This window comes from Vigna unguiculata, chromosome 8 (genome assembly GCF_037176805.1).
Source record: "Vigna unguiculata cultivar grain cowpea cultivar isolate G323 ecotype 2 chromosome 8, ASM3717680v1, whole genome shotgun sequence".
NCBI lineage: Eukaryota > Viridiplantae > Streptophyta > Magnoliopsida > Fabales > Fabaceae > Vigna > Vigna unguiculata.
This window is the reverse complement of record NC_140799.1, coordinates 39065384-39188191: the sequence shown is the minus strand read 5'-3', so window position 1 is coordinate 39188191 and position 122808 is coordinate 39065384. Positions and strand designations below refer to the sequence as shown.

Genomic DNA, 122808 nt, shown 5'->3' with positions numbered 1-122808 from the left:
TTTTCAAATTTCAATTAAATTTGAAATTAGTCATTTTTTAAAAAATTTGATCAATTTACTCTTTTATTTTTAAAAATATATGGATTTAATCCTTATAATTAGATTTTGTTAAATTTATCTAACATTTTAAACGCATTTTATGATAGTGTTTGAATTGTTTACGTCGACCCATTTTCGTTTAAATGCTAATTTAAATATTATCTAAAACGCGTTTGAAACTTTAAATAAACTTAACAAAATTTGATTAAAATGAATAAATTCATGCATTTCTAAAAATAAAGAACTAAATTGATCAAAAATTTTAATGAGGAACTAATTCCAAATTTCGCTCAAAAACTTGAGGGACAAAAATATATTTAACCCTATTTTTTTAACATATATCATAAATTGTTTATTTTTTTGGGTTAAATATTTTAGTTTTAGATTTTGAAATATTTTGGCTTTTAAAATTAATGTAAATAGTTATTTTGTTAATTGCAAGTTATAATAATTAGTTTAAGAATAATTCCAAATATTATGGTTAAACTTATTTGGATTCGGATTCCAAGTACAAGACGTTCCCATCGAAAGGGGAAAATAAAATGTGACGGTAGTTTGAGTTTCATGATAACTGAGTTGCATAGATTCCTAACAAACATAGCCATGTGATAGGTGACACGTGGAACGAGGCAAGACGGTGGGTGGTGAAACATCATGGTTACGTGTCTGCTTCTGCTTCGTTTTAAACATGGATTTTATAGTTTTTAGAAGACCAAGGAATAAAGAAAAATCACTGCTACTCCTACTCCTAATCGTTCATATCTTATCTTCTTCCTAACACCATTCTATTTTAATTCCCAAAAACAATTTTTAATTTTTAGTTTAAGAGTTGGCAGAGAAACAAACAATCTTTGAATATAAAAACATTCAACACAAACTACAATTAATATTCGATTGTTTTCTAAATCACTTCATTATTGCATTCACCTTTCCATTTTCTTCTTAACCACTTCCTATTTTAGTTGAGACTTCCAGTACATAGATAGTGACAGATAAAATTTTATAAGTTATGAATCTTATAAGAAATTTGTAATGAAATATACCAGTGCAGTGTACATATATAGCAATAAAAGGGTGCAACTACTTGAGTTTGACTTTGCATTTAGCTAGTAGTACTATTAGTTGGTTCTGAAAGTGATGTCTAAACCCTAGTGTGATATAATTTTTGGGCGGTTATAATTTGGCTAAAAGTTAAATTATTTTTTACAACTGAAAAAGAAGAAGAAGACAACACATATATAAGGTGTATAAAAATAAATTAAATTTTTAAGTGAGAAGTTAAATGTATAAAAACTGTATCACGTTTATAATTAATATTGAAGGTGATACAAACCAAAGTTCACGACCGACCAATTTAAGTAGCAGACAAAGATGCAAATCTTTAAAATAGGCAAAATCAAAGTATTAAGAGTAGTTAAAATCGTTTAAATGTAATATAGGGCATATTAAAATGCAGAACAGCACATTGGTTTTAAAAGATCTACAAAATGTCGATAAATTTTACAACCATTTTTTTTATATTGATGTTTTTACTTTTAAATGTAATATCCTTACACGTACTATCATCATAATTTTTTGGGTGTGGATCAATAGTTATCCACAACTCTAAAATAAATTGTCCTACGACACTCTTTTCTTTTATCTTATCAATCTTCAAAGTTTTTTGTTTGTTATAATCATATTTACAGAGGTATTTATATGCTAAAATCAATACATGATCTATCATAGGAGTATTAAGTGTCGTAATCCATGCGTTTCAATAACCATACATTAAACATTTATTTATAATAGTTATTATATGTTTTTATCCTTTTTCTCATCTAATAATGACCTAATTACACCTTAATTGTCATTAGTTGATTGATTTGCAGTTATCATTGAGAAGTGTTAATCTTACATTTATTCTGTATCTGGTTGGTTAGTCTTGCCAATCGATCAATTCACCAATTGGTTGGTTCGTCAATTAGTTGACCAATCAGTTCGTTAGTCAATCAATCGATCAGTCTATCGGTTGAATTGTTTTTCAGCTGGAACAATCGATTTATCAAGTATAACTTAATTTTTTTAAAAATATTTACAATACAATAATATAATTAAGATTTATACATCATTAAATAAAATGACTAATTCTTTATTTTAATCTCTCATTATATTTTAAATTAACTGTTACGATTAATTGAATAATAGGTATATTTATTTTTTTCTCATGAAATCATTAATATTTCTTTTACAAAGATGAGTAATGTAAAGATATTTTTTTAAGAATAATGAGATATACACTCCATACACACTAATTTACGGAAAAATCTTACTTTATTTTATTAAAAATATTAACTTCCGCATTATTTATTTATATTTTAATTATTTATTTAATATTCTAAAATATTGAGTGTTATGTATGGGTTTGATTTGAGTATCTCATCTCCATTTACATATTTAATAAATATAAAATTATTATTTCATTTCCATCTTTATCAACTAATTTATATAGTAATACTCATGCACTCTTTTATTATTTAAAATATTAATTAAATAATTTATTTATAGAAATAAAAATTACAACATATAAAGTGTTATCACAAAACTACTTCCTTTTAATGCATAAGTTTAACACTGTTAATATATATATATATATATATATATATATATATATATATATATATTATTTATGAAATATTAGTTACATAATAAAAATTAATGGATACAAAGTCTTTTAGTTAATTGGACATTTCTCGCCTCTGGTTAAAATCTAAATACATGAAAAGTAAGATGTCTACAAATTTATTGAAAATGCTTAAATGAGTTTCTTGGCAAACAATTTTAAGAGATTCTTTTTTTTTTTTAAAGCTAAAAGTAATTTTTCATAAATTTAAATTTAACTAACGTATACAGTAAACTATTTTAAAATAAATCGGTCATATAATAATTTTTATTTTTAATTTTTAATTTTTGTCTACAATAAGAAATTTACTTTGTTTAAAAATTTTTATTTTTCTCTTTTAAGAGTTTATTAAAAATTGTTCAAACAATTCTTAAAGCTTTTTTGAACAAACTTCGCCGTAAATAATCTTATAGGAATAAAATAAGATTTTTTTTAAAATGAAACTCATCGTAACTAAAATTAGTTTATTTAAAAAAAATTATAAAAAATACATCAAAAGAAATTATTATTTAAAATCAGTATATATTACACCTGTAAGGCCCCTTTTTATTTCTGCTTCCTTTTAAGGGCTGCCCTACAATAATGGGCCTAAAGGCCGGCCCATAGGATAAAAGCCTTCATGTTATCCTAATTCCACACTCACTCTCACTCTTGTAGAAACTCAGCAGTCGTCACCTTCCCCTTCCGCACTAGAGCTCTGCTAGGGTTAGCCTTGTCGTCTTGATCTGGTACGCTCAAAGCTCACGTTCCACTTTCTGCACAATGTAAGTGACCCTAAAACCTATTGTCCTTACTTCCCTTTTTGTATTCCACCGTTTAATGTTAGTTGATGACCCTGTTCTCCCTACTGTTCCACTGCTTTGCTAGTTCCCTGTCCGTCTCTCGAACTGCTGTGCTCTGGGGTCCCGTGTCGAGACCTGCACGAACCCATTTCCAGGTACGGGAAGCTAGAACCTCATTGTTATTGTGTTTGTGAACTTTCTTGAGGTACACTTTATGATTCTTGAACTTGTATGTTGTGGAGATTGCTTGAAATGGTTGGTGTTGTTGTTGGTTCGTGTAAGTTTCGACTGTTGCAGGCATGGCAGTGGCGATGACTGTTAAACTCGCCCAGGCGAGGCGAGCAGAGGCTCGCCCAGGCCTTCTCGCGCAAATGGTCGCCTAGGCGACTCGCTCAGTTTCGAGCAAGCGAGCGTCTCGCCCAAGCGAGGCAAGTCTCGCCTAAGCGAGAACGTGTGGAGGCCCCTGTTCCAGATTCGCGAACTCTCGCCTAGGCGGAGAGGACTCGCCTGAGCGAGAGACTCTCGCCTGGGCGAGACTCCTCAGCCTGAGCGACGGTTTAAGCGAGGATGCGTGCAGTTTGGGATTTTCATGTCTTTTGGTGGCTGAACTGTATTCTATTGTACTATTATGTGATGGTATGGGGGGGAGGATGGGTATGCATGTTGGAGGAGAATATATATATGGGGAATTATGAGCTTTGCATGATCTCTACATGAATTGTATATGATAAGTTGGTTACATATGTATATGTGCGGGGTTACAAACTTGGCATGAGCAATAATGAATCTTGGTGGTTGGTAAACCTTTGGTATGGTTGGTATGAGGAGAAACACTTTACTCATGATCGGGAATAACAAGTTGGTTATGATTCAACACATGAGAAACAGAGGTTGGTTATGGGTTTTGGGTTGAAATCTTATGTGCAACGTATGTATAAATTCTTGGTTGTTTATATATGCTGGTTCGTGTCAGTGCATAATTCCTTGGAGTCTCTAGGTGAGACTTTCAGGGTCGCGCTTCAGTGGTCGAGACGTAATTCCATGGCCCCTGTTAGTGGGTGTCCATGGTGGTGCCCCATCTGTATAACTAGGTAAGGATTCAAGTTAAGGTTGCATCCTGACACTCTAAGGAGCCAGTTAGTCTCACTTAGAGCGGACTAACTCCTGTGGTGAGAGTAGCAAGAGGCCTGAAATTCATTAAGGGCTAACCTTGTGGTGAAGGAGATTTGATTCATCGTAACACTTGTAACACATAGCTCGGAGATGAGCAGCTCAGGGTGGAGCAGAGGTATCCACCACAAGTGCAAGCATCCGCTGAATCCGACTAAGTTATACGTATCCGGATGAGTCGAGTCGAGTCGTAATGTATTGAATGAAGAGTCATAACATGCTTGGTTGTTATATGGACATGGGATGATGATAATGTATTTGACTGTATGATGAATATGTGTTGGCTCTAGCTTACCTGTTTGTTTGTATGTGGCTGTTCTTCTTGCGATGATCATCAATTTGGTTGATGGGAGCAAATGGGCGAAGTTCTCGTGGTCAGCAAGGGAATGGCGAGTCCGCTGCTTAGCCATCTGGGCTGGAGTTATTTTATTCATGATTTCTTTAGGGCTACGGCCCCTGTATCGTTTTATGCTTTCCTACTCTACACTCTTTGTTAGAATTGTATCTGTTTACGTTGGCATCGTGGTGTGCCCAGGTTGTAGGGATTGTGTTAAGGATCCCAAGACTGCGCTGCTATACTTTTATCGCGTGACGTTTCTTTTAATTTCGTTTAATAATTAAATGGGATGTTACAACACCTATTTTATAAACAAAAAGAGTTTAACATAAAAAATAATATGTATTATTGATAGAGATTTACAAATAATTTATCAATCAATCAGAGTTTAAATTAATATTTAACCTTAGTTATCAAATTTTTAATTACTTATATTATAAACAAATCTCTAATTAATAATAACCTAGTAATGGTAAAAGTTAGAAAATAGTAAAAAAATAAAAAAAAATATACAATTTTTTTAAAAAGAATTTAAGATTTCGTATAATTGATAACATTTACATTTAAAATTAATCAGACAATAAACCTGATTAATTAAGTTTAAATAAAATATAATAAAATATTTGCTTTTTTATTATAATCTTTCAATTTTTTTTCTCTTGCACATGCATCTAAAGAAAACCTAACTAATGGGCAAGGTAGATTATTATTGTACCGAGGTGGAGGGAATCATGGGACTTTGTATAGGAGCGTGTTGCTTCAACCTCCTGCATCACTCAAATGTCTTAGGAAAAAACACCTATCCACCCATTTTCACATGCATGCGCTCCTCTCTTTCCAAACAACTGCATTCTGATAAAATAAAGTGATTCTTTTGATTAAAAATTCATGTTCTGAAAAAGTTTATCCATGGAGGATAAATGCTTTTAAATAAAATATATCTCTTAACTTTTAACTCCACTTGTACAGATTCACATCTTTACATCGTCTTATAAGTCTCAGTTATTTAGGAACCGAAATTTATAAGGATGTGATGATATTTTTGAAACTTTTTGAACTTTTTTGTTGGGTCACCGACCAACTAAAGCCTATAAGGGTTTTTATGATTCGGTTATCACACAATCGAGACCTATAACGCGTCATAGTTTCTCAATTTTTTAAAATTGTCACTAACAACATACCCTTTGGCCTCAGATGGAATAGGACCAAGGCCTATTCTACTTTATGCCTCGATTATTAATTGAACCGAGACCATATACCCTATTTAGGGTCTAATGAACCCAACACTGTTCATCTTTGTTCCAAACTCGCGAACATTGTTCCTCTCTACGCGAATCACCACCATTGCCATCGTCCCAAATTCCACCGCACTTCGTGGTCGGTTGTTGCTCTGCCACCGAACAGCACACGAACAGTCACTCCGATCGCGAACTCCACCACATTCCGTCGCACCACAGCGCCACCATCCACCACATCCACCACTGTGCTCCAACGAACATTGTCACTGTCACTACTCCGATGAGTCTATTGCGCCTCCTTTTATAATTATTTATTTTATATTTTAATAAACATTTATTAGTGCCGTAAAAATATTATCTAAAACATTGGAGTAAACTTTATGTTAAAAGATATTAAAAATATTATGAGCTCAAGTTTGACCTTTGAAGACATTCATTAGTAAAACCTTTACAAACTTCATCACCTAACAATACCTTGTTATTGAAAAAATTACAGTCACTATTAGTCATTACCGATAAAAAAAAAAAAAAACCGAACTAATAGGAATTGTTTGGTGAGAATCAACACGAATGATTGGTGGGATTGTTTAAATTTATTGTCTTGGGAGAGAATCTATTTTATAAGGGGTTAGGAAAATAATTTCAGAAGGAGATGTACAAATTTTGTCTAAATTTTTTTTCATGTGTTTATTGTTTTAATTTATTTATTAATTTAGCGTATAATGTTTAATGAAGACTTTAACGTACGTGACATTGTGGACAAAATTACAAAATAGTGCAATTTTTATATGTTATTAAAGGAATTGGCAAATTTTAAAATAATTATGAATTTGTGAAAATCGTGCCGTTGTAGAAGACGATGACTTTGGTAATTAAATAGTTGTTTAAGAGGTTAAATTAGTTGTTAATTTTATTTTATTTTTGGATTGAGCGTGAGATGTTTGCACGACTTCTAGTAGAAGATGATTAGACTATATGTTTTTGTTATTGAAGACGAGGGAAGGATTATAAAGTGAAGGGTAATTTTGTTAACTTTCACTTTTTTTCTTTATGATAATTCACACAATGATTTATCTCTTCCATCAAACCTTTGTTATCATTTCTCTTTTTTTTTTTTCTAAAAGTAATCCGCCACAAACAGACTTTGCTTATTCGGAAATTCAGTAAGATTTACAAGGGAGGAATTGATTATAGAACAACCAAATCAACAATTAAACCCACAATGTACAATAACAAACCCACAATGTACAATAACAAGGAAATTGTGTCATAAACACACGACTTCAATGAAAATTAAGATTCAACTAAAGTCGTGTCATGTAACAGTGATTTCTTCACCTTCCTAAAATTGTACCAAACAATAAATGACTTTAAACGATCAGCTTTAACCAAAATTGTACAAACATCCCACTTTTTCAATTTTGGAAAAAAAGAAAACCAACGAGATTAACCAAAGTCATCTTCAGGTGGTACGACATTTTTGTAATCAAGTCATGCCACTTTAACACTTCTTTAAATCCATTTTTTTAAATTTATAATAAGAGTGATTGACCGCATAACTATAATCATAATAAAAAGGGGTCATCGAAAGTGACTGACCATAACCACAATCAAAGGGGTCACTCATACACCTGAAGGAAAAGGGAAATATAGCATATGAAAAAAAAAGAAAAAAAAAAACAAGGGACTCACGCCTGGGAATAGTCCAAGTGTGAGTCAAAAAGTCCCACATTGGATAGAAAAGACAAAGTTAAACACTATATAAGAATAAAGATCCATAAAAATATTGTCTTAAGATTTTGGTGTAAAAGTGGTGTCTAAGGTCTTATATGTGTAAGACTAATGTCCTATAATCATATAGAACCACAATCTCTCAATGATCATGACCATAACCCATACATAGGTCTTTCTTTTTATATGGTGTTTAACTTTCTCATATTAATTAAAGTAAATTGTAATATATATATATATATATATATATATATATATATATATATATATATATATATTGTGAATGTGAATGACACATGTTTATGTATGAAATACGTGTTTATAATGATTCTATGAACCATCCATACTTGTTCAATTAAGCAAATAACCATGTTGTGATAAAGATGCATGGTTTTATTAGCCATCAGAGCGAACTAAGATATAAGATGGTAAGAAACCGAAAAAAATTATACTTTATATCTATGTGTGTGTATAATTGTGATATGTGTATGTTTTTGTGTACAATTGTATATTAGATAACAAATATTTAAGTTTTTTACATATTTTTTTTCACGACTCTTAAATGCTCATAGTTATTTTAAGTTTTATAGCTACACAATAAAAAAATAAAAATGACTGATATATGTAATTTATTTTTCAACTACATTGATTAGATTTTAACCTTATTATTTTTTATCACCTAATCTTTATGGTAAAATTTTAAAACCGACGTTTTGAAAATTTAATCAAATACATTTCCGTCATCAATATCTTAGTATATTATTATGCTCGTGTCATTTTAAAAATTTAGTAAATGTCATTAATGTTTTAAATTATTATTTAAAGTATTCATAGTACAAACAAGTAGTTAACAAAACATATACCATATTAGATACATAAACTATTTATTGTATCAAATATAGAAGGATACATATGATATTAAATATTAAATACAGAAATATTCAATACTTAGCATGTTTTTAAAGCAATTTGTAACATTCAATAAAAATGTTCAAGTTTTATTTTAATGCATTAATGAGTGAAACCTTACAAATACTATTTGACATGATTGACTTTCCCCCACTCCTGAAAATGAATATAAAATAGTTTATTTTAAAATTTTATAATTTACAATCTAAAAAGTACTTCATAGTGTAATCAATTTTTAATTTATTTACTTTTTTATTATTCATAGCTTTTCTTTTTTACTTATTATTACTTATTACAATCTTGACAATTCACACCACTTTTAATATCTGTTCGAATAATTTTTTAATTTATTGTCAAATTAAATAATAAAATAAACAAATAATAATATTAAAATATTTAATAAAAATGTAATTATTTTAAAATATTAAAAATTATAATTACATAATAATATATTTTATTGGAAAAAAAAAATACACATTAACTAACTTATAAATTCTCAATCAGTTTATGAATTAGTTTTGCGAAGAAGAATTCAAATCTACCCCCTTATAAAAAAAAATATACAATTTAGTGTTTGTTTTGTTTGAATTATATCGTTTTTCTTCTTACTTTTACACTTTTTTTTTTCATTTTTTAAGATATTATCTTTCTATTTTTTTTGGAGTTGGCAATTTACATTTACAAAAGGTTACAAAAATTTAAAAAACAATCACATTTCATCATCGAAAACGTGCAAACGGTAATCTTAAATCTGATAAAGTAAACCCTCTAAACGAGTTGTGAAACAAACAGTAACTAATAAATATATTAATAGTTAAAGCATGATTACACTATCAATTGCTTTAATTTTTTACTTTTAACTAATTATTTAAAAAAAATATATTAAATATAAAGTAAATAATAATTGTATTAATAGTTAAAGCATGATTACACTATCATTTGCTTTATTTATTTTTTTTAATTTTTTAGCTAATTATTTTAAAAATATTCTCTAACAAGGTTTATGATTAATTAATAGAGTAATTTTTTTAACTATACAAATCAATCTCTTATAGATTAAAAAAAACTTAACTAAGTAGTGTAACATATCTTATCTTAGTTCCACTTATAACATTTGTGTCAAAATATACTTTGTTGTTTTAAAAAATAACTAAACAATGAGAATTTAATATATTTTTACTCTAATAAAAATGAAAATAAGTTCTACTTTTTTCTTTTATTCATAATTGTCTTTGGGAGGCTTCTTATATGTATTAAAGAGATTTAGAAAACAATTCAAAAGATTTATTTTTTTAAAAGTGAGTTCTAATGAAGCGTGAAAATTATTACAGACAAGTGAAAGGTCGTAACTTGTGTTATGAATATTTAATTTTAATTTCACTAAAAAATAAGTCAAAGGACACTTGTATAATTTTAGTGACCCTGAATTTAAATATTTTGAGTAAAATATCAATTTAAAAATTCATAAACAAAAATAATTAAAAATAGATTTTATTAAATGTGACTGATGAAGTGTTTTGTGTATGGTGAAAAAAAGGGAAGAACCTCTTCTAGTTTTGTTAATAAAATAATTCGTAAAAGTCATATTAGAAAGAAATAAAAAAGGAAAGGAGCGGTTAAGTTTGGGAATGAGAAATGAGAGTAACGGCTAGAAGATTACTAGCCGTTGATGTGAGAGAAAATCCAACGGTACATGTTGAAGATAGAATTGACCGTTGGAAGCTGAGAGTGTGGTGTATAAATAAAACATAGCCGTTGAACAAATGTTTATTCCACAAAAGAACAGAGAAACATACTAACACTGTTTCATATTTTCATTCATACGTTCGCCCTAGAAGCAAACAAGAGAAGTTGCTACCGAGACACTGCTTGAATCCGCGGTGGCGACAACCGACGAAGGAACCGAAGGAGAGGTGCGGAACGGTCGTCTTCAGGGATTTCTGTCGTCGCTGTTCTCCACTCTCGGCGGTGTTTTTGGTTCAACTTTTCAAGAAACGCAGCAAAGCAACGTTGTTATGGCTTCCATAGCGGAACAACCCAACAATGGTACGGTTTTTGTTTTTCCTTTTGTTCTTTTCTTGCTGCCAACTTGATACTCGATTTGAATGTTTCTTTGTTTTTTTCTTGCACTTGCACACTTGGGTCCCTTTTAAGATTTTTATTGGGATAAAGTTTGGATATTTATTCTGCGATTTGTTTCTCTCTTTTTTTCTTCGTTTCTGAAATTGTAGTTTTTGTGTGGTTTAAGGTGAGATTCGTGAGAACAAGCAGAAGAATATGGGTGGTGAAGGAAGAAACAGAAGGGTTCTTCAGGATATTGGGAATCTTGTGGCCAAACAAGGCCATGTTGGTATTAATGTGTCTAAACCTGTCGCAAGGTATTTTACGCAGTTAGTTTTGATAAATCACAATCTTTTTACTATCATCGGATACGATTTTTCTTTCTTTTGTCTAAATCTGGCCATTTTTTGGTAGGAACTTTCGTGCCCAATTGTTGGCCAATGCACAGGACAAGAACAAGGTTGCACTTCTCTTCCCTTTTTTCTTTGACTTTTTTAGTTTTTTACATACCCAATCTTAAACATGAATCAGTGAAAAAAGTTTCTCTTTTTATGGACGTGTATCTGAATGTGTGAGTGAACCTTATGTAGAAGTCAAGCACTGAAGTGGAGAATGCTGCGGTGGTAGCAAAGGCAAAGGCGAAGGCAACTCAGAAGCCTAAAGAAGAACCTGAAGTGATAGTCATTAGCTCTGATGATGAATCGGAGGAAAAGGAGGAGTATGTTCCTAAAGCAAACAAGGCAAGGGACAAAGATGCCAAGGCATTTAGTTCAGTCCTCTCTGCTCGAAGCAAGGTTGGCCCCCCCTTGTTCCTTTTTTTATTATTTTACTTTTTGGAATGTTGTGGTTTGGAGTTTGGGGTGCCCTTTTTCACTGTTGTCTGTGTTCTAACAACACAATATGTCAACCTTAGGCTGCTTGTGGACTCCCAAGGGAACCGGTCGTGAACATTGATGAAACTGATAATGACAATGAATTGGCAGCATTGGACTATATTGATGATATCTATGAATTTTACAAAAATACTGAGGTAATGTTCTATGTTTTTTCTTTGTTTATCTCCTCATCTTCCCTCACATGTGTTCTTGTAATAATGTATCTGATTCTGATGAAGCAGAAAGATGGTTGTGTGCATGATTACATGGGTTCACAACCAGATATTAATGCCAAGATGAGATCCATCCTTGTGGACTGGTTGATAGAAGTGCATAGAAAGTTTGAGCTCATGCCAGAAACTCTCTACTTGACCATGAACATTGTTGATCGGTTCCTGTCTGTGAAGGCCGTGCCCAGAAGGGAGCTTCAGCTTGTTGGTATCAGCTCCATGCTGCTAGCCTCAAAATATGAAGAGATATGGGCACCAGAGGTGGAGTTCTGCGAATATTACACTGTTCTGAGAGAACAATTTTTTGAGAAAACAACTTATGGTGTGTTTCTGATGTTTGCATGCAGGTTAATGACTTTGTGTGCATATCAGACAATGCTTATGTCAGTGCACAAGTGCTGATGATGGAGAAAACAATCCTTAGGAAGCTTGAGTGGTACTTAACGGTTCCAACACCCTATGTGTTCTTGGTTCGGTACATCAAAGCCTCCACTCCATCTGATGAAGAGGTACATTATCCTTTGTAGTTGGATGTTGTTAAACTCATTATTTCGTTGTAGGATGCTGTGATGAATAATGTGCCTAATTTTCTTCATCAATGTAGATGGAATATATGGTGTTTTTCCTTGCTGAACTTTCTATGATGCACTATCCTACGGTAGTCTTGCACTGCCCTTCTTTGATTGCTGCTTCTGCTGTGCTTGCGGCTCGATGCACTCTTCAAAGAACTCCATTCTGGACAAGCACATTGAAGCATTACACAGGCTACTCTGAGGAGCAACTAAGGTTAATACTTTTTTGGATCACCAGTTTGAACATATCTAAACATGCAACTGGGTATTGTTTTTTTTAACAGAAATGAAGTGACTTTTATTTTAATTTTGATCTCAGGGATTGCGCCAAAATCCTGGTGAACCTTCATGCGACTGCTCCAGAAAGTAAGCTTAGGGCAGTTTACAAGAAATACAGCAGCTCAGATTGCTGCTCTGTTGCTCTTCGTTCTCCAGCAAAAAACATGACCTCACTGTCTTAAACATGTTCTAGTTCATCATTGTAGAGGGTTCTTTTTAGTGTGGGTAGGGAGATCATGGCTGTTATGATCTATGGCTTTATTCATTGATATTTTTTCGTATTCGTTTGTATGTGTGAGACGAAAGTTTGCTTTTTGGGTGCTGGGAAATTGCTTAAGGCCTCAAAGCAGAGTTTGATGAACTTTTTATTTTTTTTCATAGCAGAGTTTTTCTGCTACTAATGAATATCTAGTGAGTTTCGTCAATTAGACTCTTATATGTATACACACTCTCCAAGTAGTGTGATTATTTGTCATTGATAAGATAGGAAGTATTCAGAAATGTATAGCTTTCAGAATATTAATTCATCTCGCATCATTTCCATCCGTACTTTTAGCTATGTTGCTAGAAATATTAAACTTCACAACAAATCTAACGTTTTAACAGAGCTGAATATTGGCATGTAAAAATTCCCGGATAATGCAAACTCAGTACTTAATAGTCACTCCATGCTCATTTTACAGCGGTTACAAACTCCATAAATTTTTATTTTCCATTTACAATGTTCTTTATACGGTAAGACTATATAAATGGTTTTCGGTAAAAATGTTATTATTAACTTCAACAAAGGGTAAAAAATATATTACTATGAAAAATGATATTTTAACAGTTTTTTTACAAGATTTGACAAACAATCATTTTTTTAAAAAAGTTTAAAATTTTATTATTTTATTCTCTTAATTTTCATAAAAAAAAATTACTCTATTTGATAACTTAGTCAATCAAATATTTGTAAAAAAATATTTTTCTATTTATATTAGGTGAACATTATTAAATATTTAGGGGGGACATTTTTATAATATTGTGTAATAAAATAAGACTAGAAATGGTTTTTTGTAAATTTTTTTATTAGGTGAATAATAATTTTTTATTATTCATATTAGGTGAATATTTTATTTCAAGTAATGTATAGTTAATTTAATTTAATTAGATAAAATAGTTTCATAACTAAAGTCTAAATAATGACATTTAAAATGACTCGTGCCATCAAAAGTTATGCCGAAAAACTCAAAACAGGAATGATTTTTTCAGTGATAATTAATGTAGATTTTTTTTTCTTCGAATAATAACATAATTAATAAAATTTGATAATATGTATAAAAAAAGTAGTATGATCTTGATTTACTGTGGGTCCAAAACTTAATTCTCTCAAATATTAAACTACTCATAACTGAGTAGGATGAATATTCTTGAGCTTAATTAAAACAATTTCTAATGTTACTATTATTTACATTTTAGGATTTCTTTTAAATCCGAACAAATAAAAAGTAAAAAATAAAGCATGCTAAACATTTTATTCACAACATTTCTTTTAATATTAGACATCATGCAACACCATATTTGTATACAAACAAATATTTTAACATGATTTGAACAAGAAACTACGCCTTTTATTTACTTACAATATCTTGATTTTCCTTTCTTTTTAATGTATAAATTTATGAAACTCATATAAAATTTCCACTGTATAATTATTTCAAAACAAAAGCTAATACACAATAAATAATACCTATTGACGTCCATTCTATTAATTGCTATTTTTTTAATAATTTTATAAGACATCATTTTATTTTATTTAGTGTCTCTACCAAAAGACAATAACACAAAAAATAGAATGTCTGCTATCAGCTACCCCCTCAAATAATTTATTGATGAAGTCACCATTTTGATCAAAATCCTCTCGTTTTTGCCATTTCTTTCTGTTTTTTGAATTTCACTCTTTTTCTCATGCTCATTTGTCACTACACGCTTCCCCGTTGGCCATTTTTTCTCCTCTCTTCTTCCACCTTCCACTTTCCATCTTCTCACGCTATCAGAATTAATTAGCATGGCTCCAAACCAACAACCATAGAGAGCTGATGAGTTCAAAACAACCTCTGACCACAATGAGCCGTTTCGAAACCAGTTTGTTTCGATGTCAGAACCAGTGGACGTTACAAAAGAATAAATTGAACAAGCTACAAAATTTTTAGTTTTTGTTACTACCACTGTAGTAGTAAAACAAGTTCGTGTAAGGTAGTGTAAGATGGAGTTAAAAATAGTCCTTTTCGCATTTGGGTAGGGGAAATGATACTCTTTGATGAGGATCCTGCTGCTGCATGTCTATCTTCTCTTCCTGAGAGGGGTTGGGAATAGTAGTTTCTTCATCCTCTGTTTCTTCACCTTCACCACTCCCTTGGCTTGGAATTCCAAACATATAATTTGGACTGATTAACGTGTCCTGATCAGGTGGAAGCGGGATTCCAGGTCCAGCTATAGTCTTTGGCAATGGTAGCTTGTTGCGGTTTTTAGCCAACTCCAGAAGAACCTGCCAATTCACTAAATTAAACACAGTCTTATTGGGTAAGAACATTGAAACATACAAAACAACTAATAATATTACCTCTCGAGGAGGTGGTTGCGAGAAACTGAAGTTAAGCTTGGATTGAATAGCAAGCTTAACATCATCACAGTCGATTTCGGACTTCCCTGCATGCTCTGAATACACTTGAGCATCTGTTAACACATCAACTATATAGCGATACCATAACTCAAGGAAGGTGTGTATAACAGGAGGTTCGTAGTCCCCCACGCCCATTGATTTCAACAAACACTTCACAATCTTTGCATCCCTTGGCATAGCCAACTCTTCATCTTTATCTGACATGCCTGTTCACTGCACCAAAAAACAACTTTTTTTTATTATTTGAAACAAAATGGGTAATTGTATCTTCATAATTGTATCTCCCTTTCCCTTGACCCAAAAAATTATGTTCTTGTTGATAAGCAACAATTTCTTGACATAACAGCTACAAACTATTTTTATGCAACTTGAGTATCATCTCGTATTCCTCCAATGAAATGTTGCTTCAGACAACTGTTACTTTATTCAAAGACCTGAGTAAACATCTCCTGATGAAGATGGTTTTACAATTTCTTATTCTACTTTAAATAGGTTCCACCTTGATACATCATTTTAAGACTTTCTTACAAGTTTTGATCCAATGTAAAGATCCTACAAAATCTACATTTTATAATTTTGTATTTACAATTCAATTTGTTACGACTGAAAGGCTAATTTAATTATTAGGTTAAGATTGAATTTTTTTAAGATCTCAAATCGTAAATTTAAGATCCTTTTCGTGTTATATCGTTATGTTTCAGTGGAGATTTCTCATAAAACTCGGGACTCAAATTTACGATCCAATAAAGCTCTAATAATTCCTCCAACCTAACTATATCTTCCTACATTGTGTTAACCTATTTCACAAGCACAAAAACAACTACATAGACAACTTGAAGGTGCGATTTAATCATGAAAGGAACGGCATAATTTGGCTAATTACATCAAATGTAATAATTGCAAAGCAGATTCCGGGTCTGAAGGTGAATAATCAATCACCATGAAAATTTCTCTTATATTATCCATTGGAAGATATAATTTATGTGCATATAATATAACCAAGACCAGGACAGAACAAGTTGTGAAAATTCATGATTTGCATTGATAAAGATATTCACAGATAAAAATGGAATAATACAAATTCATGAAATTCTCAACACTTTCACAGCTGAAAAAGGAAAGGGATAAGGAACACACGTCGGTACGGAGATGAACCACCGAGAATCAGCAATGCCGCCCACCGTGCCGGAATCGGAGGCTTCTCTGCTCAAAAGTGAAAACTTACCTTAGATATGTTTCTGAACTCTGAATATAGGGTTTGCACCTAAAAGTGAAATGATTAAAGATTTTTTTTTTAAGAATAAATATTTTACACTAACAAATAAATGTAATAAATTAGCATTATCAAGATTAAGAGAAATACAAAATAATTGACAAAATAATGCTTAGTCATTAAAAATAAATACATAATTATATTTTAAAGAATAAATTAAAACAAATAATTGTTGACATTTATAAAAGGGTTTTTAGTTCTGTTCTGGTTAATCTTAAATTTTGTTATTTTTAAATAAACACCGAGAATTTCAATCTTAATCTAATTAATCCTTAAAGTTGATCAAACTTTTATAAATAATTTTTTCCTAAGCTTGAGTTCAACTATTAACATCACATAATCCTTGGAACTTATAATGTTTTCTAATTGATCATGTGACAATTTTTTTTTAGAATAAAAAGCAAAACATTTTTTTAATTTCGTTAATCCTTAAATTTATCTTCTTTATAAATAAATTTTTTAAAAAATTCTTTTAACTGTGTTGCAATAAAAAAATTTACTTAAATTAAATTAAATTCAAACTTTCAAAATAAGATATATTATTTCATTATCTTTATTAAAAGTAAAAGAAAGTAAGGATAGGGGTAACTTTGAATAGTTAATTTTGAGTTGGTATATCTCTAAAATAAAGACAGCTTTGTCGAAATTTAAAATTGAATCTAAATTAGATTTATGTGACATGACAAAGAGAAATAAAAGAAAAAAGAGCGAAGAAGGAGTTGTAATAATTTAATTTTCTGTTGAATACTGAAATAGTGTCACTCTTTGCATTTCTATTTTTTTTAAATGAAATTTCTAAACAAAAAGAAAACGTGATTGAGATGGGGACCTAACAGCCCTTTCCACGTGCACATAATTTTGTATTTATCATCTACACATTTTGTATTTCGTTTTACTATTTTTTTTAATCTGAGTTGTTGTAAAAAATCTAAATTTAAATTATAAACCACAAATACTTGTCATTTTTAATCAAAGTTTCTTCTATGAATTATTTATTAATAAAAACAATTCATTATGCGAATCCTACATAAATTTCTTAAAATAAAGAGAATCATTTACAAAAGAAAACTAAAATCAATTTAGGTACTTTATATTAAAACAAAATGAGATGTGTAATAACATTTCTTGATGCGAAGGTCTACTGGAAAAAAATTATTAGAGATCTTATTATTACTTCAAATTATCGCTAAATAATTTGTACCATATTTCATGGAAGGTCTTATAAATGCTCATATTTTTATAGATAACAAATATTTTTTTTATTAAAGATAATTTTATCCAATAAAGATTTATTTACAATAAATGATGATTTTTTTTAAACATTTAATATAAATTTACCATTCGAATTCTAATTTAAAATTATTATTATTTGAACCAATGTTTTGAGATACAGGCATAATAACAAATCCATTACGTGAATATGTTGCCTCTAACTTCATCTACCCTTTGTTCATCGAAAATTATTTTTGTCTTATCGTTATATATATATATATATATATATATATATATATATATATATATATATATACCAAACCATTATAAATTAGGAACGACTTATTCCCTTTAATATATGACCTAATGGTAATAAGCAATTAATTGTGATTAATTCTGAATTAGGTTTATTAGGAAAGAAAAAATGGATTACAAAATGTCAACTATCCAACGTCTGCCATAATTTATTCGCACACACATCATAGAAGAATAATATGATATGATATTGGATTATTGGAACAATGATTTCCAAAATTACTAGGTAAAGTTACTTTCTTTTTATCTATTTATTGGAAGTATTTTTTTTCACAGGGATTAATTTTCTGTAAAATAAGAATTAGGATATTTAATATGTGTTTTTTTTTAAGTTTAATGACCAGATTTATTTTCTATAAGAATTAGGATATTATTGATTTTTTTGAGGTGTTTAAGATTTTTTTCTTCAGAACAGAACAAACTGCGTATAATAATACTTGCTTAAAAAAAAATGATAATTTGGAATGTTTTCCTTCACTTCACTCACGCGCACGAAAATAAAATCCCAGTCAAATAGCCAACACCGAGAGCTATCTCGAATTCATTGAACGTGAATAATATAATTGCTGATCAAATAATAGAAAAAAGAGAGAGATAGGGTTTCCATTGCCACCCTTAATTTTTTAAAGCAAAATGGAAATGAAAGTGTGAGTGAAGTAAAGGCTGAAGGAACAGCTAGACATGGGGTTTGAATGGGACCCTGAAAATGGAAGAAATTCAAGTTTGAAGCATGAAAATGGTGACAGAGTAATGTAATGGTTATGTTAGTAATAATAAGAACGAACAAACATCATAGTTGTGCGTAACATCTTAAAGACAAGGATCCAAGTAGCCTAGTTCCATTCAAAGTTGTGTTGTGTTGTGTGTGGCAAAACACAACACAAAACGTTGACACTAAAATCCCTTAAGAGCGGGGCCACTTCACACACGGGCGGCACAACACACGACCTGTTCCTTTTCCTCTTTTCAAAAAGCAAGCTTTCATCTTTCTCATTCTCTCTATCCATATGCTATGTGCTTATTCTCTATCTCTCTCTCTCTCTCTCCTCAAACCATTGATCTTGTTTGTGTATAACCAAATTTGAGCAAACCCCTTTGCATCTGATTCTAGAATCACAAGCATATCTACCCATTTTCTGTCTTTCCATCATCTGTAAGTTAAAGCTTTCTTTTTGTCATTTTCTTGTTAGCCTTTTCCTTGCTGCTTTTTAAGTTTAACCCAAAAAAAAACAAAATAAGAAAAGGAGTGAAAATAAGGATGATTGGAGGGGTTTAGTTTCCGTGTGGAAAACTCTCAAAATATGCTTTGACTTGAATAAGGTTAATGGGTTGTGCACTTGGGGTATCTCTGTTTATCAGTTTCTCACTTTTTGTATGTTTTGTTTGTAAAGTACTTCTGTTTTTGTTCTTCGTGTGTGTATATTATGTGCCCTTTTTTGTATTATTGTTGTATGCTATGATTTGTTGAATTTCCTTTTCCAATGATTGGCAGAGGTAATTGAGTGTGAAAAATGACAAGGGTGGCTCGTGATTTTGGTGATACAATGCAAAAAGAGGCGGTGCCTGCAGTGTCTTCTGATGTTGTCTTTGCTTCTAGTCGGTTTCCTAATTACAGAATTGGAGTTAACAATCAGATAATGGAGACGAAGGATGACCCTAAAGTGCTGTCTATGAAGGAAGTTGTTGCACGTGAGACTGCTCAGCTGTTGGAGCAGCATAATCGTCTCTCGGTTCGTGACCTTGCCAGTAAATTCGAGAAGGGTTTGGCAGCTGCGGCTAAGTTGTCTGAAGAGGTTGCCCTTTGTTCTGGTTAAAAATCAATTGCTTTTTACATTGGAATACAGTTCTTCCTTTTGGAGGGTTTTTGCAACCTGAGATTGTTATATTGCAGTGCTTGCAAATGAAATAACCAGTGATCATATTCATAGTTTTTGAAGAAAGGGATGTTCCTTTTTTAAACTAAGGTTTTCATATGCTGGTGAAATCAGGCTAGACTTAGAGAGGCAGCATCTTTGGAAAAACATGTTCTTTTGAAGAAACTTAGAGATGCACTTGAATCCTTAAAAGGGCGTGTGGCAGGCAGAAACAAGGATGATGTGGAAGAAGCTATTGCTATGGTTAGTTCTTTTTTATTTTTTTGTAAAAGGAAGATATCTACTTCGAGTTTGTTTCTACCTAATAGTCAGGTTTTCATATTTATGTTGTTATGTGCTTTTTCATATGAAGCTGGCTCTATAGTCTTGTGTATTGCCAGAGAAGTCAATTTGGGAGAGTGTATGTTAATGGAAAGGCTTTGAGAATGAACTTGGAAAAACTTATAAATTTTGTATATACTTGTAGAAGTTCATTATCTTATCTAGATAATGCTTTCACCGATCCATGAATAAAAATGAATTTAAACTTCTATAATTTTTTTAACAGAATGTTCGTTGCAGTGCCAGTTTATTTGTGCATTCACAGTCTTCTAAACTGTAATTTTTTTCTGCGCATTCTTCAGGTTGAAGCTCTAGCAGTTCAGTTGACTCAGAGGGAAGGAGAACTAATACAAGAGAAGGCAGAGGTGAAGAAGCTTGCAAATTTTCTTAAGCAGGTGAGTTGTCCTGTTTTACATGGTGATGAAAGAAGTTTGATTAGAAATAGCAAAAGAAAAGAAGATCAAGCATTATAAGATATTTTCTTTATAAGCTTTAAAAGTAAACACAGTGAAACCAACAATTGCATCAACGAGTACTCCAGTCCCTTACAGTCCTTACGTTTCCTGAAAAAGTTCTCTGCTGAGCTTCACAGAGCTGTCACAACCCTATTCTATCCCATCACAAGTTTCAGCAAAAAGATTTCTAAGCACTCTGCCCCAACCATGCAATAAGAAAGTATGAATTGTGCACTTACATGAATTGAGCAACACATTTCTGTAATTCTGTTCTATACCAGAATGTTGCCTATTAACTATATAACTCCACAAATACACTAGTTTCTGTGTAATGAAATATTTTTTCCATAGCTGCATAAAGAAATTCCTTTTCAAATGTTGATAGTTCATTTAATTTCTAGGCTTCTGAAGATGCTAAGAAAATTGTTGATGAAGAAAGAGCTTTTGCTCGTGCTGAAATAGAGGATGCAAGAGCAGCAGTTCAAAGAGTGGAAGAGGCACTACAAGAACACGAGAGAATGTCTCAAGCCTCTGGGAAACAAGTTTGTGCTATTTACTTGTCATTTGTCATGTTTTATTATAGGGAGTTGGTAATAAGTGCTTGTCGAAAAGTTTATACAAACAGGCTCTTTTTGATTATTGTTTTAATGTGATACCCTTGAGCAGTTGAGCTACTGCTTCTCCTTTCTATGCATTGTTTGCCATTCCCACTCAAGTGTTTTTGCTTTCTCTTTTCTTTTATACGAAGAACCAAATACTGTTGGTCTGTCTTAATTTAGTAATAATCATTCCAACAAAAAATGGTTGTCTCTTTTAGGACATGGAACAATTAATGAAGGAAGTTCAAGAGGCTCGAAGAATAAAAATGCTGCATCAGCCAAGCAAGGTAAATATGAACGCCTGCACATGTACCTAATTTTTTTGTCATCTGATTGCTATTTCGATTGCCTTCTCTTTTTCTGGGTTCCATTTTTCTTAGTTGTGCCAATATCTTGATTGTTCTCCTTTGTTGAATTAACTTTCTTTCCTTTATTTTCCTAGACTTCTTTTTTCCATATTGTTAAAATTTTTATTAAGTTACTTAAGATAGATGATTATATTGATGTTGATTGAATTCTAGGTCATGGATATGGAACATGAACTTCGAGCATTGAGGGCTCAACTTGCAGAGAAGACTAGACAATATCTTCGACTTCAAAAGGAGGTATGAGTGTCATATAAACCACCCACGGTCAATTCTATGATATACTCTCAGCATCATGTGGAAGACTTTGGACAGTTATTAGGGTTTTAAGCAGCCTGTTAAAACGAATCACGTTTTGTAACTTGAATTTGGTTTTTCAGTATGGTTTTTGGTTGAAAATCTGTGTTTAACATGATTTTGCATCATGCATGGATTTTGGGGATATATGTAAGTTTCACATTGAGTAGTAATATGAGAATCTTGCTGGAATGCTCAAGTGTTTGGTTTCCCCCTCTTATCGGATAGCGTTTTTGTCACCTCTTCTTTGTGTTATGCAGTATTTATCTTCATACTGTCAAATTCTCTGGCAATACCGAAAACCTGGGCCTATAGTCCTTTCACAATTGCTTTATTTTTGTGATAATTGATATATAAAGAAATGTTTTTAAATACTATATGAAAAAACATGTGAATATTAAGTTTTCCGTATTCCTTCGCTGAGGCAGTATGATCTTTAGATACATGGGAGAATCTTCTAATTCTTTACTTGGTGTGTTCGAAAATTCCATGATTTTATTCATTTGGATTAGTGTTTGGGCGTTTATGTTGAACAGTGTTTTTCTCTTAAGTGAATGGGAAATTTCTTTGCTTAGATGGAGACGTTTAGTGATTGTTTTCCACTAATCTTTGTAAGCTTCTTTTATTGATTATCTTTCGTAATACTTTTCAGCTAACTAGGACAAAGAAAGGCGGGGAGAATATTCCTTATTTATATGAACTTGAAGGGAATGAAACCTTAGGTTCTTACTTGCAAATTCAACCTTGCTCTGATAATGCTCCTGAAGTTTCTAAATGTTCAATTCAGTGGTATCGTGTATCATCTGATGGTGCAAAAAAAGAACTTATATCAGGTAGGTTTTCTGTTTTATTTTATTTTTTTTAACTAGTGAGTTGACTGACTCTTGATTTATGCATTTCTTCAATTTATTGTATTGCATTTTCTATTATTGGTCACTTCCCCGGAAGGCAAATAACAGTTATGATTATGCAAATTCTATGCTGTTTGGAAGACTTGTTAAATATGTCATACAATATAACTTCTTCCCTTATCATATAATATAACTTCCACAGGAGCAACCAAATCAGTTTACGCCCCTGAGCCTTTTGATGTTGGACGTGTATTGCAAGCTGATGTTATTTCAGAAAGTGAGCATGTCACACTTTCAACTGCTGGTCCAATAGATCCAGGTCTGCTTTCAATTTGACATATCTTCATTTGGATTAGTAGTAGTAGTCACTGACAGACATTGCTTCGGTACACGTTTCTATTTTAAAAATATAAAGTTGTTTTCTTATATGTTCTTTTAAGAGATTGAGACATGTTTTGCTGTGCAGTCATGCTGAGCTTAAATTTCTTGTGTACTCTCATGCAGCTGCTGGTTTGGGAACCTATGTTGAGGCACTTGTGCGCAAACATGACACTGAATTTAACGTATGTTGTTCTGTTCCTTTTAATTTTTATTTACATGCGCGCCTTGTTATGTTGAGCTGTTTTTTTATCCAAAGGTGTATGGTTTTATAGGTTGTTGTTATCTTGTGCTTTGTTCTTCACATTTCAAAATAAAGTTTAGAAGTCAAATCTGGTCAGATTACAGTACATGATAATAATATTGTAGTTTCCTTGATTACTTTTTCAGGTAGTTGTAACTCAAATGAATGGTTCACCTCCAACTGAATCTATTCATGTGCTTCATGTTGGAAAGATGAGGATAAAACTCTGCAAAGGAAAGACCACAATTGCCAAAGAATACTATTCAAGTTCAATGCAGGTATTTAAAACTGTTGATGCCATCTATGTTTAGATTGTGAAAAGCAAAGCAACTCAATGCTCCAACATCTTTCTTGCACTCATTCTCTACATTATGTTAATCACTGTGCTGATATATATACCTTGTGCATTGAATTATCCGATTCCATCTGTGTGCACATGAAAATGCATTTATTCTTGTGCTCTTATCTTCTTCTTTTCTACTTGTCACCTATGATAAACTGGAATTTTGTTAACCATACATCTTTGATCTTGTTTTCTTTAGCTTTGTGGTGTTAGAGGGGGTGGAAATGCAGCAGCACAGGGAGTTTTTTGGCAGCCAAAGCAAGGACATTCTTTTGTATTAGCTTTTGAATCAGAGAGAGAAAGAAATGCTGCCATCATGCTTGCAAGGAGATTTGCATTTGACTGTAATGTATGTCCTTCTGAAACTAAACACATTGGTTAGGATTTCAGAATTCATCTTTTCTCTCTCTCTCTTTTTGGCCACCATTGCTGAATGAAACTGCAAATTATGACAGATCATGCTTGCTGGACCAGATGACAGAGCTCATCTGGGGACATCATGAGTCTCCTTACATCTTTTTCCCCAACCTTGTAATTATGAGTTTTTCTTCCTTGTATTATTACCATGTGTTATTTAAACACTTGAAATCTTCCTTATAATATTGGTTTAGCTTGTAGTGATTCACACCTTGTGGTCTGAATCATATATATATATATATATATATATATAATTTTGTTTCATCAGTCCAAGGCACTTTTTTATTTGCCTTTGTGAGATTAGGTTACATAGTCACAGCATTTTGTCTTGAGATGCTAATTGGTTGTATTTTATGGACAAACAATTACTGAGAATTCTGATTGCTGTTGTTGTCTGTGGACACTGACCTCGTGAACAGGACAATATGTGAATCTTGTTCTTCTCTCATTTGTGATATAAAAGAATCCAATGTTTATATTACTAGATTTACTTCAAGAATCCAATGTAATGTTGTAGACACATAAATGGATACTATATGATTATCCATAAACTAAGAGTTTGCAGCAATGATCAAAACTAAAAACAAAAGCTATAGAAAAAGCTTATTTATATATTGAAAGTATTAATGTAGTTATGCATCAACGTTTTAAAGGATTCATTCAATAATAAGCTCTTTAAAAATCTGATATAATAATGTTTTAAATCATGAAAAAAAGAATGTGAGGGGTTTGATAAAGTTAAAATAAGGAAGAATAAAAGAAAAAAAAAAGTACAACACAAACCTGTTTAAGTTGCAAAAAAGAAACGCTCAGGGAATGTTTTAACATTTTGTAACAGTTCAAATGCGGTGAATTTGTCAAAAATTGACATTTCACGTTTCAGTGTTTTTTTTTTCAGATTAAAAGGGCTAGAAACAAATTTTACAAAAGAAGAAAACAATTTTAAAAAGTATACTTATTTTTTCTTTTTAAAATAATGAATTTCCAATAATATATTCTACTTATATTTTCATTCACCTTATTTTTCTTTTCTATTTATTTATGTACTTCTATACTATCTTTTTCTACAAAATACAGTGCATAAGATATAGATCCGTTGCTTATCAACTTAGTGTCCCCATGTTTTAAAATTTGCTTGAATATTATTATTTATTTTAGTTTTAAGCATCACAATTTTTGTTATATAAAATAATCAATAACATAAATTTATACATTCAACATTAACATGTTGACTGGTCGGTGTTCTGTCTTGTACACTAATTCATATAAAGAGTACTTTTACTTTTTACTTTCTGTAAAATGAATAAATTTTAATATTAAATATTTTTAATGAAAACTAAAGCAAAAATTTACGCATTTTGACGAAAGCTAAAAGAATTGTTTCAAATTTACAAAAGTGAAAAAATAATCCACAATAATTTTATAAAAAATATTCATTAATATGACCTCAATATTTAATAAATAAACAAAAGATAACTTAATCATATTTGGACTTTTTGTTGAACTTTGTAGTTGTAGCTGTTATTAGTATAGTTGAAACTTTTATTTCCGCATTTTCCCTCTTTAAACCATGTACATTCCGTGTGGACCATGCTTTACTGGTTTTGCAGTCAAACTTAATCAACGGCTACCATTCGTCTTGTCTTCGTGCCAAATATCCGACCATTGATTATCTCAGCTAATTGTTTTTCACTTTCTTTTTTTTTTGTATTTTTTTCACCTACAAAATCTTGATCTCTCTGTATCTCGGATCACTCATTTCATCTCAATTCTCAGGTACTTTCTCTACGCTCTTTCTCATGTTTCTGCTTCATTCCCACCCAGTATCTTCCATTTTTATGATCCCCTTTAAGTCCAATTTGACTATGCTTTCTCATTCTGGATTTTGTTGAGGGTAGTATCTTGTACTCAACTCAAATGATCAAGCATTGACCATCTTATGATTCTCTGTATCTTCTATTTTTGATTTGTGGGAAATCCATTAGTAAAAAGTAATTATTTAACAAAATGCAAATAGAGTTGATTTTTTTTCCTAGTAACCCTGATATGGAATGACATTGGTGAATTTTTTGGAGCATGGAGATCTTGTATTTTTGAATCGTGTGTTTGTAACTATCAACTGCTGATGTAATTGATGCAGCGTAGTGCAGTGTTTTCCTTTACAAATAATTGATTAGAGAGTTAACTTGTGACTTTGGTTGACTTTGATTAGCTGTGTGATTGGATTGGAATTGGATCTTGATCAAGCTAACTTGTGTGAAAATTTGGCATATTTAATTTAGATATGTCGACATCTGATGAGCCGGAAGTGCTGGAAAGGGGTAGCAAGGATGAGAAGCACAAGGAAGATGAGAAAGAGGAAGGGAAGGGTGGATTCATTGAAAAGGTGAAGGATTTCATTCACGACATTGGTGAGAAGATTGAGGGAGCTATTGGGTTTGGGAAGCCTTCTGCTGATGTTACTGCGATACACATTCCATCAATTAATCTTCACAAGGCAGATCTGGTTGTTGATGTGCTCATAAAGAACCCCAATCCTGTGCCGATCCCCCTGATTGACATAGATTACTTGGTTGAGAGTGATGGAAGGAAGCTAGTTTCTGGGTTGATACCAGATGCAGGTACCATCCATGCACATGGAGAACAGACTGTGAAAATTCCTCTCACTTTGATTTATGATGACATCAAGCAAACCTATGATGATATTAAACCAGGAAGCATCATTCCTTATAGGGTGAAGGTGAGTCTCATTTTTGATGTTCCCATCTTGGGAAGGCTAACTTTACCTTTGGAGAAAACTGGTGAAATCCCCATACCTTATAAGCCTGATATTGATCTTGAGAAGATTCATTTTGAAAGGTTCTCCTTTGAAGAGACAATTGCAAGTCTTCATTTGAAGTTGGAAAACAAGAATGATTTTGACCTTGGCTTGAATGCTCTTGATTATGAGGTTTGGCTTGGTGATGTTAGCATTGGTGGTGCTGAACTCACCAAGTCTGCTAAAATTGAGAAAAGTGGGATTACCTATATTGATATTCCAATTACCTTTAGGCCTAAGGATTTTGGCTCTGCTCTCTGGGATATGATTAGAGGAAGGGGCACTGGTTATACCATGAAAGGAAATATTGATGTTGACACTCCCTTTGGAGCAATGAAATTGCCCATCAGCAAAGAGGGTGGTACAACCAAACTTAAGAAAAAGAAGGAAGACCGTGATTATGATGATGATGACGACGACGATGAGGTTTGTTAAATTAAGAAAACTTCTTTTAATTACGTTTCTTGATTCCTTTCAATGTTTTCAACATTCTCTAGAAAAATGATAATGTATTGGCTTGCAACTGACATATCACAGACGGTAGATAGCTTTGAATTCACATATATGGATAATAGAAATGCTTCAGAATCTAGTATTGGAAAAAAAAATTACTTGTGTTGACAAATAGATTTAAAGAACAATTTTTTGTCTTTTATTTATATGAGAAATTCTTATCTGAAATAAGGATGCTTACCAACACTAACTCTTGGTAATGTCTTTATCTTCTATAAGTTGTATTTGCTTGTTCATAACTTCTGTCTATAATCTTTTTCTTTGCAGGATTAAAGAAGAATTGTAGCAGGTTATTTACTAGTTACTAATAAAAGCGGACTTGGACTTTGTGGCATTACTTTATGAGTTCTGATGGCATTGATATGTATTTTTAGAGATCAGGTTGACATTCAAAGTATGAGATAGTATCAGAATTTTAGTGAAAATATGCTTCAGTTTGGCTTGTTTTCTTTCTTTGAACCGTGCTTTTGTTGTACTTAATTGATTATCATGAGAATCTATTGCTGGATAAAAGATAATTTGCCTTGGAATAGTATGTGGTCGGATTTATCTATTTATCTATCTGTTTGTGAGGTGGGGTTTTCTCTGTCATTCTGGGATTCAGAATTGGTCAATTTTATGGCTCTTTTGAGGGCTGGGTGTTGTCTCAAAATCAAACAACATGAAAACACACCAAAGTTTTATGCCTGTTCTGATCTAAGAATTAAAACAAAAAATGCATCTTCCTCGTAATTGCTAAATATTGGCTACTATATTAGACCATAAAGTGAAGGTTCTTTCTTAGGTTCACATTTGTTGTTCTTTGTACCTCATTGTCTCTCTTTTATAGCTTCTCTCTGTTCCTTCTGTCCGTTTTCTCCTTTATTTATCTTTTCTTTATAAGTAAAATAAGGTAAAATATGTCAATATTCCTATTGAATTATGAAAATTTCATTTTCAGTAAAGTTGAATTATCATTTAAATAAAGTATATTATATGTTATTTTAATAAGTTGATTAAATTTTGCAAGAATTATCTTGCAATAATTTAAAATAAATTTTGCAATCAACATTGAATGAATCCTCAAATAATTTTCCTTTAATTCTAAATTTCATACAAAATATTCAACCTGTACATACACATGAAATTCCTTTAATTCTAAATTTCGTACAAAATATTGAACCTGTACATACACATGAAAAGAACAAGTAATTTATATATCAATCTCTCCGGTGACAACCTTGGACGTTTGTTGTTGTTGCACTACAAGAATCGAAGCATCGGTTCTGCTATCGGGGGAAGCAAGCAAATCTCCGATCACACCCAGCTCAGAAAACTCCGTCCAACTCTCAAGTGCTGCCGTCACCGGCGATTTCAATCCATGGCGCCTCCCAACAATGAAGAAATCATGCTGATTTGCAATTCTTGACACAAAAGCACTCGTCTCAGAAGCTTCATGAATCGTCACAACTTGATACGACACATTCTCATGCATACCATAGTACCCCCTAACACTCTTCAACACCTCATCATCCAGCATCATCTCCCAGTTTGCCTCACAGTGAGCCCAAACCAAGTGGTACACGACCAGGTTGCAAGAACAATCTCTGATGCTTCTCTTAGCCAAGCTCAACGACTCTCGATCATCAGAACCCCCCAGAAAGATCATTGCTATTCGTTTCACCGAGTTACTGATCAAGCAGTTGTTGTGAGTAGAGGAAGAAGAAGAAGAGCCTCGGTTCACGAGAATCCCCACGGAGCATGGTGCTCTTCTGAGAACCCTAGCGTTGAGAGTTCTTATGTTCTGATCCGCTGAACTGACGGAACCATCCTCATCCCATCTCACGTGAAACGGAAGAATGATGATGGAAGCGACTTTGTCCAATGCAAGGTAACAGATATCGTCGTGCATGAAACGTAAGGGAGATATGGCTGTGTAGGTGCTAACTACCGCGGTTCCTGCTTTGTCATGTTCGAAGAGGTCGAACGCTACGATCACATCTTCAGAGTAGTTGTGGTTTGAGCCAACCCTTTCTTGAAGACGGTGCGATATGAAGATGGGAGAGGATCTACCAACCAGTTCCTTCAGATGCAAGACGTGAGCCACTAAGGGGCTTGTTATTGTGGGGCAACAAATGTCAAGAACGTTTTTTACAGACATTATGTGACTTGTTTTGTGGATGCATGCTACAACTCGAAACTCTGCGTTGGGTTTCAGGTTCAGAATGTTCCTTTTCTGATAGCATGCGTATTTCCTCGTTGGGTCGTAGAGGGATTTCACCCCAATCCGTGCAATGCTTCCTAACACCAGTATCGATATAGCCATCATGGAAACTGTTTGATTGCTCAAGAACTGCATTGCATGAGGAATGAAGTTATAGATTGGACAGATATATATAGTGTGACATGAAAAAAAGACAAGAACAGAGGTTTTTGTTTTTGTGTTTTTGTTAATGATGTACCATTGAATCAAAGAGAAAGACGCTGGTGACAAAATCCACGACACCTTTGCAGCTCAACATGAGAGCAAGACATAAACCGTCGGTTATGGGCATGTTGCAGTAGCTGCAAATTCCAACGGTGAAAAACATCTTAATCAAATGCACGACAACGATTACTGTGACCACAGCAACAACCAATTGGGGATTCATGTGTGCGGAGATATCAATCTTCATGGCACAACATGAGACAAAGATTGGCAAAAGGAACCAACTTGTGAACAACTCAAACTGTTTGATAAGTTCAGAGCCCAATGGAGGACCTTCTGGGACAAGAAGGCCGCAGAGGACAACCCCACCTAACACAGTTTGGTGAGCCCACATCCCAAACAACCCTGCCGTTAAGGTCATGATGACCACCACAAAGGTGCATGCTTTCTTCACGGGTCTTCCTTCAGGAGTGTTCCTCACTATCCACTTCATTGCGGGGCGTCCAACCATAATCACAATCGTCACGAACACAACGTATTTGGTGGCAGCGCACATGGCAAGTTCAAGTCCCTTGCTACTATCTTGAGGATTGGTTTTAAGAGTATGTATTATAGCAGTGCCTAATCCTGTCACAACCGAGTTTATGACATCCATAACAAGAGCTGCTGAAAGTGCTAAGCGTCCAAGTTCAGCGTTCAAAATCCTGAGATCAGAGAGAAGAGAAGCTATCACTGGGAAGGAGCAACCACTGTGCCCTATTACTATCACGGGGAGATTATCTCCATCGAACTCTCCTAGGGTTTTCTGCACGTGCTCCATGAAGCAATAGCACAGGGAAAGACCAACAACCGTTGGAATCATCAGGGAGCAGAGAGCGATTGCCCAAGCTTTCTTCCCAGTTCTCGTTATCATGCTGAAATCCATTTGCACCGAATTTTGAAACATGAAGAATGTGTACCCCAATGTTGATACCAGGTTCAACAAGTCTTCACTACCATACGGGAACAACTTGCTTTTTTGATCTTTAAAATACTCTATCTGGAGAGAAGGACCTAAAACAAACCCAGTCTGCAATTGCAATTAAAAAACACTCATAAATTTCAAAACAAGCTACAACATCTGTATGATAATGACTGCTAATAAACATTTGAAAGTTTTGATTTTGTGTGTGCAACAAATATGTTAGATAAATGGGACCAGAAACAAAGATGTGTTTGTATATTATACCATGATTTGAGAAACGAAATAGGGGAACCCTAGACGCTTGAGTACGAGATGAAAACATTGTGTGACGAGGAAAATGGTGAGAATTTGGCATTCCAACAGAGGCAGTGTTGCTTTGTCAGGTAATGCTCCAATATCAGTGTTACCCCAGATGCCATCAGATACAATCTTTGGTGGCATATCAATCTGAACATTGTAGATGATAAATCTTCCTTCTGGGTGTGAATTCTGCTGGTCGAACACTACACCGCTGAAAATTGTGTTGCTTATGCTTACTAGACTCTCGTTTGTTCCCATGATGTCTCCAAAGTAAAATTTACAAGAGTTGAAGAAAAAAATATCTGAAGAACATAGAAAATATGATAATGCAGTGGCTATGGAAGGATATATAGTATTTATCTAATCTGAAATAGAACTGAAATGTTGATTGAAGTCTTTTATTGTTTGTGATTACATTTGATGTCAGTTTGTGACAGACAAGTTTTTTGGATAGACGGAACATTGTCATAACAGATCATAAATAATATAACGATTTTTATGTATCTTGTTTCTGCTGTCAAGAGAAAAATAGCTGAAGATTGCAAGTTAAATTGCCATGTCACAACTGAAGTAGAAGGTGGAGACAGTTAATCTAAATCATTTCCTTGCATGAGGCTAATGGATGTTGTTATTCACATGGAAGATGATAGTTTAACAAAAAAAATTGACAAACTTTTTACAAATTACAATAATTACTTTATTTTGATTAAAAAATAAAAAATTAATCTATTTAATTCTATTTATAGAAACTTTGTCAAAAGTTTGTTAAAAAAAATTTGTGAAAAGATAATTTTCCTATTCGGATTCATGGAAGTGACAAGGATATTTGTTTCAACATTATTACTTGACTGTTTTTTCGAATTTTCTTTTAATAGGGTAATTAGGGATGGCAACGGGGCGGGGCGGGGACGGGTTTCGCTATCCCATACCCATCCCCGCATAAAAAATTCATCCCCATCCCCATACCCAAATCCAACGGGTATCAAACTTTTTTCCCATCCCCATCCCCACCGGGTAACGGATATAATCTCGTACCCATACCCGTACCCGTGTTCTAACTACTTCAATATTAATTTTTATAAAAGAAAAAAAATTATGGTAAAGAAAACATAATATTATAAAATATTCAATATTAGGAGGATTTTCTTTGATGCCAAATACCTTAAAATAAATTATAATTGTTTACATTTTATATTAGAATACCAAATAAAATTTCATGTGAACCAAAACATTTATTAAATTTGCAAACTACAACATTGATGAACTTAGTTGATAAAATTAAAAAATATTTCAAAAAAATATAAAAGGAAAACAAATATTCAAATTAAAATATATTTTAAATGTTTGTTTACTTCAATTTTTTAAATTCTAATGAATCTTTTTTTTATACACTAATAAAAGTTATAATATATCACTTGATCAAAATGACACAAAGAACAAATAATAAACATAATAATAAAAGGAAAACAAATATTCAAATTAAAATATATTTTAAATGTTTGTTTACTTCAATTTTTTAAATTATAATAAATCTCTTTTTTATACACTAATAAAAGTTATAATACATCACTTGATCAAAATGACACAAAGAACAAATAATAAACATAATAATAAAATTTTGACATAGATTTTGTATCTTTTGAACTTCAATATATGTTGGATAGTGACAATAAAATATTCATAGCAATTACATTAAATTTTTATATTGTAGTAAATAAAAGTTATTTGTACAATTAAAGTGAAAAAAATTACAATATGATTAATAGTGAGTTATAAAATAACAAATAATTAGATAGAATATATCGAAATATTATTTTACATGATGAAAATAAACAATAAATAAAAATATTAAAAAACTAACAAATGTGTGTTTTAGAAATAATTTGAGAGACTATCGAAAGAAATCGCACAAAGGAAATCAAATATATAATTAAGGTATGATAAAATGAAAAATACCTTAGAGAACTAATTATTAAATTACGTTTGAAGTGGTTAAAATTAAATAGAAATATCATTAGTGACCAAAAAATTTGTCATTAAATTACAAATAAATTAGTAATTAAATTGGTCATTAAATCAAGTATCGATTCGATCATTGAATTAGTCACTAATTTAGTCATTGATTCAGACAATAAATCAACTACTACCACCAATGACAGAAAATAGTGACTGATATGGGTTACTGACTAAATCAGTCACCATTTCATGTTTTTCTTGTAGTGAATTATCATATATTATTCCTAAATATCATTATATATATATATATATATATAATTTTAACCACTTCAAACATAATTTAAAGTGAAAAAATTACATTATGATTAATAATGAGTTATAAAATAAAAAATAATTAGATAGAATATATCGAAATATTATTCTACATGATAAAAATAAAAACAATAAATAAAAATATTAAAAAACTAACAAATGTGTGTTTTAGAAATAATTTGAGAGACCATCGAAAAAAATCACACAAAGGAAATCAAATGTATAACTAAGGTATGATAAGACGAAAAATATCTTAGAGAACTAAGAAAAATTTTCAAATATCAACATATATACTTAATGGTTGAAAAATAACGAAAATTATTTTAATGAAACAAAAGAGTTCTTCAAATTAAACAAAAATTAATAATAATAATAATAATAATAAGTAAAGAATTTTTTTTATATTACCTTAAATTGAGAGTATAAATATTCTCATGCGAAAGGAAAATTTATAATAAATAAAAATATGAAAAATAATATAAATATTCAAATGTGAGGCATAATATTTTTTTTTATTAACATACATCATTTTAACATAATTACATAAAGGTTATGATAAGATAAAAAATATATTGGAGATGAGAATGAGTTTCATGACAAATGAAATAATTAAAAGAATATATATATATATATATATATATATATATATATATATATATATGAGTTACTTGATTAATTGTGAATATTTTAATAATTTAAACAAGAATGGAGATATGGCGGGGACGGGTATTATGGCGGGTATTTGTACATCCCCATACCCATACCCATACCCAGTCAATGCAGGAATTCTCCGTCAAAACGGGGACGGGTTCGGGCAATACCCACGGTGACGGGTTTATTTGCCATCTCTAAGGGTAATACATACAGGGAGAAATTCAATAGTTTTTGATTTTATGTTGTATATGTAGTGTTTCTGTTTCAGTTATCTAAAAATATTACACATAAAAAAATAATAACTATGTAGCACAAATGAAAAATGATTAATTATTAAAAGTTAATTCAGTGTTATATTTATAGGATTATCGTAAAACACTTTTGAAAAATAAATAAATTTAATAAAATTTAGTTAAAAAGTTAAATTCACATATTTGTAAAATTTTAGACTAAATTGGATCAAAAATTTTAATTAAAAACTAATATCAATTTAAAAAAACAAATTAACATATTTGACCATATTTTATATAAACATAACATATTTTAAGAGCTTATAACAGAAATGAAAACTTTAAACACACTCCTTAAAAATGAAATACATTTATTTACATGTTAAATTAATATTATGTATAAATTAAAATGATTTTAAAAGAAACTAAAATGAAATAATTTAACTTACCATATAAATAAGCTTGTACGAACTAATTTAGCTTATATTGTTTATTTTTTTATGTTTTCTATAAAAGTTTTGAAAATATTATCCAAATAAACCATCAATGGAGTGAATTTTTCCTACAGTATCATATTCTATTTATTTATTTTATTTCATTTAAATACAGCTAATTTATAGTTTACTTTAGCTCCATTTAATTTTGAACGAAACTTTACTTTTAGTTCTAGATATACCGTACAATATCAAATTATAAATTTCAATTTTTAATTTAGTCAACTAATTTAGGTGAACACATTATTGCTATATGACTTGGTTTGAGTTAATTTCTAAATTCCTAATAATAAAAATATTGTCTATTATGTCATGGCATTTATGTGGGTTACTCACAGACTTAAAATAAAATAAAATAAATTGCATTATCATTTGAAAATTAAGTCCAACTTTTTCATATTAAATATTATAAGCCTTAAAAAAACTCATTTTTAGGTTAGTTGTGAACTTCCTCAATTTGTGTCGCAAAGTTCTAATTTTTTAAAAAATAAAATATAACGTCAAATTATGTTTGTAGTTTATTTATCTTAATTTCATCTCTATTTTAAAAGATTTGATGCAATCAAATCATCTTTGTTAATATTGTACTAAGAGTGTTAGAAAGATATGATTTTTAAATTTTCTTTTAAATGTTTTTAATTTAAAAGTTTTTCATGTGTCAATATCATGTAACAATGATTGCAACAATGTCAGATTATGTATCATTTTCTTATTCTCAATTTTGATAATAATTTTAAAAAATGTATAATACTTTTGAATTTTGAATTTTAATATTTTAATTTTTGCATATTTAATAATCTAAATTTATTTGTATATTAATATTCTAATTTTTAAATTAATAAAATTTATACTCACTGACACAAAATTATTTTAAGATTATTTATGGTATAATATTAATGTATATAGAATAAGTATGCAGGATGACAACGACCCATATTATATTATAATTAATTAGTTTCTTTAGAAAAAATGTGGCACATTCCTAGAAAAAAAAGCCGACTGTTTTGATAAGGTTAATTAATGCCAATTGAATCAATTAATCTATACCATGTTATTAGACAATATTTCACTAATTAAATTTATAAAAATAAAAGATTCAATGTTTACACAAACTAACCGTTTACATAGATTTATAATTTTTATTTTTTGAGATACATTAATATTTCTAAGTTTTTCACATTAAAACATTCATCGACATCATCACAAAATTCATCTAGTGTGACTAAACAGAGAAATTTAATCGAAAAACACAATTTTAAAGCGGGTAACCCCAAAATCATGTTTCAGTATTTCACTCCCTTCGAACGAACTTGGAGACTTCTGGCTTATTTAATGAACATTTATCATCCATTCAAAACATGATTTGTATTCAATAGTTAAATTTGTCAAAATCTTTTATCATACTATGGCGATAAAATGTCACCACGCATGAGGTAGATATGCATACACCCAAAACAAAATTGGATTTCAAAGTAGCCAGAGAAGCATCATTGAAAGAATTAAGAAAAAAACAGTATACTAAAATACGCTACCGGCGGCTCTGACTTGGAAGCAAACAGTCATATGTAACCATGTGTGATATCACAGAGAGCTTGTCGGAAGTTTGCAGTCCAGGGGCTGCCAAATCTACTATATCCTCACGCAAACTGTTCATAATATAATTGATTTACCAATTTTAACAATCATAGAATTCACACCCTTTTCACGTATTTCAAATCATAAATATAAGTCTGATAAACAGAAAGTGACTTGACATAAAGAGTGCCACTAACCTCTCCCACTCTCCAGAAGCTTCTGCGTGCCATTTGACAGAGTGATATAGGCGGTTCAGGCTATAGAGTGCCAATCCAAACATACATTGTGCATCTCTCTCCTGTAGATAACATGTAACGTCAACTTTTCTATCTTTCTTTTATCCATCACGTTCAAATTAACTAAGAATTCCTTTGTTATAAAGTTAAATAGAATTGATTTTGATAAAACTAATTTTAAACCATTAAACATAATTGGAACATATTCCCAAATTTCTGTCATAAATTTCATGTTAGAACGTGTCATGATGGGAGAAATATTATGGTGTTTTGCTAAACGAGCAGAAAATGAAGTTCGTGAACCCCATTCGTATCTCAAACTACTAAAATGAAGACGTTTTCTGTGGAGAAAAAATTGCACAGTGAAGAACATCTTTCATATACTGTATCATGAGTATTCTAGACTTACTCTGCCTAGGTGAATCCCGTCTCCATAATGTGTGTGTGTGAGTGGAGAGAGTTGAAACTTCATTTAGCGAGGGCTAAATAAAATCAAGAGTCGTATGTGTATGTACAAATGACGTGAAACTTCTATTCAGGAAGAACTATAGTCACATGTATGTACAAGAATCAGGAAGCTTCTTACCCGCCCTTGCTCAACATAATGTTGGTACCGCACAATCCTTTTCTTAATCTCAGCAACAAGTAACCTCCTCTGAATGCGAGCCACTCTACCTCTTCCCTCAGCTTTGGTATCCTAATTTATACAAACTTCTTTATCAATGCTAATGAATAAAGAAAACTGAATGACCAAATGCACAGTTAAGTTTTTATAGAGCCCGAAATTGCATATTCTTAAAATTGTAAGGGACCAAAATTGCACAATGTGTAATTAAATTTTTACAGGGACTAAAATTCTAACAGTATCCCAACCATACACTAAAAATGTGTCACTCCAAACAAGATCCACGCTCCAACTCATTCATACAAGTTTTCTTTAGGGTATGCAAGAACTGTAGTATTATATTTGGATTCCTATCAGCATTATCGTCATAATTTTGTGCAAATTAAAAAGGGAAAATACCTGTTTGAACCATGCACGTACTACCATGATTAGTAAAAGAGACAGAAAGAATGCAGGTAAAGCGGTCAAAACGGCGAAGTTGATTTCATTTGCCCGTAGAATCTGGTTCAGCTCTAGCATTGCCCTAACCAAAATATTATATTAAGGAATTAAAACAATGTGAATATTTACTTGAATTTGTAGATTCAAATAAACTCACGTCTCGGTATCCAGCTTGAGCTTCTGAACCTGGAATATTGAAGAATTATGTTAAAACCTTAAACAGATGTAGCATATAACGTACGAATTACAGTACCTGAATAAGTATAGCGCGAACCAACTCTCCATTCAGAAGGTTTTGAATAGGATGCATGAGTTCCTTCTCATACCTGCATTTATACTTGGAAAATTAGATCTTAGCACATGATAAACATCAATGTTACAAGAAATGAAGTTATACCAAGAACTTTACTAATAAGGATTCTAATTTAAATTCAACATTTCTTCCTATTACATGATATGGAGAGGACTACTACATATAAAATTCACTTTCTGTTTGTAATTGTCCATTGGTTCCATCAAAATCCAAGTTTAATTCTGTAAAGTTTAAAATATAGTCAATCAATATAAATTGAAAATATTTTATATGAACATCCAGGATGAACCCTGTAGGAATAATATCATAAAAAATTGCTTACAAGTAAATCTATGTATCTACTTCAAACTCAATTAGAGAAGCAACTTACTACCATTGGACCAGCATAGCTAGAGATATCCCAACTCACCTATCCATGACTATCTCAAGCATTTCCTGGTCTGAAGCATTCGCTGGGATATTCTGACCCTTTGCCTGTTCACTGAATGCCAACAACATCCTGCACGGAAATTTTTTAGAAATAGTTACTAAGAAAGCAATATCCAATCATCCATACAGCTAGCATGCTTTCAGTATCGAGTACATTACTATTGCAAGTCAAATTTAATATCAATGAATATGACGAAATGCAATTCCAGGTAGTCATAAAAAAATTAAATAATTGATAGCCCAAAGGATAGCTATCTCTAATATATCATAACTGTTGAACATGTTTTATCTCGTTGCAAATAAATCCATATTCTTCAGATGGAGATTTAGGTGGTATAAGAGGATTATATTTCTACCTATGGTACAAAAGGATGCTACAGAATATAGTAAAATATCATGGTAGATAACTGGACTACACTGAATCGTGAATATTACACGCATTCTACATTTGTTGCATAACTTTCATTAGCTGGTATATATATATATATATATATATATATATATATATATATATATATATATATATATATATATATTTATTTCTATTCCAATTAAATCTTCTACAAATATAATCAGTTCTAATTCAAGCCACAGAAGAGACTCAACACAACTCATTAAAATTTGCAAGGTCCCAACAGTTTCACAAGCAGTTACCCCACCCATAATCCTACAAACATTCCTTCACAGGCATCATAACACAGGCTGGAAAAATATACATGAATTAAACTGCACTATTCTGAAACTGAATTAAACTTTAAAAGTGGTTCAACAGAACTAAAATTAATTGTATAATGGTTTAAAAGAACTGAAATAAACTGCATCATGTTTTGAGTGAACTGAACCAAATTGAACTACCCTAAATTGCTTTTGAATTGGTAGAACTATTTAAATTGTTTGAATTATTACCAATGAGCATCTTATTTTAGAGTATATTTTGCAATCTCATAAGTCATAGTCCAGTTTAGTCCAAACAATTCTATTTAGGAACAATTCAGTTTTTCAAAAACTAAACTAATATAACCAATTCAGTTTAGTTTTCTTTTAAAAAGTTTAGTATTTTTTTTTTAACAATTCAATTTTGAACAACCCTAATCACACATACCCAACACAGTTCACCAACTTGCATACATGCATATTCTATTATGAATGAATAATACCATGCACACACGTAATTACATATACCAGAAGCAAACCTCCATGATTCACAAGAAGCTTTTCCATACAAGTCTATACTGTCTAATAACAACAACTAATTGAATAGTGGGTTTTTGAAAGGAAGGGTTCTTCTGAATCTCCAAAAGTTTTAAAATTACTTCACATAGATTGGTGTTTACTTGATATTTTATTTACAAAATTAAATTTAAAATAAGCATATTATGATTTCGTTTTATTTGTAAAACTAAAGGTCCTATACAGGTTTAATATTAAAGAAAAAGGAGGGCAACATATTTAAAAACCAAACCTGTGTAATGAGTTAGAAGTTAATTGCACCTCTTCAAGCTCCATAATACCTTGATGTCTCTTCCTGAATGTCTCAAAAAGTTCATCCCTAATGGATAAAATCTGAAAATTAATTGCATCAGCATATATACAAAGATGTGGGACAGTGACAAAGAAGAGGCTCAAATCTCAACAGTAATTTTTATAGGGATCATTTTAAAGATTTTATGTAGTTTCAACTGTGGGTTCAGCCTAATCAAAGTACAATGAGTACTAATGGGATATTAAATAAAAGGGTTAAATATGTTTTTGGTCCTCAAGTTTCAGTGAATTTTGGAATTAGTCCCTCATCAAAACTTTATACCAATTTAGTCCTTCATCTTTCACAATGCCTGAATTTAGTCCTTTTAACCAAATTTTGTTAAGTTTATGTGACGTTTCAAGCGCATTTCATGATAATATTTAAGTTAACATTAAAACAAAAATGTGTCAAACAGTGTAAATAATTTAAATACTATCATAAAATGTGCTTGAAACGTCAGATAAACTTAACAAAATTTGGTTAAAAGGACTAAATTCACGCATTTTGAAAGATGAAAGACTAAATTGGTTAAAAGTTTTGATGAGAGACTAATTCCAAATTTCGCTGAAACTTGAGGGACCAAAAACATATTTAATCCTAAATAAAATAATTCTAGGGCTAGGCTTAACTTAAAAATATGAAACAACACTCTTTCTAGCTTTACAATATTCTAAGGGCTTCCATCTTTTTTATACTGGAATCCAACCTTGCCTGCATAAATACACTTTAGATCAGCTACTAGACAATATTAAACCTTATTTCATGCTTCCATTCTACATCAATTGTAAACCTCAATCAGTTTGGTCAACTTTTCAACAGAAATCAAGATAGGAATGAAGAGGGAAAAGACTCAAGGAAAAGAATTTTGTCCATTGCTCACGGAAAACAGACTTTTAGGAAGGCTACAAAGTTAATTCTAATTAGCAATACATTGAGATTTTAATGGGAAATGAGGTTAAGCAAATTTTATAATGCTTACTACAGCTCCTATCTCATAAGGAAATGTTAAGTTCAAGTCTCCTTTATTGAAGACGAAAAAATAGGAAAGAATAACGAAGCCCTAGTAAATCATCAAGAAGAGATGTACCGGTTGCTCTACATGATTCTTAAAAAAGCCAATTGTTGAGTTCTTAGCTTCCTGAATCCAATTATCAAGATCAGAACTCCCCACCAATCTACTATGCCGTAAGAGCCAAATCGAGCATACTGACAGACCAACTGCACCACATGTATAGTGGATCCAATATTGAGTAATTTTCGTCGGCTTTCTATGTTTGAAGACCTGAAACATATCACAACCATTAAATTGCAATTTAAAATTTTATCAATGTTACACAACAGCCCAATCAACATAAACCTACTGAGACTAGAAATGCATAAGTATTATAAAAAAAGTTTATCAATTGTTCAATTTCAGAACCTCCATGGATGACTAAATCCAACATAAATGGTAAAAAAAATAGAAGCCCTTGTAATTGACTCCAGTCAAGATAATTTTGTCCACTTCTAATAGGCATTGTTGCATTGACAAAGTCCAACGGATTGTTAAAATATAGAAAATAACATAAGAGACACCTAAAATGTTTAAGATATAATAACAAGTACCAATGCAACAGTTGTCTAATGGAAGGGTTTACTCTTCCGTTACCAACCAAAGCAAAGGGGATCACAGTACATTGTAACAAGAGAACGTTAGGTAATCCATTAATTTTAACGGACCCCATGATAGTATGGCTACTGTTTACTTCTCTCATTTTCATATAAAAATGGTTTTCTAAATGAATAGAGTACACATGCCCCATGAATCAACATATCCTTTGGGTGAAACTAATCCCCTTAGCCAATGATCATTACAGCTACCTATTCATTTAATCATGAAGGAACTATTGCCAAATAGCAAACAGAAATGACTCTTTCTAACACATAATAGCAAGCAAAGTGTTAATATCATGATTATGGTTGAAACCTTATTTTCAGGAAGGTTAAAAAATATTGTTGTTTAATATTTCATATTTTCAAGTTACTGTTTAGAACTAAGAATAAGTTGATATTCAGTTTGTGAAAAAAAGTGTATCTATTCAATTATTAGAATTCTGAACAAACAAAAAAAAAAGTCATCTCTGTGGTTAGACTTTGTTTATAGAAGTATATAAATTAAAAAGTATTAACAAATCTATTTTTACACAGAACTTCGTAATTTTTTGTTAGAAAATAAAAAAGAATGCTGAACAGTAAGGCACAGAAGCAGTGCTACGATACTGCTCACCAGAAAATCAAAAGAAAAATGCTAGTGCTAATACAGTGAGCTGCGGGAAGTTGAATAATTAAGATAGAAGATCTTACAAGAAGAGATATGTATGCGTCCAGCTTGTCTAAATTTTGATAAATTGAATTGATAGCATTTCTTATTTCACATTCTGTCCACTGAGATCCTTCCTGATGTATTTTTGGCACCTTCTCAAATAGCAGAGGGATTGAATAGGTCCCGTCAACAGAAGAATCACTCTGAATATGCACATAAGGTAAACTTTTTAGCAATGTTAAGCTGCAAACACGCTCCAGTTTTGCATTAAAAAATCACGGCTCATAGTAATAAGGGTTAAGAGTAACATAAAAACAGAGGGAAAAAGGCCAAAATGCACAACTTTATCTATATATACCTCACGCACTGCATGTAGATGCCCAATTGAAGCTTCTATTGTAGAAAACAAATCACTAATTGTAACTAACAACGATGGCAGCTCTGTCTCTGGATTTGCCACTAAATCCTCTCCAACTTTGTCAACTTCCATATAAACCTGAGCACGAAGTTTCAAATTTGAAGTAATATCAGAGAATTGATAGCATATTGGCCTTTAACAAAGTGAAGTTGATAGAGCAATTCTTCATATTTATAATTTTCTATTTCTATAGGTGAATTCAAAAGTGTTTCATGGGTTGCCAGAGGAACTGAGTCCCAAATCTACATGTAAACAATTTGTTTATATCCTCACTGAACTATCCTGTGAAACCTATCCTCATAATCCCTCCCAAGGCCTATATAAAAGTTCCCCTAAAGACATCAATAACAGTGCCACAGCCAGGAAAAGGTAGGGGAAGTGCCCAAAAACAAAACTAACCCAATTCAGTAAAAAGCAGCAGCTGCTACAAAAACACGAAAGATACAGCATCACCTTCATAATCATTCAGTCATTGCAAACTTTCTCTTCTACAAATATGAAGATTAATAACTCCAATGTGACAGAATCATGCAGCAACATAAAAGTATCCACTATTAAGCGAGCTTGACAACAAGTAAATTATATTCATTCTAGTCATGAAAGACTATTGTAATTCAAACATTAGGAGACAATAAATCAGACAAAGCAAACCTGAGCTAAAAATGTGGCAAGTGAATATCTTAAGCTACTCAAAACAGCTACTCTCTCGTCAATAAAATCAGACGCAGATTGGCACAGACTCCGTGAAGACGAATCCTGAGCAGTGAATCCACGCAACAACTTGATTGTTTCATCAACAAAAGCCCTTGGACCCCTCTCAAAAATCATGAAACGTGCCTTCTCGGAATCTGACCTCTGAAATTTTAAACAAATAAGCAATATAGCTATTTCCAGAATGGACACAGCTTGAGCTAAAGACATGTTTGGATAATTTTTTCATGAATACCTGTAAAAAATAAAACTAAAAAAGAAAAATGAACTGTTTCATTACAAGTTAAAGTTAGTTTATAAGTAAGCTTATTTTCAATCTATACATTAGTTAAAATTGGCATATGTAGTAACTTGTTTAGATTCCTTTTTCTTCTTAATTTTTTTAAGAAATTTTTTACAATACACATTAAAAAGCCAAAATGACAAGATATTTAAAGACAGAACCTTAGCTCTGAACTGCCAGAACTGGAGATTCTTTTGAACGCTATGCAAATTCATCAAAACACGCTCCAATATACCCTCCACAATACCATGCACTCTCGATCTCTTGGTAATGAGCCTGCAAGGGAACACAGCACCAAACATCAAAAACCCTAATAAGCATTCGTTCTATCCACGTAGAAATAGAAAGAGAGCTGAGAATAAAATGAGAATGATATTTAAAGACGAAAGAATATTCATCGATTAATGATTGATTTTGTAGAAGTGAAAAGGAAAATGAGCGTACAGGGGAGAGTCGAACGAAGAGGAGGGTAGCGGAAGAGGAAGACATTCCCGACGCGGGGTTGATCTGAAGGGGATAGCGAAAATGGAGAAAAAGTTTTTGGGGAAGAAGGGATAGAGAGCGTGGATTCGGTTTCGAAGATAATGAGAATAAAATTGTGAAAGAAATGTTGTGTTTTCCGTGGATTCGGTTTCCGATGGTGGAACCGCCATGAGAACCGCTGCTCCAAGCTTCGCGCTGCTCAAAGAAACTTTTCCAACACCTTTTTGACTATGTAGTAGTTTTTTTTTTTTTTTATTAAATTAAAGTAAACTTGGTTCGATCATGGAGCAGCCAGTCCCCAATCGGTTGTCGAAGTGAGTCAAAGCTCGTTATTAGTTGAACTAGAAATGGTTGAGTTAAAAATGGTTAGCTTGATTTATTTTTGTAATTTATTATATTGTATTATATATATATATATATATATATATTAATAATTGATTAACTTAACATTTTAATAGTAATGAAATAAAAAATGTTTATCTAATTTTTTAAGTATTACCGTCATGAGTTTGCTTACAAGTTAAAAAAAAAAAAACTATTTTTTTTCGTAAGATAGTTGGTTTGAAAAACAAAAAACTCAAATAAGATCTCACTAGTTATATTTTATGTGTCACAAATTTTACTATAAGTTAACAAAATCAATCTTGATTGGTAGCACTAGGTAGACTGACTTTAAGAAAGAAAATAGGTCAAACTAGATAGGCAAATAAGTAGGGCACAAAGAACACATTAGTGAGGAACTGCGTAATATTTTTCATCAAATTTTTAAAAATTTATTTATCAATCTTTTTTTGTCATCAAATGGATATACTTCTTATGTAACACGCATTTACTAACAAGTCACAAAAACAACCCTTACTTTTTGCACAAGCTAGCTGACTAGAAAAAAAAAAGTCAATCAAGATCTCCATCTAAGTGGGACACAATGAACAAATATGTGGAGAGTTGCTTGTTACTTTTCGTACAATTTTTTAAAATTTACTAAACAATCTTTTTTGTTTTCGTTCTAAGTGGATGTACTTCTTAAATACCACAAATTTCATTATAAGTTACAAAAATCAACCCTTATTTCTTGCATAGGTGAATGCCTTGAAGAAAAAAATAGGGCAAACTAGATAGGCAAATAAGTGAGGCACAGATAACAAATGTGTATTACTTTTCGTACAATTTATTAAAATTTATTGACCAATCTTTTTTGTCATCCAATGGATGTACTTTTTATGAAGCACGAATTTGCTTACAAGTCACAAAAAACACCCTTATGTTTTTCACAAGGTGGCTGGTTTGAAAAAAAAAAAAAAGTCAAATAAAATTTCAATCTAAGTGGGACATAATGAACAAATATGTGGGAAGTTGCTTGTTACTTTTCGTACAATTTCTTAAAATTTACTAATCAATCTTTTTTTTTTCGTCCAATGGGATGTCTTTCTTATGTACCACGAATTTTATTATTAGTTACAAAAATTAACCCTTATTTCTTGCACTAGGTGGCTGACTTGAATAAAGAAAAGGGACAAACTAGATAGACAAACAAGCGGGCACAAAGAACAAATGCGTAATACGTTTCCTACAATTTATTAAAATTTACTGATCAATCATTTTTTGTCATCAAATGGATGTACTTCTTATATACCACGCATTTACTTACAAGTCATAAAAACAACCTTATTTTTTTCACAAGGTCGCTGACTAGAAAAAAAATATCTCAATCTAAGTAGGACACAATGAATAAATATGTGGGAAGTTGTTGTTTACTTTTGGTACAATTTTTTAAAATTTACTAATCAATCTTTTTTTTTTTTGTCTAAGTGGATATATTTCTTATCTACCACGAATTTCATTACAAGTTACAAAAATTAACCTTTATTTCTTGCACTAGGTGACTAACTTGAAGAAAAAAAAAAGGTCAAACTAGATAGACAAAAGAGTAAGCACAAAGAGCAAATGCGTAATACTTTTCGTACAATTTATTAAGATTTATTGATCAATCTTTTTTTGTCATCTAATGAATGTACTCCTTATAAACCACGAATTTTCTTACAAGTCACAAAAAACAACCCTTATGTTTTTCACAAGGTGGCTGGCTTGAAAAACAAAAGTCAAATAAGATCTAAATCTAAGTGGGGCATAATGAACAAATATATTGGGAGTTGCTTGTTACTTTTCGTACAATTTTTTAAAATTTACCAATCAATCTTTTTGTTTTTCGTCCAATGGGATGTATTTTTTATGTACCATAAAATTCATTATTAGTTAAAAAAATTTATCCTTATTTCTTGCACTAGGTGGCTGGCTTGAAAGAGAAAATAGGCCAAACTAGATTGGCAAACAAGTGGGGCACAAAGAACGAATGCTTATTACTTTCGTACAATTTATTGATCAATCAGTTATTGTTATCAAATGGATGTACTTTGTATGTACCACGCATTTACTTACAAGTCACAAAAATAACCCTTATGTTTTTCACAAGGTGGCTGACTTGAAAAAAAAAAGTCAAATAAGATCTCAATCGAAGTGGGGCATAATGAACAAATATGTGGGGAGTTGCTTGTTACTTTTCGTAATATTTCTTAAAATTTACTAATCAATCTTTTTTTTTCGTCCATGTCTTTCTTATGTACCACTAATTTTATTATTAGTTAAAAAAATTAACCCTTATTTCTTGAGATAGGTGGCTGGCTTGAATAAAAAAAGGGCCAAACTCGATAGACAAACAAGTGGGCACAAAGAACAAATGCGTAATACTTTTCGTACAATTTATTAAAATTTACTGATCAATCATTTTTTGTCATCAAATGGATGTACTTGTTATATACCACGCATTTACTTACAAGTCATAAAAACAACCCTTATTTTTTGCACAAGGTGGCTGGCTAGAAAAAAAAAACAAGTCAATCAAGATCTCAATCTAAGTAGGGAACAATGAATAAATATGTTGAGTGTTGCTTGTTACTTTTGGTACAATTTTTTAAAATTTACTAATAATTTTTTTTTTCGTTCAATTGGATGTATTTCTTATGTACCATGAATTTCATTATTAGTTAAAAAAATCTATCTTTATTTCTTGTACTAGGTGGCTGACTTGAAGAAAAAAATGGCCAAACTAGATAGGCAAATAAGTGGGGCACAAAGAACAAATATGTATTACATTTCATCCTATTTATTAAGATTTACTGATCAATCTTTTTTTGTTATCTAATGGATGTACTTCTTATGAACCACGAATTTGCTTGCAAGTCACAAAAATAACCGTTATGTTTTTCATAAGATGGCTGGCTTTAAAAGAAAAAATAAGTCAAATAAGATATCAATCTAAGTGGGGCATAACGAACAAATATATTGGGAGTTGTTTGTTACTTTTCATACAATTTTTTAAAATTTACTAATCAAACTTTTTTCTCGTCCAATGGGTTGTATTTCTTATGTACCACGAAATTCATTATTAGTTAAAAAATTATACTCTTATTTCTTGCAGTAGGTGGCTGGCGTGAAGAAAAAGATAGGCCAAAATAGATAGACAAACAAGTGGGACACAAAGAACGAATGCTTATTACTTTTTGTACATTTTATTAAAATTTATTAATCAATAAGTTTTTGTCATCAAATGGATGTACTTCGTATGTACCACGCATTTACTTACAAGTCACAAAAACAACCCTTATGTTTTTTCACAAGGTGGCTGGCTTGAAAAAGAAAAGTCTAATAAGATCTCAATCTAAGTAGGGCATAATGAACAAATATATTGAGAGTGTTTTGTTATTTTTCGTACAATCTTTTTTTTTGTCCAATGGGATGTATTTCTTATGTACCACGAAATTCATTATTAGTTAAAAAAATCTACCCTTATCTCTTGCACTAGGTGGCTGGCTTGAAGAAAAAAAAAATAGGCCAAACTAGATAGGCAAATAAGTGGGGCACAAAGAACAAATGCGTATTACTTTTCGTACAATTTATTAAGATTTATTGATAAATCTTTTTTTGTCATTCAATGGGTGTACTTCTTATGAACCACGAAGTTGGTAGTCACAAAAACAACTGTTTTTTACAAGGTGACTAACTTGAAAAAAATAAGTCAAATAAGATCTCAATCTAAGTAGGGCATAATGAACAAATATATTGGGAGTTGCTTGTTACTTTTCGTACAATTTTTTAAAATTTACCAATCAATCTTTTTTTTGTCCAATGGGATGTATTTCTTATGTACCACAAAATTTATTATTAGTTAAAAAAATCTATCCTTATTTTTTGCACTAGGTGGTTGGCTTGAAGAAAAAAGTAGGTCAAACTAGATAGGAAAACAAGTGGGGCACAAAGAACGAATGCTTATTACTTTTCGTACAATTTATTAAAATTTAGTTATCAATCAGTTTTTGTCATCAAATAGATGTATTTCTTATGTACCACACATTTACTTACAACTCACAAAAACAACCCTTATGTTTTTTCCAAGGTGGCTGGCTTGAAAAAAAGAAAAAGATCTCAATCTAAGTGGGGGCATAGTGAATAAATATGTGAGGAGTTGCTTGTTACTATTCATACAATTTCTTATAATTTACTAATCAATCTTGAATTTTATTATTAGTTACAAAAATTAACCCTTATTTCTTACACTAGGTGGGTGGCTTGAATAAAAAAAAGACCAAACTAGATAGACAAACAGGTGGGTACAAAGAACAAATGCGTATTACTTTTCGTTCAATTTATTAAAATTTACTTATCAATCTTTTTTTGTCATCAAATGAATGTACTTCTTGTGTACTACAAATTTGAATTTGCTTACAAGTCACAAAAACAACCCTTATGTTTTTCACAAGGTGGCTGGCTTGAAAAAAAAAATCAATTAAAATCTCAATCTAAGTGGGGTATAATGAACAAATAGGTAGAAAGTTGCGTGTTATTTTTCATACAATTTTTTAAAATTTACTAATCAATTTTTTTTTCGTCTAATGGGATGTACTTCTTATGTACCACGAATTTGATTACAAGTTACACAAATTAACCCTTATTGCTTGCACTAAGTTACTGACTTGAATGAAAAAAAAAGGTCAAATCAGATATCAATCTAAGTGGAGAACAAATAATGAACCAATGAGTGAGAAACTCATATTACTTTGTGTACAATATTTTAAACTTACTAATCAATCTTTTGTTTGTTATCCATTAAGATGTACTTCTTATGTATAAATTTAAATAATTATATTTTATTTAATAATTGAATATAAGAATTATATTCAATTTATAATTAAATATATAAAAAATTAAATTTTGTGTCAATTTGAAAGGGAAAATTTGTTTCACTTTAACAAAAATTGAGACTAAATTAAACAAAAATAACGAATATAAGGACTAAATTGAACAAAAATAACGAATATTGGGACTAAATTGAACAAAAATAAATAATATAACCACAAATTGACGCGTGGCACAATTTTTTTAAATTAAAAGAATTTTTAAAAAAATTAAAAATTAAAAAAAATTAAAAAAACCAGGAGCTGACACGTTGCATGTATTGTTCAAAAATATTAACTATTTAAACACTGTTATTTAAAAAGACTAAATTAACTAAAATTTGACGAAAACGTAGACCTAATTAAACACAAAACGAAGATGATGACCAAATTGAATAAAAATAACGAAAATAGAAACCAAATATATATTTAAACCTAAATAATATTATAAAAATAAATAAAATAACTTTTCATCCATTAGTTTATTTCTCATCAAACAATATCTGTTTCCATTCAATTTTTTCTCACCAATTAATATTTCTTTCCCCTACTTTCTTACATTTTTTTTCTTTCACACTCTCTTTTTTTCATTTTGACCATACTAATCATAGGTTTTATGTAACTATTGAATAATTTGATCGTTTTATTGGTCAACAAATAGTAATTTTTTTTTATAAAAATCATTTAAAAGTATAAGAGACTGTATTTTTTTTTTATCCTATCAAGCAAAACCTCTTTTAATTCTTCAACTATTTTTAAGACACTGTTTACTATTTTTTTCTTAAGAAAATTAAAATTTAAAAGCTAAAATACAAGCACTCAATAGTTTCTTCTTAATGTTCTTAATGCTTATAGGCTAAAGTTTTAGTTTTGTTGGTCATGCACACGAAAGAAAATTAGATAATTTAACGCTCGCTTTTTTTTCACACAACCAGTTGATAACTCTTTTTAACACTAAAATATTAAAGTAAGATATTTAACTAATACATAAATTACATTTTTTTAACAACAAATTGATAAGAACAGTTATAAAAGTAGTTTTACGAAAAAACAAAATGGTAATATTATCAGACACGTATTCAATTTTTCTTAGGCGAAAATATTGACTTATAAAAAACCTTGTTCTGCAACCATGTATATATAAGAGTGATCGCAGAAACAGCGTAGTGAGAAGAAGAAGAAGAAGAGAAAGCAAAAAAGAAAAAGAAAAATGGCAACTTTAGGTGGCCTTACTGATATCGTTGGAGCTGAGAACAGCATCGATATCCAGAGTCTCGCTCGCTTTGCCGTTGATGACTACAACAAAAACCAGGTTTTCTTTTCTTCCTTTTAAGTCAACTTCGATTATTACCAAATCTTATATATGTTTTATGCTCTAATTTGGTACAAGATAATCAAAGTGGTGTTTGATTCCTCGTACCTCTGATCATCCCCTTCTTGGATTATGTCTGTCAGTTTTAGTGGTATTTAACACACAGAAACTTCTTACGGTTGTTGGTGTGTGACCATAATCTTGTTGAATATTCAAAATCTAAAATTTTTTATGTTTGGAAAGACAAGGTAGAAGTGGATCCTACTTTTAAGAAATTTCAGATGTTCTAGAAGAGATTGGACTTGGGATTCCATCAAGTTTTGTGTTTTTTAATATATACAAGTTGAAATTTTGTACCATACTATAAGCCATGACAGTTTTTAAGACAAACTTGTATTGACTAACGTTAAAAATAGGTATAAATACACATTTGGTACCCAAACTTTTTCGAAAAGTTCAATTTGGTACCCGAATTTTAGGAATGTTCAATTTGGTACCCAATTTTCTAAAAAGATTCAATTTGGTCATCTCCGTTAAGTTGGAGTTAACACCGTGTCCGTACAGGACACGTGTCAAGCCATGAAATTTTTACTTTTTTTTTTAATTTTTTTTTCAAAAAAATTAATTTATTTTTTCAAAAAATTTAAAAGCTGTCACGTGTCAGTTTATCATTGTGTCACGTGGTAGCTTACAATCATGACATGTGGCAGTGTAATAGTTGTTTTCAATTTAGTACCCTAATTTAAATTTTTGGTTCAATTTAGTACCCAAATTTTTTAAAATGATCCAATTTCGTCCTTTCCTATTTGAGACCAAATTAGTAAATAAGCTTAATTATATCTTATATAAAGTTAAAATAATTGTTTTGAATTTATACATCAAATTACTACACCTAAATATTCAAATTATGTTATTTTTTACAAGTGTAAAAAATTTTATGTATAAAAAATTACAAAGGTTAAAATGTAAAAAATAAAATAATTTAAGTATTTAGGTGAAATGATTTGATGTATATATTAGAAAAAGTTATTGTAACATGTATATATTGGTTGTAATTAAGTTTATTTACTAATTTGGTCTCAAATGGAAGATGACAAAATTGGATGATTTTAAAAAATTGGGGTACTAAATTGAACCAAAAATTTAAATTGGGGTACTAAATTGAAAACAACTATTACATTGCCACGTGTCATGATTGTAAGCTGCCACATGGCACAATGATAAACTGACACGTGGCAGTTTTTTAAATTTTTTGAAAAAAAATAACTTTTTTTCAAAAAAAAATAACTTTTTTTCAAAAAAAAAATAAAAAAAAAATTTCATGGCTTGACACGTGTCCTGTACGGACACGGTGTTAACTCCAACTTAACGGAGAGGACCAAATTGAATCTCTTTAAAAAATTGGAGCACTAAATTGAACAAACCAAAAGTTTAGGTACCAAATTGAACTTTTCGAAAAAATTTGGGTACCAAATGTGTATTTATACCTTAAAAATACAACATTAATATTTTCAAGTTGCTTGCGTTTTATGGTGTTTAATTGGAGATGCAAAAAGCAGAATGCAGTTTTGGAGTTTGTGAGAGTGATCAGTGCAAAGCAACAAGTGGTTGCAGGGATCTTATACTACATAACATTGGAGGCAAAAGATGGTGAAACAGAAAAGGTTTACGAAACAAAGGTGTTGGAGAAGGCATGGCTGAACTTGAAGGAGGTGGAGGAATTCAAACCAGTAGCTCTTAACACTGTTTCAGATTTGGTGTAGCACTTGGCCAGGTATAGCTACTATTTTACCCGAGGATAATGATATTATGATTATCATTTTTTTACTTTTATTCTTTATTTATTGATGTAAATTAGTATGAGTCATTGATTAATATATCACTATTATTACAAAAAAAAAATCAATTTTTATACAGACAAAATTCGTATGTAAAGTCCTAAATCCGTATGTAATTGAATAATTCTGACGAATTACATACGAGAAAGATGCCGTATGTAAAATAGGCGTCGGTAATTTTACATATGAATTTTACATATGGAAATATGGATAGTTATTAGTTTGTTGTTACATACGAAAAAAATTCGTATGTAAAACTTAATTTATATATGGATTATATTCCGTATATAATTATGCGTAGAATTTCTATTTTTTTTGTAGTGTATTTTTTCTTTGAAAGAATTAATGATTCACATTAAATTATGTCAGAAAATAAAAGATGAGAACAAAACGATAGAAGTCAAAGTATAATTTTTCTTTACTCAATTGTTATAAGCACTATTTTAGTTTCTTGAACTTTGTTATGCCAAGTTTTGTTGTATGTTGGATTTGTTGAATCTGTCTTTCATGTTTTTTCAGGTTACAGAAAATTGCATGTTCTTGGCTTGGCCACAAGATTGTCCATATGAATTTAATAAATGTGGCTGTTGATCTTCAAAAGGGTGTGCGTGTTAAGGAATCCTATTTCAGCATTACTACTACAAATGGAAGTTATTATTGATTATATTATGTATTTGCGTGTGTGTTATATATCAAATGATTATATAGATTAAAGTTTGTTCCTACAATAATAATAACGTTATCATGAGAATGATTTAATTACTGATTATGTATTTATGTTTGTTTTGTATAAAATAATTATAGTTATATATATATATATATATATATATATATATATATATATATATAACAATAAATATGTTATTTGTTAAAATAACCTCATTTCTCTCGAGTATGTAAACCTAAGAGTTGTAAATAAGTTTCAAATGTATTATTATGAAGAGATTTTTTAATTCATTTCAAATGAGGAAAATGTTTTTATAGTTATAAGTTAACACTTTTTTTTTCTTTTTCATTTTAATTTAACAATTGATTATTAGTTTAAATATAAACCAACCCCTTGCGAATGATTTCATGTATTTGTTTTAGTTTTATTGTTAAAACACTTTTAAACAATTCAAATAATACATCAAAACATAAAACTAATTTCCTACGAGCAGTCATTAAAACAATATATTTTCAAAATACTCATCTCCGACCCCTTTTTTTATAAAACCTGGTCAACTACATACTTATTAAGATTTAAGAAAAAAAAGGTTATTTTAGTTGGTAACGTTAAATATGTCTCAAAATTTATATTTTCTATACTCTAAATGATTAGAATTCCCAAAAATAATATTGTGTCTTTAATTTTCCCAAATAAATTACAACAATTCTAGCTGATAAAATATTGTATTCATTACGATAATGATATTATTTTAAATAAATTATTTCACTAACACAAAAAAGGCCTTTAACGTCACTCCAATAACGTCTGCCTAAAAAAAGCCCAACGTTAAAAATGCGCGGTGACATTTTTGTAAATAATGAGACATTTTTAACGTCTGCCCGCTCCACGTCAGACGTTACTTAACGTCTGTTCAAAAACGCCCCGACGTCACTCAAAAAAGGACGTCGGCCCCCAGCTCGACAGACGTCAAGGGACGTCGGACCAGCGTGCGCCAGACGTCACTTAACGTCGGCCCCCCCCACCCCCGACGTTACTTAACGTCGGGCATAACACCCCCGACGTTAAGTTTTGCTTTATCTCTGCGCGAAACGCAGAACCCTCGCGCTGTTCATCGTTTTCGCGAGAGTTCCCGCCGGCGACGCCATTTCCGACCCCCTCCAGGTGAGTTTCGAAAGGTTTTGGCCATCAAACTTGTTGGGGTTTAATTATGGGTTGATTTTACGCGTTTTGAACCGATTATTTTCCGTTTTCATCCCCATTTGCAGCGTTTTGAGATTCGTCCCACTTGCTCTTCGTTCCCATTTGGCCAGCAGTGTGCGGAGACCCTAGACTTCCTCTCAAAGTTCGTCTTTCAATTAGAGGAGGTTAGTTTTTCATTGTATGTATATATTTGTTCATTGTATGTATAAAATTACTTGTATTAATTTATAAATGTCATTATAGTTTTAGTCTTAGACTATTTTTTTGTTAATTTTTTTGGCCTATTTTTATATTTTATTTAAAATTTTATAATAATATTTGTAAAATTAGTAAATAAAATTATATTTATTATTAGATATATGCATTTTAAATAATTCTCATTGCATTTTATTTTTGAATATTATTATTAGATATTATAGTATACAGTGAGCGAAACTTAGTTCCCGTTTGAGATTTAATACAAATGATTAAATTTTTAATCGTTTGTATTAAATCTTGAATTGTCCGATTGGACAGTTTGAAAAAATTATTTTTCATAATTTGCTACAATGTGTACATTGAGGTTTACGCATAAATTTCATAAAATTTCGATTGAGGCTAATTTGTGTTGTTCTCTAGATGCATACTTGATTGTGATCATGATTAATCACTTTCATTTCGTGTACTTCAGAGACCAATGCGAAATGCTGTCGAAATTTTGTGAAATTTATGATGTTTGACTTATTTGTACATGTGTTAGCAAATTATGAAAAATAATTTTTTCGAATGGGTAGGGCCTCACCTTGTGAGAGTTAAAAGTTTGAGATTGATTGAGTTTTTTACGAACATATAGTATGGATCGAAGCTGGATGAATGAGCGTCACATAAGTGAAGAGTATGAAAAGGGGGTTTCTGAGTTTTTGCAATATGTTCAAGAACGCGCAATCTCAAGTAACGGGACATATTTTTGTCCTTGTGTTCGTTGTCTTAATCAAATACGTCATGACTTAGGAACAATGCGTGATCATCTATTCATCTTTGGTATAATGAGAAGTTATACACTTTGGACTTGGCATGGAGAAGTATTAGACAAGCCTACAACGTCACGAGGAACAGATTATGTAGATGACTGGATGAATGATCATTTAAAAGATATGGTACGTGATGTTGGGGAGGAGAATTTTGGAAAAGTTCATTTATATGATTCTCTTAAGTCCGATTCAGAGGAACAATTGTACCCAGGATGCACTAACTTTACGCGACTGTCAGCAACTTTGAAATTATTCAGTTTAAAAGCAAGGCATGGATGGACGGATACAAGTTTCACAGAATTGTTGGAGTTGTTAAAGGAGATGCTTCCAGAAAATAACACGTTACCTATCCGTAATTACGAAGCGAAGAAAGTTTTATGTCCAATGGGTTTGGAATATCAAAAGATACATGCATGCCCAAATGATTGTGTTTTATACAGAGACGAGTTTGCTTCACTGAAGGCGTGTCCAACATGTGGTTTATCGCGGTTTAAAAAGAAAATTGATGGAAATAGTGGCGATGAAGACAAAGATGGTCCACCTGCTAAGGTGATGTGGTACCTTCCTATAATTCCTAGATTCAAACGACTATTTTCCATTAAAGAAGATGCAAAAAACCTGAAATGGCACGTTGATGGAAGAAAGTGTGATAATCTTCTTCGACACCCAGCTGATTCTCCACAATGGAAGAAGATTGATGAAACATATCCAGAATTTGGTGCTGAGCCAAGAAACTTAAGACTTGGACTTGCTATAGATGGTATGAATCCTTATGGGAACTTAAGTAGCAAACATAGTTCGTGGCCAGTTTTGCTGATGATTTACAATTTATCTCCTTTGTTGTGCATGAAGAGGAAATATATGATGTTGTCTATGATGATATCGGGTCCTAGACAACCTGGAAATGACATTGATGTGTACCTAAAGCCGTTGATCGATGATTTGAAACTATTATGGGAAGAAGGTGTCGATGTGTATGATTCATATTCTGAAGAATTGTTTTGTTTGCGTGCAATGTTGTTTTGCACCATAAATGATTTTTCAGCATATGGAAACTTGAGCGGTTACAGTGTTAAAGGTCATTTTGCATGTCCCATTTGTGAAAAAAACACGAGTTATATTCAATTGAAGCACGGTCAGAAAACTGTGTATACAAGACATCGAAAGTTTCTTCCTCGAAATCATCCTTATCGTAGAATGAAAAAAGCATTTAATGGAAGTCCTGAGGATGAAGTTGTAGCGAGACCCCGCAATGGTGAAGAAATATACAACCAAGTGGAAAACATTGACATTGTGTTTGGGAAACATCCAAAGAAAAAGACCACGGAAAAAAGCATTTGGAAGAAACGATCAATCTTCTTTAATCTTCCATATTGGTGTAAACTTGATGTACGACATTGTATAGACGTGATGCACGTTGAAAAAAATGTATGTGATAGCGTCATCGGGACTTTACTAAATGTAAAAGGAAAGACTAAAGATGGAGTTAAAGCACGACAAGATTTGGCTGAAATGGGCATCCGTTCTAAGTTACATGCACAATCAATTGGAAGACGAACCTACCTGCCTCCAGCTTGTCACACTCTTTCTAGAAAAGAGAAGCAAATTTTTTGTGAGTGTTTAAGAAGTGTGAAGGTTCCCCAAGGTTACTCTTCAAATATTAGTAGCCTTGTTTCTATGCAAGATTTAAAGTTAGTCGGTTTAAAGTCTCACGATTGTCATGTGTTGATGCAACAACTTTTACCAGTAGCTTTTCGAGCCATCTTACCTACTTCTGTCAGAGGTATTCTAACACGTTTGTGTATGTTTTTCAATGCCATATGCAAGAAAGTTATTGACCCTCGAGTGTTAGACGATTTGGAAAATGAGGCCATTAGACTATTGTGTCAATTGGAAATGTATTTTCCACCTTCATTTTTCGATATCATGGTTCATTTGATAGTTCATCTTGTGAGGGAAATTCGATTATGTGGGCCAGTTTTCTTGAGATAGATGTACCCAGTGGAAAGATACATGAAGATCTTAAAGGGATATGTCAAGAATCAGTATCGACCAGAAGCTTCTATTATAGAGCGGTACATTGCAGAAGAAGCCATTGAATTCTGCTCAAGTTATATGCCAAGTTGTGAACCAATTGGAGTTCCTAAGACTAGACATGAAGGTAAATGTGAAGGTAAGGGTGTGCGTGGAGTGAAGATTCAAAGTGTTAGTAGAAAATTAGTTGATCAAGCCCATTTGTACATCTTAAACAACACTGTAGAGGTCATTCCTTACATAACGCAACACATTGATGAAACGAAATCAGCACATCCACGAATGAGTGAAAAATGGGCACTTAATGAACATAACAAAACATTCTTATCATGGTTTAAGAAAAAGGTTTACGCGACTCCAAATGTTTCTGAAACTCTATTGAGGCTAGCTCGTGGACCGAACAATGATGTCATTACATATGGCGGGTACTACATAAACAATCATTGTTTTTATTCAAAGATGGAAGATGACAAAAGTAGAGTTCAAAATAGTGGGGTTACACTTCAAGCTGAATCTGTACATTTTGCCAGTTCTAAGGACAAGAATCCAGTTACAGCATCCATGAGTTACTTTGGAATAATACACGAAATATGGGAAGTTGATTATGTGACTTTTAGAGTGCCAGTTTTCAAGTGTAAATGGGTTGATAGTAATTCGGGTGTTAGCACAGATGACTTTGGCTTTACTTTGGTGGATCTTAACAAGATGAGTGATACAAATGAACCATTTATTATGGCTAGTCAAGCAAGACAAATTTTTTATGTCATTGATCCAGCCAATCAGAAATTGTCAGTTGTATTGGAAGGAAGAAACATGCACGTAAATGATGATGAAGATTGTCTAGACATACTTGAGACAACGTCTTTCTCATCAAGAACCATTCAAGACAAAGTTGATGATGTAACTGATGACATCCATGCTATTCGAAGTGATCACAATGAAGGCATATGGGAGAACACAATTTCTTGATAGGTGTTTATTTAATAATATTGTCACATTTACTTTTTTTTATTTTTCTTCCTGTTTTAATATAATAGAGGTTAATTGAGTATATTTTCATTGTTAACATTTCCTAATGATATGTTTCAGGTATGACAAGCTCCGGATCAGACCAGGAGGGACCTGGTAGATCTGTGACTCGGTTGCCGGATGTCACAAACCGACGAGAGAGGATGCCGGTCCACATTGATCCTCGATCGGGTGAACCCAGTGGCCCTTGGGAAAAAAAGTACCGTAGCTACATAGGAATGTTGGCCAAAACGAAAGTTTCTATTGCAATTGCATGTTGGGATGACGTCGCGGAGGTCGAGAAGAACCTTCTATGGCAGGATCTTGTGGTATGTTTACTTAAACCAACTATAGTATTTTTTTATGTTACTGTTAACATAACATATTTTATGTTTTAAACAGCACAAATTTGAGATTACTCCGAACACTGAGCGAATTAGAAAGAAAGTCTTATCTCACATAGCCACCAGATGGAGGGACTTCAAGGCAAGGCTCACACGTTTATATGTGTTTGGAGATAGACAACATGACACTCCTTGTGAGAAGTACAAAATCTCGGAGGAGGAGTGGATGCAATTTTGTGCATGTAGAGAGTCTGGAGACTGGCAGGTTTGTTTGTTAAATTTGTTTATAGTGACACTAGTCATACATTTCTGTATTCAAACTATTAAATAATGTTATGTGTGGCAGGAAAAAAGGACAGCAGCCCAACAAAGACAAAGGCTTAATGATACACCACATGTACTCTCTCGAGGTGGTTATGCATTATTGGAGAAAAAATTGAAAAAGTCGCGTGCACAGACTCTGGGACTTGAGTCCCCTGACCTAGTGGATGCAATTCCTAGGTACGAGATGTGGAAGGCTGCTCGGACTAAGTCCGATGGGCAAATGACATCACAATCAGCTCAAATCATATCTCAAAAAATAGTAAGTACAAATCTTATTTGACTATCATAGTTCATATGTTTCTCCTTTTGATTAAACTTTCTTTTGTGGTGTAGGATGAATTAATTGAGCAAGAGACTCAGGGTTCGTTTGTTGGCCATGGTCGGGACGATATACTCACAACGGCAATTGGAAGGCCAGAGCACCCAGGACGTGTGCGTGGTGTTGGAGGTGTCATTGGTCTTCGAGATTACTTTGGTCCTCCACAAAGAAGTAATGAATCGTTGAGTCAAGAGGCCTTGAGGAAGATGGAGCAACAAATGGAGGAAAGATTCAACCAACGCATGGGAATTATGGAGCAACGTTTTATGGAACAACTTCAACAGCAACAACAAATACAAAGAACACTTGAAGAAAAGCTTCAGTCCATGCAGCAACAGAACATGGAATTACCCACTCAAGCTCCAACAGGACAACGTGTGAGTACAAAAGGCTCATGCTCTGGTGTAGATCATACTGACTACACAAGTCAGTATGAGTTATTGGTTGATGAAGACCCCTCGCGCGTAGTGGCCATAGGACGACAACTTCAGGGTGGGGAGACTATCCATGGTGTTCCTCTATTGCCCCATCATGTGCGTGTGATGATTGATGAAGTTCGAGATCCCCATGCCCAAGTGCCTGTGCCAACTTCAGAAATCCAATTTGTTGGGGAAGCTTTAGGCACATTTATTGCTTGGCCTAAAGCATTGATCATGCCATACTTTAGCCCACCAAAGGTATTATGACATCATGTTTTTAGTAGTTCAATCTTACAATTTATAAAACTTTTAACGTCAAACCTTTCTAAATCTTTATTTCAGTCCACTCGTCCTGAAAAACAGCCGGTCCGACGTCCACGTGTTATACGTGAAGATGATGAAATGGCGGAAGCAGAAGATGATCCTCTAGGAAAGCTGCTTCTGAAATTACACAAGTTGAAAAGAGGACCGGTAGAGCTAGAGTGGGAGTTAAGAGTATTTGGCCTCCATTGTCATGTCCCATTGTACATAAACCTGAATGATGCACTAGAGATCATTACAGGAGACAAGATGTTAAATATTTCAGTCATACAACTATGGTGCATGTAAGATTTTTTTTATTGTATTTCATATTTAAAGCAAGGAATTGGTACCTTTTAATATTATACCTAACTGTCTTCTTGTAGGTACATGGACAAAGTCATTGTGGACCAAGGTCGATCTTCCGTCTATGGATTCATTGAACCTCAAACAATTCAACCTTCGGGAAACTCACCTGACCAAATCAAACTTTATTTGCAAACATGGATGGTTGAGTCAAATAGAGAGATCTACTTTGCGCCATACATTGATTCGTAAGTGTTTTTGCTAATAATATTTTGTGAAGTATTATTAATTATTTTGGCTAAGTACTTGTGATTGATGGTAGGTATCATTGGCAACTTTGTCTCATCATTCCAAGACAATGCCTAGTTGTATGGTTTTGTTCATGCCATAGGAAGATTCCACCAGCTTTTAAAAACATGTTACAAGAGTAAGTATTATTTTTTTTTCAATCCTAACCTATGTATCTACTTAGTTATAAAAACTTATATATGTTTTATGTTTCCAAAATTTCATTAGAATTGTGGGTAAACCTAGAGGCCAACAACTTAAAGTCATATATCCAAAGGTTAGAACTCATTCATTTTAAAGTTATTAATTTCTGTATGTCAACTTATGACTTTGATGTGTTTATTTTATTTGTAATGTTCAGTGTAACAAGCAAGAAGATTCATGGGAATGTGGATATTATGTCATGTCTTGGATAAGAACAATCATTCGAGCTGCAGTTAAAGATGAATGGATAGAGGTAATTATATATATCTTTCACATATTATAAATCATATCAAACTTTAAAGAATGATATTCATACATAATGAAATTGTATTACTTTTTCAGCGATTCAAGAATCCATCACCTCTACCAGATGACATTATCCACACACTAAGACAAGAATGGGCAGCATATCTATTGGAGAGATGGAGTTGATACCACATGAATTAGAACTCGTTTTAAAAACTTTATTGTACAAGAATTTCATGTTGAAACTTTTAGTTTGTTGTTATTTATATTAGTTTAGAATATATGTTGAAACTTTAGTTCTATTATATATAACTGTAACTCTAAAATTGTGCTGAAAGTTTTATGAAATTGTTCTGGGAATTTTCTGATTTTCAGGTGTGTGGATATTGTAAAAACAGTCAATTTTTTTTAAAAAAATGGTGCAGTTTGACGTCTGGTGTGCCCTGACAGACGTAATTTAACGTCGGACTGTACCAGGGCCGACGTAATTTAACGTCTGACTGTTGCAGGGCCGACGTTATTTAACGTCTGACAGTCTCTGACAGACGTTAAATTGCTCAGTTTTTTCCCTCTTTCTGGTGCAAAAATTGACGTCTGCTATTACTGGCCCCGACGTTGGATAACGTCGGACTCCCAAAAGGACCGACGTCAAGTGACGTCTGCTATTTTGCCGACGTTATTTTGACGTCACCCGATACGACGTCGGTGTTTGGGCAGACGTCAAAGGTTGAAAATGTCGGACGTTAAAAGGCTTTTTTGTGTTAGTGTTTTAACAAGTAATATATTTATTGTGTTATTTTACATTAATATTTTGACACCGAAAAGAGATTTGTATATGTCAATTTAGTTTAGTCCACAAAGTTGACTCTGGCTTTCATGGGCTGAAGCCGAAAAAGTTTATATTGTCAAAATTTTATTGAAAAAATTCACAACATCAAAATGTCCACAAAATGTTATGCGAGTCTGTGCCGTCCATGAACCTTTGTTTAAACATAAAAAAATGTATATATTATTAAAAAAAATATTATTGGACATATAAGTAACAATGAGTATGAAAGTCAAAACTTCAACTTAGATGACGTGGCTCAAACTTTGATTTAGGTTGACTAGTCAAACTTTGATTTAGGTTGATTTATCGACCTTCCACTTGGGACGAATTGTCTTGATGTTTTGTTTTGACCGATTCATCTAAATCATCGGCACTCGGCTTGACTATGACCCAAACTGAGTTGGCTCACCCTTCAGTCAAGGATAGTCCGTCTTGACTTGATTTACCTATCTCAACCTTTGGTCATGGTTCCGGTCTCAACCTTTGGCACAAACCTGTTTGCCTTGACCTTCTATCTAGGTAAGCTCATCTTGACATTTGGTTCAAGTTGGTCTGGCTCGACCTTTAACTTAGACTGACTTATTTCAAGCAAGTGTATCTTATTAGAATAAACGAACATACAAGGTTAAAATTGAATGGTAGTTCAAAAAAGAGTGAAAATTCATTGATAAGTATTCATGATCTGAAATGCTTCTATCGAGGAGAAAGTATACAATATTGAAAAGACATTCTTAAAATTATTAAAAATTCAAGTTTAAACCCGAATGACACATTAAGTAAAAATAAAAAATTTGAACAACATAAAAAAACTTACAAATTTATTATCATAAGATATTTTGGATAGGAGGAGATATTATTATAAGATAAAATTGTCAAAATAATTATTAAAAAATTATTTTCCTTTTAAATATATTGGTTTCACTCTCTAATATCCACACCGAAGAGAACGTTTGAAGAAGACGACAAAATGTTCGGGGTAATCCAACTTCATATGACAGCAACATAACAAAGAGACGGTGATAAACGTTGGGAAAGTTGTGTCGACGCCATTGAAAAAAGTATGAAGCTTCAACTTATCTTTATTCTCCCATCCAATTACCAAATCCAGTTCATCAAGTAACGTACTTTGGAATCTAATTCTCCCGCGCTTTTCTTCCCCATACTTTTTAATCACAACACCTCCTTTCATGTCACAAAATTATAAATAGTAATTAAACATTAAAAGTGACATTTTCAACTTTAACTTATATTACCCGTCAATGTTGTTTTAAAAACATTTTATTTTTAATTTTCAATTTTCATATATTTTTGAAAAGAGTATTTTTATTCCAGAAAAGAACTATTCTTCCTTCTCCATCATATCAGAACTAAGCATCTCCCTTCCCACGATATTCACCTTACCATACACGCCACTTACCAAACCTTATATTATTTTCTTTATTCTATACATGGTAGGTTTTACAGAGGAAGTTTCACTGGAAAGATACGATATCAACAAGACCTGAGCTCAATCACATAAATTATTGACATCATTCTCAAATCAAAACCTTAAGGTAATAGATCGATGGGTCTTTATCCTTATATAATACTTTACTATCTTATTTTTAGCTAACGTGCAACTTAGACTCACACTTAAATTTTTAAATTCTTAACGCATGTTATTAGCTTCAAATGTGCCTTATAAATACCCTCTGTTATCGCCTACCCCAATCACCATACTGTACTTGCCACTGCAATTTTCCAGGTAAACTCAATTCTCACTTTCACTTTATCTTCTTTCTTCTCTCTATGTTTTTAGCTTCAACTGCGCCTCATCTTATTTTTTGATCAAATTCTAAATAAAGTAAAGGCCCCACATGTATAAGTAAATTTGCCCCTACTTGTATGGATATATTAGTTGTGTTATTCTCCTATTTAAATTAAAGTTTGACTCTAATAATATATATGTGATACAGAATTTCATTAAATTATGACACTTAAACTTTCAAACATAATTAGAAAAGAAGATAATGAAACGTATGTGACTTTGTGCTGGAAAACTAATGTGTCTGGTTTTACATTATTATTATTATATATGCTGAAGCTTAGAGGGCTTGGAAAGAAGGAAGCAACAGCATGAATCCCGATGTGGCTGCTGCTTCAGATGTACCCGACATTAAGATTATAATACCAGGAGATGATGAAAGCCATGCCTCACCACCAAATTTAATGGATGAAATTAGGAACTCCAAAGAACGTGGGGGTAAGTTATGCATACTTGAAACTATTGTATTCACATGGAACATGAATCATGACACATAAACTCAATTTACACGTAAGGAAACGCAAGGAATTTACACCACTCATAATTCAAAATCTTAAAATAATGAGTTTATAGATATTCATCTATTTATAATGTTTAACTTTCTATTTTTACTAAGACTTAGACTCACACTTGAATTTTTACACCGCGACCAAAATTATGTTTGAAAATATTGCAGATATGTACATGCATGCATTCCTGGATGAGTGGGATAAAATGTTACCCATTGTTAAAGAAGATCCAAATAGTGTGCGCATCCCATTGACTGGATTAGGCGACACAGCTCTTCATGTAGCAGCAGGTGCGGGGAACACTACTTTTGTTGAAGAGTTGATTAAGCTTATGAGCCCAGAAGATGTGCTGAGACCAAACTCATATGGGATGCTTCCGGTTCACTTGGCTGCTTTATCTTCCCATCACAGAATAGTTCAACTTCTATGCTCCCACCATCTGCTCGACAAAATGACTTACAAGGATATTGAAAAACTGTTTTTTATGACCATCAACAACAACATGTTTGGTAAGTGCATCTATAACTAATTAAACACCCTTGTTTATCCTTTTTAAAGCTAGTGGTAGAGTATTTGTCATGTTTTACTAATTAACCAACTCAACCAATTCAACTGATATGATCAAATATCTTCTGTTAAATTCATTATAAACTCAATTACAAATTTAAATGATCTGTTCAAATTATTTTGATCCAAACCCAGATCAGATTCAATATATAATTTTCAATTTGGTAAAAGTTTTTCTTTACTTTATTTGAAAAATTGAGAGTAGACTGAGAAAATTAAAAAGGATACCCCATTTTGCTTTCTACATATGCAGTTCATCATGGCTATTTAATTTGTGCATTTCACAGATGTGGCCATTAAATTATTTGAAAAACGTCCAGTTGAATTGACCTTTGCAAGAGATGAACAACGGCTAACATCATTACATATACTGGCGCGAAAGCCTTATGAAGTTCTAAGTAAGCTTAATTATCTTGGTTCTTAGTTTAGAAATTTATGCATCTATATATTTTTAAATAACAATTACTTAATTCTTAATCGTCAATATTTAGTCTTATAATAATGTTAATATATTAGATATTTATTAAGTTTATCAGTCTCGTGATACAAACGTATAGCAACTGACAAGCAAATATTTACACTAGGAGTATAGAACTTTCTATATAGAAAAAAAAAGTGCTTAATGTAAAATCAACTTTTAATTTGACTTGTTTTTTTTATTTGTTTTTCCTATTAATCATTTCTCGGACCAATCTAGAGAGAAAATTACAGGACGACATTGAAACAAGACGATCAACCGTAACGGGTATGGACTTGCTGAGGAGGATATGGACCGAAGTTAGAAAACTGAAAATCAAAGAGATTTTGGATTTGACTACTAAACCATCCGCAGTGTTGTTTGATGCAATAGAATCAGGAAACCATGACATAGTAATAGAGTATTTTATGGAGAGTGTTGCAATACTCACGAACATAAAGGACTCTAATGGACGAAACCTAGTGCACTTGTTGTTTTTATATCGGCGTTTGGAAGTCTTTCATCCGTTAGTAAATGATAAAAAACAACATTTACTACGAGCAGTGGATAATGAAGGTAACAACGTCCTACACTTGGCTGCACTTTTGCCCCTTGAATTCAAATCATTCTCAGGTTTAAGTGCAAAAATTCAAATGCAAAGAGAGCTCGGTTGGTTCGAGGTCAGTTCATTCATTTCCTTTTTCTTATTCAATCGTTCTTTATTAATTAGTATTGTAAGACATGGGATCAAGAAATCTTGACACGTACTTGTGGTTGATAAATAGGGGGCAGAGAGGAGTGTTCCTGATGAATTAAGGAGTATGAGAAACAAGAAGGGAAAGACACCAATTGATGTATTTTATGACGAACACAAACAATTATCCAAAGATATCAAAGAATCTGCCAAAGGAATAGCAGATTCCGGGATGGTTGTGGCAACACTTGTTGCTACTGTAGCATTTGCAGCTGCTCTCACGGTTCCGGGTAATAAGAACAGTGCCTGGTTCATTGTCTTCATCGTCACAAATGCAATCGCATTGTTTACTTCTTCTGCATCCATACTCTCTTTCTTGTCAAATTTCACTTCTTCAAGATTCGCAGACACTGAATTTGTCATGTCACTACATCCCAGCTTGACTTTTGGACCTGAGTTACTAATCATATCTGTTGCTGCTATGGTTGTGGCTTTCATTGCAGCATCCTTTCTGATATTTGATTGCACAACAAAATGGGTTTCTTATGTAGTAACTCCAATGGGGGTTTTCCCATTGCTTGTGTTTATTCTCTTTCAATCTAAGTTCTTCGACGACTCCTATTGGGCTAAATACTATCGTCCCAAACTTCGGTAACTTAAATGCTCACACACCTAAGTTAGCGTTAGTATTATTAAATTTTAGCATCATTAAGTGTGTTATCCTATATTTTTCCGTGTCTTTGCATTCTCCACCTCATTGTATAATTTATTTGTGAAATAATAAAGTTTGTGTTTGAATTTGTGATTACTGAACATATATATCATACCACAAAGCTTTGTCTATCCCAAACTTTCAACTTCGATTTGTAAGCAAAACCATTGTTGCATTAACTTCAATGCTGGTAACATGGAGAAAACAAATAATGAGGATTAAGTAAAGTAGTGGAACAAATATCGTTCCAACACTTGCTTCAAAACACATATTTTTTCACACTAGAAGGCTATCATTGTAACAGACTTAATTTTATAATTCTCATTTATAATTCAGAATAAGAGTAAAATTGTATTTTTCTTATTGATGGAAAAAAACATTAAAGATTAACTAAGCCTATCTTGAAGCAACAAAGTTTGGAGAGGAGGCAAATTATATTCATTATAATTATGAAATACTATTGTGATTCAAACATAGGAGACAACAAATTAGAAAAGCAAACCCAAGCAAAAAAAAGTGGCAAGTGAACATCTTAATTAGGAACTCAATATCAGATTGGTAAAGACTTTGTGAACGAACGAACCTTGGGCATTGAGTTCTCGCAACAACTTAACTGTTTCATCATTAAAAGCTCTTAAAATATCTTATTAATCACTGGAGTAACCCATTTATAAAAACCAATTTATAAACCAACACTAAAAAAAATCCTCAATTAGAATACAATTTTAAGAACAATATTTAGTAACTATATCAATTTACAAAAGTAAAAATGACTAGTTACTAAAATAATCACTATTATAAATAAAAAATTATAATTGGGCACTAATTAATTAGAGACTAAGTTAGAAACTAATTCATTTGGTAGTCAAAATCTAGTTAATTTTTAGTGATCAATTTCCTTTAGTAGCTAGAACCTTGGAAGCTAATTTTAGAGACTAATTTATTGATCAATTATAATTATAATTTTTTATTCATAATAGTAACTATTTAAGTAACCAATAATTATTATTTTTTAAAATTGGTATCTCTATAATTACTAACAATTATTGGTCACTAAAATTGATTACTATTTAAAAGTTTTCTTGTAATGTAAAATTTATTAGTAATTAAAATAATATCTAATTTAGTCTTTAAATTAGTCACTTTAGTGAATTTGTCCATAAATTAGTCATAAACAATAGTTACCAACGTTTTAGCTAAAAAAAAATAGTTTCTAAATTTGCCTTATTAGTAATCAATCTTAATACAAAATTAAAGACAAATTTTTTTGGTAACTAAAACCTTAATAGTTAATGTTAGTGACCAATTTAAAAATGAATTTACTATGGTCACCAATTTAGGCACCAATTTAAAAATTATTTTATTTATCAATAATTTTTAATTTATAAATTGATCCCTATAACCCTATAGTGACTAATTATTTTTTGTCACTAACATTGGTCATTATTTTTCCTAACCTTTTATGTTATATGTGCCAAGTTATACGTTACTCGTCTCCTCTTCCTTCTACTTGCTTGTATTTTAGCACTCCCTTAGTATTGAATATGGTAATGCTGGTTTGGTATTCTGTTTCATAGAAAAAGAATAAAAGGTTCCCATGGTGAGACCTTCATTCAATAAAACATGTAAAAAAAGAGAGGCAGAGAGAACTGAAGTGTAAAACATATACTTTTTGCAGAATCAGTCACCGAAACATACAAAAGAAGTTCCTATATAAATAGGAAGAAAACATAAAACAAACAAAAGTGATCAATTTATCACAATATAAAAAAATTCTTAAATAATAATTAATTTTAGTAATAAAAAATTATTAATCACTTTAACGATCAATTGATTGATTATTAAAATAATTAATTTTATAAATAAAAAATTATAATTAATTACTAAATTAATCGTTCACTAATTTAAAAATTAATTTTTGTAATAATAAGTAATGTATACCGACCGATTCCTCTTGGTAACCAAGATAATTAATTTTTAGAAACCAATTTAAATCAATAATAATTTTTCTTAGATGCTTTACTCTTGGTTATGTTATCTTCCAACAACTTCGGAATGTGAAGATAGATCAATTTAAGAATTTGGAGAGAATGTCTCTGGAACATATTAGTACCCACTCTTTCTTCTTTACTCTTGGAATCCAGCTATACTCGGGTTTTACTTTTGGAATTTAGCAGTGCTTGAGTTTTGCTTTTGGGACAGATTCTCTGACAACAAGTTTCAGCAACAGAAAAGAAATACTACTAGAACTGCAACAATATAATAGAATTAGAAGAGGTTTCATTCTCCATCAACACACATCTATCTTCTTACAAGGATCACCATTCGCCACAGGTAAACTTCAATCACTTTCACTTCATCTTCTTTATTTTATTTTATGTAAATAAAATAGATACCAGATTCTTAGGAACCATAAATCTATTGTCAGTTTCAGGTTTTCATTTTGGTGAGAAAATGACGAATCCTGATGTGGAAGTTTCAGATGAATCCTACATTCAGATTATTACAGTATCACGAGATTATCTGAGCCATAACCAAACTCTTCCCTCTGTTGCTACCTCACAAGCTGTCTCACAAGGTTTTAATACAATAATATGGCTTGATAGATTTTAGTTGTAAAAGTAGTGACTAAAATGAAGTTTGAAAGGATTGCAGATTATGTGGACGTACTGTTCCGGCTTGCAGTCGTAGGTGAGTGGCATGAAATGAAACCCATTGTTGAAAATGATCCTGCTAGTGTTCGCGTTCCACTGAATGCAGATGGTGACACAGTTCTTCATCTAGCAATAATTTCAGAGAACTTTAAAATGGTGGAAGAGTTGGTTAATGTTATGGCGATAGAAGACATGCTAAAACCAAACTCGCGGGGGTTGCTTCCCGTTCACCTTGCTGCTATACCTTTCCGTTACACAAGAATGAAACATCTATACTCGCAACATCTTCTTGACAGAATGGCTTACCAGGACATTAAAATTCTCTTTTTTCTTGCCATTGGAAACAACTTGTTTGGTAAGAGCATGTTTGTCAGCTCATAACTCGCTATTTCTCACAATTTTTAGAACTCTAACCCTGGTTCCACTTCATTGCAAAATTAGATACAAGACTCAAAAATACTATTTCATTTGACATCAGAGTAATAACATTTATCAAAATAAATGAGCATGATGTTAATAACCCATGAAATGCATCGTCTTTACCCTCATTTTGTAATTACTATTTCAAGCAACTTTCTTTTACCTTGCCTTCCTAGTCCATCATTGCTATTTAATTTGTGCATTTCACAGACTTGGCCATGAAATTATTTAAAATGTATACACGTCAATTGACCATGGCAAGAGATGGAAACCAGCAAACAGCATTGCATTGGCTGGCGCGAAAGCCTTCAGAAATTCTACGTATGTTTCATTTCCATTTATGCATCTATATTTGTATATAAAGAAAATAAGAATTACTTGTTAATTGTCTTGCCAATATTCAGTGTTATAATAGTAATAGATTAATAGAGGAAAGGAACAAGAAGGAAAAAGAGGATACAGCCAGGCGAATGAGAGAAAGAAGAAACAAAGAGAAGAGAGCATGAAGTATAAGATAATCATATTTTAATCCAACACTTTAATGATCCTTTAATTATTTAGTTTGATTTTTTAAAAAATGTAATATGATGATTTAAAAATATTAGACTAATAAATTAAAAGTAAATCAAAAAAGTAAATCAAAATATCATTGTGAAAAGATATATAAAAAGGAAAAGAATAAAACAACGTTAGATGCATAAATTAAGTTATTCTAGCAACTGAGCAAATTTAGGAGTAATATATATAAAACTTTTTAGAGGGAATTAAAACAAAAAAATATGTGCTTAATATAAGATCAACTTTTTTTTTCTCTTCTCGTGTTATAATTATGATTTCTTTGACCAATCTAGAGAGGGAATTACTAGACCACAATGATAACAGTGGACTATCAAAAGTAACGGGCATGCAATTGCTGAGAGAGATATGGACGGAAGTTGAACATTTGGAATTACGAAAAATAATGTCGTTGACTAATTATCCCATACCAATATTGATTGATGCACTAGAATCAGGAAATGATGATCAAGTAATTCACCTATTTAGAAAAAAATAAAATTTATATTCAGAAGTCACAATTATCACAATGCAAGACATAACAAAACTTATACCACTCTAATTAAATAAGCAACAAGGTATAAATTTAAAACTTAAAAAAAAAAAATTACCATAGGTAGCAGAAAACACAAAATCCATAAATTTCATAATTAAGGGTTATAATAATTTAGGAAAAAGTATAATTAGGATTCATACCAATTTCATAAAAGAATCCCTAAAATCATAATTAAGTTTATACTAATTTGAGATAAACTTAATTTGGAGAAACATCCTAAAAAGATTCATAAATTCAAGGTATATAAATCATAATAAGATACTAAACTTGATGTGTGAGAGATCATACGAGAATTACTTCATCTCAATCTATATGTTCCTTAATCTCTCTTTTTCAATCTATCTCTTTATATTTATTTCTCCTCACACACTTTCATGGTAATTTACACGGTGAAAAAATCCTATAGCCAAAAAAAATTCTAATCTCTTTTATAAATCAATGTCTCCATTAAATTTTTTATTTTGTCTTTTATTATAATTTTCATAATATAAATTTAATATAAATAATATATAAATATAATTAAAAAAAATATAAATATATATATATATATAAAATAAATTCCAAAAAAAAATGGGGGAGCCATGGCTCCCCTGTGTCAATACATAAGTCCGCCACTGAATACAAGTGATGGGACGCATATGTACATATGTCCTTGGAGAACTAATCTAATCCACAAACTTTCACATGGTCCAAAGAACAACTCCTCTAAGTTCAGCTTCTCTAACTAGGTAAAACTTTTGCTTCTTGCTTTTTTCGTATGCCTCTTAAGAGTGTGATATATCGATAATCTATAATGAAGAACACTTCCATTAACATAAATCATCGCATTCTTGTAGTTAAAGTTCTTCTTGAATTATTAAGAAAATTATTGGAATTATGTATGAAAATAAATTTGTTAGTAAATTTGAATTACCGATGAAATATACCGACAAATTTTAATATTCCAATTATTTTCGTTTGTAAAATTCATTGATAAATTTGTTGGTAATACAAATTTCAATTTCATTTCATGTCACCTAAAGTCCAATGCGAAATGCTATCAAAATTTTGTAAAGTATAATTGTTCTTACCGAATTTGGATCGGTGGAAACATTAGTGCAAGTGGTAAGGTCTAGATGACTTGGACGTTCCTCATGCCCGGAATCCAACGCTCAAGTTAGTAAGAGAATAAGGATCTTGAAATGATTGGAATAAGAGTTTTAGACAAAACCTATGTATCTTTCTTTAAGGAGACTAGTCATATTTATAATGGGCCTTGGACTCATGTGATAATTATCAGATATGTCGGGTGGTTGTGATCATGCATATGAGATTTAAGGAGTGTGTGAGTGCTCTCTCCAATAGAGGTGCCTTGTAATATTGGGCCTTGGGGGACCGCATCCTCTATTGGGCTGGGTAGGTACAACAATGAATGATAATTACAATTTATGTACTACTCAATTATAATAAAAGTGGAACTTCTTAATTATATTAGTCCAAGTTCATATTGTTGCATGGTTTTGCATCTTGCATAAAAAGTCTCCCAATTACTTGAAACATACAGTAGAAATGTAAATATATTTTAATAAACGCTTACTACATATTCCTTATGGTGTAGTGTTAAGACTTTGGCAAGTGTACCAAGTCGCGCAAGTAGTAACCGGTAAGACCGGGATATCGTTTCCCAAGAGACTCGTGTATACTAATTAATTGCGTAATTAGTGACTAATTTAAACTAATGAATAAATCCATATTTTGAGTTTCAACGTATGAAGTTAAACTTTGCATAAATAATTAAAATTGAACTTTGGAAGTTAAAGGCACTTAGTGAATGGAAAAGATTAGAAATGATATGACTTGATATTGCCGGGGGTTAGAATTCACCAACTATGCTCTCATGCAACTACAATTTAACATCCTCTTCATTAATATGCTAATGCCAACCCACAATATTACTCAAACCCTAATTCCTTAATGAATTGAGCCTAAATTTCCTTATTAAAAGTCAATTCCTTGAACTCTTAATAAGCAAATTTGCTTTATGCACAAAGGTTTTAATGCAACCCATGGGTCAAGTCCCATTCCTAGGTACAAGCTCCATTGAGTTTTCTTATTTCAAATCTAGGTTTCAAAAGATATTTCCACACCCAATGAACCAAAAATCATGCAAGAGATGGCTAAATCAATGCAAGCTTTAAGTGAAGAAATAAGAAGACTAGCAATTAATGAAAGAGTCATATATATAATCAAAACATTTGCATTTACACAAGAGTTTCGTGGCTACATCTAACCCCAACAAAAGTGGGTTTAGCTCTCCATTGCCATGGAGAGCTCAAGCTTAAAAATGGAAGAAAAGGAAGAGAAAGAGATACAAGGAGGAAGATGGAGTTGTTCCCACGAGCCCTAGCACTCCTCCAAGCTCTCCAAATGTGTTCTTCGTGCCTCCAAAATGCCAAAGATCCTTTTCCCCTCGCGAAAACAGAAGAAAAGGAGCCAACTTGCCACATCAGCGAACACTGGCGCCTGGCGGAAGGGTCTCACCGCCAGGCGGTATCGAGCAAACAGGGGGCAAAATTGGCAGCTACCGCCCGGCGGTGTCCAGTTACCGCCAGGCGGTTCGTAACAGGGGCGCCTGGCTGGCGCTTGGTTGGCGCTTGGTTGGCGCTTGACTGGCGGTCTGTTCCGCCTGGCGCTTGCTTCGTGTCTCCAGGCGCTTCCTGTTGACATTTTTCTTCTTCTCCTTGCTATTCCGGGTCACTCATTAATCTGGATTTTTGGACAAAGCTTCCCATCTACAAAAAGGACACAAAAAATGGGGATTAGTGGTATATTTAGATAAATGTAACCCAAAATGTATTTATTTACAAAAGTAAGGTAAAATTGAGGATTAAGTAGGTTAAAAGCTTTGGAAGAGATGATTTTGCTAATGAAATATAGCTTGGATAATGGTAAAAATTAACATTATCATGTAGTATGATTGTTGGTACAGATAATGAAGATGTGTTTATTTTGATCAGAATGGAGAATGTTGGGCTGATGAAAATAACATGTCTTGAAAAGTCTCACATCGCCTAGGACAACCAAACAACCAAGGAAGTAGATGTTAGCGACTATATAATGAGCTCTAAGTCTATGATGTTCCTTGCCCCAAGTCAAAGACACTTCAAGTTTGTATTTGACCATTCTTATTTCTTATACTCTTATAATAAGAGCGTTGCCTATGTGCTCCTTGTGTTTATTTTATTTCTCTATTAATAAAGTGATTCTCGGAAGATTTTCCCAACGGTTTGTGTATGATAGATGGTGTATCATAGACTAAAAAAATGTTTTAATAGATTAAATTATATAATTATCATTTTACTCTTAAACATAAATATTATATAAATTTAAATGTAATTATTATTTAGGAAAATGATTCTCTTCTCCATTAATATTTTTCAGTTCTTCATTAATGAAATCCCTAAACCTACAGACAAATCAGCATACCACCACGCCCAAACAACTCCAAATATAACCTCCACTACCAACAACAAGAACCTCACCAACACACCATCAACATACATGTACAATAAATATGCAACACGACCTCAACATCTTTCCTCACCATGAACCAGCCACCAAAACACCACAACCACCGAATCCCTACCACAATCCATCCGAAAACAGGGCATTTCGGTAAAAATATCATGTATGAACAATATTAACTCTTGAATCATCTCATCATATATATATATATAGAAGATCCCTTCTCCCCTCTATCCCGCAAATCACCGTCTTCAGACACTTGCAAATCGTTTGAAACAAACATGCAATCTATTTGCAATTCTGTCTGCGTAAATAGTAAGTACCTATAAACAAACAGAGCGTAAGTGAGTGATGAAGTTAAGAAAGGTGATGTTGGAAGTGGTTTTGAGACGGTGAAAAACTCTGGTGGAGATTGTGAAAAAGGAGAGGCTTAGGAAATAAGTTGTTTGGCTGGTTTCCTTCGTGAACACAAAAAACATACAGAAAAATCGTGTTATAAAGTGGTTAAAATTTTTTAGCAAAAATTAGTTTAGACTCTTTTATAAATATTACTATTTAATTATAGGTCGAACTCACTTCATATATTTTTCTTAGGATCTTGTGCTTTAAAAATCGATTAAGAATAATTAATATATATTAAATTTCACAGAAATTTAAAACTAATTGTAATAATAAATAAAATCCCATTTAATAAATATTAATACAGTTTTATTTTATTTAATGTTTAACTATAGAAGTTAAAAAGCCGTAAAATAATTATATTTTAATGTTGTTAAAAGTCAAAATATAATTAAACATAACAAAATTTAAATTAATATACAAATCAACAAAAAGTAGTGTTAAATATTTAAAATTTATAAAATATATAAAATTAAAATATTAATTTGAGACTTGATTATTTTTTTTTCTAACTTGATAACATTTTGAAACATCTGTGTTAACTTCATAAAATCCCATGTATTGAAAAAAAACAAATAATATTTTAATATCTAAAATTGTTAATTATAAATACATAAATTTAGTAATATAAAAAAAAATTAATTACCTAAACTTTAATATAAAATCTTACAAATTTTAAAGTATTTATTATATACGAGAATTGTTTAAAAATTTCAAAAAAAAAATTTATTTTATATAATCTATTATGTATATTTATATTTTTTAATTAATAAATTTAACTATTCCAATCTTCAAAATAAAAATAATAAAATTAATAAACTTAACTGTTCTAATTGCAAGCAAATTTATTTTTAAACTAAGGTTCCATGACCCTGTAAATATTTAACTTTGACATGTGCTGTTTGCTTGGAATTTTGGAGAGCATTGATGGTTCCACTCCACCTAAACATGGAGCTCATGAAGTTTTGTTGTGGTATTTATGAGGAGCAGTTAATGTGTATCTCTTTCTCACATCCATAACCATAATAATATGTACTATTTACTATTTTTTTCAGCCTAATTGAACCAATCAATGAATGTCTGGGTGAGTTTAGTACTCAGCACTTGTTCACATCCAAACACGTTTTAAACATTGGGTGAGTTGAGTACACCACCCACCCAGTCAAAAAAAAATATAACTTTATCATTTTAGAATTTATAAAATCATAAATTTTATAATAATTTACGATAATAATTTAAATAAGATAACGTAGTAAAATAAAATAAAAAACACATAATAAATTAAAAATAATAAAAAATATAATTCAACCAAATTTCATTGTACTTGTCACATTATTATTCAATATTTAATGTAATTTCACTCTCCTTAACTTTTCCTCCGTACTTTCCTTTCCAATAAATGACATCAACCAACAGTCTGACAAGATTAACACACGTCCTTTGGTATAAGAAAAATAAAAAATAAATTATGTATTAAGACACTATTCAATTATCACTATTTCATAAATTATAAATTTTGTTGTCCAAGCCTTTTGTTTTATTTGTCTGTTAAATTTTGTGCAACAATAAAAAGGCAAGCAAAGCGAAAGTTGAAGCAATGTGGAAAGTTTTCTGAACAAAGAGCTCTCTCTTGCATTTGCAACAATAGAAAGAGTGTTCATTCTCCAACAACACACTTCTCTCAATCTTCTGCTCAGGTAACCTTTCCATCAATTTCATTTTATCTTTCTATATTTTTTTTATATATTTTAGCTTCTACCATGTCACAAACAAACCTTCCAAATAATTTTGTCTAGATACATTTTATTATTCATGAAAAATACTAAATTATGATGTCCTCCCAATAAATACAATTTTATTCATGAAAGTTATTGGAGAAAGTAGACAAAATTTAAAACATTAATCATGTTTATTAACTCAAATATGTTTTATTTTTCTCCTAGATTTCAAATTATAAAATATGAAAATAAGTTGGTTTTTATATTTTTCTTATCTCTTTTTTAACCTGTTGGCATATTTAATTTGTTTTAGTCCAAGTAAATATGATTTTTATTTTTTTTAAATATTATTATCTAAATTAAAATGGATAATTCTTAAGTATAGACATTAAGATGTACAATTTTTTAACTGAAAGAGTATACACACTAAATTTCATAGAAAATATTATATCACACAATTTTTAAAATAATCTAAAACATGTAATAACTAAGAATGGTATATGCCTTAACAATATTTTTTTACGAAAAAAATTATATAAATATATTAAATATTCTCTGACAGCAAGTTTCAGCAACAGAAAAGAAATAGAAGAGTGGTACAAAAGTTGAGAATAGAACTGCAACAATGTAATAGAATTAGAAGAGGTTTCATTCTCCATCAACACACATCTATCTTCTTACAAGGATCACCATTCGCCACAGGTAAACTTCAATCACTTTCATTTCTATCTTCTTTATTTTATTTTATGTAAATAAAATAGATACCAGATTCTTAGGAACCATAAATCTATTGTCAGTTTCAGGTTTTCATTTTGGTGAGAAAATGACGAATCCTGATGTGGAAGTTTCAGATGAATCCTACATTCAGATTATTACAGTATCACGAGATTATCTGAGTCATAACCAAACTCTTCCCTCTGATTATCTGAGTCATAACCAAACTCTTCCCTCTGTTGCTACGTCACAAGCTGTCTCACAAGGTTTTAATACAATAATATGGCTTGATAGATTTGAGTCGTAAAAATAGTGACTAAAATGAAGTTTGAAAGGATTGCAGATTATATGGAAGTACTGTACCGGCTTGCACTCGTAGGTGAGTGGCATGAAATGAAACCCATTGTTGAAAATGATCCTGCTAGTGTTCGCGTTCCACTGACTTCAGATGGCGACACAGTTCTTCATCTAGCAGTAAGGTCAGAGAACGTTAAAATGGTGGAAGAGTTGGTTAATGTTATGGCGATAGAAGACATGCTAAAACCAAACTCAGACGGGTGGCTTCCCGTTCACCTTGCTGCTATACCTGTCCGTTACACAAGAATGAAATATCTATACTCGCAACATCTGCTTGACAAAATGGCTTTCCATCACATTGGATTTCTCTTTTTTATTGCCCTTGAATACAACTTGTTTGGTAATAGCATGTTTGTCTTCTCACAATTTTTAGAACTTAAACCCTGGTTCCACTTCATTGCAAAATTAGATACAAGACTCAAAAATACTATTTCATTTGACATCAGAGTAATAACATTTATCAAAATAAATGAGCATGATGTTAATAACCCATGAAATGCATCGTCTTTACCCTCATTTTGTAATTACTATTTCAAGCAACTTTCTTTTACCTTGCCTTCCTAGTCCATCATTGCTATTTAATTTGTGCATTTCACAGACTTGGCCATGAAATTATTTAAAATGTATACACGTCAATTGACCATGGCAAGAGATGGAAACCAGCAAACAGCATTGCATTGGCTGGCGCGAAAGCCTTCAGAAATTCTACGTATGTTTCATTTCCATTTATGCATCTATATTTGTATATAAAGAAAATAAGAATTACTTGTTAATTGTCTTGCCAATATTCAGTGTTATAATAGTAATAGATTAATAGAGGAAAGGAACAAGAAGGAAAAAGAGGATACAGCCAGGCGAATGAGAGAAAGAAGAAACAAAGAGAAGAGAGCATGAAGTATAAGATAATCATATTTTAATCCAACACTTTAATGATCCTTTAATTATTTAGTTTGATTTTTTAAAAAATGTAATATGATGATTTAAAAATATTAGACTAATAAATTAAAAGTAAATCAAAAAAGTAAATCAAAATATCATTGTGAAAAGATATATAAAAAGGAAAAGAATAAAACAACGTTAGATGCATAAATTAAGTTATTCTAGCAACTGAGCAAATTTAGGAGTAATATATATAAAACTTTTTAGAGGGAATTAAAACAAAAAAATATGTGCTTAATATAAGATCAACTTTTTTTTTCTCTTCTCGTGTTATAATTATGATTTCTTTGACCAATCTAGAGAGGGAATTACTAGACCACAATGATAACAGTGGACTATCAAAAGTAACGGGCATGCAATTGCTGAGAGAGATATGGACGGAAGTTGAACATTTGGAATTACGAAAAATAATATCGTTGACTACTGATCCCACACCAATATTGCTTGATGCACTGGAATCAGGAAATGATGATCAAGTAATTCGGCTTTTCTTGAGGATACCTCAAACAGTCATCTACTCAATTGACTCTAAACAACGGAACCTATTCCACTTGCTTCTTCACTATCGACGTTTAAACATCTTTGATGAGTATAAAAATATTAGTGTGATAAAGTATTTAATGCTAGGGTTGGATGACGAGGGTAACAACGTTCTACACGAGGCTGCGCACCTACCACCTCAATTCCAACTAAACTCTGGTTTAAATGCAGTCATTCAAATGAAAACAGAGCACGCATGGTTCAAGGTCAATTCATTCATTTCCCTATTTTTATTCGATCATTTCTGTTATTTATAGATCCATGCACCCACATGTCTTTATATATATGAAATGATATTTGACAAAATTTTATTTGATAAACTTTGATAAATAATCATTCTTGATAAAAAAATTATAAAATTTTATTATTTTATTTTGTAACTTCCTAAAAAAATACAAAATTATTTTATTTATTAATTTTGTCAATTTATCAATAAAATATTTGTTAAAAAATCCTTTTTATTTGTATACATATATATACAAAAATATATTAACATATACTTTTGATTTTGATTACAAGTAGAAAGTACAGAAAAGCGCTCCTTTTGAATTACGAAGCGAAAGAAACAAGAATGGAAAGACACCAATTGAGATATTTTATGATGAACATAAGCCGTTATCGAAAGAGATCAAAGAATCCGCCAAAGGAATAGCAGAATCTGGGATGCTTGTGGCAACCCTTGTTGCCACCGTAGCATTTGCAGCTGCTCTCACCGTTCCAGGTGACAAGAAGAATCCCTGGTTCATTGTCTTCATCGTCACAAATGCAGTGGCATTATTCACTTCTTCTGCCTCCATACTCTCTTTCTTGTCAAATTTCACTTCTTCAAGATTTGCAGAAACTGAATTTGTTATATCACTACATCCCAGCTTGACTTTTGGACCTGCATTCCTAATTGCCTCAGTTGCTGCTATGGTTGTGGCTTTCATTGCAGCCTCCTTTCTCATATTTGATCACACAACAAGTTGGGTTTCGTTTGTGGTGACTCCAATGGGGGTTTTCCCATTGCTTGTGTTTCTTCTCTTTCAATCTAGATTCTGCGATGATTTATTTTGGTCTAGATACTATCGTCCCAAACTTTGGTGACCTGTTTCTTACAACATCATTAAGTGTTTTTCCTATTTTATGTGTCTTAATTACTCCATCATTTCTGTCTATCATTTGTTTTGTTTGTGAAACATTGAAGTTGTGTTTGAAATTGAGATTATTAAAAAGGTTTATAGATAAGCCTACTTGTTTCATCAATAACTTACCCCTCTCAATTCATAAAACGTCTTTATATATATATATATATATATATATATATATATATATATATATATATATATATATAATACCTAGTTCTATATAAGAAATGGTTATCTTTACATGGACAATAGGTTGACACATCTATGAAAGTAAGTGGTTATTTTTGTATGGACAACGAAAGATTGTGTTAGTGAAAAACTATAATGCATTGGTCGCACATAATAAGTAATAAATGTATGTTATTTTTTCCAGAGATATTTGTGCAATATATGAAAATTTTCACAATTCACAACTCAATTAGATAACAAGGATTACAGAAATATTAAGAAATTCTTTTTGATATTTTATCAAACAATCACTACTAAAAAATTGACAAATAATAACCGATATCAGTGACTAAAAATGTTAGTGACTATCAGTGACCAAAATAGTGACCGAATATTTCTTTCTAAACGAGTGACTGATTTAATGACCGATTATTCAGTCACAAAATATTAATCACAAAATTTATCACTATTTTATTTATTTTTTATTCTGTTAATATAAATAATAAGACATAACATAAATAATAGTTTTAATTCATTCTTAAACTCTTTCTTCGAGTTGTCTCTCCACTTTCCCTCAAAAATTTTACACTCTTCTTTCCCTCCCAAAAATCTTACACGTTAGAAACTCCTTCCAGCAAATATTCCTTCAGCTCTTCACGAACCAGACCCATATGCAATTGTTCTTCACGACCTAGACCAAGATGCATGTCTTCTTCACGGTCCAGAGCCATAACCAAGCACAAGTCTTCTCAACAACCTATAACCAGATGCATGTTTTCTTCACGATGCAAAACCAAACACAGTGCTTCTTCATAACCCAAATCCTTCACGAACTAGAATTGGGACCAACAAGTGAAAACACTAACCTTAACAATCAAATCATAAACCTTACCCTTCTTGCGAAAAATAATTGATTGGTCAAGTAGGTGAATGTAATGCCTATTTCTCTAATTTATGTGTTTGTGTTTTCATTTGAAATTCGTTTCTTGTAATCTATTTGAGAAAGTACGTGAATGACTCAATGCGTGAAATTCATTTGTAGTTCAAACTTCCTTATAAAATTTAAAACTTTCCGGCATTGAGTCTTATCATTCCTTTCACATTTTTCTTTCAAATTTCTCAAATTTCTTAGGATGATTTTAGAGTCTTGATCTAGTAAGGATCATTTGTAAAACACCTACGAACAAATATGACTTTGCCTTTGTCTTCTTTGTTTTTATTTCCTTTTGCATCTTATTAATGGGATTTTCGAAAAACTGATCATCATCTTCCTTCATAACTTCTTATAAATCTAACTTATTTATATAAGTGTGCATTCTTATCGTCCAAAGAAAGCAATTTTCACCAAATAATAATGTGTGAGAAACTCCTCCTATTCTATAGGTCTCCCCTGATACACAATGTAACGGAATGTCAAATTTATAAAATATTTACAAAACTCAATATTAACCTAAATAATAACTACTTTTTAAAACTGAATTGTTTTTTGTCTAAGAACTGATTTAAACAAAAAAAGATCTTAAGTCATTATAAAATTGAAACCAATTTTAAATTAATTCTATTTCAGTAGATCATACTATGAAATTATTTGAATGAGTGTTAATGAAGTTGTATGATAAACAGAACATTTGAAGAAGAGGACGGTAGCTAATGTTGCGGATAATCCAACTTCATAAATTGACAGCAACATAACAAAGAGATGGTGATAAACGTTGGGAAAGTTGTGTCCGCGCCATTTAAAAAAGTATGAAGCTTCAATTTATCTTTATTCTCCCATCCAACCAAATCAAGTTCATCAACTAACGCAATTTAGAATCTAATTCTCCTTTGCTTCTCTTCCCGGTATTTTTTAATCACAACAGCTCATTTCATGTCAGAAAATTAGAAATAGTAATTAAACATTAAAATTATTTTTAATTTTTCAATTTTGATATATTTTGGAAAGAGTATTTTTATTCCGGAAAAGAACTATTCTTTCTTCTGGATGATATCAGAAGTCAGTATCTCCTTACCATACACGCCACTCACGTAAGCTTCTCATTATCTTATTTATAAATGTTCTTAGCTTCAACTGTGCCTTATAAATACCCTCTTTCGTCGCCTAAACCAATCACCATACTGTACTTGCCACTACACTTTCCCCAGGTAAACTCAATCTTCACTTTCACTTTCACTTTATCTTCTTTTTTCTCTCTTCTCTCTGTGATTCGGAACATTTGGAAGAATTGATTCTACTTTATGCGATAAAATTGATTTTGCAGATATGTACATGCCTGCATTCCTCAATAAATGGGTTGAAATGGTATTCATTGTTAAAGAAGATCCAAATAGTGTACGCATCCCATTGACGGAATCAGGCGACACAGCTCTTCATGTAGCAGCAGGTGCGGGGAGCACTACTTGTGTTGAAGAGTTGGCTAAGCTTATGAGTCCAGAAGATGTGCTGATAAAGAAACTCAGATGGGATGCTTCCAGTTCACTTGGCTGCTTTATCTTCCCATCACAGAATTGTGCAACTTCTATGCTCTTAGCCTCTGCTCGACAAAATGGATTACGAGGATATTGAAAAACTGTTTTTTGTGACCATTAACCACAACAAGTTTGGTAAGTGCATAACTAATTAAACACTCTTGTTTATCCTTTTTAAACCTAGTTGTACTATAATTAGCCAAGTCAACCAATTCTTCTGTTAAACACTATAACTCAATCGCAAATTTAATGATCTGTTCAAATTATTTTGATCAGATTCAGTATATAATTTTCAATTTGGTAGGAGTTTTTCTTTACTTTATTAGAAAAATTGAGAGCAGAGTGAGAAAATTAAAGGATACCCCATTTTGTCTATTTTAGATTTGAAGTTATGAACTTCTATATATATATTCAAACTTTATTCCACTATGCCACTTTACAATATTACAATTACAAAAGGATACCATTTCATCTCATAAGAATGTCTTTGAAAATGCTTAAACCCTGATACACTTTATTACAAGATGAGAAAGAAGACCGTGTAAAGTAGAGAAGGTACTATTTCATTTGATATATTTCCTTCCATTCTATCGGTAGTAAGAACAATGGCTCTGATACCAGTTGTTGAGATTTGTAGGGCTTTTGAAAATATGAGAGATATGAGATATATGAGAGATATATGTGATATGTTACACGGAGGAACATGTTTTTGTATTTTATTGATATACCCTATATATAGAGCAAAATATAATAAATATCAAGTATAAAATATTTAGAATATTTCACTCCTAGTCTAAAATAATAACTAATTTCCTAAAACTGTAACATATATTTAAAACTGAAATATTTCCTAAAAACTAATTTAAATAAGAAAGATATTAAGTAATATTCTCAACAAAATATATATATATATATATATATATATATATATATATATGTGTGTGTGTATATATATATATATAAATCATCATACATATTTCTGGCAACCCTCATTTTGTAATTACAATCTCAAACAACCTTGTACATGTCCATCATCGCTATTTACCTTGCTTTCTATATATGCAGTCCATCATGGCTAATTAATTTGTGCATTTCACAGATGTGGCCATTAAATTATTTGAAAAACGTCCACTTCAATTGACATTTGCAAGACATGAAGAAGAGCTAACATCATTGCATATACTGGCGCGAAAGCCTTATGAAGTTCTAAAAAGCTTCATTATCTAGGTTTTTAATTTAGAAATTTATGCATCTATATATTTTTAAATAACAATTACTTCTTAATCGTCTATATTCAGTCTTATAATTCTAATATATTAGATATATTTATTAAGTTTATCAGTCTCATGATACAAACGTATAGCAACTGACAAGCAAATATTTACACTTTCAAATTTAAGTCAGGAGTTTCGAACTTTCTATATAGAAATAAAACAAAAAGAAGTGCTTAACATAAGATCAACTTTTAATTTGACTTGTTTTTCATTTGTTTTCATATTAATCATTTATTGGGCCAATCTAGAGAGAAAATTACACGACGACGCTGAAACAGGACAATCAACCGTAACGGGTATGGAATTGCTGAGGAAGATTTGGACTGAAGTTGGAAAACAGAAAACCAAAGAGATTGTGCCATTGATTACTCGACCATCCGCAGTGTTGTTTGATGCAATCGAATCAGGAAACGATGACGAAGTAATATGGTGTTTTATGGAGAGTGTTGCAATATTCACAGCTTTAAAGGACTCTAATGGACGAAACCTAATGCATTTGTTTCTTCTATATCGACGTTTGGACATCTTTAATTCGTTTATAAATGATAAAAAACAAGATTTAGTACGAGCAATGGATAAGGAAGGTAACAACGTCCTACACTTGGCTGCGCTTTTGCCCCTTGAATTCAAATCATTCTCAGGTTTAAGTGCAAAAATTCAAATGCAAAGAGAGCTCGGTTGGTTCGAGGTCAATTCATTCATTTCCTTTTTCTTATTCAGTCTTTCTTTACTAATTAGTATTATAAGACATCAAATCAAGAAATCTTGACACGTACTTGTGGTTGATAAATAGGATGCGGAGAGAAGTGTTCCTGATGAATTAAGGAGTATGAGAAACAAGAAGGGAAAGACACCCATTGATGTATTTTATGACGAACACAATCAGTTATCTAAAGATATCAAAGAATCTGCCAAAGGAATAGCAGATTCAGGGATGGTAGTGGCAACACTTGTTGCAACTGTAGCATTTGCAGCTGCTCTCACGGTTCCTGGTAATAAGAACAGTGTCTGGTTCATTGTCTTCATCGTCACAAATGCAATCGCATTGTTTACTTCTTCTGCATCCATACTCTCTTTCTTGTCAAATTTCACTTCTTCAAGATTCGCAAACACTGAATTTGTCATGTCACTACATCCCAGCTTGACTTTTGGACCTGAGTTACTAATCATATCTGTTGCTGCTATGGTTGTGGCTTTCATTGCAGCATCCTTTCTGATATTTGATCACACAACAAAATGGGTTTCTTATGCAGTGACTCCAATGGGATTTTTCCCATTGCTTGTGTTTATTGTCTTTCAATCTAAGTTATGCGACGACTCCTATTGGTCTAAATACTATCGTCCCAAACTTCGGTAACTTAATGCTCACACACCTAAGTTAGCGTTAGTATCATTAAGTTTTAGCATCATTAAATGTGTTATCCTATATTTTCCCGTGTCTTTGCATTCTCCACCTCATTGTATAATTTGTTTGTGTTTGAATTTGTGATTACTGAACATATATATCATACCACAGAGTTTTGTGTTGTCGCCAGTAATCTAAAATCCATCACTCGTTACATGGAGAAAACAAACTAACACCCGGTTTTTCACATCTAGAAGGTTATTACTTTGGAACAGACTCATTTTTATATTTCTCTTTTATAATTCAGAATAAGAGCAAAATTGTCATATTTTTATTGAAGGAAAAATAACATTACAGATTAAATAAGTTTATCTTGAAGCAACAAAGTTTGGAGGGGAGGCAAATTATATTCATTCTAATCATGAAAGATTATTATGATTCAAACAATAGGAGACGGTGAAACAGACAAAGCAAACCAGATAAAAAAATGTGGCAAGTGAACATCTTAATGAACTCAAATATCAGATTGGTACACAAAACGAACCTTGGGCATTGAGTTCTCGCAACAACATAACTATTTCACCAATAAAAGCCCTTACCCTTACCCCCTCCCAATGCATGAAACGTTCTTACCACGAAAAAAAGTATTTTATTTATATATATAGAACACTTGATGTTCCAAATACCTAATTCTATATAAGAAATGGATATTTTGAAAAGCCTTATCACATCCAACAATCTATACTATAGGGTTTAGGGTCAGAGATTATACCAAGCCACTTTTACACATAGGATTCCAACTCTTACCTCAAATTCCTACAAGACACCTTCGTACAAAAGTGGCAGGGACAAGCTTAATCCGAAAGCAAAAAAATGCATTTTCATTAGCTATAGGGCAGATGATATGAAAGGTCATTAGATGCATAGACGTTACATTTAATGAAAATTCAAACATAAGACAAATTCTGAAACTAAAAAGAAGCCAGCAAAGAAGGAAAAGGCGGTATTAGAGAACATTACAAAAGACGATCTTGTATGAGAAAGTGAGAGTCCAAGAGACATGATAGACCACTCTTGTCATCCCAATGGTCGAAGTGAGGAGATCCAACAAAGTTATTAGGCCTCATCACATATTCTCTCCTTTAACAAATTACTTGTTGTTAACTGATAATGGAAAACCTTCGTGTTATCATGAGGCATTGCAGATGGGCAATACATCTCTGTGGAAGTTAGCCATGCAAGACCACTAATCCTAATCTTAAACACACATATAATAAATGAAATTAAACTACTCCGTTGTTGTCAAGAGCAAATTCACCCCTCCTTTCAACACATTTATTATATAATAGAGATAACATGTTATGACTTATCTTTACCGATCCGTTTAACTATGTGAACCATAAAAAAGGAGTGTCTTCAAAATATCGCTTTTGTTCGACACGTAATTGTTGATTCATAACACCTAAATACTTAGCTTTGTACGAATGACGGAAACATATTAATTTAACAAATCATAATCTTAGGTCCTAACACATGTAAAATACAATCGAAAGGTTCTACTAAAAATACCTTATTTTTTACACTACTTTCATCAATTTTATGTCGTTTTTGCCCCCATTTTATTTTCCTCACCACGAACAGAACAAAAATCTAAGCACCACGCCCAGCACAGGTCCACCACAATCTATGACACACCCACCAAAAAAGCCAACCACCAAAGTACACAACACCAACGATTAACTCCGAACTCAAATGTTTTGTTCTTCAACGACTTTTGTCCTTTTTCAAAATGCTCTCCTCTAAACGAACAACGACCAAGACGAAAGCTTTCAAGACAAAATCCCACGCATCCACAATAAAAAGTCATTCTTTTCCATTGCTTGATAGCAAATCTCCATGTAAAAAATTTCACCTTTTCACTTCGGTGTCAAAAAGAAGCAACAAAACATTTAACTTTTCATTCCGCTGCAGGCATTTAACACTCAGAATGTTGGAACCTTTTGGTTCTTTCTTCACCAAAATTTCAGTGAATTGCTGCTCACTAAATTCTCAAATTTCTCACCCAAAACTGTCGCGCACATACATAAAAAATTGAAATTTGGTTATTATTAGTGACACGTAAGGAGTGTCAAAAGTGGGTAAGAGAAACAACGGTTAAACAATCTCGTTATCCTTTATAATATAATATTATTGACTTGTAAGCAAAACCATTATTGCATTAACTTCAATGCTCATAAGATGGATAAAATAAAAATATTGAGGATGAAGTAAACTAGTGGATCAGACACAAGTGAAGATCTCAAGGAACTCTAATATCAGATTGGTATACTGTGTGGATGAACCCTGGACATTAAGTTCTCGCAACAACTTAAGTGCCTCATCAATAAAAACCATTACCCCTCTCAAAATTCATAAAATGTTATTTTTATCAAGCGAAAAGTGTTTTATTTATATAGATAGAAACACTTGATGTTCCAACCTGTATGTTACCTAATTCTATATAAGAAATTATTATTGTATTTATATATATAATTATTACTACATCACCACCAAAAACCTTCTCTATATTATAGGGTGTCAGAGATTAATTATACTAAGCCACTTTTACACATATTCCTACAAGACACCTTCCTACAAAAGTAACTCAAATCCCTACAAGACATCTCCATGCAAAAGTTCACATCCAAACACGTTCTAAACATTGGGTGATATGTGTCCACAAATCTAAATATCGCTGTAACTTTCACATATTTTGTACGACTTAAAGAATGATGACAAAAAAAGTCATTTTGTTCACATACATCCAAACACGTTCTCCACATTGGGCGAAATGTGTCCACAAATATTCATCCAAGAACTTAATTTAGAATAGGAGTTCTCTCCCAACGGTGTTCTTAAAAGATATATTTTGAAAACTTAAGAAGAAGCTGTATTCAAAATCTCTTTTATCTTTCTCTTAAATAATATACAACTATCGAGTGTACCAAAACATGCAATTATTTGAAAATGAGAAGAAAAAAAATGCAATACGTGTAAAAAAAAAACGACCTATGGTTGAAATTCTTGTCGTCGGCTTAAACATCCACGTGTAATAAATAAGAATGGCTCCAAAAATAAAATCTCGTACCAGACAGAAAAACGAGATACATTGATTTTTGTTTTTTTCGTCTCAGATCATTTTACTGTTTCTCTACCACTCAAAATTCATTGAAATCAAGATAAGGTTTGATAAATTTTGGGGTATAAAGAGGGATAGAAGAGAGAGTGATGAAGAGAAGAGAAACATGGCATCAGCAACAGTAACTTCCGGTGGCATCACCGACGTGCCTGCCAACAGCGTGGAGATCGAAAATCTGGCTCGCTTCGCCGTTGACGATTACAACAAAAAGCAGAATGCGGTTTTGGAGTTTGTGAGAGTGATAAGTGCAAAAAAGCAAGATGTGAGTGGCGTGTTGTACTACATAACCTTGGAGGCCAAAGATGGTGAAACCAAGAACGTGTATGAAACCAAAGTTTGGGTGAGAGAATGGTTGAACTCTAAGGAAGTGCTTGAATTCAAGCTCGTCTCAACAGACACAAAAGGAGGTGGAGTCAGCGATGTTCCTTCCGACACCGCTCACATCGAGAATCTCGCTCGCTTTGCCGTTGATCAATACAACAAAAACCAGGTTTTCTTTTATTCTTGTTCCTTTTGTAGGTTCCACTGTGTCGAGAATAATCCAAGTGTCCCGTTAAATAGAATAGACAAAGTTAAACACTATATAAGAACAAAGATTCATAATACTATTATTTTAAGATCTTGAGGTTAAAGTGATGTCAAATGTCTTATATATGCAAGACTAATGTTACCTAAATATATAGAACCACGATCTCTCTATAACCATAACTCATATATAACTAAAATATATGAAATAATATATAATTTAAAACAGTCGATGGTTCGAAGTGACTGACCACATAACCGCAACCAAAAGGGGTCACTCATACATATGAAGGAAAATATAAGGGACTCACCCTTGAGTAGTGGAGATTGTTTTTAAGAGGTTTTGAGGTTAAAATGATGTCAAATGCCTTATAATATAAGACTAATATTATATATCTACATGAAATTATAATCTCTCAATAACTATAACCATATATGAAAAAATATAATCCAACACATTATGTAACCGTTATTCCATGATTGATTTTTGTTGATGTCTCAGAATGCAAATTTGGAGTTTGTGAGGGTGATTGATGCAAAGGAACAGGTGGTGGAAGGGTTCATGTATTATATAACTTTGGAAGCAAAAGATGGTGAGAGTACAAACGTGTATGAAGCGAAGGTGTGGGAGAGGTCATGGATTAACTCCACAGAGTTGCTGGATTTCAAGCCTGTGGATGTTGCTCTTTAATCCTCTTTCGCTCTTTGAATAAGACTACTTAAGTATGCATGTATGGTATAAATAAAGGTAATTCATGTTACCTACGATGTATGCGGCATATACGTTTCGCATAAACTTAAGCATCAACTCCACTACGTTATCATAAAATTATATTTATTTTGCTTCCTCCACCTTTCATGTTATTTGTTGGGCTAATACTTATTTTGTGCACCCCCATTATAATTCCTGTTGGTTGCATTGTGTGTTCTGGGCCATTTTGATTCTTAATTCGCGCACCCCTCTTATTTCCATCCCCGAAGCCCTGTTTGTTTACTTTTTTATTGGGCTTGAATGCGTTCCCATTTGTTGCACCTCTACCTTAATGCACTGCACCCCACCCCTTTTTTAGACTTTAATGTGTTTTCTTTTATCTTCTATACATATGTATACATGTTGGGGCACCATAAGTATTTCCTTATTTATTAAAAGGCGAACAAAACATTTTATGGTCGATACTCCACCACTTATTACTTGATACATTCAAATTTATTACTTTGTATTAGTTTACCTTTAAATTAAAATTGGTTACACCAATTTTAAATCAATAATTTTTCAGAATTATATTATTTATGTTTCCGGAATGAGTGTTAATGAATATTGTACCGTCCGACTTAATTCCTGAATATAAATAAGACATTCCAAAATTAATCTGAAGTGTATGGTCTTAGAATTGATCCTAAGTTCGTCCTTCAACTAACTAATATTTTTAAAAATAGGAGAGAGTGAATATTTTGGTCATTTGATTATTATTTTCTCAATGATTTTATCTATAAATTAAATGTTAACTTCCAAAATATTAATCTATAAATTAAATGTTAACTTTCATGGTTAGAAAGATTTTCTGATCTCGATACTATTTATTTCACATTAAGTCAAGAAAATCTTTCATATAATATAATAATGAAGACTCAATTTTTTGCCGATATATATATATATATATATATATATATATATATATATATATATATATATATATATATATATATGATAAACAAAACCTTTGAAAAAGATGATGGTAGCTGATAAATGTTGCTGATAATCCAGCTTCATATTGACACCGACATCACACACAGATGCTGATAAACATTGGGAAAGTTGTGTCCACACCATTGAAAAAGTATAAAGCTTGAACTTATCTTTATTCTCCTATCCAACTCTAACTTACCAAATCTAGTTCATCAAATAATGTAGTTTAGAATCTAATTCTTATGTAAGAAAATATTTTAACACCAACTTTTATAAATAAAACCATTTGACAACTGTGATTAATAATAAAACATTAGATTAAGATATAAATGGTTGAATAAATAAATATTATAAAGGTTGTTAGGAAGTACTTTAAACTTAACAAGACGTCAAAGTATCATCTCTCATATCTCTTCGGATTTTCTTCTTGTTACCTTTTGGTCCCAATCAATCACGACAGAACCTTTGATATCAGAAAAAGAAAAACAGTAATTACACATTTCCACTTAAATCGTCTACTATAACTATATTACCCTCAATTTTTTTCCCATGTATTTTATTATTAAATTTTCAATTCTTATATATTTTGAAAAGAGTATTTTTATTCCAGAAAATAACCTATAAGACCAAGAAAAATACAGAAGTAAAAGAAAAGGTATTTTATGTACTAGAAATGTTTTTATTTTTAATCGATGTGAAACTTTTAACACACACTTCCATGTCGAGATATATATATCTCATGCATAGGTCTAAGAATGATGGTATGTAAGTGATCCTATAATGTATAAAATAGAATGTCCAGAAAAGTTCATTAAGACAGGTTCTAACCTGACTCTGATGTTATATTAGAAGTGAGTTTAAGTCTAATTCATTCTCACAAAACCGTCTTGTAAATTGAGATTTATACCACAATTATATAATATAAATTGTTTTATCTCTCATCAATGTGGCTTCCAACGTCATTATCAAAAGAAAAAAAAAAAAAAAAAGAGAAAGACAGGCAAAGAAGAAGCTGAGACAACAATAGACTAAAACAGAATATGAGAGTATTATTCTCCATCGAATCAGAACTGAAGCACCTACCTTTATCTTCTTTGTTCTATGTATGTTTTTAGCTTCAACTATGCTTCATCTTATAATTTATAAATAGCCTCTGTCATCGCCCACACGAATCACCATGCTGTAACCACTTCAATTTCTCAGGTAAACTCAATTCTCACTTTCAAGTTATCTTCTTTCTTCTCTGTAATTTTAGCTTCAACTATGCCTCCCGTTTCTTCTCCATATTTGTGTTATTCTCCAATTTGAATTAAAGTTTGACTCTTATAATATATTCCATTAGATTATGATACTTAAACTTTTAAATGTTATATATGTATGGAAAACTAATGAAGTTTCTGGTTTTACCGCCACAATTATGTGTAGAAAATGATGAATCCTGATGTGAAAGGTTCAGATGTGCCCCATATTCAGATTACAATAACAGCTGATCAGAACCATTACCAAAATTTAAACAGAAAAATAACGGCAGATGAATTTATGAAGCGTACAGAATATGAGGGTAAGTTTTATATATATTGTTGAAAAGGATTAACTACAGGAGAAGTAATGAGAGTGATTGAATAAAGTTTGGAAGGATTGCAGGTTCTTATGAACTGTACTGGAATGCACGTATGGATAAGTGGTCAGAAGCGCATGACATTGTTAAAAAGGATCCAAATAGCGTACGCATTCCATTGACTGCAAGAGACGACACAGTTCTTCATGTAGCAGCAGGTGCAGGGAGCTATACTTTTGTTGAAGAGTTGGCTAAGCTTATGAATCCAGAAGATGTGCTAAGACCAAACTCAGATCAGATGCTTCCGGTTCACTTGGCTGCTTTATCTTCCCATCACAGAATAGTTCAACTTCTATGCTCCCACCATCTGCTCGACAAAATGACTTACAAGGATATTGAAAAACTGTTTTTTATGACCATCAGCAACAACATGTTTGGTAACTTGTATTTATTACCGGGTCTTATTACTTACCTTTTCATTTTGTAATTACTATCTCAAACAACCTTGTCGTTAACCTTGCTATTTAATTTTTGCGCCTTAGGTGTGTCAATGGAATTGTTTCGACAACGTCCAACTGAACTCGCCATTGCAAGAGATGAAGAGAAGCTAACAGCTTTGCATATGCTGGCGCGGAAGCCTTCAGAAATTCTGTGTAAGCTTTCGCAATTCCGAATATATGTCTTGAAAACATAAAAAAAAAAAAAAACTGGGGATTCAGATAAGATGAATTCTTAATTTAACTGTTCCATTTTTTTCATGTTAATAATTTGTTTGACCAACTACACATGGAATTACACATGGAATTAGTGGAAGACAATGATAAAGAAGGATCAACACCAAAGGGTCTGGCATTGTTCATGCTGTTATGGGTGAATGTTAGCTTATTGGAAAAAGAAAAGGTTATGGTGTTGATTAATGAACCCTCAGCGGTGCTGCTTGATGCAATAAAATCAGGAAACATTGACGCTACGGGATGGCTTATTACTCAGAATCTTAAACTATTCATGACTATAAAGGATCCCAGTAATGGACGGAACCTACTGCACTTGCTAGTTCAATATCGACATCCTGATAAATCTATCAAACGTGTACATGGTAAAAAAGAGCATTTACTATTTGCAGTAGACAATGATGGAAACAACGTTCTACACTTGGCTGCTCATCTGCCACTTCAATTCCAATCATTCTCCGGTTTAAGAGCAAGCAAGCAAATGCTGAATGAGGTCCAATGGTTCAAGGTGAATCCATTCATTTCCTTATTCTTTTTCCTGCCACTTTTCTGCTCTGTGACATCACTTGGACAAAATCTGAATGCACACTTTTCGATGATAAGCAGAGTATGGAGAGGAGCTTTCCTTCCGAACTAAGCAGAATGAGAAACAATAAGGGGAAGAGACCAGTTGATGTATTTTATGATGAACACAAACAATTATCTGAAGAGATAAAAGGTGCAGCCAAAGTAACAGCCAAGTCTGGGATGCTTGTGGCTACACTTGTTGCTACAGTAGCATTTGCAGCTGTTCTCACGGTTCCCGGCGGTGACAAGAACAAGAACAGTGATTGGTTCATTGTCTTCATCTTAACAAATACAGTCGCATTGTTCACTTCTTCTGCGTCTATATTATCTTTCTTGTCAAATTTCACTTCCTCAAGATTCTCAGAAAGTGAATTTGTCACCTTACATCCTGGATTGATTTTCGGACCTCCATTACTAATCATCTCGGTTGGTGCTATGGTTTTGGCTTTTACTGCAGCTTCCTTTCTCATATTTGACATCAAAACCAAGTGGGTTTCTTATGTAGTGGCTTTAATGTGGGTCTTTCCATTATTTTTTTATCTTCTCTTCCAATTTAGCATCTTCGACTTCATCTTGCTTAGACGCTATGGTATGTCTAAACTTGAGTAACCCGTTACTTGCACACTTACATTAGGATATCATTAAGTGTTTTATCATAGTTTTGTCATAATTAGTTGATTATCTCCATCACATTGTATGATATGTGTGAAGTGATAGAGTGCTCCGTATTTGAATTTGAGATCATAGTTAAAGATGTATATATTTGAAAATGTATCAGTAATGTAATGTATCAGTATTGTCAGTAATCATATCTTTTAAGATAAAATACCTACTAATATTTATCTTTTATTATTTTTCAGAGTCATGATCCTTTAAAAGTTATAAATATTATATTGAACTTTTATATTAGTTTAATAATAAATTTGAGAATTAAATATCTACTATTATTAACCTTCGGTCAAACCAATTTTTTATTTATAAAAGAAATTAATTATTTGGGTTTAAGGCATACATATAGCTATTACATATTTCTATCCTTTATTTTTATTCTAATCTTTTTCAAAATTCATCATATACATAATCAGCACGTTACTGTCATATGAAATTAATAACCAATACTGTAATTTTAAAAAAATTATGATATAATTCATGTTTTCTTGAAATATATTTTCATTAACGATATACAAATTACTATCAATGTAAAAAATATTCTAAAATGTATAATAATAAATATACATATTTATGTTAAATTTTGTATACTTATACCAAATACGATATTGGAATAATTTTATTAAATGATTAAAACTATTGGTATCTATATAAATTTTTATTTTCAAAATTATCTTTAAATATATATAACTATGTTTTATAACTATAACGGTTATAATAAACACCTGTCTTCGATACATATGATACTATATTAATAAGTAATATTATTATAATATTATTATATTAATATGTAAAATGAATTTATATTTATTTATTCATATTATATTAGGAAGTAATATTATTATAATATTATTAATTTAATAAATAAAGTAAATTTATATTTATTTAGAAAAAGTAAAATAAATGAAGAAAATAAAAAAAATTAATTAATAAAAAATAAATAAATGTTAGGATAATTTTATAAAATATATGTTAAAGTAATTATTAATCTTTAAAAATTAAATAAATAATTATATTATAAAAAATAAATTAAAAATAAATAATTAAAACATAAACGAGAGAATTTTTTTATATATAATTATAGATTATAAATATATACCGGTAGATATAATTTTTTTTTCGTTGTTTAGTTTTTACATTTTGACACTTCTTATATTGAATAAATAAAAATAAATAAAAAATGTTTCTTAATTTTTTAATTGCCGTATATATACTATCTATATATATTTTTTTAAATATTTATGTTTATAATTTATTCTTAATTAAATTTAAAAAGTAAACAAAATATAAACGGATAGCAATTAATATTTTTATTTGAATCTTAATTATATTTTAAAAAAAAAAATAAAAACAAATTGTACAGGAAACCGACTCATTGTATCATTGAATATTTTATCATGTAATCATTATTTATAATAGTATATAAAGAGATTTTCTCTTTTGTGTCACATTTCATAATATCAATTATATCCTTTACAATATAATTATATATTAAATTTTTTAAAATTAACGATTACTCTTATCTATTTTTTATAAAACGGTTTTCTTTTTTTTCTTTTTTTTTATTTATCAACAATTATTCTCTCTATTCATTTCCTTTTATTTTTAATAAATATACATTTATTTTATATATTAACTTAATAACATTACACTATTATCACATACTAATATAATATCATTCATATTTAAAAAATGTGTATACACAAGCGCGATAGTGCCTGTGTTTAAGCTAGTAGTAGTACCTTTTTTTTTAAATGATTAGAAATATATATACTTGGATAAACACATATGTTATCACATATAGTGTTGTATACATATTTTTTTAAATATGCATGATGTTATATCAATAGTTAAAATAAAGTGAAATAAATATTATCAAATTAATATATAAAATAAATTTATATTTACTAAAAGTAAAGTGAAATGAATGAAAAATTGAGAAAATAATAGAAAAAAAGGAGAGAAAATAGATAATATTGTATAGAAAAAATGTAAAGTAATTGTTAATTTTTAAAATATATATCGTAAAATATAAAATTAAAATTATAAAATGTGAAAAAAAATATTTGTTTATATATATATATATATATATATATATATATATTGACATTTATCTCTCCTCAGAATTTGAATTTAAAAAATATTAACCACAAAAGAATGAATATTCTCTTGGTAATATTTAATTAATAAATCTTAACCCACTAGATAAAAAAATTATTTCTTATAATTTTTCTTAAAATTTTGAGATAAAAGTTTCTATACATCGTATATTAGACCATTTAAGATATACCTAGTTTACAATTTAAATTTTAAATTTTTTATATCATTACTTAAACCTCAATTTAAAATTTAAATTTTTTATCGATATACTTAAACTTCATTATCTTTGTTATATTAATATAATATGAATATTGATATTTAAACTGATTGAAGATACTGATAGCAGTTATTATATCATGATAATATTAATAGATAACAGAAGATGTAGCAAATTCAGGTGTTACTCATTTAAATACAATCATCATGTCCCTCACAATTAATATCCTACTCAATTTACCAAACTAGTTCTTCACACACCAAATATGAAGAGTGAAAGTGATCTATGATGATTTCCATTATGATTACTATAATCATGGCAGCAACCTTGATTCTACTTGCTTAGAGGTACATAATTAATGATTAATGATTAGGTTTCTTGCTTAAGTTCATTTGGTTTATAGTAACTAAGTCAATTCTATACATATTTGAATATATATTTGTGTTGAAACTTTTCATTACTCTAAAGAATAAAGAGCTAGTTATGCTAGTTCTATTGTTACGTGCATAATTTTGATTCGAAGTTACATCATGCAAATGTACTTCTTTCCATTTTGCTGTGTCATGATTTAAAAAGTTGACTGAACAAGTTGTTTTTTATTTTTCAAAGTTGCAGGATTTCAACAGTATCAGAAATCAGTGTCAGTGAAGTTATATAAGTTATATAGGTTGAACTAGTTGGTGAAGAGAAAGGTGTGTTTTTTGGTAATCTCTTAAATTTTTCTTAAGAGTGTACAAGTGTTTCTCTTAATTTTTTTTTTGTCTAAAACTAGATATTAATTAGACCATAGTTTCATATACTTAAACATTCGTTTAAGTTTATACTCATTTAAATTTGTATTTCGCTTAAATTCATGTTTGAAAAGAAAAAAATTTTGGATAAATAATTTTATGACTTTATTTTTAGAAAAAATCAAATAAAGTTTTATTTTATATTATGTTACATTTTGTTTTATATATAAAGAAATAAAGAAAATAGATGAATAAAATAAAATAATACATTCTTCTTGTAATATATTTCTTATATTTATCATATATCTTATATCTCTCTTATTCATAGATATTTACAAAGTTTTAACACTCATAATATTTTATGCTTTAATTATGATACCCCTAATATTTCATAATGTAATATGACTCTTAAAGTTTTATAAGTCTACATCCAATTAAGTTCGCGTCAAAATTAAAAGCTTGATTTAAGCTAATGTTGACTCGTTTTAAATAAAATATAATGATGTATGTGGAGATACAAATTACTACTTATAATAAAAACGAAATAATATATATGAAGCATTACGAATTTAATAATAACCCTAAAAAAATTAGTATAATATTGTTACATTAGGTCACAAATCAACGTAAATGTGTTTTAGATAAATTTGGACCCTATATCTTAATATATTAGATTATTCACTAACCCTATTTATATCTTAATGTATTAGATTATTCACTAACTTTGACTTCTATCTTAATGTATTAGATTATTCAGTAGCTTTGAGTTCTCTACTTTATAGCAACATGTCCTCGTTCTCATCAGGTGAGGATAGAAGTAATGACAATCAGTCATCGGAAAATAATTTAAAGAAAGGGCCATGGACAGCGGAAGAAGATGCAATACTAGCAGCATATGTGACAAGACATGGACCAGGAAATTGGAACATAGTGCAGCAAAACACTGGACTTCTTCGTTGTGGCAAAAGTTGTCGTTTAAGGTGGACAAATCATCTGAGACCAGATTTGAGGAGAGGTGCATTCAGCAAAGAAGAACAAAACAAAGTCATTCAGTTGCATGCATTGATGGGAAATAAATGGGCCAAAATGGCACAAGAGGTATGAATATGTTCTTTTACTTCTCATAGTTTTTCTCAAAAACTCACATGCTATGCTATCTCTTTCATGTGTTGGTTTAGATTCCTGGACGAACAGACAACGAAATCAAGAACTTTTGGAACACCAGACTAAAGAAAAGGAGGCGAATTGGCTTAGAACTCTACCCAGATGGCATAAAAAAACCTGTGGTTAATGCTCACAACTCAGAAACCAATCTAGTTTCCTACACTCATCGTGATTCACAAGTGGGTACATCATCTGGACATGCGGTGTTCAATAATCTCGGCAACACTCAAAATCAACCACTCTGTGTACAACCAATTTCTATGGTACGTGAAGACATGAAACCGTGTGTGGTACCTCAAGAAATGCAACGTCAGGAACAAAAAGTAGGTACATCATTTGGACATGCGGTGTTCAATAATTCCGGGAACACTCAAAATCAACCCCTCTGTGTGCAACCATTTTCTATGGTACGTCAAGACATGAAACCGTGTGTGGTACCTCAAGAAATGCAACGTCAGGAACTAAAAGTAGGTACATCATTTGGACATGCGGTGTTCAACAGTTCCGGGAACACTCAAAATCAACCCTTCCGTGTGCAACCAATTTCTATGGTACGTAGTGAAGACATGAAACCGTCTGTGATACCTAAAGAAATACAACGTGAGGAACAAGTAGGTGGTACATCATTTGGACATGCGGTGTTCAATGAACCACTCTTTGCACAACCAATTTCTATGGTACGAGAAGACATGAAACCATCTTTTACACCTGAAGAAATGCAGTTACTGTCAGAGTTACGCGAAGAACTACAACTATCTGAAGCAGGTACATCATCATCTGTACAACATGTGGTGTTCAACAATCCCAGTAACACTACTCCAAATCAACCACTCTGTGTACAACCGGTTTCTACGTTACATGAAGACATGAAATTACTGTCTGTGAAACCTGAAGAAATGCATGATGTACCTCAGGAGCTACAACCACGTGAAGCATGTACATCATCTTGTGTACCACGTGTGGTGTTCAACAATTCCAGTAACTCTCAGAATCAACCACTCTATGCACAACCAATTTCTATGGTACCTGAAGAAAGGCAACCTTTTGAGGTACCTGAACAACAACATATGTCTGAGGTACCTGATCAACAACGACAATTTTACGAGGTACCTGAACAACTGCAACTGTCTCATGAACTTGAAGGCATGGAACTTCATGATTTGTAAGTTGAAGCCTTTTTCTTGGTTGAATTGAAATCTTTTTATGATTGTTGAGTCACTCCTTCGTCTCAAAATAACATAGTTTTCATAACTGATAAATGCAGTGATAAGTTACCGGGAGGTTGCATGTATGATAACTATGCATGTTCAGGTGGCCCTTCTTCGGTGTCAGCGCTGCCTCCATTGCCACCATCATGTGATGATTTAGCATTTGACGAGTCAATGATTCTGAGAGATAATTCTGAGTTTGTGACTAACCCGTGCTATGAACCACGTTCTCCACGCAGTAATGGGTATTTGGAGTCTATATTTTATCTACCAAAGGTTCCGCAAGAAAAACCAGATGATTTTTCCATGCTAGAGGAGTTGAATTTGGGAAATACAAGAGAAAATTCGGAGCAGAGAAAACCTGAAAAAGAAGAAGACGAAGTTGGTTATGGTGATTTGATTTGGATACAGAAACATGATGATGGTCCTTATAACGAAAAGGTGGGCATTGTCCATCCTTTTTTGAAACCTTAAAAAGTCTTCTTTACAAATTTTATTTTATTTTTTATTTTTTATATTATTCTTTTACATATTTTATACTGTAGAAAATCAGCCATGTAGCTTTTATAGATTTTATTTTATTCCATACAGTTATATAACTTTTATAGATTTTATTTTATTCTATATAATTTGTTTTTCTTCTATATCTGTTTTATTGTACCCAAATAGAGGGAAATTACAATATTCACTCTTTGATCTAATGCTACTTGAGAATGAAAGACTAATCTCTTATTTTTCTGTGGGCTATTGTAAGAAATGTCCCTTTATCCCAAACAAGTACTTTGAAGAAAATAGATATGAAAAAAAATGATTTTTTTTATAAATTAAAATCTATGTATATACATGTTAATTTGTAGGATTGTTGTATTGTTAGTTTTTTTAAAAAATGATTTCAATTTATATTAATTATAATTTATATTCAAGTTTTATTGTTGTTTCTTTCCTCTAAAAAAGAAAACTTACACAAATTTCTAACGATAGGTAAAAAATCATGTTAAGGTGTTGAAGAAGAATATCGATACATATACAAGAAAATAAAAGGCATGTGCTCTGACATAAGAGAATGTTTCTTGGTTAAAAAAAAAAGTTGATTAAATCACCATATAAAATGAAATCCATCCGATTATAATAATTGATTTTATGATTTTTTTTTTAACTAAATGACTTTAACTCTTTTTTTTTAATTTCTTATGGACTAATAACATTCTTCTGAAAGGATTAAAAAACTATTTTTTTCTTTTTAATTTGGTAAGTTGAGTTTATAAATTATATAGTAAACATTTTTATGTATGTTGTAAATAAAACAGTGTTGTATAAGGTAAAAATTCAATAATCAATATTTGATACAGTGAGTTATGATGTTTTTTAGGGATGTCTACGTGAAACAACAAAATGTGCTTGAATTTGAGATAATTAAAAATGCCGTTGTTACCTTTATTTGCTAGATTCAACTCCGTTAGTATCACAACCCCGTTCAAATTGTGACGCTGGAAAACACAGAACGAAGAAAAAACACGGCGTTTTAACTGTCACATTACTTCTATAAATCACTGACATTGTCACGATGCGTGTCTATTTTATTATCGATGGGTTCAGACCCAATTTGAAATTTTTAAAATCAAATTAGTATTGTTTTAAGAGCATCGACAATAATTATATTAAAGAAAATGTAACAAAACCTTTAAAAAAATGTAACAAAACCTTTAAAAAAATGTATTAAATTATTTTTTATATTTTTCTTTTACGAAATGAGAATGAGTAAAATGGTATATTTTCTATTGAAGGAAAATACACTTATTCCTCTTTGTGTTACATATGGAAAACAAAAATTGGTAGGATCTACAAAATAAAATCAAAACACACATCCATGGTGCAATAAGTTCATCTTAAGAAAAATTTAGAATGATGCATGCAAATCATTTTTGTCATGGAGAAAGGGAGTTTGTTACTCTCTCACACACACACACACACATATATATATATATATATATATATATATATATATGCTCTCTCAAAAACACGAAGAAGAAAGCATGTGAAACAATGAGAAGTACAGATGGCAAATAAACATGTTTTCGTGGGTATTGCCCGAACCTGTCCCAGTTTTGACGGGGAATCCCCGCATTGACTGGATATGGGTATGGGGAATCCCCGACTTTTTCAATTGGGTATGGGGATGGGTATGGGGATGTACATATCCCGCCATATTACCCGTCTCCATTTAAATTATTAAAATATTACTTATTAATTAAATAACCACGTATATATATATATATATATATATATATATATATTATTTTTTATTTATTCTAATTATTTGGTTTGTCATGAAACTCATTTGCATTTCAATTATATTTTTCATCTTATCATAATCTTTATGTAATTATGTTCAAAATATGTATGTTAATTAAAAAAATTTATGTCTCACATTTGAATATTTCTATTATTTTTTAATATTTTTATTTAATGTATATTTTTCTTTCACATGAAAATGTTTAATACTCTCAATTTAAGTATTTAGTAGCATAAATATTTCGTTTACTAGGTAATATAAAAAAAATCATTTACTTATTATTCTTATTATTAGTTTTTGTTTCATTTGAATAACTTTTTTATTTTACTAAAACATTTTTTGTTATTTCTCAACTACTGAGTATATATGTTGATATTTGAAAAGTTTTCTTAGATTTTTAAGATATTTTTCAATTTATTATACCTTTAGTTATACATTTATTTTCTTTTGTGCGATTTCTTTCAATAGTCTCTCAAATTGTTTGTAATCATTTGTTAATTTGTTAATATTTTTATTTCTTGTTTATTTTCATTATGTATAATACTATTTCGATATATTTTATTTAATTATTTTTTATTTTTTAACTCATTATCAATCATACTGTAATTTTTTCACTATAATTATATAAATAACTTTTATTTACTACAATATAAAAATTTAATGTAATTGTCATTAATATTTTTTTATCACCATCCAACATAATTGAAGTTCAAAAGATACAAGATCTATGTTAAAATTTTATTATTATGATTATTATTTGTTCTTTGTATCATTTTGATTAAGTAATGTATTATAACTTTTATTAATGTATAAAAAAAAGATTCATTAGAATTTAAAATATTGAAGTAAACAACCATTTAAAATATATTTTAATTTGAATATTTTTTTCCTTTTATATTTTTTTAAAAGTATTTTTAAATTTCATCAACTAGGTTTCATTAATGTTTGCAAATTTAATAAATGTGTTGGTTCTCATGAAATTTTATTTGGTATTATAATCTAAAATGTAAATAATTATAATTTATTTTAAACTTTTATTATGATTATTATTTGTTCTTTGTATCATTTTGATCAAATGATGTATTATAACTTTTATTAGTATATAAAAAAGATATTCATTAGAATTTAAAAGATTGAAGTAAACAAACATTTAAAATATATTTTAATTTGAATATTTATTTTTCGCTTATACTTTTTAAAAAATATTTTTAAATATTATCAACTAGGTTTCATTAATATTTGTAAATTTAATAAATGTGTTGGTTCTCATGAAACTTTATTTTGTATTATAATCTAAAATGTAAACAATTATAATTTATTTTAAACGTATATTATGATTATTATTTGTTCTTTGTATCATTTTGATCAAATGGTGTATTATAACTTTTATTAGTGTATAAAAAAAATATTTATTAGAATTTAAAAGATTGAAGTAAACAAACATTTAAAATATCAATTCTGTTCTTTGTATCATTTTGATCAAATGATGTATTATAACTTTTATTAGTATATAAAAAAAAGATTTATTAGAATTTAAAAGATTGAAGTAAACAAACATTTAAAATATATTTTAATTTGAATATTTGTTTTTCTTTTATATTTTTTAAAAAATATTTTTAAATTTTATCAATTATGTTTCATTAATATTTGCAAATTTAATAATTGTTTTAATTCTCATGAAATTTTATTTGATATTATTATATAAAATGTAAACAATTATAATTTATTTTAAAGTATTTGATATGGAGGAAACAATCATCATTCTAATATTGAATATTTGATAATATTATGTTTCCTTTATCATATAAATTTTATTATTTTATAAAAATTAATTAAAATTAATATTGAAGTAGTAAGAAAATGAATATGGGTATAGGTACGAGATTATACCCGTTACCCGGTAGGGATGAAGATGGGTCAAAAGTTTAATACCCGTTAGGTTTGAGTATGGGGATGGGGATGAATTTTTTTTACGGAGATAAGTATGGGATAGCGAAACCCGTGCCCGTCCCGTTGCATATGAATCTGATTAAGAAAGAACAAAATCATAACAGATAAAACACTTGAAATTTTAAGCCGCACTTCACCCAAAATCTTCATGTAAAATTTCTCAAATTACAATACCTTGACACTATTTCTAATTGCAACAATCTATATCTCCACTTTTGGCCTAAAACAAAGATTGTTAAGAGAGTAATCAATGAATGGCCTATCATCCCTCCTAATCTTGCTAACTACTAAGGATTCTGTCTAACACTGCTCCTAAAAAGTCTACTCTAGTTATCCATTAGAGTTTTCTAGTCACTGCCCTATATGAGAAGTCATCATTAAACACACACATGTCTATTTACATTTCTTCATCATAATCCTCTTCATCTTCATCAATCCTTCCATTTATGTTAGCTAGTTGAATGGGATCAATGGACATTTTTTCCATATCAGACAAGGACCATCCAGGATATTCCTCATGATGTTTCTCTTCTGATATTGATTTTGCTGATGAACTGGTTGGAACAGCAGTTGGTGATGTTAACGATTCCATATTCTCATCTGGGTCCATGTTTAAGTCAAAATTTCGAATCGACACCTGAGCCGGCTTGCTCACCGGAAAACTCTGCTTAACTTCTTCAGGTGATGATGCGTTTTCCATGCTTTCATTGCTTTGACTCTGCTTTTCATTTTGCTTCAATGCCTCAGAATCTTCTTCACACTTGGCTTGTGAACTCATCTCTTGATCTACTACATTTCTACTTCCTCTGCCCCTACCCCTTCCTCTTCCCCTACCCCTTCCTCTGCCGCTGGTTTGTCCCGGCTCCGCCTGTTCAAATCATGAAAAAAAGAAAAACCATTATTCAGATAGCATTTAACATCAGGCATATGCTCTTTAGAATGCTGCATCTCTTAGCTATAATTTCCATGTTAGGTGCTATTATTCTATTGTTTGCTCATTACAACAATGCTTTTCACCAAACATTTTCATAAAGTTTTGAAGACTATATGTAGATGAATTCATTACCAGCCACTAGTAAACTTTCCTAATGAATATAGTAAATTCTTTCTTTAACCAGTAAAAAGGTTCAGTGTAGCAAAAGGTGTAATCACACAAGAATACAGTTGATATATTACCTTGTTATTTCTTTTGGGCTCCTCGTGGCTATCATTATCATCTTCAGCAACTTTCCTAATATAAAATAGACAAAACTTAGCATACCGAAACTAGTTCCGCTAACAAGAGTATTAACCAAAGCACAAACCTCCTCTTGACAGTGTGGTCATCACCATTTGCAACAGAACCACCTAAATCAGGAACCTTGCTGACAATATCTTTCAGAAAGTCAAAGACGTTAAAGGTCTGCACACACTGTTTTCTGCAAAGGCAAAGGATGGAAGAAACTTGACCTTTTAGAAACCAGAAAGAGAAGGTAAAAAGCATGTGTTCTAAAAGCAAGACCATTCTAACATTTTCTTCCATAGATGTTATTAATATGTTTAATCATGTTAGGCAGAAGAGGGAATTTAATGTCACACATAATGGAATATTAAATCTGTAGAAGAATCCTAAGACATCAAAATGAGACTGAGCATATTATCATTAGAAATTTAGACCTGATGTGATGTTCTCATAACTACATTTCCAAAACCAGAGAAATGTGCAGGATTGTAAAACTTGTAACCACTTCGTACAGACATGACAAAGACAAATTTGAAACTATAAAAAATAGGAATTTCACTTACAAATGAAAAGCATTCATAGTCTTGGCTCCCCTCCTCAAAGTTATCTCATATGTTCGATCACACAAATCTTGTAGAAATAGCTCTAGTGCTTTAGCTGCAACGCATAAACATGAATCTTCGTAAATCAGAGACTATTCATCACAAACTCCCAAAAGCACAAAAGTAAAATATGTTTGAGGAAGGCAAAAAGAAAAATAGAATATGCATGTAAAATTACTTACAAACTAAAAGAGGCACAGCCATTGCAATCTTCCCTACATCCTCATCAGCTTGCATAATTTTCTTAATCCTGGCCTGTCAAATACCAATTCTATAAGATAACACAATTATTACTAAAATGACTAAAACCAGATCATGGAAGATAGAACAGCATTCGGTTAATTCAACTAAGGAAATTCCACCCCAACGAATGAAGAGCAAATTTTCAACTAAAAGAAACTAAATAAATAGTTGCCTAATGGGGAAAAAAACTGTGCTTGTCCTAACCCCCCAACAGTAACCAATGCTCAAATTCCACCACTACCCTCCTAAAAGAAGAAAAGAGTAAGAGTACAAAAGTTAAGCAAGTATTGTACATAATTGATCAATCAAAAATACGTACAACAGGGTCAACAATAGTGTAAGAACACATGGTGGACCACAGAAGACCCACAAGTCTATCTCCCACATGAAGAAGGTTTAGGTATGTGTGGAGAAAAAGCAATAGAATCCAGATAAATAAAGTACATAAGATGGAAGGTAGTCCCATAGTGAGAAAAAGGGAGTGATCAAGAAAAACTATATTTATATTTAAATGATTTTATTACCCTATGAACATGACTTATAATAGGAAATTGAAGCTTTGTTTGATTCATATATATTCCACTACAACTAGTAGGAAAAAGACTTTTGTTGTTACTAATGGCAATGTAGGACTCTGTTTAAGAATGTATGATATTGATATGTGATATGCAATCCTCACAAATTATAGTAGTATAGAAAGTACTTGGAAGCAGATGCTTTAAAAAGGAATAAACAATCCCTTCAAAAAAGTACCATTACTTGAGGGGTACCAAATTCAGGGAATTCTTTTAAATAGACATGTAATACCAAATTTGGAAAAAGGTTAGAAGGAGAATAAGTACTACAAATAACATTCTGTCCTAGTTTCCAATACACAAAATATGACATAAAGCAGTGCCAAAATAAAGATAAAGTTTTACATCCCAAAATCGATAAATGATATTCCACAACCAAATCAAAGCTCGTGATTGTTTTACAAGGGCAACAACCATTTCCAAAATAGGAAGACAATAAATTGAAAAAAAAATTACACCAAGAAATCTCAGTTAAGACAGCCATAATACAAAAAAAAATTAAGATGTGCACCAATCACTCCTTCAAAACATTAAAAATCAGCAAATAGTTTGTTCTAATAGAACTACGTTTGGATTCCTTAAGATTTCTCGGAATCAAGACTTTCAGATAGAAAAGATGTGATTGAAAGAACAAACTTGCACGATAAGTGGTTGTATTTCTTTGTCTTTCGGAAAGAAAACCTATATCATCCAAAATAACTAAACGTCCAATGGGCACAAATCCTAAAACAATATTCACCAGCAAAACATACACATTAAAAAATAATTCATTAACATAACAACAATTCAAGGCCAAAACAATTGTAAAGCCTGAATGTTAATACAAAGCATTAGACACGTCAACACATGAACCACAGAACACCGAAAACCAAGAGAAAACCATCTCCTATGTTACCCAAAAACACCATTTTACACAAGGAAACAAAATCAGCCTAATGACAAAATAAAAATAATAAATATAGAATGAAAACAACACAGAACAACCTTTTCAACATGAAAGAACAAAGGGAAAGAGAGCACTTACCGCAGGAAAACGAGTATCCAGTTTCTTCCTCATGCTGTGAATAGAAAAAACGGTTGGAGAAGAAGACCAAACCCCACTTTACTTTTTATAAAGGGGAAGCAAACAAGATTAACGTTGAAGAAGACGGAGAAGCAAAGTGGGATAAAAACTATATTTTTAATTTTTTGTTTTGTCGTGTGTTTGTGTTTGGAGTGTTTCCCCCTTCCACGAAGCGCTAATTTAGGAGTCTTCTACGGTTTACACTGTTTCAAACTTTTCATATTCACCGTTCCTTTCCATTCTAAAACACTAATTTTATTTGCTTTCTAATCTCAAATTTAACCTAACTTTTTAAAGATTTAAACTAGAATACTTATCTTAAGATTTTTTTTAATAAAATGTATTTTTAATATTTATTTTAAATAAATATATTTTCAAGATTTTTTTTCTTATCCAGGACGTTTTTATTGAGGTTTCTTAAAATTTATTACTTCATTCTTTTATTCTTAAATTGAATTTTAATATTTTTTATAAATTATCAATGATTCCAAATACCTACATCTTGCAATATAAAATATTTATCATAATTTTAAACTATAAATTATATCTTCAAAAAATATTTCTTAATTAGAAAGCTTAGGTTTATTTACTTTTTTGTCTTATTATATAGCTATTTTATTCGATTTATTTTTATTATTTAACTATTTAATTCAATTTGACATTCTCGTATTTTAAAACATTAGTAGTTTTAGAATTGATGGACTTAATTAAATATTGAGAAAACCACGTCACTGTGTTTTTAAATTTTGAAAAATTCAATGAAGCTGTTTATTAATGGAGAGAACAAATTGAATACAAAATTAAATGATGGGAAAAAAATTAAGATTGGATAACATAAATTATATTAAAAAAAAATATTTTGTACCCTTTACATGTATTTTTTATGTTAGATATTTCTGTATTTTGATTCATGATCTCAATTGATTGAACTGGTTTTTATCTCATAAATCAGAATTTTATTTTAAATAAAGTGAAATTGATTTTAAATTATAATATAAAAATATACTTCAATTCAATGCTTGTATTAAATAATAAAAGTGATTTTATTTTCAGTGTTTACATTTTCTCTTGTTAACATATAATTGTCTACTTAGATTTCATACATCTTTTGTTCACTTAAAAACGTAACTTTATTTTTAGATTTTTTCTAAATAATATTTTACCTTAATTTATTTTGAAAATAAAAGACATCAAATAGATGAGGCTAATTCTATTTGGTGGTAGTTTAACTTAACGAAGATATATACAAAAAAAAAATGATAGATGTCTAATTCTAAAAGTTCCTTTGAGAGCAAAAATAAAATATAATAAATATTATTTTATTTTTTTTGGTAATGTATTATCTGAAATCAAGTTATTCGACGAGATAATTTTGGTTTGATAGAAATTCAGTTAAAGGTTATTTTATTTAAATATGAGTTTATTAATTTCTATTTTTTTTAAACATTGCAGTGATATTTTAATATTTAATAAACAATAATTAGGGAAAGATAAAATATTTATTCTATGATTTTTAATATTTTAGTTTATATTTATTTTTAGTTTCTAATTAAGCGTACGAATTTAAATTTGTAGATTATTGTTATAAGTTACAAATTAACTATTATTTATAAATAACCAATTTTAGTTAAAAACTTAAATATTATTTGAATATTTAATCACTAGTTGTTAAATATCTTAAGTATTATTAAAAAAACAATTATCCCTTCTGATCTCGGTCACTCTTAACTAATCCACTTGTTTAAACTACTCTTGATAGATACTTTAATCAAAGACAAAGTATTTTTTTAAATAATATATATATATATATATATAATCATTATTACTAATAATTTAATATAAATATTATAACAATTAAAAAAGGACATACCCTCTGTTTTTTTAAATTATTCGATCAGAATTAAAATTCTAAATATAATTACCAAAAGAGAAATTTATTGAGATTTTATTTTATTTTCTAAAAAAAAAAATGCTCATATGAAATATTTATAAAATAAAAAATATATAAAAATCAATTAGAGTATATCAATTTTTTTCTTAAGACATCAAATAAAATAGGTGAAACATAAGTAGAAAAATAAAAAGTGTTTGTATTATTCTTGAGCGAAAACTAAGTTGGGAAACTGGTTTCAAATTATGGTCAATCAAATCATCATACTTGTACCGGTGGGTGTGGTGATTATTTAAGTAGCCAAAAGAAATGCTAGATGAAGGGATCTTGCATGTGGCAATGATTCATTCAACGAATCTTGCACATTAAAGCAAACAAGGATTCATTTTACCAAAAGTTGAGCAATCACACTAGGTTTGAAGTCCTTAGGTTATAGTGATTCGGGGATGAACCTAGATGTACATAGAAAGAGTACTCCAAGACATTAAATGATTTGCATAGTAAGTAAACAAGATAGTAGCGGTGTAATAAAAGAATATGAGATGAAATCAATTTATATTTCCTACTCCACTCAATATATCTAATTACTATTATCTACTTTTACTTGCACTCTTTATCAAAAACCAACAACCCAAAATCGAACTACCAATATACCTTTTAAATCCATTTGGATATGATACTTGTTGATATTACTATGTATCAGTACACTTTTTTGGAAAATGGTTGTTGAGAAACAATCATCAAACCTTAGGGCTGATGTTTGTAATGTTAGGAGCTATCTTACCGAAGTGCTCCAGAAACATCCTCAAGCACTCTACTTTCTCTTGGCATATGTTAATTAGTGTTAGTGATGTAAGGTGATAAGGTTTATACGTGGCAAATTGAGTCTCGAACTGGATAGCGAGGGTGTCGAAATAGTTTATGGAAAAATGAGGGAGTTGGGCAAACCAACTAAAGGTCTTCCTTTCAGAGATGTAAGCAACACTTTGTATAAAATTACATCTTCCACTGTGTATAGGCTGACTTGGGTGAAATAGATGTGCACATGCTCGTCAGGATGAGTCATGCCATCATATCTTTCAATTGGGAGAGCTTTTTAGCTTGGTGGTAGTGAAGCTTATATGATTCTATAAACGGGTGCTTTTGTGGCGATAAGAGCAAAGTGGAGGTATTGGCAGTTATCGTTGTGTGGGGGTTGGCCCCATGTGCACTTTCCCCTATCGTTTTGACATGCATAGGTGGGGATGTTACATGAATTTTACTAGGTCGAGGATGACCCCTTTCTTTCTCATCACTCTTGAACTTGGTATTCATTTTATAGTTTTCAATTTTTAACTTTGCCAGTCTTGTTTTTAGGGTTATGATCATTGTCATTTGGTTTGTCTCTTTAGCTTGTGTTTTGAATCTATTACTTGCTATATTTCTAGTAAACACCATGTCTATCCTTTCAACTCAGTCCCATGATGTGTGAAATGTTCTTATTAGGTTGAGATGTGCCTAAAAGCACACAAATCTTCCTACACATCGTAGTATATCAAGGTCTTCAAGTGCCTACTCTCTTACTGATGCCGAGGTGTCTTCTTCCGATGAAGGTTGGATGATGTCAGCGAGGGAGCCTGCAAAGATACTCTGACATTTAAGTTAGTTACTAACAGTAAAATAGCAATCCTGTAACGTATGATTCTACTAACATACCTAGCGAACAATGACTATTTATAATACCTGAATGGGTCATGCTAATTGGGCTTAGGGTTTATAGAGATACCTTGTTCTAGGATTTCCTAATTTGCTTAACTATTCTTAATATTTTTTGTGATTTGTCATTTTGCTTACATGGATTGGTATTGGAGAGTTAAGGTACGAATATGACATGTACTTAGCTCCCAATATGGGACTTGATATGTTATGTTCTTTAGGCCGAGATGTACTTGTTTCTATACGTCGAGATATCCCCAACTTTTGTTCGTGCACCCTAACGTTTGGGATTAAGATATAATAACCAAATGATACGAACTTCTTCTATTTAGGTCAGAGTGTCCCTTCCTTTAGTAGGTTGAGGTGTCCTCAACTAGCTAATCTACGATAATAATAATAATAATAATATATTTTCTTGAGTTATTTGTTACAAATATAATAATTAAAAAAATTTAAGAAAAATTTCAAGTGTATAATTTATTATTTATTACATGTAGATTACAAAATATAGTGTGAAAAATAATACATCAAAATGACTTATAAAATAAAACATCAATTTAAACATATAACATTCACGAAAGAATTAATAATTACTTGATAATTAAGGCTTTTTCAATAAAAAATTACACTCCTTTTTTTATATGAATAAATTAAATATAATATATTAAAATATAACAATAATTCACATTACCTTGTTTAGGTATTTAATTATTTGACAAACTATGTATTGCATTTGTAAGATTTATTAGATGATAGAATGTTTGAATATAAGAGTAAGTAAAATTGATTTTGTAGAAAGGTACATGATATAGAATGTTTGGATATAAAAACTAGAGAAAGGAAAAATTATTTTGTAAAAAGGTATAAATATATATAGTTTATTTTAAAATTTTAATATATTAAAACATTAAAATTATTAATTAGGTATTTATATAACAATAAATAACTAAAGAAAATAGAGACGATAAAGTGTTAAATGTACACATAGTTACTTTTAATATAATTATGTCCTTTTCTATTTCATTTAAATCTATAATTTAATTATAATATTATTTGAATTTAAAATAAAATTATCAATACATATTTTAATATAAATAAATATATAATATTAAAACTAGTATAAATATTAAAATTAAACTTATTAAAATAAAATCATATAACAATCAAGATGCGCATCTTTGTTGTACAAAAATATATTGTTACTAGTGTTTTCTTTTTTAGTTAAAAAAACTAACTTTGTACATTATAAATATTTGGATTTTAATAAAAATAAAAAGTTCAATCCAATTAGTTATATTAAGTTTACACGACATACTTAAATTTTAATATATATATATATATATATATATATATATATATATATATATATATATATATTCTTTTAAATAGGCTGTATAGTATTATTAATTTAGATTTTTAATATGAAAATAAATAAATAAACAAATGCCTGAATTTTTTGTCATCTAAATTATTACAAGGATTAAAACATCTATTTTTTAATTAAAAAATATATAATTTATATAATAATAATAAATATATTATTACAAGGGTCTAAATTCTTGTCAACTAAATTATGAAAGGAGTTAAAACACTTCTTTTTTTAGTTAAAAAATATATAATTTAAATAAATAAGTTATCCAAGTATACATAATTATTTCTTAATATAATTATGTTTTTTTATATTTCATTTAAATCTATAATTTAATTATAATATTATTTAAATTTAAAATAAAATTAATAATACATATTTATATTAAAATAACTATATGAAATTAAAATTAGTATAAATATTGAGATTTAGCTTGTTAAAATAAAATCATATAATCCAACCATAAAGAGATGCATCTTTAGTACACATGTGTACAAAAATATATTGTTGGTAGTGTTTTGTTTTTTTAGGTAAATACTAACTTTGGACATGATAAATATTTTTATTTTAATAAAAAATAAAATGAATAACACTTCCTTCACAGAATAGGATCGTTGTTGTTATATTAAGTTTATGAGACAAACTTAAATTTTAATATATATATATATATATATATATATATATATTAACTATATAATATTATTAATTTAGATTTTAAATTTGAAAATAAATAAATAAAGAAATGCATAAAATTTTGTCAACTAAATTATTACTAAGAGTTAAAATATCTATTTTCTAATTAAAAATATATATAATTTATTTAATAATAATAATTATATTATTACGATTACAGAGTTAAAATATCTAGATTCTTATCAATTAAATTATTACATGAAGTTAAAATATTTTTTTTAGTTAAAAAATATAGAATTTAAACAAATAACTAAACCGACATAGAGAGAGAAATTATCCAAGTAAACGAGAACACATAGTAACTACTTAACATGATTATGTTTTTACCTATTTCATTTAAATATATAATTTAATTATAATATTATTTGAATTTAAAATAAAATTATTAATACATATTTCTACTTAAATAACTATATAAAATTAAAATTAGTATAAATATTGAAATTTAACTTATTAAAATAAAATGCCTAAATTCTCCTCAACTAAATTATTACAAGAGGGTTAAAACATTTTTTTTAATTAAAAAAATATAATTTGATAATAATAATAATTATTATTATTATATTATTACAGGTTAAAACACTCAGTTCTAAATCATTACAAGAATTAAAACATCTATTCCTTTAATTAAAAAAATGTAGAATTTATGTAATAATAATAAATACTGTAGTTCAGTTTATTTCTCTCCTTCCCTTTTATTTAGTTTTGTATTGAATAATTTTGTTGGTTTTATCATTTTCAGATCTCTCTGTCTCTTCAAAACCCTAATTCTACCAAATTCAGTTTGAGCCTCGAAAAACCTATCTCTCTTCTCTCTGTCCGCATCCTCTCTCTAACCATTTCGCCCTTCAAAGCTGATCTTCCATCGTCGTTATTGTCATCATTGACAACGTCGCCGAAACCTAGGTTTGTTCTTCTTTTTCTTCGTATACTTTTTTTTTTTCACTTTTCTCTCCTTCAATCTCAAACTACAGCTACGATCTTATGTTGCCTTGTTTGTCGGGGAGCTAGTAGCCGCTTGTCTGGTTTTGAACTTCGTGCAATCACGGAACTGGGTAATTCGGATTCAGCATTATTTTTTCGTCCGTGTGATTTGGGAATTTGTGGTCTGTTTAGATTGTGAAGTGGGGATACAGTGGATCCTCGAGAGGCAATAGCGTGATACTCATGCTGATACTTTTCTTTTGACTTTGATTGCAGTTTTTTAATTTTGAGTTAGCTGTGATTATAGGTTTCTTCATGTTGAGTTCCCAGCTCTTGGCAACATGTTTGGTTTCGGCAGAAAATGGAAAATTTTCGGTGTTTAGACAGAGGTGTTACATATCAGTGTTATAGGGAATTATGGGGTTTGGTTGCTTATGGGAACTTGAATTTTTGTTCAGGTTGGGATGATCGTGTGAAAGTTTGGGAGTTTTTAGGCTTTTGTTTCAGTTAAGACTACAAGCTTTGCTGTTTTTGTGCGTCTCAGTGTATTCTTAGAAAACCATTCTTTTTGTTTACTGTGTTGATTAATGCAGAAATGGAAAACAGGAGAACATGGAATGTTGGTGTTTTGTCTTGACAGTTAATTGTTTAAAACTTTGGACGTGATTGAATGGGTAAACTTTGGGCAAAATGATACTTGACTGTGTGATACTTACCCTCTCAGTTTTGTCTTTTCAATATCTGTGTGAAATACTAATAGCCAGTAATGTGCATTTTTCTGTAATTTGACTGAGGCGTTCTCGATTTTGAAACCTAGCAATGCCTGTGCAGTGAGAGCTCTGCCTTTTTTTTTTGCCCAGATGTGTAATTGTATAAATTTCTGCAGCTGCACTCACATAGATGAAGTTAGGAAGGAACAGTTGGTGAAAGAACTATTGTGTGATTATATTCTGTTCACAAAATACATTGAGTGTACGGACAGGAAATCCTTCCCCTCCCTCTCCTAATTCTTAATTTTTTTTTTTCTAAAACTTGGTTAAAGGGAGAAGTTTGACTATTTTGTGCTGTTTAATTTTATAACATGCCCTTATTGTTTTGTCTTCTTTGCTTTCTCTTTTTGCCTCTGTTCATATGTTTTTGTTTTCCCCTTAGTAGTGCCTAGTGTGTTACTGGAAGTGGCTACTCGTTTGCCAAAGGATCTACACATATGATGTTACTTATAAGTTATATGAAGAGACTTTTAGCTCTGTGGGGTACTGGGAGTTTTTGTTTATCTTTGTTGATGCATGTAATCCTGTATTTATTTGGTAGTCATTTGTAAAGCAATTCACCATAATTTTTTTTTAAATGTTACAGGGCTGTTGTAATGATGTCTCCTGCATCCCGATCCAAGTCTAAAGACAAAAAAGCTAGCAAGGAAGCCCAGAAAGCTGCTGCAAAGCCTACAGGATCTGGTAATGCAGTAGCTGGTGTTCCAGCCAGTGCATATAACCCCTTATTAGGAACATTCCATACACTGGACATTTCGCAGACACCTACCTCACCTATACATGCTAATGGTCGATTTCGGAACATAGATGAAACAGATGAGCATCCTGTCAACTCAGTGGTTGCTGGTGTTGAGTATGATTCTGTTTCTAACAATGGTAGTTGGTCTGGTGAGTCCGAGGAACATAAAGAGAAAAGTTCTAATGCCCCTGTTCGATCAGACTCGGTACCAGGAGCTGATAATGACAAACGAGAAAAAATCCGCCAGAAAAATGAGAAGAAACATCAACGTCAGAAAGAAAGGCGAGCACAGGAATTGCATGAGCGGTGTACTGGTTATCTTATGTCAAGGAAACTGGAGGCACTTTCTCAGCAGCTTGTTGCAATGGGCTTTTCTCATGAAAGAGCAACAATGGCACTGATATTGAATGAAGGTAGGGTTGAGGAATCAGTAGCGTGGCTGTTTGAAGGTGGTGAAGAAGCAGATGGTAACAAGGATACAAACATACGTAGGGGCAATTTGAAAATTGACATATCAGATGAGCTAGCTCAGATCGCAGACATGGTAACCAGGTATGATTGCTCGAAACAGGAGGTTGAAAGAGCAGTTGTTAACTGTGACGGTGATCTTGATAAGGCTGCTGAATCCTTGAGAGAGTTGAAACTTGATCCCCCATCTGCTCCACCAAAGCCAGAGGAAACAGGTGATCCTCCTATCAATAATAATGTTAAGCAGTCAGGAGTTGCAAGTCAGAGCTCAAGGCCACAAACAAAACCTGTTCCTTTACCAAATCAACCCAAAAAAGATGACAAGGAATTTAACTATACAAAGGCTGCAATAACAATTGGAGTCCCTTCAGATTCCAGTAGTAGAAATGTGCAACCTGTAAAGAGAATACAACCCAAGTCTGAATGGGTAAAGCCCCAACAGGCTACTGTACCAGCTGATAAAAAGTGGCCAAGTTCAGGATCTAATTCTTCTGTCTCTTATTCCCTGCAATCACCTCTACAAATGTTAGCCCCACCTGCTAAGTCTGAAGCACGATATGTGCCTGTTGGAGGTGAGTTTAAGAACCTTCAACCTGTAGCATCCAGGGAACCATTAATCATGATGCAGCGGCCCCAAACTAAACAAGTTCCAGCCACAACTATGAGTTCATCGCCTCCTGGAATAGCTGCTAATTGGTATACAACTAATGGTCCAGATGCTGTGAGATCTAATGGTTTTTTATCTCATGCCCCGAGCACTAGAAGCCCCAGTCCAAACTACCTTAGTTCTAACCAAAGGTACCACCAACTTCAGTATCAACCTCAACAACAGTTTGTTGGTGGCAGCAGCAATTCAGTAGATCACCAAGCAACCAATAGCAATTGGAATAGAACAGGTGCAACTCCAACGCTTGCTGCTGCTACTTCTCTAGGACTCTTTTCCGGACTAGGATCAGCTGGTCAATCAGGGGCAACCTCTGCAGTTGACTGGAGCACTGGTGGGTCGGTGCAGTTTGATTATACTAACATAGACTGGTCCTTGGATAGAAGTTTAGCTTCACCAAGGTCAAACGGTTTATGGCTAGGATTTTCGCCATTTTCAAAGAGTAATACTCAGATGTATGAGTCAAATGCTTCAGGAGTCGTTGCTCAATCATCAACGAGACCGGTTCCATCAAATGGGAGTATTGTTGTTCCCTTGCCTGGACTGCAAGATGGTGCAGTAGCTTCTTCTGAGACATCTGCTGCTTCCCGGGACTGGGGTTCTCCATTTGAAGGGAATGATCTTTTTAGTTTACCGAGACAGTTTGTTTCTTCTCCTACTCTGTAAAATGAGGGGAGAAAGTTGAATGAATAAAATGAAAAAAAGACCCAAAAATGTGTGTGATTTGATGTTGCCTCTGATGATTCTACTGTTGATGATTGTTGGTAGTAAGCTTTCAGTGGGTGAACCATCCGAGAATATTTTGCATGCTTTTGCGCTCAAATGCCAATTTCACCTTCTAACCCCCAGACTCGGACTATTCAGTCACAAAAACTAACCAAATAATACTCAAAGCAACCAAATAATGGTTTGTGAGTGAATAATATTTAAAGCAACCAACTAATGGTTAGTTGATGCCTAAATCTAAAATAAACGTATTGGGTGAAACTTACATCAAATTCGTTAAAAAGAGTGGAAGTTATAACCAACTAGGTCTTGACGGGTCTTTTTTTTTTCTTAATTATGAGTTAAGATATATAATAAATAATTATTATATTTTTGAAAAAATATTATATATTAACTGTTATAATTACATTTAATTATAAATATAATATTTAATTTTAGAATTGTATAACATAAGAAAGTTAAATCTTGAATTTTGTGTATATTTTTATAATAATAATCACTTAATCATAAATAAGTAGTATTTTTCTAATATCAATTTCTTAGAATTAATGCATTTTTAAAATTAATGCAGTAGATCATATTGATTTTAGTAGTCGTTTACGTTATTTGATTAAGTGTTATAATTATATTTAATTATAAATGTAATATTTAAATTTAAAATTATAAGAAAGTTAAATTGATTTTTGTGTATAATTTTACAACAACAATAATTTAACTATAAATAAATAGTATTTTAATATTGATTTTTTAAAATTAATGTAATAAATGTAGTGGATTGTATATTTTCAATTGATCTTAGTAATTATTTATAATATTTTCTTGATTTAGTTGTGATTGATGTAAAAAATTAATTGATGAAAATGGTAGAGGTCGAAGTGTTAAGATATGAGTTTTTTATAATATTTTTAATTAGTTATTATCGTGTGGTTAGATTTTTTTTTCTTTTTAATTTGTATTAAAAATATTAATGTAATCATTATTCTATTTAAATAAATAGTTTAATTATATAATTATATTTAATTATTATAATTATGTATAATTATAAATTTAATGTTTTAAAAAATTGATAATATAAAAAAATAATTGTAATTATTTTATTAATAAAAAATATTTATTAATATTGATCATATTAATACTAATAATAATAATATATTATTAATTATGTGAAACAATATTTTTATATGATTAAAATTTATAATTAAACTTTTGAGTTATATAATATATGAAAATTGAAATGTGTATACACAAATAGTAGTTCAAATAAAATGTAAGTATATTGTGCATTATGAATCCCATCAAATACAAAACGAAGTTAATGTTAAAATTTGTTAACAAAAACATGGATGTAAAACTTAAATCAATATTTAAAATGAATTGATAGTATGGAATCATAAAAATATGAAGTTAAACATAAATTATTTTAATCAATATATATATATATATATATATATATATATATATATATATATAACATGTAATATCCATTTAGAATTTAGAAAGTTACAATAAGATGAAATACCTGCGTAAGCATCATTGTCAAAATAAGATGTAGACATACTATGACTAAGAGATCCCGTTCGAAACACTACTACTACTAATTTGATTAATTTGACACTTTTTTTTAGTATTTTTATTCCAAATGGTTGTAAATAGTTCAAAACTGATACACAATCACTCAAAATACAAATTCATACTTCTTCCTAAATCAAGTCTAAACACAAATGAAATACCAAACAATTTAACATACAACTCATCAATTCAACACACTACATCACAATTTACTACCAAGATGATAAATTCACACAAAAAAATTCAACAAAAAACCTGGCTTCCCAAACAACCCAAACAACTCTTAAAACACCAAACTACTCGAATCATATAGGATGCTCTATATACACATAGAAACATCACAAGAACCATCAGAACCTACCCTTACGATCACTGATAAAAAAAAGACTCATAGAGAAGATTAAAAGAACATATGCAAGTAGGAAAGCCTCACATGCAACAAAAACTAGAAGAAGATCAAGGAAAAAAGGGAAACTTAACTTACTTGAATATGAAGAAACTGATTGATCCAAATTGAAGAACTTACTGCGATGATCATTCATACAGTCTCATATCTTCAATCAAGCAAAAAAAGAACAAGAAAAACTCCTAGAAAGAAATCCGAGAATTCTACAAAAGTAGTTTTTAGAGAAATGATGTATTTTAAAACAATGAAACCCGTTCATAACAAAATCATTTATACTAAAACTTTTTAATATTAAAATAATCAATTTTAAACCACTATCATTTCTAAAATGTTAGGCTTTTACAAATATTGTTTAAGTTTTAAATAAATAAATAAATACCTCTGTACTATTTTTTGTTGTACATTTTAAAATTTATTTAAGCTTACTTCCTCTATTGATGACATGAATAATAAAATTGGACTAAAAACCAAAATATGCATTTGACTTTCTTTTTTCCCTAAATAAATTATTTATATGTTTGATGGAACTGTTTAGATTATATTATGAGAAGCATATTATTAGTCTATGTGTCTAGCAAATGTAGATTGTATATTGAAGGAACATATTTATTAATAAGAAGTTGGGGAAAAACAATAAACCAAACAGAAAGCAATTCATCATAGCACAGCATGCAAGCCAGGACAAACACATTCATGTTGAGTACATGTAAAAATTGTAAAAATACTAAACCAAACTATTTCCTAAAGGTTTCTTCTTCCATTGTTAGAGGACAAAAACTTGATAATGACAAGAAAGAGAGAAACCAATGGCTTGACAAGAAATGAGATGAGTTGGTGAATAAATTCTTGCAATTCAGGAGTGATGGAAGGTGAATCTCCAAAATCAACACGCCTAGGAGCACCACCGCTTGGCGTGGCGGTGGCGAAGGTGATTTCAGGAACTTGACCATGAAATGTTAAACCCCAACTCTGTTCAGGTGAGCTTGCTCCGACCGAGTCACGGTTTGAGTTTCTTGCAAGCAAGTGTGATGAAGAAGGTGCAGATGGTGCTGCTCTTTGCAACTCATCAAGTTGTACTACAAAACTTCCATCACAGTAAGGACACAGAGTGTGTCCCCCATCAAACACGATTGGTTCTTCGCATGCATAACACCAGTGTGTTGCTTCACTTGACATCTTTCTTTTTATTTTTTACTCTGTAAAACATGTTCACAAATGAATAGTATTGATTTCATTTAACAAAACAATACTTATGAAGTTTAAATCAATAAACAAGATCCAATTCGCCAATTGTCTATGCCAGTATTAATAGGTAGGTTTAAACAGAACCTACTTCAGAGTAACAAGTTATTCCGATTAAGACAACGATATTTTGACTCCTACAATTTAATTTTTATTTTATACTCTCTTTAATGTGGTTTAGTATTGAGCATTAATTCTTTCAAAACAAAAGATAATCATACATTAATCAATATTCTAGACTAAATCATATCTGAAAGTACAAAATACGAATCAAATCCTAGAATACTCCAAACTAAATCATGTTGGAAAATACAAAATAAGAATTAAATTGTAGAAGTGAAAATATGATTTTTCTTAAACTAAAGATATTGTGAGTGTGTGATCAAGCATAACTAAGAGAAAATAGAAAAAGAAATATTGTATTGAAAGTACAAATTAAGTTATTATATAGAAGTGAATTATGTTTGAATACAAAATCTAGCCGAAAATCTAACGAAAAATCATAATACAAAATCACAACAAAAAACTAAAACTGCTGGAAGATATCAAAGATATCTTTAAAATGTAGTGAAGGCAAAGTCAACCATAACGTGCTCGGTAAATTATCCTGTCATAATAGAAAAATTGGAACGAAATCAAGATTTTTTCGGAAGATACAAAATTTGTTATTAAAATTTTTCATCTTTCATAAATTTTTTCTTACAAATTTATTATAAATTTTTATAAAAAATATTTATTTTTTATTTTTTATAATATTATATATTTTACAGTTATATTTTACAAAATTTTCTATAAAACATATTTGGTACAAAATATTTTGCATAAAAATTAATAACAATTTTTTGTAAATTATTTTTCATAACAAGATTTAATTGTTTTCTGTAAAAACATTAAATCAAAATAGGGATAAAATATTCTTTTTAGTAAAGATGAATAAAGGAATAACAAAACTCATCCATGATTCAAAGAACACTTATCGTGAGAAACAGTAACAGTGGAGAGAAAACATACTTAAACCCAAGTTAAAATTAAGAAAACAACAAACTTGTCAATAAGAAGAGTTTTTTTTTTTTTTTTCAAACGGGATTCAATTTATGAATATCCAATTACTCTAATGGCCAAATTAAGCTCGAAATCATACATATTCAACCACAAAAAAGAGGTATAAACTCAGTTCAGAAAGGTTCAGAATTCATCATAGTGAACTTACCAAAAGAAAGAAGAAGAAGCAAGAACTCAAAAGTTAGCACCTGAAGATCCCTGAGTTTGGGGAAAAGTCTTATTCTTACCACTTCAGAATTTTTGTGGTGACTCTTTCTTTTATACGATAAACTAGTATGTGTTGTTTTTACCATTTCAGAATTTTGTGTTCTGACTCTTTCTTTTATACAATAAACTAGTATCAACACTTTAGAATTTGCGTTGAGTCTTCTTTTATACAATAAACAACACTTCAGAATTTGTGTTGAATCTTTCTTTTATACAATAAACTAGTACGATAGTAAACACACGGATGGTTGTTGTTCTTTTT

The 122808-nt window shown here is 30.9% G+C and overlaps 17 protein-coding genes and 1 long non-coding RNA gene across 33 annotated transcripts; 13 read left to right on the top strand and 5 right to left on the bottom strand.

Moving 5' to 3' along the window:
• Positions 1-10627: 10627 nt before the first annotated feature.
• Positions 10628-13430, top strand: CYCB1;4 (Cyclin B1;4). The gene is made up of 9 exons (XM_028083088.2): positions 10628-10914; positions 11117-11246; positions 11344-11389; positions 11520-11723; positions 11843-11959; positions 12047-12295; positions 12382-12543; positions 12639-12820; positions 12926-13430. Exons 1-9 carry the CDS (start codon positions 10884-10886, stop codon positions 13065-13067), a joined length of 1263 nt encoding a protein of 420 aa, XP_027938889.2. The 5' UTR covers positions 10628-10883; the 3' UTR covers positions 13068-13430.
• Positions 13431-14560: 1130 nt separating this feature from the next.
• Positions 14561-16810, bottom strand: LOC114195345 (transcription initiation factor TFIID subunit 9-like). Its single transcript, XM_028085773.2, has 3 exons — positions 16685-16810; positions 15488-15760; positions 14561-15412 (listed from the first exon to the last, which is right to left on the bottom strand). The coding sequence occupies exons 2-3, from the start codon at positions 15749-15751 to the stop codon at positions 15137-15139; spliced, it is 540 nt and encodes a 179-aa protein (XP_027941574.2). The 5' UTR covers positions 15752-15760; positions 16685-16810; the 3' UTR covers positions 14561-15136.
• Positions 16811-19128: 2318 nt separating this feature from the next.
• SCAB1 (plectin-like protein) lies at positions 19129-24981 on the top strand. 3 transcript variants are annotated; one of them, XM_028086233.2, is made up of 13 exons: positions 19129-19500; positions 19840-20140; positions 20336-20464; positions 20845-20937; positions 21399-21539; positions 21815-21883; positions 22118-22201; positions 22911-23091; positions 23312-23428; positions 23614-23672; positions 23878-24009; positions 24274-24423; positions 24530-24981. In XM_028086233.2, the coding sequence occupies exons 2-13, from the start codon at positions 19859-19861 to the stop codon at positions 24575-24577; spliced, it is 1485 nt and encodes a 494-aa protein (XP_027942034.2). In that variant the 5' UTR covers positions 19129-19500; positions 19840-19858; the 3' UTR covers positions 24578-24981. The 3 variants fall into 3 exon arrangements, with proteins under 3 accessions (XP_027942034.2, XP_027942037.2, XP_027942035.2); XM_028086236.2 differs by lacking the exon at positions 19129-19500 and adding an exon at positions 19531-19667; XM_028086234.2 differs by lacking the exon at positions 19129-19500 and adding an exon at positions 19614-19719.
• Positions 24982-26113: 1132 nt separating this feature from the next.
• Positions 26114-28352, top strand: LOC114194423 (uncharacterized). Of its 2 annotated transcripts, XM_028084618.2 has the most exons (3): positions 26117-26267; positions 26774-27735; positions 28090-28352. In XM_028084618.2, the coding sequence occupies exons 2-3, from the start codon at positions 26776-26778 to the stop codon at positions 28093-28095; spliced, it is 966 nt and encodes a 321-aa protein (XP_027940419.1). In that variant the 5' UTR covers positions 26117-26267; positions 26774-26775; the 3' UTR covers positions 28096-28352. The 2 variants fall into 2 exon arrangements, with proteins under 2 accessions (XP_085521820.1, XP_027940419.1); XM_085665694.1 differs by lacking the exon at positions 28090-28352 and having other exon boundaries at positions 26114-26267; positions 26774-27744.
• A 280-nt stretch (positions 28353-28632) lies between these two features.
• Positions 28633-31852, bottom strand: LOC114194421 (cation/H(+) antiporter 4-like). Its single transcript, XM_028084617.2, has 3 exons — positions 31458-31852; positions 30264-31298; positions 28633-30154 (listed from the first exon to the last, which is right to left on the bottom strand). Exons 1-3 carry the CDS (start codon positions 31749-31751, stop codon positions 29015-29017), a joined length of 2469 nt encoding a protein of 822 aa, XP_027940418.2. The 5' UTR covers positions 31752-31852; the 3' UTR covers positions 28633-29014.
• Positions 31853-36464: 4612 nt separating this feature from the next.
• On the bottom strand, positions 36465-44713 carry DGS1 (dgd1 suppressor 1). 2 transcript variants are annotated; one of them, XM_028082915.2, is made up of 14 exons: positions 44439-44713; positions 44156-44270; positions 43652-43855; positions 42941-43078; positions 42624-42785; positions 41368-41562; positions 40221-40321; positions 38739-38828; positions 38270-38342; positions 38174-38202; positions 37975-38098; positions 37537-37647; positions 36912-37012; positions 36465-36785 (listed from the first exon to the last, which is right to left on the bottom strand). In XM_028082915.2, exons 1-14 carry the CDS (start codon positions 44645-44647, stop codon positions 36668-36670), a joined length of 1770 nt encoding a protein of 589 aa, XP_027938716.2. In that variant the 5' UTR covers positions 44648-44713; the 3' UTR covers positions 36465-36667. The 2 variants fall into 2 exon arrangements, with proteins under 2 accessions (XP_027938716.2, XP_085521411.1); XM_085665285.1 differs by lacking the exon at positions 44439-44713 and having other exon boundaries at positions 43652-43848.
• A 6074-nt stretch (positions 44714-50787) lies between these two features.
• On the top strand, positions 50788-53628 carry LOC114193830 (cysteine proteinase inhibitor-like). The gene is made up of 3 exons (XM_028083775.2): positions 50788-51017; positions 52577-52791; positions 53375-53628. The coding sequence occupies exons 1-2, from the start codon at positions 50916-50918 to the stop codon at positions 52778-52780; spliced, it is 306 nt and encodes a 101-aa protein (XP_027939576.1). The 5' UTR covers positions 50788-50915; the 3' UTR covers positions 52781-52791; positions 53375-53628.
• A 1930-nt stretch (positions 53629-55558) lies between these two features.
• Positions 55559-61767, top strand: LOC146884473 (uncharacterized). 3 transcript variants are annotated; one of them, XM_085665740.1, is made up of 10 exons: positions 58794-59106; positions 59180-59386; positions 59468-59704; positions 59779-60441; positions 60526-60788; positions 60870-61037; positions 61112-61216; positions 61306-61354; positions 61439-61534; positions 61624-61767. In XM_085665740.1, the coding sequence occupies exons 1-10, from the start codon at positions 58861-58863 to the stop codon at positions 61711-61713; spliced, it is 2124 nt and encodes a 707-aa protein (XP_085521866.1). In that variant the 5' UTR covers positions 58794-58860; the 3' UTR covers positions 61714-61767. The 3 variants fall into 3 exon arrangements, with proteins under 3 accessions (XP_085521865.1, XP_085521867.1, XP_085521866.1); XM_085665739.1 differs by lacking the exons at positions 58794-59106; positions 59180-59386; positions 59468-59704; ... (3 more) ...; positions 61439-61534; positions 61624-61767 and adding an exon at positions 55559-57010 and having other exon boundaries at positions 59866-60441; positions 60526-60792; XM_085665741.1 differs by lacking the exons at positions 58794-59106; positions 59180-59386; positions 59468-59704; ... (3 more) ...; positions 61439-61534; positions 61624-61767 and adding an exon at positions 55559-57068 and having other exon boundaries at positions 60173-60441; positions 60526-60792.
• Positions 57261-58738, top strand: LOC146884474 (uncharacterized). The gene has a single exon (XM_085665738.1). The coding sequence runs from the start codon at positions 57728-57730 to the stop codon at positions 58736-58738; it is 1011 nt and encodes a 336-aa protein (XP_085521864.1). The 5' UTR covers positions 57261-57727.
• Positions 61768-63972: 2205 nt separating the features above from the next.
• Positions 63973-67192, top strand: LOC114194062 (uncharacterized). Of its 2 annotated transcripts, none has more exons than XM_028084105.2 (6): positions 63973-64100; positions 64440-64598; positions 64837-65178; positions 65524-65634; positions 65934-66373; positions 66479-67192. In XM_028084105.2, exons 2-6 carry the CDS (start codon positions 64472-64474, stop codon positions 67040-67042), a joined length of 1584 nt encoding a protein of 527 aa, XP_027939906.2. In that variant the 5' UTR covers positions 63973-64100; positions 64440-64471; the 3' UTR covers positions 67043-67192. The 2 variants fall into 2 exon arrangements, with proteins under 2 accessions (XP_027939906.2, XP_085521631.1); XM_085665505.1 differs by having other exon boundaries at positions 64018-64100; positions 64445-64598.
• Positions 67193-69349: 2157 nt separating this feature from the next.
• LOC114194082 (uncharacterized) lies at positions 69350-71707 on the top strand. Of its 2 annotated transcripts, XM_028084132.2 has the most exons (5): positions 69350-69433; positions 69528-69677; positions 69755-70108; positions 70384-70494; positions 71025-71707. In XM_028084132.2, the coding sequence occupies exons 2-5, from the start codon at positions 69554-69556 to the stop codon at positions 71225-71227; spliced, it is 792 nt and encodes a 263-aa protein (XP_027939933.2). In that variant the 5' UTR covers positions 69350-69433; positions 69528-69553; the 3' UTR covers positions 71228-71707. The 2 variants fall into 2 exon arrangements, with proteins under 2 accessions (XP_027939933.2, XP_085521872.1); XM_085665746.1 differs by lacking the exons at positions 70384-70494; positions 71025-71707 and having other exon boundaries at positions 69755-70282.
• Positions 71708-76728: 5021 nt separating this feature from the next.
• On the top strand, positions 76729-80591 carry LOC114193963 (uncharacterized). 5 transcript variants are annotated; one of them, XM_085665743.1, is made up of 7 exons: positions 76729-76884; positions 77468-77607; positions 77709-77885; positions 77963-78316; positions 78575-78685; positions 79216-79661; positions 79978-80591. In XM_085665743.1, exons 3-7 carry the CDS (start codon positions 77729-77731, stop codon positions 80539-80541), a joined length of 1632 nt encoding a protein of 543 aa, XP_085521869.1. In that variant the 5' UTR covers positions 76729-76884; positions 77468-77607; positions 77709-77728; the 3' UTR covers positions 80542-80591. The 5 variants fall into 5 exon arrangements, with proteins under 5 accessions (XP_085521869.1, XP_085521868.1, XP_085521870.1 ...); XM_085665742.1 differs by having other exon boundaries at positions 77703-77885; XM_085665744.1 differs by having other exon boundaries at positions 76730-76884; positions 77484-77607; positions 77703-77885.
• A 2298-nt stretch (positions 80592-82889) lies between these two features.
• On the top strand, positions 82890-85986 carry LOC114195157 (uncharacterized). The gene is made up of 3 exons (XM_028085548.2): positions 82890-83354; positions 84742-85181; positions 85287-85986. Exons 1-3 carry the CDS (start codon positions 83297-83299, stop codon positions 85848-85850), a joined length of 1062 nt encoding a protein of 353 aa, XP_027941349.2. The 5' UTR covers positions 82890-83296; the 3' UTR covers positions 85851-85986.
• A 3119-nt stretch (positions 85987-89105) lies between these two features.
• On the top strand, positions 89106-90393 carry LOC114195594 (multicystatin-like). Its single transcript, XM_028086112.2, has 2 exons — positions 89106-89506; positions 90044-90393. The coding sequence occupies exons 1-2, from the start codon at positions 89123-89125 to the stop codon at positions 90230-90232; spliced, it is 573 nt and encodes a 190-aa protein (XP_027941913.2). The 5' UTR covers positions 89106-89122; the 3' UTR covers positions 90233-90393.
• Positions 90394-92216: 1823 nt separating this feature from the next.
• LOC114195592 (uncharacterized) lies at positions 92217-94890 on the top strand. The gene is made up of 6 exons (XM_028086111.2): positions 92217-92431; positions 92654-92789; positions 92873-93223; positions 93329-93439; positions 93595-94025; positions 94124-94890. Exons 2-6 carry the CDS (start codon positions 92657-92659, stop codon positions 94691-94693), a joined length of 1596 nt encoding a protein of 531 aa, XP_027941912.2. The 5' UTR covers positions 92217-92431; positions 92654-92656; the 3' UTR covers positions 94694-94890.
• Positions 94891-104514: 9624 nt separating this feature from the next.
• On the bottom strand, positions 104515-108288 carry LOC114193593 (uncharacterized). Of its 2 annotated transcripts, none has more exons than XM_028083464.2 (6): positions 108083-108288; positions 106423-106495; positions 106202-106295; positions 105721-105834; positions 105593-105647; positions 104515-105284 (listed from the first exon to the last, which is right to left on the bottom strand). In XM_028083464.2, exons 1-6 carry the CDS (start codon positions 108113-108115, stop codon positions 104814-104816), a joined length of 840 nt encoding a protein of 279 aa, XP_027939265.1. In that variant the 5' UTR covers positions 108116-108288; the 3' UTR covers positions 104515-104813. The 2 variants fall into 2 exon arrangements, with proteins under 2 accessions (XP_027939265.1, XP_027939266.1); XM_028083465.2 differs by having other exon boundaries at positions 106423-106511; positions 108083-108281.
• A 6184-nt stretch (positions 108289-114472) lies between these two features.
• Positions 114473-118105, top strand: LOC114194325 (uncharacterized). Of its 3 annotated transcripts, none has more exons than XM_028084467.2 (3): positions 114486-114675; positions 114784-114824; positions 116050-118105. In XM_028084467.2, the coding sequence occupies exon 3, from the start codon at positions 116060-116062 to the stop codon at positions 117998-118000; it is 1941 nt and encodes a 646-aa protein (XP_027940268.1). In that variant the 5' UTR covers positions 114486-114675; positions 114784-114824; positions 116050-116059; the 3' UTR covers positions 118001-118105. The 3 variants fall into 3 exon arrangements, with proteins under 3 accessions (XP_027940267.1, XP_027940268.1, XP_085521930.1); XM_085665804.1 differs by having other exon boundaries at positions 114781-114824; XM_028084466.2 differs by lacking the exon at positions 114784-114824 and having other exon boundaries at positions 114473-114675.
• A 2515-nt stretch (positions 118106-120620) lies between these two features.
• On the bottom strand, positions 120621-122623 carry LOC114195334 (uncharacterized). Its single transcript, XR_014983970.1, has 2 exons — positions 122488-122623; positions 120621-121231 (listed from the first exon to the last, which is right to left on the bottom strand). It is a non-coding gene; the product is annotated as an uncharacterized LOC114195334 (long non-coding RNA).
• Positions 122624-122808: the final 185 nt, after the last annotated feature.

What these genes read in the sequence shown, in the direction of transcription:
- LOC114194421 (XM_028084617.2), bottom strand. Translation starts at nt 31,751, where the DNA reads ATGGGAACAAACGAGAGTCTAGTAAGCATAAGCAACACAATTTTCAGC. An exon ending in ATTTCGTTTCTCAAATCATG is followed by an intron (nt 31,299 to 31,457) that starts GTATAATATACA and finishes TTGCAATTGCAG; the next exon opens with ACTGGGTTTGTTTTAGGTCC. An exon ending in TCTTTCTCTTTGATTCAATG is followed by an intron (nt 30,155 to 30,263) that starts GTACATCATTAA and finishes CATGCAATGCAG; the next exon opens with TTCTTGAGCAATCAAACAGT.
- LOC114194082 (XM_028084132.2), top strand. Translation starts at nt 69,554, where the DNA reads ATGACGAATCCTGATGTGGAAGTTTCAGATGAATCCTACATTCAGATT. An exon ending in CTCACAAGCTGTCTCACAAG is followed by an intron (nt 69,678 to 69,754) that starts GTTTTAATACAA and finishes AAAGGATTGCAG; the next exon opens with ATTATGTGGACGTACTGTTC. An exon ending in AAAGCCTTCAGAAATTCTAC is followed by an intron (nt 70,495 to 71,024) that starts GTATGTTTCATT and finishes TGACCAATCTAG; the next exon opens with AGAGGGAATTACTAGACCAC.
- DGS1 (XM_028082915.2), bottom strand. Translation starts at nt 44,647, where the DNA reads ATGGCGGTTCCACCATCGGAAACCGAATCCACGGAAAACACAACATTT. An exon ending in TTGCCACATTTTTAGCTCAG is followed by an intron (nt 43,079 to 43,651) that starts GTTTGCTTTGTC and finishes CTTCGTGCTCAG; the next exon opens with GTTTATATGGAAGTTGACAA. An exon ending in CTCAAGCTGGATACCGAGAC is followed by an intron (nt 38,099 to 38,173) that starts GTGAGTTTATTT and finishes TATTTTGGTTAG; the next exon opens with GGCAATGCTAGAGCTGAACC.
- LOC114195594 (XM_028086112.2), top strand. Translation starts at nt 89,123, where the DNA reads ATGGCATCAGCAACAGTAACTTCCGGTGGCATCACCGACGTGCCTGCC. An exon ending in ATCAATACAACAAAAACCAG is followed by an intron (nt 89,507 to 90,043) that starts GTTTTCTTTTAT and finishes TTGATGTCTCAG; the next exon opens with AATGCAAATTTGGAGTTTGT.
- SCAB1 (XM_028086233.2), top strand. Translation starts at nt 19,859, where the DNA reads ATGACAAGGGTGGCTCGTGATTTTGGTGATACAATGCAAAAAGAGGCG. An exon ending in CTCAAGCCTCTGGGAAACAA is followed by an intron (nt 21,540 to 21,814) that starts GTTTGTGCTATT and finishes TGTCTCTTTTAG; the next exon opens with GACATGGAACAATTAATGAA. An exon ending in GATTTGCATTTGACTGTAAT is followed by an intron (nt 24,424 to 24,529) that starts GTATGTCCTTCT and finishes AAATTATGACAG; the next exon opens with ATCATGCTTGCTGGACCAGA.
- LOC114194062 (XM_028084105.2), top strand. Translation starts at nt 64,472, where the DNA reads ATGAATCCCGATGTGGCTGCTGCTTCAGATGTACCCGACATTAAGATT. An exon ending in AAAGCCTTATGAAGTTCTAA is followed by an intron (nt 65,635 to 65,933) that starts GTAAGCTTAATT and finishes GGACCAATCTAG; the next exon opens with AGAGAAAATTACAGGACGAC. An exon ending in GAGAGCTCGGTTGGTTCGAG is followed by an intron (nt 66,374 to 66,478) that starts GTCAGTTCATTC and finishes GTTGATAAATAG; the next exon opens with GGGGCAGAGAGGAGTGTTCC.
- LOC114195157 (XM_028085548.2), top strand. Translation starts at nt 83,297, where the DNA reads ATGGATTACGAGGATATTGAAAAACTGTTTTTTGTGACCATTAACCAC. An exon ending in CATTAACCACAACAAGTTTG is followed by an intron (nt 83,355 to 84,741) that starts GTAAGTGCATAA and finishes GGGCCAATCTAG; the next exon opens with AGAGAAAATTACACGACGAC. An exon ending in GAGAGCTCGGTTGGTTCGAG is followed by an intron (nt 85,182 to 85,286) that starts GTCAATTCATTC and finishes GTTGATAAATAG; the next exon opens with GATGCGGAGAGAAGTGTTCC.
- LOC114194325 (XM_028084466.2), top strand. Translation starts at nt 116,060, where the DNA reads ATGATGTCTCCTGCATCCCGATCCAAGTCTAAAGACAAAAAAGCTAGC.
- LOC114195345 (XM_028085773.2), bottom strand. Translation starts at nt 15,751, where the DNA reads ATGTCAGATAAAGATGAAGAGTTGGCTATGCCAAGGGATGCAAAGATT. An exon ending in CGCAACCACCTCCTCGAGAG is followed by an intron (nt 15,413 to 15,487) that starts GTAATATTATTA and finishes GTGAATTGGCAG; the next exon opens with GTTCTTCTGGAGTTGGCTAA.
- LOC114194423 (XM_085665694.1), top strand. Translation starts at nt 26,776, where the DNA reads ATGTCGACATCTGATGAGCCGGAAGTGCTGGAAAGGGGTAGCAAGGAT.
- LOC146884473 (XM_085665739.1), top strand. Translation starts at nt 55,559, where the DNA reads ATGGATCGAAGCTGGATGAATGAGCGTCACATAAGTGAAGAGTATGAA. An exon ending in GTGAAGAAATATACAACCAA is followed by an intron (nt 57,011 to 59,865) that starts GTGGAAAACATT and finishes GGAAGGCCAGAG; the next exon opens with CACCCAGGACGTGTGCGTGG. An exon ending in CATACTTTAGCCCACCAAAG is followed by an intron (nt 60,442 to 60,525) that starts GTATTATGACAT and finishes TCTTTATTTCAG; the next exon opens with TCCACTCGTCCTGAAAAACA.
- LOC114195592 (XM_028086111.2), top strand. Translation starts at nt 92,657, where the DNA reads ATGATGAATCCTGATGTGAAAGGTTCAGATGTGCCCCATATTCAGATT. An exon ending in GAAGCCTTCAGAAATTCTGT is followed by an intron (nt 93,440 to 93,594) that starts GTAAGCTTTCGC and finishes ACATGGAATTAG; the next exon opens with TGGAAGACAATGATAAAGAA. An exon ending in ATGAGGTCCAATGGTTCAAG is followed by an intron (nt 94,026 to 94,123) that starts GTGAATCCATTC and finishes GATGATAAGCAG; the next exon opens with AGTATGGAGAGGAGCTTTCC.
- LOC146884474 (XM_085665738.1), top strand. Translation starts at nt 57,728, where the DNA reads ATGTACCCAGTGGAAAGATACATGAAGATCTTAAAGGGATATGTCAAG.
- LOC114193593 (XM_028083464.2), bottom strand. Translation starts at nt 108,115, where the DNA reads ATGAGGAAGAAACTGGATACTCGTTTTCCTGCG. An exon ending in TGGATACTCGTTTTCCTGCG is followed by an intron (nt 106,496 to 108,082) that starts GTAAGTGCTCTC and finishes GGTATTTGACAG; the next exon opens with GCCAGGATTAAGAAAATTAT. An exon ending in AGCCCAAAAGAAATAACAAG is followed by an intron (nt 105,285 to 105,592) that starts GTAATATATCAA and finishes TGATTTGAACAG; the next exon opens with GCGGAGCCGGGACAAACCAG.
- LOC114193830 (XM_028083775.2), top strand. Translation starts at nt 50,916, where the DNA reads ATGGCAACTTTAGGTGGCCTTACTGATATCGTTGGAGCTGAGAACAGC. An exon ending in ATGACTACAACAAAAACCAG is followed by an intron (nt 51,018 to 52,576) that starts GTTTTCTTTTCT and finishes TGCAAAAAGCAG; the next exon opens with AATGCAGTTTTGGAGTTTGT.
- LOC114193963 (XM_085665743.1), top strand. Translation starts at nt 77,729, where the DNA reads ATGACGAATCCTGATGTGGAAGTTTCAGATGAATCCTACATTCAGATT. An exon ending in CCTTGAATACAACTTGTTTG is followed by an intron (nt 78,317 to 78,574) that starts GTAATAGCATGT and finishes TGCATTTCACAG; the next exon opens with ACTTGGCCATGAAATTATTT. An exon ending in AAAGCCTTCAGAAATTCTAC is followed by an intron (nt 78,686 to 79,215) that starts GTATGTTTCATT and finishes TGACCAATCTAG; the next exon opens with AGAGGGAATTACTAGACCAC.